The 144179-nt window shown below is 46.1% G+C and overlaps 2 protein-coding genes across 3 annotated transcripts; one reads left to right on the forward strand and one right to left on the reverse strand.

Annotated features, from left to right (window-relative positions):
• Positions 1 to 27570: 27570 nt before the first annotated feature.
• CLU (clusterin) lies at positions 27571 to 51733 on the reverse strand. The gene is made up of 9 exons (XM_060250619.1): positions 51603 to 51733; positions 40204 to 40319; positions 38016 to 38164; positions 36415 to 36585; positions 34692 to 35100; positions 32832 to 32945; positions 31381 to 31607; positions 29539 to 29720; positions 27571 to 27808 (listed from the first exon to the last, which is right to left on the reverse strand). Exons 2-9 carry the CDS (start codon positions 40289 to 40291, stop codon positions 27802 to 27804), a joined length of 1347 nt encoding a protein of 448 aa, XP_060106602.1. The 5' UTR covers positions 40292 to 40319; positions 51603 to 51733; the 3' UTR covers positions 27571 to 27801.
• Positions 51734 to 64816: 13083 nt separating this feature from the next.
• Positions 64817 to 102283, forward strand: SCARA3 (scavenger receptor class A member 3). 2 transcript variants are annotated; one of them, XM_060250636.1, is made up of 7 exons: positions 64817 to 65168; positions 65515 to 65564; positions 76746 to 76802; positions 77368 to 77487; positions 85152 to 85250; positions 91887 to 92930; positions 101496 to 102283. In XM_060250636.1, the coding sequence occupies exons 2-7, from the start codon at positions 65558 to 65560 to the stop codon at positions 101933 to 101935; spliced, it is 1767 nt and encodes a 588-aa protein (XP_060106619.1). In that variant the 5' UTR covers positions 64817 to 65168; positions 65515 to 65557; the 3' UTR covers positions 101936 to 102283. The 2 variants fall into 2 exon arrangements, with proteins under 2 accessions (XP_060106619.1, XP_060106613.1); XM_060250630.1 differs by lacking the exon at positions 64817 to 65168 and having other exon boundaries at positions 65342 to 65564.
• The last annotated feature ends 41896 nt before the right edge of the window (positions 102284 to 144179 follow it).

Genomic DNA, 144179 nt, shown 5'->3' on the forward strand with positions numbered 1-144179 from the left:
TCCTCGGGTTCTCCATAAGGAAGAACAAGGACTGGTTTGACGAGAACAATCAAGAGATCCAAGAATTACTGGCGAAAAAGAGATCTGCCTACCAAGCACATCTTGCTCAGCCCTCCTGTCCTGGGAAAAAAGCAACCTTTCGCGCTGCATGTAGCAACCTCCAGCGCAAGCTTCGAGACATTCAGAACGAGTGGTGGACCAAGCTTGCAGAGAAGAACCCAGCTGTGTGCAGACACTGGTGATTTAAGAGGGTTCTACGAAGCCCTGAAGGCAGTATATGGTCCATCATATCAGGCTCAGAGTCCCTTGAGTAGTGCAGACGGCCAAGTGCTCCTCACAGACAAGGCATCCATACTGAACCGGTGGTTGGAGTATTTTCAGGTTCTCTTCAGTGCCAATCGCGTAGTTCAAGATTCAGCAATCCACCTCACCCCACTTCAACCAGTGAAAACAGAGTTGGATGAGATCCCCACCCTAGAAGAGACTGTTAAAGCCATCAAGCAACTGAAAAGTGGCAAGGCAGTGGGAGTTGATGGAATCCCACCAGAGATCTGGAAGCATGGGGGCATAGTACTACATAGCACACTTCACAAAGTACTTGTCACCTGCTGGGAACAAGGCAAACAACCACAGGACTTTCGCGATGCAATCATCATTACTCTACACAAGAACAAAGGAAAAAGTCAGACTGCTCCAACTACCGGGGGATAACCCTGCTCTCCATCGCAGGCAAAATCCTTGCTAGAATACTCCTGAACAGAGTGGTGCCCACCATTGCAGAAGAACTCCTCCCAGAGAGCCAGTGTGGCTTCAGAGCTAACAGGAGCACCACCGACATGGTATTTGTTCTCAGGCAGCTCCAAGAGAAATGCAGAGAACAGAATAAGGGTCTATATGTGACTTTTGTCGACCTTACCAAAGCTTTCGATACCGTTAGCAGGAAAGGCCTGTGGCCAATCTTGGAACGTTTAGGATGTCCCCCAAGGTTCTTCAGCATGATCATCCAGCTACATGAAGACCAGCGAGGCCAAGTCAGAAACTGCAACGATCTCTCGGAGCCCTTCCCAATAGGCACAGGTGTAAAGCAAGGCTGTGTTCTCGCGCCAACTCTCTTTACAATCTTCTTTAGCATGATGCTTCAAAGATCCGCAGTAGATTTAGATGATGATGATGATGATGGTGTCTACATCCGCTATCGCACCGATGGCAGCCTGTTCAACCTGAGGCGACTAAAGGCCCACCCCAAGACAATGGAAAAACTTATCCGAGAGCTACTGTTTGCTGATGATGCTGCACTCGTCTTCCACTCGGTATCAGCTCTGCAGCATATGACGTCCTGCTTTGCAGAGGCTGCCAAGCTATTCGGCCTAGAAGTTAGTCTGAAGAAGACAGAAGTTCTCCACCAGCCTGCACCCCAGGAAGATTATCACCCTCCTTGCATCACTGTGGGTGAATCAGTTTTGAAGACAGTCCAGCAGTTCAGCTACCTGGGGTGCATCATCTCCTCAGATGCCAAGATCGACAAGGAGATTGACAATAGGCTGGCAAAGGCAAACCATACATTTGGCCTACTGCATAAAAGAGTGTGGAGGAACAAGCATCTGAAAAAAGGCACAAAGATCAATGTTTACAAAGCGGTTGTGATGACAACCCTCATCTACGGCTCCAAATCGTGGGTTTTATACCGTCATCACCTGCGACTCCTTGAGCGCTTTCATCAGCACTGCCTTCGCACCATCCTCAACATCCACTGGAGTGACTTTGTGACCAACACTGAAGTCCTCAAGCAAGCGGAGGTTACAAGCATCGAGGCACTGCTGTTGAAGACGCAGCTGCGCTGGGCAGGGCATATTTCCAGGATGGAAAACCACCGCCTTCCCAAGATTGCCCTGTTTGGCAAACTTTCCACCGGCCATCGAAATAGAGGGGCACCAAAGAAGAGGTACAAGGACTCCTTGAAGAAATCCCTTGGTCTGACCTAGCCTCAGATCGCAAAGCATGGAGGCACACCATCCACCAGGCTGTCTCTTCCTTTGAGAATGCACGCATAGCTGGTCTTGAGGACAAAAGGAGATTGAGGAAGAATCACACTGCTACAGCACCAACCCCAAATAAGACTTTTCCCTGCAGCCACTGTGGCCGGACCTGCCTGTCCCGCATTGTTCTTGTCAGCCACTAGCGAGCCTGCAGCAGACGTGGACTACTGCACCTTTCTTAAATCTTTGTTTGCAAAGTCAAGCCGAGAGAGAGACACACCAACTTTCACTGTATATATACTTCACTGTTTTTACCCACTTTGAGCACTGTAAATAAACTACTGTTTTTACTGCCTGAGTCCTCACATCTCCTTGGTCAGTCAAAAAGGTTTACAGTAAGGAAGATACAGGAGTGGTTAGGTGCTCTGGGCCCTCCCGTACAGACCCTTACCAGAGTGGTGGGAGCCAATAGCAGGCTTCTATTAGGCCCCTGCTGTGACAACCCTAACCCCCCATACACACACACTCTTCAGATGGGAGAATATTAGTAAGAGAGATGTATTGCCTACAGAAATCACCAGCTTAGGTAGGTTTATTAAAGAGTGATGGGTCCTTCAACAGTTACTAGTAAGTATTAATGCTATCAGCTAGTGCAGGAGAAGCCTGAGCCAGAATCCTTGGGACCTGCTAACCACAAGTCACCAGCTTCAAGAGGAGCTCCTGCAGAAAGTGAAGAACACTGAAAAATGCTATACAGAGGATGTCATTAAAAACAGATTGTGACACGTTGGGTCCTTTGGTTAATATACATGTGTAACCATTATTGTCATTCCTTATTATTGGACATGCAACTTCGCCTTGTTGTGGTATAAAATGATCTGAGTTTTAATGATATCCCCTGTATGCCATTTTTAAACCAAAGATTCTGTGCACTGTGTAATAAATATTTACATGTTATTTTCAAGTAGCTCAACTTTTTGATTCCTGAAAGTGAAGAGGTCCCAGGCTCCTTGGTGGACAGGAACGGGAATCTTTAGGACATGACAAGCCGCTGGGTCTCCTCCCTTGCTATGGATCCTCACTTCAAACAACTGTTCTTTGCCAAGAATCCCCAGCAGCACTTTCAAGACCAGCTGGTGGCTAACATTCATTGTCTTGAGGACTGCCTGAAGGCTCAGCAGACTGAGAACCTGAAGCTTCAACAGGAGGTGCAGAATCTCCAGGGCAGCAAACAGACCCTCCAAGCTCAGAATCAGAGGCTCCAGGAGGAGCTGAGGTGCCACCAGAGGAACCAGATACTTGAAACAGCCCACCAAATGCTCTCTTCAGAAACTACAGGTAGGAACCAAAGCACCTGGAAGGGGTTTGTAATGGGCAAGAGAAGGTGCTGCTATAAAGGCTTGAAGGTGACAAGGGTTTTTCCTCCCCAGAGCCCTGTAAGAACACTAGGATAGGGTGCAAGTCAAGCCAGCATACCTTCTACTCTACTGGGACGTCAGCAATTTGAACCTGGTTATTTTAGATTCTTACTGCAACATGTTGTGACTTGTGCAATAAGGTTTTTTTTAAATCCAGGGTGTGGGTGATGTCAGTTGATGTTTTCCACACAGGAATGGGCTTATGTCATTTCCCCAGTGTTACTGCAGCTGCGGATACAATGCAGTGGCAACAGAGGTTTCACACAGCAGGTTTCTCCACACCTTCCTTGCGCCTGCTGCAGTCCCTCCGCAGTACCATGAAAACAACCCACTTTCCAACAGATTTGTGCCAAGGCAGATAATTTTTTTTGTCTCTTACCCCCCTCCCTTCCTCTGCCCCAGCTTTACCTGTAAAGGTCTGGGACAAGGGAGAGATAGGTGGCTGTGAGAAGCAGTTTCTGGATGATGTGACTAAGCTCCTGGTTGGTGGAGGAATCTCATTGCAGGCAGAGGACTATAAAGAGAATTCAGGGCACTTGCTGTTACTCTTCCGCCTTGCAGCTACCCACATGGCCGCTGACATAGGCAGTGCTCTCAAGAAACTTGGTAATAGGTAGCTCTGTTGAGCTGGCCATCTGCCCTCCAGACAAAACTTCACCCAGGTGGAACCCAGGAGAGAGGCAGATGAGATGATCTGGGGTGGTCCTGACAGCTGAACTGTGAGAATCACCTGTGAATCCAGAAAGCTCAGTACGAAGTAGGAATTCTGTCAAAAAGGTTGGGTGGACCTATGTATAATCAGCAGTATATTCAAGCCCACAACTGTGAAAACTAGGATTGCCAACTTCAAGGTGGAAAATTCCTGGAAATTTGGGAGTGGAATCTGGGGTGAGTAGAGGCAGGGAAGAACCTCAGCAGAGTAGAATGCCATACAATCCATCTTCCAAAGCAGCCATTTCCTCCCATGGAAACTGATCTCTGTAGATCAGTTGGAATTCTGAGAAGAAGATGGTATTGGATTTATATCCTGCCCTATACTCTGAATCTCAGAGTGGTTTACAATCTCCTTTACCTTCCTCGCCCCCACAACAGACACCCTGTGAGGTAGGTGGGGCTAAGAGAGCTCTTACAGCAGCTGCCCTTTCAAGGACAACTCCTGTGAAAGCTATGACTGACCCAAGGCCATCTAGCAAGTGCAAGTAGAGGAGTGGGGAATCAAACCCGGTTCTCCCAGATAAGAGTCTGCGCACTTAACCACTACACCAAACTGGCTCTGGGATTTCTCCAGGCCCCACCCTAGAGAAAAGGGAGCTGTTATTTCTCAGGCCACGTGAAAGATTTTATTTTTAACCTCCGAGTCTACTCAAGTGGTTTCCCACCTTCCAACTTGTTTACCTTCATTTTGCCTACATCCAATTCAAGCAAATCCCATCCATGTGCAGCAGAAGGGCTGCTACCTTCCGTTTCCTCTTTTCAGCAGGAAAGGCTCCTTCCATGGGCCTCAAGTCTCCTTTGCACTTGCTTTTGACTTTCAGTTACTCAGTTCAGTTTGGTGTCTCTACTGGGCAGGCTCAGACAACAACATAAAACTATATGACCTAATCTGAAGGACAAAGTCCGTCTCTTGCACTTTACAGCAGTCTGCCCCATGTTCCTTTTTATTCCACCTTTCCTCACCAAAGCCTCAGTTGTTGTTTCTCTGTTTCTGCTTTCAGGTGCACAGAAGGCCCTCTTCGTCAGGCCATCAAAGGACAGCTGGCTGTCCTTCATCAGCAACCCGCAGCAGGTGCCCCATTCAGGATGGAAAACTGACCTTTGTCTTATACTCATGATTTTTGCCTTGGCTCTGCATGTTATTCTATGGATCTCTGCATAGCTTCATAATCTATGTAAGCTTCAGTTGCTGTTTCCAAAAGTTCAGGACCTTCTCTGAACCTAACAGTCCATTTGTGTAGCTGAAGAAATAGCAGATTTTTTGCTCGTTGATTTCAAGCCTTTATTTTAACTTCATAGCCTTGCTTTTAGAATATAATGAGAGTTAGTAAGATGTATTCTGTGATTCCAGCAAACTGCTTACCACAAAGGCATTTTCCAGACTGCAGCCTTTATCTGGTTGTTCCTCCCTTCCAATCATAGCATGTTTCAGGCAATGATCCACAATGCAGGCTTTTAATGTGGAACTTCCCTCTGTGTGTGTCCTACCTTTATTTACAGACTGTTCAGTTTGAAGCATTTTCCCCTGCTAAGGTGTTCTCTATGTGTAAGGGTGAGTGGGTTTGTTATGCTGTTTCTGTTGGAGTGAGTGACACAGCACGCCTGGAAATTGAGGATAGCTATGTCACTCTAAATGTACAACTGTTATCTACAATGCCCATGTACATGATGCTGGATTAGCTGGCCACTTGTGATAGGGAAAGTACTCTTTAGATTAGGCTTCTCTCTCTCTCCTTTCCACTGCAACCTGAATGTGAACTGAATCTACTTGAATAAATGTAAGTTTTTACTTTTTTGCAACATACTCATTGGAAGATTTATTTACTGCATTCAGTATCACGCTTCTATCACTGCACAAACTCTGCTATATTAACAAAATATCCCAATAGTTTTGGTGATCTATTGTAAAAAGTCCACTTGCACATGTTTTGTAGCATCGTGTTGCTTAATCAGTTAACGCCCCCAAAGCCCACCAGCAAATCACACCTTGTATACATATCTGTGCATGTACATGTTGTACATGATTGGTTAGTTGGTGTCCTACATCTTTCTGAATGTCTGTCCTGTTCTTCCTTCCCTTTTTGAATGACAAAGTAGTGAAATAATTCAGCATGGCTGGGATCATGGCCTAGCTTAAGGGTATGTTGGTCTGGAAGGTTATTGTTGAGGTTCTTCAAAGCACCCTTACCTTGTTTTGTTGTCCCATTCTGTTAATAAATAAAGAATTTTGTCAAGATTGAATTCATTTTTACTGCGCACAGTTTTCATTCATTGAATGGGCTGTAATGATTAAAATGGGGCCAATTCTGGTTCAGAATCTCCTAACTGCCAGGAAATCATCATTAATGCCAAGAAATGCTTTTGTTGCTGCATTCCAGTCTGTGAATTGTTAATTGTTAATTTTCAGTAGGCTCTTGCTTTTTTAAGAAAAAAGTACTGGTACACAAACATGCACACGCACACATATAGTTGTGCTGATTTCCACCAATTCTCCCTTCAGAACTTGGGCGATCCTCCCAAAATATGGGCAGGATGGGAGGCACAGATGATGTAAAGCATCCTGAAACTTCTCTTCACCCCAGATTGACAGCAAGGCAACTGTTTTGCTTTCTCTAGGCTTGCCTTTCTCTAGATTGCATGTGGATTGCAATATATGCAAGAAAAGCAATAGCAGTAACTGACACATCCCCCTCTCATTCTGCAACAGAATTCTCAAAGTCTGACTTCAGCATGAAATGGTTGACTTAAAATACATCAGGATGTTTAGTTCCATCTCCTAGAGACTTAAAAAAGACTTGGGATTCCTTTTTCATCATTATGGCTATTAACAAGCTCAGCTGAAGCCCTGACCTGAATAGCCCAGGCAAGCCCAATCTCATCAGATCTCAGAAACTAAGCAGGGCCAACTCTGGCAACTACCTGGATGGGAGATCTCCTTGGAATACCAGCAGCTGGAAGGTATGGGTAAGCTTTATTCAGCCACCTCTCTGAATATCCTACAGGCCCCCAGTGGGGGTCAGTCACCAGAGGTCGCCATGACTTCCAGGTGCACTCCCACATGTACATATAAATGCAAAAAGTTTTTAAAACCCTAAAAAAACAAGCTCAGCGGAAGTAGGGAGAGTGCTCCTGTGGTGGGGTGAAAGTTAATTAAGAGTTGGGAGACACTGATTTGAATCCCTGCTCTGAGGCTTGCCAGCTGGTCTCTCGCTTAACCTACCTCACAGGGTTGTAGGGATAAAATGGAGGAGAGGAACACAGTGTCAGCCATTTTGAGCCCCTGTTGGGAAGAAAGGCAGGGAATTATGTACTTTTCATGATTACATTCTAGTTTTTAATAATTACAACTCACCCCATAATTCCTCTATTACATGGCTTTTAAACCCAGCGTGTAGCATTTTTCCTCCATAACTTCCTATATGTGCGTCTGGAGAGTGAAGACACACCACAGGCATTTAACAAAGTTAGCTCCAGTCCCTAAAAGGTAATATGAAACTCAAAAGCTGTTAGTTTTTAAAATGTCCTTGTGATGAACTGATCTCCACAACCAGGATGCTTAGTATATCAAAAGCAGCAATCTGAGAAGTTAGGGATTGGTGCCTCACTGTATAGCACAGTTCGATTGACAAGCTGCTGCCAGCGTGCAGCCCCTCCCCCCGCCCAGCCCAGACACACACACTGGTCAGCACCAGCTGAGGAGAACAAAGAAAAAGTCATGTCAGAGGGAGTAGCCAGTTAGGAGTGTGTGTGTCGGTCTGAGGAAAACGAACACGTTCACCTGCGAAGTGAAGGAACACAATTCCTTGGCCTTACTGTGTATCATCACATTTGAGGAAAAGTTCCAAACTCAGAACTTATAGTCTAAGTGTCAGCCATAGCTGAATGCCATCTATTCAGTTTCCAGAACTGGGGTTTAGAATTGTCAGAAGAGACTAGATAACTGAGGACTGCTTGGAGGGCTGTGAGTTTGGGGGGGGAGGGCCTAGGCAACAGAAGGGTTGGGGCCCTGCAGTGCCCATGGAAAGCAGCAGTGTACATGAGGAGGCACCAGCACCAGCTGAAGTGATGGGGCCAGCCAATTTCTGCAGGGATGAGGATGGAGGGGCCCACTTCCACCTTAGTTACAGGCCTGCCTCAGACCCCTGCTCATTTTGCTAGAGCTCCCACCTAATACTGCAACCTCTCTGGGATTATGTCTAGTGTTTGGGTTACCCACAATAAATCTTGAAAGATGCCAGATACAAATATGAAGGTGAAGGTCATGTGCCTCCTGCCCTTGTGAATGGCTGCCCCTTGAACCAACTGTGTTCCATGCCTATTCCAGGGTGCCCCTCCCAGTTTCATGCCACTTCCTTCTTTCTGTTGTAAAGTTTCCTTCCACTTGCCTTTGATTTTCAGTTATTCAGTTCAATTTAGTGTCTCTACTGGGCGGGCTTAGACAACAACATAAAAGTATACGACATGATTTGAAAGACAAAGTCTTGCAGTTTACAGCAGTCCACTCCTGGTCCCTTTTCCTTCCAGCTCTCCCCACCAAAGTCTCAGGTTACTGCTTCTGGGGCATAGAAGGCCCTTTTGGTTGTGTTCCTCAATAAGCCAAAGGGCAGTAGGTTGTTCTTTGTCGACAACCAGCATCACACATTTTCCCAGGGCTTTTTTTGAGCAGGAACACGGTTTCGGCTGGCTTGCTTTCAGAGGGTGTGGCCTAATATGCAAATGATTTCCTGCTGGGCTTTTCACACAAAAAGCTCTATGTGTAACAATGGTGATGTCAGGGGGTGTGGCCTAATATGCAAATGAGTTCCTGCTGGGCTTTTTCTACCAAAAAAGCCCTGCATTTCCCCAAATATATATATATGGGGGGGGGTAATAGCTCAGTGGTAGAGTATCTGCTTGGCATGCATAAGGCCCCAAGTCCCATCTCTTGCATTTCCAACTAAAAGCAGTCAGTGGTGTTAGGAAAGACCTTCCTTTGCCTGAGACCATAGAGAACTGCTGCCAGTCTGAGTAGACAATACTGACCTGGATGGGCCAGTTATGAAGGGTGGATAACTTCATACCCTGTCCAGAAATTTGTGTTATCCTCTTTTATAGGGTTGCCAACTCCAGGTTCAGAAATATCTAGACATTTGAGGGTGGAGCCTGAGAGTGGAGTTTAGGAAGAGGAGGGACCTTGATAATGACATGCAGGCCACTTTCCAAAGCAATCATTTTCTCCAGAAGTTGAATACATGCAATGGATGGATGGATGATTTGTGAATGGAGCTCAATTGTAATTCTGGGAGATTTCCAGCCCCCACCTTGAAGTTGGCAACCATACTTACTCATTTTTACCCCCAAGCAAGCTTCTAGTCCTCAAGGCTATAACAATATGAAATGTCAGAAGGCAGACAAAAGCTAAGTAGATTTTCCCCTTCCTGATGGGTCAGGGTAATGCACAGTTCCCTGCTTCTGAAATTCAGTGCAACTAACCAGATAGGCCAGAGTTTTACTGTCATTTTGTGAGGACTGCAGTGCCCATCTCAGGGGCTGCCCCAAAGGACAATCACTGACCCACCTCTTCTTCTCCAAGCCTTGGGGAAGGGGCATCACAGCCGACTTCTGGTGAAACGGTAAGGTTTTCAAGGAAAGACATTCAGCGGTGGTTTGCCATTGCCTGCCTCTGTGTCACGACCCTGGTATTCTTTGGAGGAATCCCATCCCAGCACGAACCAGAGTCAAAGCTGCTTCGCTTCCCAGATCAGGCGAAAAGTAGACTAGAGCGCAGAGCCCCCATTCCAGAACATGCCTGGAAAGAGAAGAAAGTCTCTGCACGCCCTCAGCAGGGAAAGAACTTTGCACATCATCGGAGGCTCGCGGTACTACCTGACTTCTGAAAAGGGCAGCCCAGCAACTCAGCAAACGGATCTTTCCCCGGTTTCCACGCGGGGCGGCGAATGGGTTCAATGGCCGCTAGGGGGCAGCGGGAGTGCTCTGAGCAAATCACTGAGCTTCTGGGCCGGTTTCGGTTTTGTTTTGCGTTGCGATGAAAGGCGCGTCCAAAGCAAAAGGAAAAGGGGCCGGGGGGGGGGGATCGGGGCGAGGGTCAAACGCTGACTGGCCTCAGCCTGCAGAGTCAGAGCTAAGGGGATCTGTCGCCCAGCAAATAGAAAGGCTGTTCCTCGGAGAATTCTCCTAGGAGCCGCCTCTCCTACGACAGCTGTTGGTTCGGATCTTGCAGCCGATCACAGGGCAGGAATAGGTCGAGGGGATTCCGGCAAGCAAAAGGAGGAGCCGACGTAACACTGTCCAAACAGCGATCCAAGCCAGGGTTCTGTACTATTTTACCAAAAAGTGGCGCCCATCGGCGAGGTCTCAAAAGTTCAGAAGTAAACAGGAACCGCGAGCTGGCCCTGAAGGGCAAATCTGCTCCAGGAAGAGCCAAGGAGCCCGTTACCGAGGCAGGTCGCAAACCGCAGAGCATGTCTTCCTCCTGGCCCTGGAGTAGATTCTCGCTTTTCCCGAGTGGCGACAAGCCCTCTGGGGAGAATTCCGCGAGCTCCCCTCCTAAGGTAAGAATAAGCCAATCAGTAGCCAGTCGCGGCTCTGAAGAGGTGCTGGGGCTCACAGGCCCCTCTGAAAGCCGCGCCTTGTGAACCCTGAAAGGGGGCGGGGGCGTCTCATAGATACTACGAGGCCTTTCCAAGGCTGAGTTCCAGGAAAGCTGGAAAGTTCCGGGTTCATCTTTGGCATGGTGTGGGGGCGGGGGTGTAAACGTGTGCTGAACACCTTTCCCTTTTCCCCTGAGGGTGTAAAAATGACTCCTTGTCAACGGGACAGTTTTTCTTGTCTAGAAAGTTTCTAAGGAAAATTGAGAAGGGGAGAGGGGGGAGGGTTGAAGTTTGACGTTCGCAGGACTTCAGTTTCAGGTAGGTAACCTGTTGATCTGCAGTAGAAGAGCAGCATTTGAATCCAGAGCATCTGAAACAGAGCATAAGTTTTCAAGAGTCAATGCTCTGGTATTTGGCAAAGGGAGTTTAAGCCCTGGAAATCTTGTTGGTCTTTGAGGAGCTACTGAGTCAAAACTACACATTTTTCTCATTTGACCTGCCCAAATCTAATTCTGAACTGCATATTTTGGAACAATGAAAGACCCGCTGCTGTCTTCCAAAGTGCAGGATGAAAATGAAACTGGATTCATACAGCTCCCCTCCCTGCAAAGGTCTTCTGAGAATTCACATGTGCTTCCAGTCCAAGCTCTTCTCACAACATGAGTTCAATCCCAGCGGAAGCTGGGTTCAGGTAACCGGCTCAAGGTTGACTCAGCGTTCCATCCTTCTGAAGCTGGTAAAATGAGTACCCAGTTTGCTGTGGGGAAAGTGTATGTGACTGGGGAAGGCAATGGCAAACCACCCTGTAACAAAAAGTCTGCCAAGGAAATGTGATGTGATGTCACCCCATGAGTCAGTAACGGTGCTTGCACAGGGGACTACCTTTACCTTTCCAATAAAGGAATACCACCAACTCGCTACCCTTAACTCTGGCCACAGTTCAAAAGGGAACAGGTCTTCCAACAGTGTGTCTGTGCCTGCTTGTTGGTTCCTCTTCCAGTTCAGCATTATCAGATGAACTGTCCCATTCCCTACATTTTTTTTTTCTTACAAGGGCTAGCCTTTAACTTGTGATCTATGCTGCTTTTAATGCATTTTACTATTCATTGCAGCACATGAAGCAAGACAAAGTGGAAATCAGGAGCTCTTTGATTTCAGAGAGAGACAAGACCTTATCAAAAACTACCCCTCTGGAGGCGGGGTTAAAGGTAAAGACATCCTAGTACTTAAAGGTTCATAAATTCAAATCCTTATTCTGCCTTGAAGTAGTCCCTCCCATCTCCCCTACTTCAGAGGGTGGTCAAGCAGACAGAATGGGGAAGGAAGAATCGAGTATGCTGCCTTTTAACTTGTGATCTATGCTGCTTTTAATGCATTTTACTATTCATTGCAGCACATGAAGCAAGACAAAGTGGAAATCAGGAGCTCTTTGATTTCAGAGAGAGACAAGACCTTATCAAAAACTACCCCTCTGGAGGTGGGGTTAAAGGTAAAGACATCCTAGTACTTAAAGGTTCATAAGTTCAAATCCTTATTCTGCCTTGAAGCAGTCCCTCCCATCCCCCCTACATCAGAGGGTGGTCAAGCAGATAAAATGGGGAAGGAAGAATCGAGTATGCTGCCTTTAACTTGTGATACATGCTGCTTTTAATGCATTTTACTATTCATTGCAGCACATGAAGCAAGACAAAGTGGAAATCAGGAGCTCTTTGATTTCAGAGAGAGACAAGACCTTATCAAAAACTACCCCTCTGGAGGCGGGGTTAAAGGTAAAGACATCCTAGTACTTAAAGGTTCATAAATTCAAATCCTTATTCTGCCTTGAAGCAGTCCCTCCCATCCCCCCTACATCAGAGGGTGGTCAAGCAGATAAAATGGGGAAGGAAGAATCTATGCTGCCTTGAGCTCTTTAGAGAAAAGGTGGAATCAAAATGTACCAGAGAGGTCTGTTTTATTTCTTTAGAATTGTGTCATCCTGCCTTTCTTCCAGGCTAACAACGGAACATAAACCAGTGCATATCAAAAAGGAAAAAATACCCAACAAGAAATACTATACAGTAAAATCTGACAAAACAGTCATAAACAGTGGGTTAAAAACAACCCACAGCATCTCCTAGGTTAAAATAGTTGAGTTAGGTTATTGCAATTCATTCTAGATTTTAAATTGTTTTGATTCAGTTATACGCTGCCTTTCTCCTCAGTGGGTACCCAAAGCAGCTTAACATCATTTTCCTATCCTTCATTTTATCCTCACAACAAACCTATGAGCTACCACAGTATTGTAGCATGAAAGCACTAATAAACATTGCAATAGGGCTAGGATTACAAAAATGAAATACCAGAGAAATAGAATAAGTATCAGACATAAACAATGGAAAAAATGGAAGTAGAAATAGTTCAGTCAAAGCAAGATACAATACGCAGTGGAATGAACTAGAATCCTGTTCCCGTCACATAAGCACACTCCTAGACCATTCTTTATTCCCTTCCTAAAACTCTTCCCTTTCTAAGAAATGCCTGATTTTTTATTTTGTTTTTTATACTCTGCTTTTCTCTATCTTAAGGGGTCTCAAAGTGGCTTACAATCACCTTCCCTTCCTCTCCCCACAACAGGCACCTTGTGATGTAGATGGGGCTGAGAGTTCTGAGCGAGAGAACTGTGACTGGCCCAAGGTCACGCAGTTGGCTTCATGTGGAGGAGTGGGGAATCACACCCAGTTCTCCAGATAAGAGTCCACTGCTGTTAACCACTACCAGACTGGCTCACAGTGGCCCTCCTGAACAACTCTACTTCATAGTTTGCAGAAAAGCAGAAACATGAGAGCCTTCCTGACTTCCTCAGGCAGGCCATTCCACAAAGTGCAAGCCACAACAAAGAAGGCCTGTGTAGCCCTGACCTGGATAGCCCAGGCAAACCCAGTCTCATCAGATCTCAGAAGCTATGCAGGGTCAGTGCTGGCAAGTACTTGGAAGGGAGACCTTCTTGGAATACAAGACCCTAGAGGGCAGGAGATTTTATCCAGCCACCTCTCTGAATCTCCTCCAGGCCGTTAGTAGGGGTCAGTCACCAGAGGTCTGTTGATGCGCCCGAGCTTAAGAGGGTGGTCTTTAGCGACGCAAAGAATGAAGGTTGCACACAGTAGTGTTAAAACCACTATATACAATTTATTTACACCTCTCACTCTCCAATCCGACAGAATGCTCTGCTGTTCTCCAACTTCCATAACCCACACATAGCAAAGTGTCTTTCTACATTTATACATCAAGTAACCAATCAGCTTCCTGCTGAGTCATGCTGATGCAACCTCTGGCAACCAGCCACCACCTGTCATTTAGATGATCTAGCTTAGCAGATCAGTTTCACTTTCCCAGCATGTGCTAGAAAACTGTCAGGATTATTTACATACAAGCGACAAGGTCACCATGATTTCCAGGTGCACGAACACACACATACACATAAAAATACCAAAAGAAAAAAAAAGAAAGCATGTGGCTGCTATTGATCTTATCCCTTTTTCAGGGTGTCCCCTTCAGAAGGCCTGGCTCTTTGATATTAGATCCGTGGGTCTCATTCACCCAGGCAAGACATTCCTTGGTGCTACAGTAATCTATGAGCAATGCGTACTTGTGAAGTGTACATGCACATGGAGCCTGATCTAGCAAGGGCATTCCCATTGATTGTATGTCTGTGAGCCCCTCATACACATAAAATGCTTTTTCTCATGCACCCCCCCTTCTCCGCAGTGTACAGGTGGAGAAAATGAGGCACCAGGAGATAGGTTACCTGATGCAGAAAGCTAAGGCAAGAGATCACTGGCATTGTCAGTTTTTTTTTTTTTTAAATAAAGATTAGACAGCTTAATGAGTGAGAGGTCTACCAATAGCTCCTAGCCCTACCTGAACAGAAATAGTATACCACTCTTTAACTTGTTTATTAATGATTTGGAGTTAGGAGTAAGCAGTGAAGTGCAGATGACACTAAATTGTTCAGAGTGGTGAGAACCAGAGAGGATTGTGAGGCACTCCAAAGGGATCTGTTGAGACTGGGTGAGTGGGCATCAACATGGCAGATGAGGTTCAATGTGGCCAAGGTACAAAGTAATGCACATTGGGGCCAAGAATCCCAGCTTCAAATACAAGTTGATGGGTTGTGAACTGGCAGAGACTGACCAAGAGAGAGATCTTGGGGTCGTTGTAGATAACTCACTGAAAATGTCAAGACAGTGTGCGATTGCAATAAAAAAAGGCCAATGCCATACTGGGAATTATTAGGAAGGGAATTGAAAACAAATCAGCCAGTATCATAATGCCCCTGTATAAATCGATGGTGCGGTCTCATTTGGACTACTGTGTGCAATTCTGATCACCGCACCTCAAAAAGGATATTATAGCATTGGGAAAAGTCCAGAAAAGGGCAACTAGAATGATTAAAGGTTTGGAATACTTTCCCTATGAAGAAAGGTTAAAAGCTTGGGGCTCTTTAGCTTGGAGAAACGTCGACTGCGGGGTGACATGATAGAGGTTTACAAGATTATGCATGGGATGGAGAAAGTAGAGAAAGAAGTCCTTTTCTCCCTTTCTCACAATACAAGAACTTGTGGGCATTCAATGAAATTGCTGAGCAGTCAGGTTAAAACGGATAAAAGGAAGTCCTTCTTCACCCAAAGGGTGATTAACATGTGGAATTCATTGCCACAGGAGGTGGTGGCAGCTATAAGCATAGTCAATTTCAAGAGGGGGTTGGATAAAAATATGGAGCAGAGGTCCATTAATGGCTATTAGCCACAGTGTGTGTGTGTGTGTGTGTGTATTGGCCACTGTGTGATACAGAGTGTTGGACTGGATGGGCCATTGGCCTGATCCAACATGGCTTCTCTTATGTTCTTATGTTCACTGGCTGTTTACAGACCGGGCAGCAGCATGCCTCCCCAAAAGTGAGCTGGCAGAAATAGGAGCAGCACCTGGGAGCATCCAGATGGCCTGCACTCCACCCCAGAACAGGGATGGGTTGCGTGCACCCTGGTGGAGCATCCAGAGCATCCATGCACCCATCTACCCTTCCCCATGCACTTCCCAGCCATCCAGACAGCTGGGGAGGCGCCTTGGAGCCACCCCAGAAATTAGGGTACCTTTCTGAGGTGGCCTCCCATCGGGCCAGGATGGGATGAGTACAGGACGGGGCTTTTTAGATCCGCTCGTCTGTCATCCCCAGGGCAACTTAAACCACCTGTTTTTAACCAGCCACTGAGTACCAGATACTGTGACAATTAATCAGGAAAGGTCATCATGTTCATGCTTGATTGTAAATCTGTCTTATTGGTTGCTGCTCAGAACAGGATGCTAGGCCAGATGGACCCTTGGACTGATTGACCAGAGGTGTTATGACCAAACTAGATGTGATGGTGTCCACATGTCCATCCTGTGCTATTTTGATAGCTACACAAGGAAGGGCCCTTTCAGTGTCAAGGTTCTGCCAGTTATTGACCCAGCTCACCAGTTCTCTTATTAAAAGAGTAAAAGGTTTATTGAGTTCAGATACAGAGCATGTGCCTTGTGCTGCGAACAGCCAAAGCCAGGATTAATGAAAGCAAAAAATGTGCACAAAAAGTCTCCCACCAACCTAGGGGCTAGTTCTCACGGATGGCACTTCATAGAGCCATTTGGAGGATCAAGGTCAACAGCCAAGTCCTCCTTCCATTTTACCAGCAACGTGATAAGTACAACTTCAGTCTTGACTACAATGGATTACACACATAGTTCCACACAGTTTCCTCCCTAGTACACCTGCACATTTCTCAGTGGTTACATAGTTATATTTGTTACCAGACTAGATGTCAAAGTGAGAGAGCTCAGAGTTCCAAAGCATAATCAGCAAGAACCATGAATCAGAATGCCTACAGAATATCATGCCTACAGAATGCCTACAGAATATCATTCTCTCTCTCTCTCTCTCGGCTTGGCTTCGCGAACGAAGATTTAAGAAGGGTGCAATAGTCCACGTCTGCTGCAGGCTCGCTGGTGGCTGACAAGACCAATGCGGGACAGGCAGGTCCGGCCACAGTGGCTGCAGGGAAAAGTCTGATTTAGGGTTGGTGCTGTAGCAGTGCGATTCTTCCTCAATCTCCTTTTGTCCTCAAGACCAGCTATGCGTGCGTTCTCAAAAGAAGAGACAGCCTGGTGGATGGTGTGCCTCCATGCTTTGCGATCTGAGGCTAGGTCAGACCACTGGTGATGGTTGATGCGACAGGTGCCAAGGGATTTCTTCAAGGAGTCCTTGTACCTCTTCTTTGGTGCCCCTCTATTTCGATGGCCGGTGGAGAGTTCGCCATACAGGGCAATCTTGGGAAGGCGGTGGTTTTCCATCCTAGAAATATGCCCTGCCCAGCGCAGCTGCGTCTTCAACAGCAGTGCCTCGATGCTGGTAACCTCCGCCCGCTTGAGAACTTCATGTAGAACTTCATGTATATGTAGAATATCATTCTACATACATATAGAATGACACTTTACAGAAACAGCATGTCAGGCCCATCCAGACAGCAAGCCCTCAATTTTGGAACTGCCTACCCAGGGAGGTGTGCCTCACATTTGATCTTCAGGAGGCAGCAGAAGAGTGTGTGATATAGGCCTGCCTCTGATTGCAACAGTCGTCAATTGTGGTTTTAAAATTTGGTTTTATGTTCTTTTAATGTTTTAAAGTATTTTATTAATATTGTAAGCTGCCTTGAGCTTTGTAGGAAGAAAGGCAGCTAATAAATATTTTAAATAAATAAATAAAAGGTGTTTTAAAATGCAGTGCAACATGCTGAGGTGCTCTTGTTCCCCCCATCTGGCGTTTTCAAGTCCCAAAACAGCTGCACTCCCCTGTGGCTGTTTTGGCACTAGAAAGGCATCAGGGGTACAGGGAAACAAGAGAGCCTCAGCCCTCCATGCTGTGAGCCATTTTTAAATTGGTTCAGTTAGTCTTTAAAATGGTGGTGTTGTCCATGGATAAGACCCATAGATGCTGTCAGATCTCCTTGGCCCCTCATGAGATAGTCTTATGACATAGAATCTTGTATCTGAGCTACTTACTCAGGAGCTCTGGTGCCCACTTTGAAGGTTTCCCCATAAATCTTTGTGCTTTGAGAGAATCCCATTACCCACTTGTGATTGACAGTACTTCCTCTTTTGTAGGCTCTGAGGAGTTCCTCACATCCCCAGGCCTCAAAATTCCTCCAGGCCCTGGAGAGGCTCATCGAAACTGTGAATGAGTTGCTGGGTGAGAATCAGCATCTTGAGAAGGAACTAAATAGCAGACATATCCTCCAAGCACGCCTACAGACTGAGGTTAAGCAGCTTCAGCAAGAGCAGCAGAAGCGACAAAGCAGCAAGGGGGTCTCCGAACATCACCTGGTAGCTGAGAATCAAAGGCTTCAATGGGAGCTGCAAAAACAACAGAGCAGCAAGGGGGTCTCAGAACATCACCTGGTGGCTGAGAATCAGAGGCTTCAGTGGGAGCTGCGGAAGCAACAAAGCAGCAATGAGATCTCAGAACATCACCTGGTGGTTGAGAACCAGAGGCTTCAGGAGGAGCTGCAGCAATTGAAGAACACCCAGGAGAACATCTTAGCTGACCTGCAGGCCGAGAATCAGGAACTCCGGCTGGAGCTTGAGGAGCTTCGGAAGGATCTGGTTGCTGAGAGTGAGACAACAGCTGAAGAAATGCCAGTTCCACAGATTACAGGTATGTATCAAAGCATCTAGAGGGAGATTGAGGTCAAGGAATAGAGACATAGATAATTCGTTGGAAGTCAGGGTCATTCCTTTCTGAACCTTTGTTGGAAAATGGGGGGAGGGTGTTTAAGTCAGGCCAGTAGCACATCTGCAAAGTTTGGCCACGCTTCCTTACCTCCATGTCTTAATGTTGCAGGCTGTTGGCAGTGTTTTTCAGAAGTTGTTAGGGGGTGCCCTAAGATTAGTAAAGGTAGTCCCCTGTGCAAGCACCAGTTGTTTCAGACTCTGGGGTGACATTGCTTTCACAACGTTTTCACGGCAGACTTTTTTTTACGGGGTGAGTCAACCTGGAGCCGGCTACCTGAACCCAGCTTCTGCCAGGATTGAACTCAGGTCGTGAGCAGAGAATTTGACTGCAGTACTGCTGCTTTACCACTCTGCACCACATTTAGAACATTTTAAAAACTCTAGTTCTTGAGCCACTAAAGCTTGGAATTCCAAAAGCAGAATAAATCATGCAGATGTGCTTGCACCTTAACCAGAGTAGTTCCAGAGACTCTATTTTACTGAAACAATTTATGGACCTCTCTAACAGTTGCAGATGTTGTTCTGCTCACTTTCAGTCTCACCTGTATATAGGCAGAATTTGCAATATGTTAGGGGCTGGAGACAGGGTTGCCAGATTTCCCCTAGGAGAGAATTATCCCTCACATGTTCTCTCTGTATCTTGCCAGCAGTCAATGGAGGGTCATGGGGAACAAATTGGGGAGAGGGGGAGTGTTGCACAACACCACATCAGTTCTGGCTAGAAACTCCAAAATGATATTCTCAGGTCTTGTAGGAGCCCTCTGAGGGCCTCATTCAGCCCTGGGGCTGCATGTTTGACATCCCTGTTCTAGACATTTCCCCTATCTCTGTTTTTACAGTTTAAAGTTTAGGGGAAATTCTAGAGCAGGGGTGGCCAAGCTTGCTTAACATAAGAGCCACATAGAATAAACATCAGATGTTTGAGAGCCACTAGACATGAATATCAGATGTTTGAAAGGAGGGAGGGAAATAGATGGGGCATGGAGGGAGAGATGGAAAGAAAGCAACTTTAGTTTTAAATGCACTCTCCAGGCTGCCAGCTGGCTTGGCATGGAGAAGTGATTAAAGAAAGAAATGTGTTATCCAAGCCAGCTGACAGGGTGGCAGGGGCTTTGAGAGCCACACAAAATGTATGAAAGAGCCACAGTTTGGCCACCCCTGTTTTAGAGTGTTGCAGAAGATTGAAATCACTTCCTGTTACACAGCTAAACATGATGTTGCAGTGGTATGCAATGCCATTTTGGCATGCGTGCCTCCCCTTCAGTCTCCTCCCAGTTGTCAATGCCGAGCTGGCAGCCCTCGCTGAAGATCTCTGAAGGAGGTCTTAGGCTCTCGTCAGAAAGTGACAGGCCTGTGGCCCAATTCACAACTGACCCTTACTCAGCCCCTCCTTTGTGCTGAATATTCTGACTTCCAAATCAAAGTCCCTCAGCTATGAATAGAGGTGGACCAGGGGTTGCTGTTTGCTGGTGGTGCCACAACCACTTCTCCTGCCCTGAATTTCCAGGCAGCCAAGCTCAGATATCTTCACCTGGAATAGCACTGCAAAATGCGGGAACCTGTGAATAGCTGGTGCAGGACTGTTGATTCAGCATCCCAAATCACTTCCTGTGAAACCAGGAAGCAATCATGGATGCTGAGTCAATTGTCCAGCAGCAGCCATTATACTACCAGGATGGAAGCAACATTTATTTATTTAGACTCCACTGGGGTCCCAAAGTGGCTTATCACATCTTTCTCTTTACTTTATCCTCACAATGACCACTCTGTACATTAGGCTGAGAAAGTGTGGCAGGCTCAAGGTCGGGTGACAAGCTTTCGTGGCAGAGTGAGGCTTCAAGCACAGTTTTCCCAAGTTCTAGCCTAACATTCTAACCACGACTCCAGTTTCTTTTGTGGGCTTCACCTTCTATGATGGTATGTGAGAATTAGAGTGGTATAGTGGTTGAACAAGAACTTGGGGGACCTGGCTTCTCACTCACTGATAGGATTTCTGGGTGACTTTGAGCCAGTCCCACTTTTTCAGCCTGACCTACCTCCCTGAGTTGTTACCCAGTAATAAAATGGGAGCGGGTGGGGCAGGGAAGTCGTCTATGCCCCCATGAGCTCCTTGCAGAAAGGGTGGGATAAAAATGACAAGGATAGATAGATGCCCTATAAATGAGGGCACAGCTCAATATGTGCTTATGAATCCTGCCTTATCATATATTTCCTCACCCCATCTGACACCGCCTGTGTTGCTGTATTGGCAGGATGCTGTCCACTCTCTTTGCCTGGTTGCTTGGGCGTTGGAGGCTGAAATTTGAATTTTCATCTTGGAATGCTGAGATTTGTTAGTTCTTAGTGAGGAATTTTAATATTGAATGAAGTTTTATAAATTGACAGTTTTATTCAATGCTGTAACTGTTTTGAGCCCTGTATGCTAGGGTAGAAGAAGATGATATTGGATTTATATCCCACCCTATACTCTGAATCTCAAGAGTCTTAGAGCAGTCACAATCTCCTTTACCTTCCCCTCCCCATGACAGACACCCTGTGAGGTAGGTGGACTGAGAGAGCTCTTACAGCAGCTGCCCTTGCAAGGACAACTCCTACAAGAGCTATGGCTGACCCAAGGCCATTCCAGTAGCTGCGAGTGGAGGAGTGGGGAATCAAATTCAGTTCTCCCAGATAAGAGTCCATGCACTTAACCACTACACCAAACTGGGAGGGCGAGATATAAATTAAATAAATAAACATAGTAGGTGTTATGGGTAGTGATGATGACTGCTATTCTGGAACAGGTAGTGGTAGTTATTACTTATTAGAGTCTACTTGATTCCAAAAATATGCGAAGGTATGTTGTGTTAGTCGTGTACTTTTAACCCAAAGGAAAACTGTTGTATCCTGGGCAGTTGAAATGGACTAAAGTATAATAGGAGGGTGAGGGAAAAATGAGACTTTCTTTAGGACATTAATGGAGTTTTATCCCTCTCCTCCACCTTTTCTCCTGCCCCAGCCTTTCCTGTGCAGGTCCAGAGAAGTGGGAAGACAGGCGATTATGAGAAGCAGTTTCTATGGGACGTGGCTAAGCTCCTGGATGGCCACAAGGTCTCACTTCAGTTGGAGGAGTATCAAGAGGGTTCAGAGCACCTACTGCTGCTGTTTTGTCCTATAGCCAACCGTTCAGGCACTAATATAGAACATGCTCTCAATGGACTCAAAAGTAAGTAGATCTTTTAAAAAGAAGGTGTGTGGGCTCAAGGCAAGCCTATGAAATGGTCTGAGAATACTGGCCTCCTCTCTTGGCTTCCTAGTGGTTTCCAGTAATCACATTTATTTTATTTATTTATTTTATTCGATTTATATCCCGCCCTACCCCACCGGGGTGGGCTCAGGGCAGCTTACAACATAAAAACCAACAAAATCAATTTAAATACATTAATAATACATTAATAATTATAATTATACAATAAAATGCATAACATACATATAAAATACATAAAAGCACATAAAGCTCACTTAGTATGTACTATGCTACCTTCCTTAAATCAATTCTTCAATATTCCAGTATTAAATAATCTGGTGTTCGAGATTTGGGTGTTCAGGCATTCCGATGACAATTATATGCCAACCGGAAGAGGGCTGTTTTGCAGGCCCTGCGGAACTGTTCAAGGCTTGACAACAGATCCAAGCTACAGAGAAGCACAACTTTTTGCAACCTCTGTGTCCCTTTCCCTCCCAGGAGCTGTTTTCTCTTGGTTTCTGGTGGGGGACAGGGGTACTTGCACAAGGCTCCCAGGGTCATTATTCCCAACTCATCAGCTATTCAGCTTGTTCAGAGGACCTAACTGCATGAAACACAGGGACCTGTCAGTCAGATGTTTGCTTGCAAGGTCCCAGTTGGCAAGTTAATTCTCCCTTACCATTGCATCTACACAGTGTAGACCTGCTTGGGGGGTGGGGGCCTATTCCAGGTGCTCTGGCCCATAGGATGAGGAGGACTGCTTTGCATCCAGCTGCAATCTTTATTGCTAAACACTTTGCAGATAAAATATCTAGCAGTAACAGGATCAGATGGTTCTAGGGTAGCTCTCCAGATGTTTTTTGCCTACAACTCCCATCAGCCCCAGTCATTGGCTATGCTAACTGGGGCTGATGGGAGTTGTAGGCAAAAAACATCTGAAGAACTACCATTGGCCACCCCTGCCCTAGGGTATCAATTCGTCCAATTGTGTGGGATAACTTTCAGCCACGTGCAGTCTGAGGATGGGGACAAAAATCTTGGAAGTTTGAGACCTATTGCCTGATGGTACAACTCTTGCCCCTTAAGAAATTGACTGTGGACCCAGGAGAGTTGCATGACTAACATCTAGTTTCAAATGTACCATTTTTGAGCAAAGTTTGTTCCCCCACCTCTGGTTGTCTTTTTTCTAATCTGAAAATTCTCACACTCTTCAGTCTTTCCTCATAGGGAAGGTTCTCCAACCCCTTAATTGTCTTGGTTGCAGAGCTAGAAAAAGTACAGAGGAGAGCAATGTCCTTTTTGAGATAAGGTAACCAGAACTGTACACAATATTCCATATGAGGCTGCGCCATAGTTCTATACAGGGCATTAAAATATTGGCCCTTTTATCCTCAATTCTTTCCTAATAATCTCTAAAATAGAACAAAATAGGATTCAATTTCACCTTTAAGACCAACTTAGTTTTATTCAGAATGTAAGCTTTTGTGTGCTCTAAGCACACTTCATCAGACGAGGAATCCAGCACAGTGAGCATAGCCACACATAGCTGGTAGGCAGTGGCTCAGAATGCAAAATGGTACAGATTTAAGAGCCAATGACAGAATAGTAAAATTATCTGGTAGGCAGTGGTTTAGAATGTAAAAAAAAAGTTTTAGAATGTTTTATGTTTTAGAATGTTTTATTCAGCTTACGTTCTTTAGAATGTTTTGTTCAGTTTACCTTCTGAATAAAACTAAGTTGGTCTTAAAGGTGAAATTGACTCCTATTTTGTTCTACTACTTCAGACCAACACGGCTGCCTACTTGGATCTATCTCTAACATAGAGTTTGCCTTTTCACTGCCGCAGTGCACTGGGTTGACGCTTTCAATGATATCTACTATGACCCCAAGATCTTTCCTCCCTTCAGTCTCAGCAAGTTCAGATCCCATTAGCCTATACTTTAAGTTGGGATTTTTTGTTTCAATACACATCACCTTACACTTACCAACACTGAACATTTGCCATATTGTTGCCCACCCACTCAGTTTGTAGAGGTCCTCTTGGAGCTCTTCACAATCAACCTTGTTCTTCACCACCTTGAATCATTTTGTCATTTGCAGACTTGGCCACTACACTACTCATCCCTAGTTCCAGATCATTTATAAATAAATTAATTAGTGCTGGCCTCAATACCAATCTTTGTGGAACCCTACTGCTTACTTCCCTCCATTGTGAGAACTGTCCACCGATTCCTGCTCTTTCCTTCCTGTCATTTAACCAGTTAATTCACAAGAAAACCCACTCCATGATTGTTAAGTTACTCAGGAATCTATGGTTAGCTTCCTTGTCAAAAGCCTTTTGAAAGTCCAGGTATATATTCTCCACCTGGCCACCATTGTCTACATGCTTGTTCACTTTCTCAAAGAACTCCAAAAAGTTGGTGAGGCAGGACTTCCCATTGCAGAAACCATGCTGATTTTCTGTCATCCGGTTTCGTCCTTCTGTGTGCCTAACAATTTTATTTTTGATTAAAGTTTTTACATATTTGCCTGGGATGGATGGTAGGCTGACTGGCCTGTAATTTCCTGGTTCCCCTCTGGATCACTCATTCATTAACAAGAAACAAATAAGTATAAATGGGCAGTTTTCACAGTAGAAGGTGGTAAGCAATGGTTTACTGCAGGGCTTGTACTAGGTCTGGTGCATATTCATTTGTTCATTAATGATTTGCAGTTGGAAGTCAGCAGTGAAGTGGCTAAGTTTGCAGGTGAAATTGTTCAGGGTGGGTGAGAACCAGGGAGGGCTGTGAGGCACTCAAGCAGGATGTTTTTAATGTTGACATGTTTTAATGTTTGATGTGCAACACCTTGAGGATTCTATTTGCATGGAAAGGCAGCATAGAAATGTTTTAAATAAAAGCATGTATAGTTAGGTTTCTCACTGCCCGAACCCAAGGTGCTGTGGCCAGTCACTTCAGTCAGTGGTCTGCCCAGATCCCTCTTAATTCCAGCTCTTAACTGTGTCTTAAATTTTTGTTGCTTTGAATCCCTTTTCAGGTATACAAAAGACCCTTTTGGTTGTTTTCCATTATAAGGAGAAGAACAACAGTAAATTCTTTGCAGACATCACATCACAGGTTCAGCACCCAGCCCTGGTGGGAGTTGTACATGCCTGCTTCTCCTTTCAGGATGGATTCTACCACTGCCAGATCAATCAGGATGCCGTGAAGACTGTGGCCGCTACCATCATGCAGCTTACACAAGATGGCTGAGGGGAGACTGCACAGCTTTTGGTGCACCACCTTACGATTTTAATATACTTTTTAAAATGTTATGCTGTTCGAGTTTGTAATTTCCTTTGAAGATCATCATAGAAAGGCAGAATGCCCATCTTTTAAACATGTAAATAACTCTTCTGAAACAGTAGTGGGGGGAGAGCCATTAAAGAGCTATGGCGTTGAAGATTTGAAAAGTCTTTACCAAGCATTTTGGAAGCTCACTCTAATAAGTGTTGGGAATGCTTTGGTTTGCCACTTCAGGGGTCTTGCTAGAGAAGCTCATGTTCTGCCAGGGCACAGAGGTCTCCTTAGTTCTAGATACATGAACTCCTCATGTCCTTATCTGAAGAATCTGAGAGCCAGTTTGGTGTAGTTGTTAAGAGCTGCAGACGCTAATCTGGAACAAATGGGTTTAATTCTCCACTGCTCCACGTGCAGCCAGCTGGGTGACCTTGGGTCAGTCACAGTTCTCTCAGAGCTCTCTCAGCCCCACCTACCCTCACAGGGTTGTTGTGGGGAGAGGAAGGGAAGGAAACTATGAACCGCTGAGATTCTGCATGAAGGGCAGGGCATAAATCTAATTCTTCTCCTTCCTCCCTCTGCCAAAATTATGCCGGAATTGGGATTCTAATCCACACCTTGGCAAATCTCTCCCGTTACAAACATTCAAATCAGATAAAAGGAGAGTTGAGGTCTTAAGGACAACCAAAATGACAGTAAGGATTCTTTTCTGAGGCATGTTGAGGTTGCCCCAAATTCCTGGTCCGTATAAAATTTGAGGATATGATTTGGCTTTGGATCAGTTTCGCAGCAAGGAAGGTTTTTGTCCCATTCCCCCATCTCAGCCCCCATTATTTCTCCAGGATGTCACCGACTATTCTGTATTCAGCTTAGCTTGTCAAAAGTACGCACTCCAGCAACAATACATGATTCATTGCATAATATGGCCACCATTTTCCGATCTTCTGAATAGGCAATTAACTCTATTATATGCAGCTGACTCCTTATCATGCATTCTGGAAACAGAGTCCAAAGGAAGAATGAAGGAGATCAAACTATTAATACAGTGATGCAATCTAAAATTCAGTTTAGTATGAATTCATTCATGCAAGGGCTGGATTTGACATAAATGAGACCTTGTCAGGCTGGGCCATGTGTCATAAAATATAATGCCAGATAGTGGAGATATAAACTTCATAAATTGCAGAAACACAAGAGTTTTTTTAAACTTAAAATAAAATATGTTTAAACATTAGCACACTTGCAATATTTTGTTTAACAGTCTCTGACAACTGATACTTCTTACTCTGAATTATTGCATCAGAATTTGAGGACAATGTCTTGTGCTATAGCAATCTTGAGTATGCTGTTCAGGTGTGTATCTGTAAGTTGCAAACCTACTTTTGGTTTATTGACATTCATTACATGGTCAATGCTTTCAGCCCAAGACCCACCAGGAAACATGAAATAGCTGGGGATTGTGAACCTTTGTATATAAGTTGCTTCATGTGCTGGTCAAGAATATGTGAAGGCACAGACTGAGGGCTGTGTGTTTGTTTACAAAGCTACAATCTTCCCCAGAGAAATAAATACAACTCCTCTGAGGCAGTGAAAGAATAGAGGCAGCCATCCATAGTGATCAGTATCAGCCTACTACCTGGGAAGTCTAAGTTCAAAATCTACAATTAAAGGAAAATGTGAAAGAAATAGCAAAGCAAATATCCTGGGTGAACTTGGTCTGGACACACACACTCAGTCTAATCCTGGCTTGTTATTCCTCATCTAAATAGTTCACATGCTTTCCCACTGAAAAACTGGATCATGGAAGGATGGAATACAGTGATAAAAGAGAGGCAAACTCAATTGCACCCAGAAGAGCCCTAACATAATGAGCCAAGAAAACACACTCCTCTTTCTGTAGCAAGGCAAAAAGCTCATACCTCGAATAAAACTTTGTTGATCATAACGGTGCTTTCTTTATATTACTCTGGTGTGATTGAGGGAACTTTCCCTCCCAAGGGGACAAAAAGGGGGAGGAACCTCAGCCAATAAAAGGAAGAGAGGCTTGGCTCAGTAGTTCTGCTGTATGATTGAGACACCCTGGCACCCTATCACTGATGGCCTTGCTCAAGCTTTGCAAACTGAGGGCCATGGCTGCCTTAGTTGAATCCATCCACCTCATGTTGAGCCTTCCTCTTTTCCTGCTGCCCTCAACTACATTCATCAAGGAGTGAGAAGGATAAAAGGTAGGTCAGTGAACGATAGCCTACATACAGTACATCCTTTGTCCGCATAAGCTTATGATGAAGAGATTGTTCCCAACAAATTTTCAAGACTACTGTGGAATAAGAAAAGGTTCATAGGGACACGTCTGCACCAGGACATTTGAGAGATAGTTCATGCAGAAGTGGTAAAGGAAGTGGTAAAGGAAATGCACTCTGGACATCCTCATTACATTTTACAGGCCTCAGTTTAAGCAATGGAAACAAGTGCTTCCGATAGCCCAGGTAAGCAGCTACCTCAGATGTATCCAGTTTTGCAAATTCATCCGTTAATTCTCTAAAAAAACCAAGTCTAGCAACTCCACTGTACAACGGTAGGCTTAAATCTTTTATTTCAGATGTGGGTCAGCAAAGACCCAGCAGCAAAAGTAGGGCAGGCGACACAGTGTATGAACTACAAGTGCAATCAGATGGGACTCAGTGGGCGCAGCTCTGCTGTGGCGCTACGGCAGCTACGAGGCAGGAAGGCGGGAATGGCAGAAGGCTATGGCTTCTTTCTCTCCCTTGTCACGGCTGAAGATCCAAGTGGCAGAAACAGTTACAGCCTAGTGGAAAGAAGGAAAACAGCTTTATAAGGGGGGTGTCTTAGTATGGACCTATGGAAAAAAAATATTTCTAAGCACTGTGTGATTTAGGGTTGGCAAAGACAAGTTGGAAAATTCCTGGAGATTTTTTGGGTGGAGCCTTGGGAGGCCAAGATTTTAGGTATAATGAAGAAGAGATTGAATTTATACCCTGCCCTTTGCTAGCCAAAGGAGTCTCAGAGCACTTACAAATCTTTCCCTTCCCCTCCCCACAACAGACACTCTGTGAGGTAGGTGGGGCTGAAAGAGCTCTCCCAGAAGCTGCCCTTTCAAGAACAGCTCTGTGAGAGCTATGGCTGACCCAAGGCCATTCCAGCAGCTGCTGTCAGTGGATGAGTGGGAAATCAAACCCTAACACTCTCCCAGAACTGCTCGAGCAAAACATCCTTGAAAGAACTTGTGGCTGTCCCAAGGACACAACAGCAGGTGTATGTGGAGCAATGGGGAATCAAACACAGTTCTCCCAGATAAGAGTCCACACATTTAACCACTACACCAAACTGTATCTCATAGTTCACCCTCCAAAGCAGCCACTTTCTCCAGGGGAATGATTGCCGCTATTTGGAGATCAGTTGTAATTTCAGGAGATCTCCAGGACCTGCCTGGAGGTTGGCAACTCTGATTCCATGCAGCACAGGTCCTTTGGTAGATATTGTTCCAGGTCAGAAGCAGAGACAGAGAAAAAGAGAACTCTTGTCTTTTAAATTCTCATTTCCAGTAGAAGGGCAAAATATTTGGAACCCAGTATTTGAGGGGGTGCCTTTCTCACTGCACCATCTAACCGGGCCCTGAAAGGATAACAGGTTCCCATGGACCAAAATCTAAAAAGCCAGGAACACGATCCATGCAATACCTTTAATAAGGACCTAAATGACACTTATCAGAATGCAAGTTTTCAATATCTCCAGAACCATTCATCAGGCTAGATGTTACAAAATATAAAGAGGAAGGGAAAGCATTTTTTCAGGCCATGATTGTAAGACATTTTTCTTGGCAGTCTGTGGTGGAAACAGTCCCTTCTGTCTGTGGGACAGCTTCTTCCCCCTAAGCTCTGCCACAACAACTTTGCTCATCTCAGCCGGGGCTTCTGCAGCTGCCAGCTTGCAAATGGGCAAACTCAACCACTGCCCGTACTCGTGCTGTTGTGGCCAATGTTCCCTCTAAGCTGCAGAGTCTTGTGAACAAAAATTCTACTTCGTGAGCTAGTGGCATTAAAGTGAGCTACTGCATAAATTAGTGTGTTCTAGGTTCATTCTTCCTGAGCTAATATAAAAATGAATATATGAACACATATGAACATATGAAGCTGCCTTCTATTGAATCAGACCCTTGGTCCATCAAAGTCAATATTGTCTTCTCAGACTGGCAGCGGCTCTCCAGGGTCTCAAGCTGAGGATTTTCACGCCTCTTTACCTGGACCCTTTTTGGAGATGCCAGGGATTGAACCTGGGACCTTCTGCTTACCAAGCAGATGCTCTACCACTGAGCCACCGTCCCTCCCCTGGATGTGTGAGCTGGAGGCTTAAAATCTGTGAGCTAGCTCATGCTAACTCAGCTTAGAGGGAACACTGGTTGTGGCCCCCACCTTATAAAATGGGCTGCCCAAGGAGGTTAGGAAGTTAGTTTTTCACTGTCCTGGCTTTCCTCAAACCATACACCACCCCCAGAATTTCACTCAATGCTGCACTCACACTTCATTGCCCTTGAAATTGTGTAGTGCCTTTTCTGCCACTATTTCCATGAACCTGGGATCCCCCCAAGGAATATTTCCTGGCACAGTCAGGTGCTGAGGCTCTGAGTCAAAGAGTCGGATGGTCACCTCGGTGTCAGATGGTCTGGATGGGTCCTCTGGATTGGAGGATCTGGAAAGAATCTTTAAGGGAGGAAAGCCATCGGCTGTTAAATACAAGCCATTCACCCAGAAAACCAATGCTGCTAGATAAACAAGAATCACCTTTTCTGACTGTATCACAAGATGGTTCAATACAAAGAACAAGTTATGCTTAACAGAAACCACCTAAGGGCAGGGCTTTTTTTTGAGCAGGAATGCACAGGAACACAGTTTCTGCTGCCTTGGTTTCAGGGTGTGTGTCCTAATATGCAAATGAGTTCCTACAGGGCTTTTACTAGCAAAAAAGCCCTGCCTAAAGGCATACCAGCCAAGCCACAGATACACTTGGTGGCCCCAGGCAAGGCAGATGCTTAAGTTTACTTCCCAGCCTCTAAAAACAAAAATCAGCCCTGACCTGAATAGCCCAGGCAAGCCCAGTCTTGTCAGATTTTGGAAGCTAAGCAGGACCAGCCCTGGCAAGTATTTGGATGGGAACTCTCCAAGGAGTACCAGGGCTGGGACACAGAGGTAGGAAATAGTAAGACACCTCTTTGAAATGTCCAAGAACCACTAGGGGTTGCCAAAAGTCAACCATGACTTCCAGGTGTGCACACAATACTCACCAAATAAATAAAAACAAGAAATCAAAGTAAATGTTCACAGCTGTTCAGGCTCTATGCAGCGCAAATGCAAAACTGGCGGTAAAAAGTACTCGCAAGTTGTAGCTGACATTGCAATCCTGTAGTGTTTTCAAGGCAAAGGATGAACCGAGGTGGGTTGTCATTGCCTGCCTCTGTGTAACAACCCTGGACTTCCTTTGGGGTCTGCCATCCAAGTACTAACCAGGGCTGACTCTGCTTTGCTTCTGAGATGCAGCAAGATCAGGCTAACCTGAGGCATCAAGATTCAGGCAAAGGCATAATTACAAGCCCAGGATCAACGAGTCTGAGAACACTGCCTTCCATTTTCCCTTTAAGGGTAGCTTCTTCGATGGTTCCAGACCATTCTTACAGAAGTTCCAATTTGCATTGGTTAAAATAGTGCAGTCCCAGAGGGAGAACTACCATTAATTTTCACATTGGGTATGATCATGTGTGGCTCTTGAGGGGTTGCCCCCCCCCTACAAAAGTTCATGCCATGTGAGGAATGGAAAGAGTGGGGAAAACCACAGCTATTAAAATCTGTCAGCTATAATGCTGGAAGGGCCAAAGTGCTTTCTTAGCTTTTCCCAGCCTGCAGCTTTGGAATTGAACACCAGAGTATTAACATTGCCTGGCCCTCTTAAGTTTTAGATGCAAGATCTGAGGGGGGGGGGGGGAATTCAAGAATAAAATTTAACTAAAATCCTGGGCTGATTCCTCTTCCAATCTGTTATTCATCCTTTGACACCTCTCCCTTTAGGGGTGTGCATTAAACTGTGATCCCTTTAAACACCTTCTGAGTTCACTCACCGAGCTGTTCCATCATAGCAGTAGCACAGGCTTTTCCCCCTTCCATTTAAAGCAATGGAGGATGGGGGCACCTTCTTTGAGGGCCCATAGAACTGGTCCAATCTTTTTGAAATGAGGGGCAGGGGGGGGTTAGTTGAGGAGAGACACCAGCAACTATGGGTATGCACCCATACACAGAAGGAGGCATAGCATGTAGATCAGTGCAACTACGTCTATATACCCACACACACATCCACACCATGGTGACTCACCGTGGTGACCTGCAAAGGCCTGTCGTAGTTCTGGGTGATATTGGCTAGGCGAGAGACCCAACCAAACTGGGAATTGAGTTGGTCAAGAAGCCTTGTGGTATTGAACATTTCCTCTTGGAAGTTCTTGAAGAGATTATCGTACATCCGGCTGAACTGTTCAGCTCTTTGCAGAGCATCCTCAAAATGCTTTCTGAGTCGGCTCTGATTTGGATCTGTCTCGGAACAATCTGTGTGAAGTAGGGAGGATAAAGAGAGAGTGGTCTTGGAAACAAACTCAAAGCAGAACTAGAGTTGGCTCCAGTAGCACTTTAGAGACCAACAAGATTTTCAGAGTATAAACTTTCAACAGTCAAAGCCCCTTTGTCAGGTAACAGTGTTGACCCCCTTAAGATGCTACTCAGGGCTTTTTTTGCTGCAGGAACTCCTTTGTATGTTAGGCCGCACACCCCTGATGCAGCAAATCCTCCAAGAGCTCTGTAGTAACAGCCCTGTAAGCTCTTGGAGGATTGGCTACATAAGAGGGGCATGGCCAAATATACAAAGGAGTTCCTGCTACAAAAAAAGCCCTGATGCTACAGAACTTGAGTCTATTTCTTCTACTGCAGATCAACACAGCCACCCTCTGAAAATAATTCCAAAGCAAAATGCCCTTATCTTTGGAGTTCTGACCTTCAATAATGTTCCCGTATTGTACCCAAATGGTCCATCTCATCATTCCAGGGAGCAAAATTACCTTCAGATGCATGCCAGCTTCCCATTCTGAAGTGGGGGTGGGGCAGGCTAATCGGTGGAAAACCCTGGCCCATTTTAAAAGCAACACTGGGCTCATTCAAAAAAGACAATGTACCCATGCAGAATCACCCATGGCTGACCTAACAATTAAACTGCTGGCCCCTCTGCAAAGACTGAGGATCTAGATATATGCCACACTGGCACACTAAGATTACTGCACATGAAAGAACAGGCAACTCCACCCAACGTGCCAGCCAAGGGTAAGCCAGCATGGATTCTTTAATTTGCTCAACACTGCTTTTAAGTGATTTTTGACGACATCTGACATTCAAAATTAAGTGACCAGGGTTCTTCTTTGTGGAATTTGGTGTGGAGGGCACCTCTGCAAACTTTTATTTACTTAGGCAATCCCTCTAAATTTTGTAGCTCCAGAGTGCCTCAGATAAACTGCAGCAAAACCATGCCATCCATGGTTCACTTCTGCAGTAGGCTGGCCAAGTGCAGGAAAACCCTGGTCTGTTGGATTAGAACTCATAAGTGGGTCCCGCAACCAAGATGGGTGGCACCAATGCCACCAGTCACTTAGAGAAAGACAGAATGAGGAGGATCAGGTGCAAAACAGATAGCAGGATCCCCAACATTTAATACTCATGTAAAACAGGGAGTTTTGATAGGTGCCCTTTTTCCTATAGCAAAGCACAATGCCTTCCCAGACTCACCCACATCCAAAATTGCCTGACATTTCTCACACTTCTCCTTCATCCTCAGGCAGCCGGAGGAATTTCGACGGATCTCGCGGCACACCATGCGGTTGTTGCTGAAATTGCGAGCCTCTGAAAGGAGTAAGGGAACATCACTAGAATGCTAACAGCCTCCAGTTCTACCAGATACATTTAAGTCACTAGGCTCAGTAGTGAAGTCTGACCTCTGCATTTTGAACAAGTTGCTTCATTCAAGTCCCCAGGTTTACATTTCAGCCTGCATGACTATGACAGAACTAGAACCTCCAAGTTCAGTGAGAATATACCTCTGAATACCAACTGCTGGGGATTATTAATAAAGCAGGGCCATCTGGCAGCAACTGTTGGAAACACAAAGCTAGACTAGGCAAGCCTTGCTGTAATCTAGAAGGACCTAAAGGATAAAATCCTGTTTCTGTTTAGCTTCACAATTAGAATGCAGGAAACATTTCCTCAGATATCACATCTGGAATAACAAAAGCAGGGCTTTTTTTAAAAAGTACCATATTTTGTCCTTATACAAGTGGGAACCGGGAAAAACCTTGAATAAAATCATACCTGTATTACTCATGCAAGTGGCTTTCAGATATCTGCAATTTGGTAACAACACTGGCCTACCTTGCCCAGTTGACTTACAGATAACCTTATTCAATTCATTTATACCTGCCTTTTCCCAAGTGGGGACTTCAAGGCAGTTTACATCATTGCCCTCTTTTCCATTTTATCCTCACAATAACCCTGTGAGGTAGGTAAGGCTGTGAGAATGTGACTAGCCCAAGGTCACCCAGCAAGCTTCTATGACAAAAAGGGGGGATTTGAAACTGGTTCCCCCAAATTCTAGTCTAACATTCTTAACCACTACACCACTTCCCCATTCTCTTCCAGAAAACCAAGGAGTCAAACCAAGGGCTTCCTAGCCCACAGGCAATGCTCCATTCTCTGAATGTGGTAGTCTCCCCAGTCTTAGGAATGATATTGCTAATAGCATACCAAGGACTGTACAAATTATGGAAAGGGAACAGCACTACCCTTTTCCCCAGAGCAAATGCCTATGTATCAAGCTCTAACATTCTGGTAAGAATTTCTGTAGCAGAAATCACCCAGAAGTAATAGACCAGGAGTGGCCAAATTGTGACTCGGGAGCCACACGTGGATCTTTCACACATACTGTGTGGCTCTCAAAGCCCCTACCACCCTTTCAGCTAGCTTGGAAAAGGCATTTGTCTCTTTAAATCACTTCTCCAAGCTAAGCCAGCTAGCTGCTTGGAGAACACATTTGAAGTTAAAGTTGCTTTCTTCCCCCCCTCTCCTTCCAGTTTTGCAACTCTCAAACATCTGATGTTCATGTCTTGCAGCTTTCAGACATCTGACGTTTATTCTGTGGCTCCTGCATTAAGCAAATTTAGCCACCCCTGCAATAGACAGAGAAAACTAGTGCTTAAGGATGCCAAATTCTGTTTGAGGAGACTCAGGCTCAATCCCATGAAGCTGTCAGGGTGACTCTGGGCCTGTCATTCTCACCAAGTCTGACCTACCTCACCAGGCTGCTGTGAGGATAAAAATGGAGATGGAAAGACCTATGTCCACAGAGCTTACAGCAAGGGTGGAATAAAAATGCAAAATACAGGGTAAGGCAGGACGCTCAGGTGTGTAAGACAAGCTCAGGTCAGTACACACGATTACTCCATCAGACCACCAGTCCATGAAGATCACTACTGTTTACTTGGACTGTAAGGGGCTCCCCAAGATCTCACCTTGCCATAGGTATTGAACCTGGGACTTTCCACATGCTAAGCAGATGCCCTACAGTGAAGCTACAGCCTCTCCCCTGCTCCTTACCTGTTGGGAATCCACCCATCCAACTTTCGTGGTTTCCCCCCAGCCATGGATCGTTCTCAAAAGTGTCAAACAACGGCTTGAAAAGATGGGAGAAGTCGTAAGTGGGGAAAAGACGGCTAGGAAAGAGAGAATGGACATTTCTGGCGACTCTGGACCCAGTAAAAGGGAAGCGGCTACGGAAAGGATTCCACCAGTTATCAAAGATGCTGCTGAAAGAAGGGGGGAGATGCCCAGAGGCCAGCCTGCTCTCTTGGAAGAGGTCGTCCACACCATCTGCCACCATGCTGTAGCGTTCCTCCAGGTCATGCAATCTCCGGCCTTGCTCTTCAGTCTCGTCCATCAGAGAGTCAACACGCTCTCCATTCACCCAGATGGAGAAAGGAGAGGAGTGGTTTAGAAGCTCCTCCAGCTGTAGAAAACAAGACCGGATTCTTAACATCAAAACAGACAACCACAGGAGTTCATACTGTCTCACAGCACGGCTCTCAATAAGACAGTATTATCCTATCCTTAGGATCTTCTGGGCAAGGAGTAGGTGTCATTGGGGGTATGGGGGGTAGTATTTGTGAATATCCAGCATTGTGTAGGGGGTTGGACTAGATGATCCTGGAGGTCCCTTCCAAGTCTATGGATTCTATCTCACAGATCTGTCACACTCATCCAGACACAAGAAAAGGTTTTCCACTCAGAGCTCCCAATGGGTTTTTCTGCATTCTCATTTTTGTCCTTTGTATTCATCTTATTTGGGGGTGGGCAGTGTTCTGTTCCGCATGTGTTTTGCTTCCTCTAGTGGTTGATTAGATAGGACATTGCTTCCTGTCTGGCATAAAAACCTGGAGATTTAAACTGTAGGTTTTTATGCTGGACATACAGCAATGTAATATAGAATGAACTACTAGAAGAATCAAAGCACGTGTAAAACAGGGGGTGGGGGTGGGAATCCAAAGCAAGAGGAACACACAACTGATGAAAATGAGATTGTGAAAAAACCCAATGTAAATCAAAAGAAATACCTACAGGAACAATGAAAAAGGATGAAAGTACCTATCCCTGTCATTAGGAGATTCTTTCACTGTAAACATGAACATAAAAAGAGCCCTGCTGGATCAGATCAATAGTCCATCTAGTCCAGCATTCTGCCTCACACAGTGGCCAACCAGTTCCTCTGGCAGCCAACAACAGGGCATAGAAGTCGAGGCCTTCCCCTAATGTTGTCTCCTGGCTCTGGGCTTCAGAGAATTAGTGCCTATGGATGTGGAGTAACCATGGCTAGAAGCCACTGAAAGACTTATCCTCCATGAACCTATCTAATCTACTTTTAAAGCTGTTTATTCCTGTGACCATCATTACACATTCTCTGGCAGCAAATCTCACATTTTAATCACTCTCTGCATAAAGCAGGATTTCCTTTCCACAAATCTGAACCTACTGCCCTTGAGTTATATTTGAGGAGAAAAATTTCTCTTTGTTAACTCTCTCCACCGCATCCATAATTTTATAAACCTCTATCATGCCCCCCTTACCCATCTCTATTCTAAACTGAAAAGTCCCAGACTCTTCATCCTTTCCTCGTAGGCAAGGTGCTCCAACCCCCAAATCATCTTTGCTTGCAACCACTCCCTTGCAATCCACTTGGTTCTGCACAGATTATCCCATGCTTTTGCACCTCACTCTTATCCAAAAATTGCACCCATCGAAGGGCACTCTTAACTCACTAGCTCACCTGCCTGCCGACCAGGCCGGCACCACTGTGGCATGTCCTGGAGTAGAATCTCATGCAGGTCTGCTTCAGGCAAGGCTTGCACTCTTCCCAAAGGGCCAGCATGGTCTCATTGCAGACCTCCTGCTTTGAGGTCAGCTGCTTCTCAGTCTCCTTGGCGAGGAAGAGGGCCTCCTGCGGACAAACACCAAGAAGTCAGTTCTTCCCAAATATATCAAGTGATCTTCATGGGCAAGACCAAACCAGAGGTTGAGAGATGTGAGGGAGTTCTTCCTTTCACAAGGAAAAACTTCACCTAATAATGGATGGGAGGATCACATATAAGCTTCCCCCACTGTTTAAAGCTGGGAGAAGCCTAACAAAGAATCTGAGAGGAATTATCATAAACATTAAAAAAAGCAACTCCAATGCTCTTGTGGAGAGAGAGAAGGAGCCCTCAATAAACAAGGCACTCAAACTAATCAAGGCTTCATTTGAGAAGAGGGGGAGGAAGTCTTCAAAAACATTCTGCTTGTCATGCCACAATTGGTCTTCTTTTAAGTAATCACAAAAACATCTCAATTTTTGTTGTTCCAAAAAGAACAGCCATATTGTCACTAAAATGTGGGAAATCTTAGTGATATACACACACTCTTAGGTTCTGTCTTATAACACAGATCAGAATTACCACATCTCACACACACGTTTGAAGTCATGTATCCTCTCACTACCCAGTGTAGCGGTGTCAGAACTTGTAACTATGGCTGATGCTTTACTGCCTTGTAACCAATACTTGCCTTGTAATCTCAGTATTGCTTATGTATGCATTATTACTGAACCAAACTGACTCCATGTTGTAACCTCCTAATAACCCCAAGTGCCTATGTAGCAATTAACCTTGCCCTACTGGTATCCAAAATATTTAGGGCTGTAGACTGAATTATGATGTGTCTCTGTACATTCTCACACTGGTGCCCTTTGAAGCCAAGCCGTGTGGCCTTCAGAGCGAGGAGGCAACCTCCCCGCTGATAGCGGATGGTGGGAAGACAGATGTGCTTGTAACGGTGTGAATTGTGGCTTTGTGATGTGTTTGCTTTAGTGTATAAAACTGCCCTGGTGCTGGCCCTCGCCATCACTGTTATCTCGTCTCTTCCAGTACTTAGTTCTCTCTAATAAAATCCTAGCTTTGTAACCAAGTATGGGATCCGTTTGAAGTTCTTAAGTTCTGACAAGCGGCAGTGCAGAACAAGCACAGTATAGTGGTTAAGAGTGGCAGACTCTAATCTGGAGAGCAGGGTTTGATTCCCCACTCCTCCTCCACATGAAGCCTGCTGGGTGACCTTGGGCCAGTCCAGAAATCTCTCAGCCCCACCTGTCTCACAAGGTGCCTGTTGTGAGGAAACTCAGGAAAGGATGGGAAAGGTGATTGTAAGCCGCTTTGAGACTCCTTAGGGTAGAGAAAAGTGGAGGATAAAAACAAATTATTTTTCTTCTACCCTTGTTATGTGTAAGATGCTCATTCAGGGGTGTGTACTGAGATTACTAATGGTGGCTTCAGAGCCAGACACTTTGAAGGGGAAAATATCTTGGCACCCCAGCCTGCGGGCCTTCATGCAGACACAGACCTCTTTCTTCTTCTTTGTGTCTTCCAAAGTGTTCAGCATCTGCTGATGGTCTTTCTTTGTTTCATCCATGAGGATTTTCATCTGCTTGACTCCACTGATGGCGTTCTCCACCTCCCTGTCAATGTACTTACTCCCCGTTTCAGACATTTCTGTGGAAGGGAAAGAGGAAGATTTTGTTTATTTGAATGATCTCATCAGTAATATCACTCTAGCAACCGCTTCACACAATAGATTTCTACACTGACGATATTTCAGTGCAGAAATCGTAGCAAGAGGCAATTTATAATAAATACAAGGAGGGCAGTCCATCCCCATCAGAAACTTATACTTTACAGCAGCGTTTGACTGGACTGATGCAGGAAACTGAATGGGTCTTTCAGGGACAGCCCCAGATTTGGGAAGAACCCTTACCAAATTTCTATCCAGTGACTACTCCAAAAAGCTGGTCTGTAACAGGCAGGGTTGGAGTTCCCCAGGTCTGACTCTGACACCAACAGTCAGATGTCAAAAAGAGCAGGGGGCAGATTGGTTTCCCAAATTGCCTAGGGCCCCAATTTGGATCAGATTCACAGCACAGGGAGAGAAGGGGTGCCATCCCCCAGCTATGTTCTTTTCCTTCTACCTGAAACAGCCCAAGGGGGGGGAATCATTTGCCCCACTGAAAGGTCAGCTTGTGTACTGATGGGCCACACGTGCAACCACCCAACTGGGCAAAGAATCCTTGGTCACCTATCCCTACCTCCAGGATTTTGAAGAATGTTACTTTGGTAAACTGATTGGCTGGAATAAACACCCGCTTCAGGAATTTCTCCCTGGCTTTCTAACAGTTAAAAAATCTAACCAAAATTGACAAATTTGCATTTTACCAAAGCTTCAGTACATGTGTCTTTGATGGCTAAATTAAATGAGACTTAGGGACAGCTGTGGACATATTTTACAGCTGAAGTGATGGACTGAAGATCATACTCGGGGCCTCATATACAATTGGTCCCTACAGCTTTGCAGAAACTGATCTACTATGGAAGTGGATACAGTGGTAGACTACCAGATATTCCAGCTCTTGGGGTGGGGGGGGGGAGAAATAATCTATTCAAACAAATAACTATCTCTGCCTTATCCTTGGACACAGAGTTAAACTCACTGTCTGAACACCTCTCTTGAAGCAACCTGCCAATACACTGACCTTTCCAGATGCCCTATTAAGAGGTGACCACATGAGAAAGGGCATTTTATCTTAGACTTTGGAACTCAGCATTTAGGAAGATTGCTAAGGCCCACACTTCCTGGCTTTTAGATGCATGATCAAAACAATCCTTTTTCCTCAGCCACTGAGCACTGCTTGATTCAATTTCATCTGTTTGTAAATGGATGTTCCTTCTGATTTCTTCTGGCTTCTTAAAGATTTTCCCCTTCCTCCTTTCTTTGTTCTTACGGATTTTCATGGAACATGATTTTGAATTTCTTTTTCTCATTTTTTTTTCTCCTTTGCCTCTATGTTTTAAGTGTTTCTCTTATAGTATTTGCTATTTTAAGAAATATCTTATCAAAAACCAGGGCTGGGAATTTAAAAAATAAATACACAAATAAAGTTCTCTCACCATTTCTAATCCGTGCCACAATCAGTAAAGAGTGTAATTGAACATGACTGTTCTTAAAAAGAGAGCAGATGATCTCTGTCCAGCTTGCTGGATTGCCAACCCTGTTGCACAATATGGCAATGTCTACAGAATACTGTGACTTGTCAAGCAAAGCCACAAGCTGCCCGTGAGTCACTGTTCTGGGAAGTGACTTCATGGTGCAGGTGTCTGGTTGGGAAACAGTGCCCTTGCAGCTACAGTTACAGCCAGCACATCTGGCTTAATATGGGTGTTTTGTGGTCAGCAAAGGAGACTGCATCCATTACAGACCCAGGATGAATCTAAGCAAGGTGGCCTCCCCACTAATTCCACCAAGTTTCCATGACTAAAATAAAGCTCGGAAAGGAGGCAAAACTTCAGTAGCCAGAATCTAATCTGCTTACAGTTCAGAAACCCTCCTGCACCCCTTTCAGGCACACCTCTTCTATCTGACATTCTGATGCACATGCTCCCACACCCACACACCCCTCTGTGCATACTCAGAAACCTGCTGTGCCTTCAACCATAAATGCAGAATAACACCCACCCACCCTCCCCCATCCCCTACTTACGATGCAATTTGTCAGGAGGAACAAGGCAAAAGCCCCCCTCCAGGAAAAGGAGAAGCCCAAGCAGGGGGAGCAGGAAACGGGGGGTCATCTTGCCTCCAGAAAGAATTCCCAGAGACCTGCAGGGAAAAAAACAACAGAAAAATGCAATAGCTGAGTCAAATATGGTGGGTTGGAACAAGCCTGTTTGAGGAGAGGGATGTCCCCATTATTTGGCTCTTCTTCCAAGCAGTAGGATATTGCATGACCCATTTCCCTTGGGAAAAGCATGGGAGAGATCTTGGCACCTCTACATTAGTCCATTTCTCTGTAACAGCTCTGGGTAGCCATCAGCCATGACAAGCAGAGAAGGCACACCAGGTTCCTTCTATCATATTCCTGTCTCCCCAGGCCAACACCTACAGTTCCTACATCCACAAAGAACAGGGGTCCTTGACCTTTTGAGCCTGCAGGCATCTTTGGAATTCTGGCACAGCATGGCAGGCACAGCCAGCCACAAAATGGCTGCCACAGCTTACCTTTGGTCACACAGTCCATCAAAACTCCAGTGGCCAATAAAAAGCTTTGTGGGCAAAAGCCCCACCTACTTTCTAAAAACACTTGGTGGGTTCTGGGAAAGGTGTCGGCAGGTACCACACTGGGTACCTCCAACGTAAAACCTTGGATGTTCTGGAGCAGCCAGGATAGAATCATTTCTTCAGATCAACAGAAACAGATTTCTTATCAGAAAAAATATGGAAATTCTGACAGCTGACCATGAGAGGTGACTCCTATATGTCTCTCTACCTTGTGGGTACTATGTACATAAAGGAAAAAAGATTGCTCTCCCCTCCCCCTTTTAAATAAATTCTGTTTTCATGGCTCCTTACAACCTGGAGGACAGTTGTCTGTGTGCAGCATACAAATTCTTGCTGCTTTCCCAGGGTCATAGCTATCCATCTAGGACATTCACTTATTTACCTTGGAAGCCACTTTAAGTTCTGCAAAAGAGAAATACCAGCTAAAAATATTTTAAATAAATAACTCTTCCCACAACCACTTGGAGCATTTTCTGACATGGGCAAGTTTCCCATTAAATTAGTTCATAATGCAAATGGAAAAACCAAACCAGCCAGAATATTAATTCAAATTGCAAATGCCACTCTCACTCTGTTTCGCATTAGAAATAAGCAGCTTCCACAGGAGGGGCTCAAAATCCATCTAAGCCCCCTTGCAAAAAAAAAAAAAAAGCAACAATGCTAGAATAGTTTAAATTTGTTTGCTCCTAACCTGGTTTTGCTGTTGAAACAAAACTGGTTTGTTGGAAGCAGGAGCTCAACATCACGGTACCAGATCACTTTGGGGGAACTCAAACCTTCTATCTTGCAACAACAGACGCCAACATTTTACAGTGCCCAAAGAGACTCCAGGTGACAGGCCCCTCCCCAGCTGGCTCTTGAAAGCAGCTGAAGTTTTTGTGGCTTTGTCCCATGCTGGCTACAGAGAGCCAAAACCAGAAACAGCTAAGCCAGCCTTGATGCCAGAATCCACAAATGGAAGAAAAAGCAAGCACACTCAGTCATCAAAAAAAAATCACTTCGAAGGTGCTTAATGAAGAGAGATGGGGCAGGGCTGGTTCCAGGTTTTGGGGAGCCCTGGACAGAGAGTTTCCAGAGCCCACTTCTGCTCACTCCAGGCCTTCCTTTCATAACATCCTTCTTTCCCATCCATCTGCATTGCTTCCCACTTGACCTGTGTGTCCCTCCCCTGGCTGCTACCACCAATGCCCACCGCTGCCTGGACAGCTCACAGCCCATTCCCCGAACAACACTAGCAATGAGAGCATCTGGGAGCACAGGTAGTAGAGCACTAGCTAGTGACTAAGCAGAGTGGGGTTACAGTAGTAGGCTCTGCCAGAAGCCCTGGGAATTACCCTCCCTCCAAGGTTTACTGGTGCCAGCCCTGGGACACAGCAACTGAAAAGGGACTTGGCCACCCTCCCTAGCCTATACAGTACAAGGCTTTTGCAAACTTAGACTCACCTGGGGGTGGAGGGATTGTACCAAAGTCTACTTTCTGATTAGCCCTCCTGCATGATTTGGGGGAAAGACCTGGGCAATAACTGTCACTCACACTCTAGAGGCAAGTAACCAGACAAACAGAGGACTGGGAGCGGGGAGGTCTTCGCGGGAAGGGGGGTGAGCCAGCAAGCCTCATATTTCGCGCCTGCCTCTTGAGCAAGATTAGCAGGCAAAGTGAAGCAGGGCAAGGATGAGGGAAAGGACTGTGCCAGGCAACCTGGAGTTGTTCAGGAGGATGCTTTCACAAAAGTGGTGTGGGGGTGGGTTCACAGCACTGCTTATTGTTTGCATTTCTTGGTTTTATTGCACTGTTTTGTAGCTTTATAATCTAGTATTATTTTACCTTTATTATTGCAATATTTATTGTACAATTTATGCTGTACCTACCGCATAGCTAAATTTTGTAATCCACCTTAAGTCCCAGAGAGAAAGGAGAAACAGTAAATTTAAAAACATGCTTCTTATACATTCAAGCCCCATAGGACAATGGGAAGCTATCAATGGATTCTCAGATGTGTAATTAAATGACAAAAAAGCACCCAAGGGGAAGACCCAGTAAGACTGGTGACCAAAGAACTTGGAAAAAGACTTGAATTCCTATGCAAGTTTCCCCACCAGAAATGCCTCCCCATTCTAGCTGCATTGAGCCCTGGAGTTCTCAGGTAATGATGAACTCTAACTTGCTGCAACTTCAGGTAAAGCCAGACTCTCCTATATCAAACATCCTTTAGGAAGCGCCTACAGAAGTTAAAGTTTCTAGTTCAGAAACTGGGTAAAAGAAGCATCACATTGCATAAGCAATAGTAGAGATTAGTCTGACAACCAGGTTATTAACCAATCACATTTTCCTGCCAAAAGGTATGTTGGAAGTTGTAACAAAGTTCCTTTCTTATTTCTATAAATGTACTGTGTAAAGTAAAATCAGGGTCCTTGAGCCTGCTTCACTTGGACTTCTGCATGCAAAAATAAACTGGGTTTTTTTCTGTTAAGGAGTCTCTGGTTATGGGTGTGGTTCTTAACAGATTAAACCTTTATAGTTACCTGGCATGTCCAAGAAATTCCAGGACAGAAGGGAGAGAGAGGACTGAGCATTTTCACCTTTTCTTTGTTCTCTTGCTAAACCCAAAGCTTAAACAGAACAGATATATTCTTTTATTCCTTTATTAAACTTCCCAATATTTTGAACTCTCCAAGTCTGATCTCTGTAAATTCACTAAACCTATTCAGTCTAGCTGTCTGAAGTGTGGTCCTGGGGAGAGGCAGCAGTGAAGCTCACCAGCCATGGAGCACAACAGCTCTAAAATGTGATGCTGCAAAGGACTGTTCTGCACTGATTTGCAGAAACGTGGCAGAGCAGATCCTCTAAATGGAAATACAGGTAAGTATCTGTCTGGCAGGAGATACTTTTAAGAATCATGGTTGGTAGGTAAAAAGGTAAAGATAGTCTTCTGTGCAAGCACCAGTCGTTTCCAACTCTGGGGTGACATTGCATCACAACGTTTTCATGGCAGACTTTTTTTTACAGGGTGGTTTGCCATTGCCTTCCCCAGTCATCTACACTTTACCCCCCAGCAAGCTGGGTACTCATTTTACCAACCTTGGAAGGATGGAAGGCTGAGTCAACCTTGAGCCGCCTACCAGAACCCAGCTTCCACCGGGATTGAACTCGGATTGTGAGCAGAGCTTGGACTGCAGTATTGCAGCTTTACCAATCTGCGCCATGGGGCTTCTAGCTTGGTGGGTACCCAGTCTGTAATTGGCACCCTTGGGGAAGAAGGAGTAGGGATGGTTTACCAAGCAGAGACTTGGAGTGGCTGTGGGGTTCTTCCAGACTCCCAGGGATCCAATAAGAAGGAACATGAAAGAGGTTGCAAGCTTTTTCTTTCACACTTCTAAAAAAAAAATAATCCCAGGCTTTTAAAATGATTAACAGAAAGGGCACAGTAGGATAGCCCAGGCAAGCCTGATGCTGCCCTTCTGCATAACAGAGCAAAACCTCTATTTTCTCCATTGGTTGAGGCTCCTCCCTTGGGGAGGAGGGGGGGAGGAATAGCTTGTTTTGCCAGGCTCTCTCAATTGCACAGCAGAGCTACTGAGCCAAGCCTCTCTTCCTTCTATTGGCTGAGGCTCCTCCCCCCCCCCCCCCCCGGTCCTCTGGGGAAAGAGCCAAAGCTTCCTTTGCCCAGTTCCCTGGATCCCATGGGAGAAATACAAAGAAACCACTTTTAAGACCAAGTGCTAATGTTTTAAGTAGGTTTTATTGTAATTCTTTTTTCAAAAACCCAAACTTTAATTATGTTTGTCTGTGTCCTTTATGAAGTTTATATCTCTGCTACCTAATCTTAAATAGGTACACGCATGTCCCGGCCCAACAAGGTCTCATTTATGTTAGATTCGGCCCCGATGACAAATGAGTTTGACACCCCTGAGCTAAAGGTTAAGAATTGCTAGATTAAATATCATACACAAATATTGTTTTAAAATATCAACTGCATATTTATTGCATGAAAAAGCTAACTGACAAGGGCCATGCCCTCCTCCAGAACTCAGCAGTGAGAGAACCAAACAAAGTCAAATAACACCAGGATAAACACTTCCCAGGGAAAGAGCTATAGCTAGGATCAATGCCCGTGCTCTGCATACGGAGAATATTAGGTTCAGTTTCCAGCATGCCCAGCTGAAAGAGCTTTGCCTTAAGCTTAAAACTGCTGAGTAAAAGGAAGAAAATACTAGGCTACAAAGACCACTGGGTAGGCTCAGCTGCATGCCTCAAGTCTGAGCAACATGGCTTTTCTTTTGCAGCCCCTCCCCCATTAACTATACAGTCACTTCTGTTAGCTCCTTTTCTTCTCTGTGGTTAATTACAATTAAGTGCTGTCAAATGGCAATCAAAACTTACAGTCACCCTTCATGGGGTTTTCAAGGCAAGAGCTAAACAGATACAGTTGACCATTGCCTGCATAGCAACCTGGGTCTTCCTCGGTGGTGTCCCATTCAAGTACTAACCACAGCCAACGCTGCTTAACTTCCAAGCTCTGACAAGCTCAATCTAGCCAGGGCTATCCAGACAGCAGCTCTGGGGTTAGGGAGATCTTCTGAAGAGACTGTCTCCTGCTTCATACTGAAGGTGCTCCACCTTTTGACCCTAATATACAACTGCCTTCTTCCTTCCCAGGGCTGAGCCAAGATGCTTTGCTGCTCTGTCTAGGGATGTCCCAGCATCAGCATCTTCTGTCACCTTGCAAGGGATTCCCAGGACTCTTTATGTGCAGCCAACAGTGTGGCAAAGCAGCTTAGAAGCAGCTTGTGAAAAACATGCCCTCCACCAAGCAGAGTGTAACACACACAGACATCAGTTTGGACACATCAGAAGGAAAGTGGTCCAGCCAAAAGGCAGGCCAGCATCTGCTTTGTATCCCTTCATTCTCCGGGCCCAGTGAAGCATCAACTGACTCAACAGAAGCTGAAGGACAGAAAAAGGAGGCTGTGGAAAGCTAGCAAAGCTGGAAACATGCCCTTCTGCCTAGCCTAGACAACAAAAGAGGCACAGAAATCCTGGAACAAGCTCAAGGGCTCCTGGAGATAAGGCGCCAGACAATGAAGCTAAGATTGTTCCTGTTTGTGTGAAAAGCAGTGGAAGTCTCTGCACACGCACCCCCCCCCCCATATGCTCTTCAGTGCTTCTTGTTTTTGAATCACAGGCACACTCCTTCCCCTTCACACCTTCACAGCATTGGCAGATTAAGACATTTACTAGAAGCTCTGAGGTTTTCCTTCAGCCCCTATCTTCCGTGGTCAGCTTTTACCTAAAAAAAGTCAACCAGCCAGCAAACACTGAACATACAAAGCTACCTGGTACTATCTATCAATCTATCCAGCCCAAAACTATCCACAGCTCTCTGTAGTCTCAAAGCAGAATCTCTTTCCTTCCAGAAACAAGATTTCAGGGAGCATCTGGGGCTGCTCCAGGAGGAGAGGAGGCAGGAGAGCTGCACCCTGTGGGTTAAAATCCAGTCTAGTCTGTATCCAGGTTGTTAATTCTGTGTCAGGCCTCACTGCACAGTCTCAACAGAGTGCCAGGCCCTCCTGAAAGGATGTTGCATCAAGCCTTCAGTGTAGGCAGGACTTGCTGCCCAAAAAGGAAGCAAAACACTTGCACAATTTTGTGGTATAGGCATAGCTTCAGAATAGCACAGCCCTAGGCATGACACTAGCCAGACCTTTGTGTGGTTTCTGGCAAGGGATCTTCTATTTACTTAGCCACACAAAAACCGCTTCATTCAGGAGAAAATTTTTTGTTGTTGCAATATTCATTTGGCCTATATACATGCTGCCTCCCCCCCCCCCCCCCCCGCATAAGGCAACTGCGACAGCTCGCAATTCATATAAAACACACAAAATGGTATTAAGATCACTATAAACAAATATAAACATGTAACAATCGGTGGTCAGTTCATTCAATCACTGAAAGGCTCTCTGGAATTTTCAGATTCCTCAAGCAGGTCTAGAACAGACATATGGCCTGTGGGACAGATCCAGCCCCTGAGCAACTTCCTTCTCCTGGGCTGCTGCTCCAGTCACACCATAGCTTGCTTTTCCCCCCAGCTCTCTCAGTGGCTCATTGCTTCCTGTTTCCTGCCTCTTGCCTTACCCTCCCCCAGAGAGTTCCATAGCTGCTTCCTGCTAGAGATACAAAGACAAGCCCCTCCTCTCACTCACACACAGCTTCTGCTTCCTCCTCCTGGGCTGCTGCTCCTCCTCCTTTTTTAGGGAGGGGGAGGAAGGAGAGAGAGAGAGAGACAGAACAAAGTTGGAGCCCCATGGCAGCCTTTAAGACCAACATTTTATTCCAGGTATAAGCTTCTGTGTGCAAGCACACTTCTTCTGAGGGTGGGTGGATGAATTCTTCTGACAAGCACAGTTTATATTGAGGAAATTATTTTGGCTTATTCTGAAAAAGTTTTTTTAAGGATTGGATTTCTCTGTTCCTGTCTGGATTTTAATTTCTTTCAAAAAGACCATGATTAGGATCAGATCAGAACCATGGCATGGGTGGGAAGAAGAGCTTCCCACTAAATAATTTAGCATTATTTTTACACCACCCAAAAAATAAATGACTTTTTCCTCATATAATCTCTCTCCCTCTCCCCAATAAGATTGGTCTGTATATCTTGGAGTGTGGAGTGATTTCAGATGCCAAATGAGAATAGCACAGGAATAGCACAGGTAATGAGACAGGAAAAGTAGCTCTCTGTTCAGTCCAGGAGGATGCACTGTCTTGAACTTCATTATCAGTAGTAATTCAGCAGTCTCTCTAATGCACAGCAGCCAAGAAGGTCTGAGCGCCTGCTCCGGCTGCAACGCCACTGAGGATGTTCTCCGCAGCTGAGAACGAAACGTCTGGAAGGAAAACTTTCTCCAGTAGAACACAGCACTTGATCCCGAAAGATTATACAAACCCTAAGTCTCTCTAATCTCCCTTTGAAATTACTTTGTAAGAACGCTGCTACTCTTAGGCCAGCAATTGAATGCTGTGGTTTCTAATGTCAGACATGTCCATTTATTCTTTGCATCCTCCTGGACCAAATTCTCCAGGACAGAATTGAAACCTAGGTTTCTTGTCTCATTACCAGTATTAGTATCTCCATGCCTACTACCTATTTGCATATTACACCTAATCCAATCAAGCCTGGTGACATTCAACTGCTATTGCCATTTGACATCTGAAATCACCTTTATAAAGTTTATACCTCCAGTACCTTGTGTTATGGTCCAGTCCAACAAAGTAGCTTTTATGTCAGATCCAGCCCCTTGTAACAAATGAGTTTGACACCTCTGGTCTAGAAGGACAGTGCCAATCCCACCAGAAGAAAGGGCTCTGCAACTGGGGCAGGGGGAAGACAACCCCCGAAATCCCTCCTGCAAACTCCTCTGGGTGTTACTTAGAAGATGCCGGTTCCTCCAGGAAGACCTCATTCATAAGCCTTAAAACTCAGGCAAGCTGACATTAGTGCATATACTGGGTAGCCCAAGCTAGCCTGATCTTGTCAGATCTTGGCTGCTAAGTAGGGTCAACCCTGGTTAGAATTTGGATAAGAAACCAAGGTCCTAATGCAAAGACAGGCAATGGCAAACCAACTCTGAATGTCTCTGGCCTTGAAAACCCTCCAGAATTGCCATAAATCAACTATGGCTTGACAGTAAAAGGAAAGGAAAAAGAAAATGATCTCTGTGTGTGTGTGTGTCTTAGTTTCATGTTCTTGGAAGTGCTCAAGAATATACTGGCAATTTCTGCAAACTTAGGATCCACAGGCCTTCTGGAAAACAAACCTTTTGCCTCAGGCATTCCAAACAAAGAACACAGCATGTACTAATAACAAATAGGGTCCGACATTCCATAACCATGCGTCAGATCAATTTTCTATAGCCCCCCAGCTTAGCATCTTTTTCTTCCTGCTCTTTGAGCACTCATGCATAGCACCAATGTGGCATGTCCAGTTCAAAGCAAGATCAAAGAAAACGGAGATTATTACAGATAGTTCCAGCTTCAAGTCATCATCCTTTCATTATATAGAAATTGGTCACAGTATTCCCTGGCAAGAGATTCTCAAAACTGATTCACAATTCATGCCATCAAGGCCTCATTCCGTAATGTCTACCATTATCTGTCAATAATGTCCTAGTATTAACATGTGACACAAAGTACAGCCTCTGCAGAGCAGAATAAATGAACGCAAGCCTGACACCAAAGACCTTTCTTTCCTGCAGACCTGAACGCCGACATCCTTCAGCTGCAGAGACTGCAGAGAGAAACTGCTGATCTCACCAGAAAACCTGAAGATATCTAGTTAGGAATTAGTCATGATTGTGGGTTCCTTTTAACACTACAGGGGATAAATTAGCTGACCATTGCTAGGAGGAGGAGAAAACATTGGATTTATATCCTGGTGGGTTTTCAGGTAGCCAGCTCGAGGTTGACTCAGCTTTCCATCCTTCCGAGGTCGGTAAAATGAGTACCCAGCTTTCTGGGGGGAAAGTGGAGATGACTGGGGAAGGCAATGGCAAACCACCCCGTAAAGAGTCTACCATGAAAACGTTGTGAAAGCAATGTCACCCCAGAGTCAGAAACGACTGGTGCTTGAACAGGGGACCTTTCCTTTCTTGTACTCTGAATCTCAGAACAGTCACAATCTCCTCTACCCCTCCCCCAACAGACACCCTGTGAGGTATGTGGGGCTGAGAGAGCTTTTTACAGCAGCTGCCCTTTCAAGGACAACTCCTGTGAAAGCTATGGCTGACCCAAGGACATTCCAGCAGGTGCAAGCAGAGGAATGGGGAATAAAATCCAGTTCTCCCAGATAAAGAGTCCACGCACTTAACCACTACACCAAACTTGGCAAATAGGTCTGTGTTATTACCTATTACTGCTGTTACAATCAGTCACTGTTCTTTGCTTGTTTACAGCTCAGCCAAATGTCACATATCAGAGAGCCAGTGTTTCAGACTAGGATTTGGGAAATCCAGATTCAAATCCTCACTTGTGACCTTGGGCGAGTCACACACTCTCAGCCAAACTTACCTCACAGGGTTGTTTGGAGGGTAAAATGGAGAAGAGGGGAACTATGAGAGCTGCTTTGGGTTCCCACTGGGGACCCAAATAAGCAAATAAATGTATAAATATTGGACCACTTACTCTCTGTGTCACCTACTTCACAGGGTTTTTGTAAGAATAAAAAAAGAAGGGACAATGATGTATGCCACCCTGAGTTCCTTGGAGGAAGAGTTGGGGGGAGGGCTGAACTTGCTTGCATTTTGTGGCCTTTTAAATTATTTTCTCTATCCTATTAGGCCACTTCCTGCGTAGAAGGAAGCAGGCTGAAACCTTATGCCACCATGAATTTATAAGGCTTTCAGATGTTGCAACGCAAGTCTCATTTTCAGTGTTACAGTGCCGGCAACAGACTAACACACAGCTACTGCTCTGGAATTCATTACAAGTTTCACTGCAGATCGCCCAGAGTATTCTCACATGAAGGCCTGAAGTCAGGTTTTCACAGAATCAGTCTGCAAGAAGACAGTAAGACTTCTATGGGCCAAAGCATCATTCAACAAGCATTTCTGCTTATGAGTTCATCCGGCACCCAGTATGCAAATTCAAGCTTTTCTTCATATGCCAACAGGATTACAGAACGCACAGGAAAAATAGGACACAGGTCAGAGCATAACTGATTTTGGAGATCAATGCCTTGCTCCAGTACTACCGTTAGCATTACTGTTAGCACAGTTTTGAAGGCAGTGATGCGTCATGCATCAAGAGTTCACGCCACAATGGCCAAATGTTAATGGTAGAGTTTGTACCTGAACTACTTAATCCCACAAAATGAACTCGAATGTCCAGCAGACAGAGCATTTGTAAAAAAGAGACCAGAGCTTGGACATACATTCCGTTTCCTGCAAAGTGGCAAATGAAGCACCAAAGGCAAACAGACTCCAGCAACACCTAGGAAACATAGCTTTCGAGCAGGTCAATCAGAAGCCAGGCCTCCTTCTGGCAACAACACCACTTACCAATTTACACCTTAGCTTTGCCTTGCGAGCAACGCCACACCCCTCCCAAAATTGAAGGACAACAAAGCCCAACATTCCAAGAAAACTTGGCTCCCAGTTCCTCCTGCTTCTGGGCATGCCACAGCATCTGGGGAAGAACAACCCTATTAAAGATCACCACTACGCCACGCAGCCTCCCCTCCAGTATCCAGAGACTCTTATTTATTGAAAGGTCCCTCTTCTCCAGCTGAGGACGGATCGGGCCCATCTTTCCCCCAAATTCTTTCTCCAACATGCCCAATTCGAGCGGTATAGCTAAGTGTTCTTCACCTACCCGCTAGCTTCTCACTTCCTCGCCACAGGGACGAAACGCGCAGCAACTCTATTTATGCCTCCGACCCTCGCGACGGAGCTTCTCCATCCGCAAATGGAGCAGAAACGGGGGCCTGCGTTTCCCGGACCTCTACTCCCCACCTCCCTTCGCGAGAGAAAGGCGAACTGCGTCATGCCCCACTTTTCTCTCCCTCCTTTTGGCGTATGTGGAAACAAGCCCCAAGCCCCGTCGCTTTTGCAAAAGCAACGCTCTCCCCGCTCCCTCCCCAGTCTGCACCTGGGCATCCCTAGCGAGGCACTCTGCGGGCTGGAATGGGTTGCGCTCTTGCAGGAAAGGGGCCAAAAAAACCCAGCGGGACTGGGGCATGGAGGGTCGCGCTCCTTCCCCACAAACCCAAATGCAACGTCCTCTCCTCCCTCCCCCCTTGCAAAGAAACTTCAGCAACTTCCACCCCCACCCACCTCAGCACTGCTCCGGTCCTCCTTGCCCGCCCGCACGGTCCTTGGCGCAGCGGCCGCAGAGCGCCCTTTATAGGCCGGCTCCTCCTCCTCCGCCGCCCCCGAACTAGACAGCAGCCGAACGAAAGGTCTGGAAAAGCGGCCGAAGAGCCTGCCCGCCAGAGCCTAGATGCGCCGTCAGGGGGCGCCCTTGCTCCACCGCTGGAGGTCATTGCACGTCGACCTTTCCTTTGTTCGTCTCCAGGGGCCTGGCCGCCCGAAAGTGGGGTACCCCGGCGCAGGGCAGGGCTTTGCGGGTTTCCATCGCACCCCGGACTCGTCCTTACCAAGAGCTGCCTTGACAAAATCCAGACGTTCATTTTTAAGGCGCTGCCTCGTTTTCCCGATACCCATGCGGGTTCTGGAAGAAAGCCACGATCCTCAGGTCTTGTGGGAAGGCCCCAGGCCAGCCGCTAGTATTTCTCCGTCACATTTTCCCGTCTGTAAAATGAGGCCATAAAATATGTTTTAATGTGTAGGACGCTTTTTTTTTCTTACAGTGCAGAAAACCTCCTCACAACAGCCCTGCAAGCTGAGTCAGGACTGCCTTAGTGGAGGTGGGGGGGGGAGAGGCGAGAAAGCAACGATGGCTTGGCTAGGGCCTTAGACAAAATTACACACACACACCCGTGAGTTCACTGCTGAGGCGAGAATTGACCCCAGTTCTCATTTAGTATATCTGTAGTATGTAAAAAGCGTTGAAGTATATTTGAAAATAAAGCTGCAGAGTGTCAAACCTGCATTCCATGTGTTTCAAAAGTAGACTTGAATCCCAGGATTTTGCATTTTAGAGATTATTCCTTAGGCTTTGTCCCACTATGCCAGTTTATCTTTTAAGGTTGCCAGGTCTGTGTTAGAAAATATCTGGAGACTTTGGGGACTGGATCCTGGAGAAGGGAGGGGAGGGCCGTCAGCATAGTACAATGCCAAAGTCCACCCAAAGCAGCCATTTTCTCCAGGGGAGCTGGTCTCTGCCAGCTGGAGATCGGTTGTAAAAGTGGGAGATCTTGAGGCCCCACCTGGCAACCAATTTTATCTTCTAAAAAAAGTAAAGAAAAAGATATTGGATTTATATCCCGCCCTCCACTCCAAAGAGTCTCAGAGTGGCTCACAATCTCCTTTACCTTCCTCCCCCACAACAGACACCCTGTGAGGTGGGTGGGGCTGGAGAGGGCTCTCACAGCAGCTGCCCTTTCAAGGACAACCTCTGCCAGAGCTATGGTTGACCCAAGGCCATTCCAGCAGGTGCAAGTGGAGGAGTGGGGAATCAAACCCGGTTCTCCCAGATAAGAGTCCGCACACTTAACCACTACGCCAAACTGATAGTCCCATGTGCAAGCACCAGTCGTTTGTTTTCACGGCTGACTTTTTACAGGGCTGAGTCAACCTGGAGCTGGCTACCTGTACCAGCTTCCACTGGGATCGAACTCAGGTCGTGACCAGAAGGCTCTGACTGCAGTACTGCAGCTTTACCATTCTGCGTCACAACAACCCTATGTGAGGCAGTTAGGCTGAGAGAGGGAGTTTTGTGGCAGAATGGAAATATGCTGGTCTTCCCAATCCTAGGGACTTTATATTAAAAGAAAGCCTCCCAATGAGTTTACAGCTGACGAGACACATTTGAACCCAGTTCTCATCTAAAGTCTCTCCAGTCCAGTAGACTGACACACTAATCTTGTCTATTTTGTCACGGCAGATTGAGATCTTGAATTTAATGTATCAGATGAAGTGAGTTCATTTGAAGTGCTGAAGAACATTTTGTTAGTATTGAAGGTGCCACACAATTCTAGAGTTTTGATATATAAGGCTCAAATATCCTTTGAGCTGCTCGTGCTCTGAATCTGGTAATGCATCTCAGGAATTGAACTCTGGCTCTCTAAAGCTTCAGCCGTGTTGCCCTGTTGGATGCCAGAGTAGTGTTGCACTTGCTGCTATGGACAAGTGTGGAAGCCCTAGCATTAAACTCAACATAACAAGCTCGGGCCATGGGTTGGAGAGAGCTGACAAAGAGAAATTTTCATCCTTCTCCAAAAATACTATAACTTGAGGGCATCCAATGAAGCTGATAGTGATAGGCTCAGGATGGACAAAAGGGAATACTTCTTTATACAGATAATTATTAAAATGCGGAATTTGCTGATAGAAGATGTGGTGATGGCCACAGGAATAGCCAAGTTTTTTTGACGAGGATTAGACAGATTCATGGAATTTAGGTCTATCAGTGCCATGCTGACTGAGGGGAACTTCTATGTTGAGAGGCACTAAACCTCTGAAGACCAGCACTGGGAGGCCTTGGTCTCTGTAGCCTGTTGTTGGCCTGTGGAGGAACTGGTTGGTCACTGCATGAGACAGGATAGATGCAGGGCTGGCTCCACCATAATAATAATAATAAATTTATTTTTATATCCCGTCCTCCCCCACCAAAGGCAGGCTCAGGGCGGCTAACAAGACATGGTATGCACCATGATTACGGTAAAATACAATCATTAATATAAAACAATTAAAATAGTTAAATTACATTCATAAATTAAGTTAAAATTAGATAGACAGTTAAACCATTATAAGTTATAAATTTCGGTGCTACAGTTCAGACTATGTATAGGATGGCTAGATGTCATTTCCCGGGTTTCATCTTAAAGCGAGCTGAAAGAGGGCAGTTTTGCAAGCCCTGCGAAACTGATTTAGGTCTCGCAGGGCTCGCACCTCCTCTGGAAGTTGATTCCACCATTGGGGAGCCATTGTTGAGAAGGCTTGCTCCCTCGTTGTTTTCAATCTAACCTCCCTTGGTTCAGGGACTTTTAAAAGGTTTTGAGAACTAGATCTCAGTGCTCTCTGAGGAACATATACGGAGAGGCAGTCCCTAAGGTAGGCAGGTCCTCGGCCATATAGGGCTTTAAAGGTAATAACCAGCACCTTATAGCGAACTCGGTACACTATCGGCAGCCAGTGCAGGTCCAGCAGCCTAGGCTGCACATGTTCCCACCAAGGTAGTCCCACCTGTAGGTAAACTAGGCAATTGTCTAGGGTGCCAGTCTTCAGGGTTCTGAATTGGCACCCCCATGTGACTCAGTGACATTATCAAGGGGGGGGGGGGGGCGCCAGAAGTTAGCCTTGCCTAGGATGCCAGGCAGTCTAGGACCAGCCCTGGATAGATGCTAGACACTTACACAGTGGTAAGACAGGATGCTAGATGGACCACTGGTCTTATGCTCTTACAAGTTTGCCATCACCATTTTGAAGCCATTCAGGCCCATAGTGCAGAGCTCACTCACACACACACACACACTTGTGTCTTTTCAAGTGCCAAAATGGCCATGGTGAACGGGGGATTGATCATTGTTAATGTGGAAAGAGAAAACTGTATAGTCTTTATGCGAAAATGCTTTCCGTGCCAAGCATTCAAATGTCACAACAAAGTATAAATAAGCCAAAGCTGGGGCAGGAACACTGTTCGTTGCCTTGTTCACACACATCAGTCCCTGCCCTCCCGCCCCACTTTTCATGCAGAGCCCAATTAAATATTATTGGTTTTGAAATAAACTCCAGCTCCCTGTGGTGTAGGAATGCAGGCACCCAGCTGAATTGCCTCTGTTACAGGGAACCAGAGTGTGTTTCACACCAGGAATCCTTAGTTACACTCTGTGCAGGAAGGGAAGGGGGCAGAGCAGCTCCATTGTGTGAGCTCAAGCAAGACGGTGCGTTTGTACACATGCTTCAGCTAAACTGGAGCTCATGGTGGCATTTGAATGAATACTTTTCAGCATGTTACTAGGAAAGAATTTGAAGTAGATCTAACAGAAAAGAGAGATGTTTTGGAAATATGTACAGGGAGGAGCTGTCTGGCTCAGTGGAAGAGCTTCTGTTTTGCACACTGAAGGTCTCAGGTTCAATCCCTGTCATCTCCAGTTAAAAAAGACTAGGCAGAAGGCGATGGGAAAATGCTTCTCCTGGGAGCCTGGAGAGTCACTGTCCGTCTGAGTAGACAATATTGCTCCTGATGGGCCAATGGCCTGATTTAGTATAAGGCAGTTTCATGTATGTTCATCTTCACTAAATCAATTTTAGTTTGTCATTTGTGGAAATAGCTGTGCAGCACAATCCTATATTTGTTTACCTAGCAATAAATATATTTGAATCTAGCAAGACTTACTCCATAGGACTAAAGGGGCATCTCCTTAGCATGCAGAAGGTCCCAGGTCCAGTCCCTGGGATATTCAACTGGGATATCCAACCAGCTGCCCTGAGCCCGATAGGGGAGGACGGGATATAAATATAAATAAGTCCACCACCTCTCGAGGAAGCCTGTCCACTGAGGAAACGCTCTAACGGTCAGAAAGTTCTTCCTGATGTTGAGTTGGAAACTCCTTTGATTTAATTTCAACCCATTGGTTCTGGTCCTACCTTCCGGGGCCACAGAAAATAAATCCACACCATCCTCTATATGACAGCCCTTCAAATACTTGAAGATGGTGATCATATCACCTCTCAGCCGTCTCCTCTCCAGGCTAAACATCCCCAGCTCTTTCAACCTTTCCACACCCCTCACCATCTTCGTCGCCCTCCTCTGGATTCGTTTTAGCTTGTCTATATCCTTCTTAAAATGTGGTGCCCAAAACTGAACACAATACTCCAGGTGAGGTCTTACCAGAGCAGAGTAAAGCGATACCATCACATCACGTGATCTGGACGCTATACTTCTGTTGATACAGCCCAAAATTGCATTTGCTTCTATACTATACTTCTGTTGATAAAGCCCAACATTGCATTTGCCATTTTAGCCACCGCATCACACTGTTGACTCATGTTTAGTGCATGATCCACTAAGACCCCTAGATCCTTTTCGCACATACTACTGCTAAGACAAGTCTCCCCCATCCTATAACCATGCATTGGATTTTTCCAATTTTCCAATTCAGAACTTTACATTTATCCATGTTAAAATTCATTTTATTGATTTTAGTCCAGTTTTCCAGCCTATCAAGGTCATCCTGTATCCTGTTTCTGTCTTCTGTGTTTGCAACCCCTCCCAATTTAGTATCATCTGCAAATTTAATAAGCATTCCCTTATTCCTTCATCCAAATATATGATAAAGATGTTGAACAAAACAGGTCCCAGGACAGATCCCTGAGGCACTCCACTTGTCACTCCACTCCAAGAGGATGAGGAACCATTCACAAACACTCTTTGGGTGCGATCTGTCAACCAGTTACAGATCCACCTAACGGTAACAGAATCCAAACCACATTTTACCAACTTGTCAACAAGGATAGTATGGGGAACCTTATCAAAAGCCTTACTGAAATCAAGATAAACGATGTCTACATCATTCCCCCAATCCAGCAAGGTAGTCACTTTCTCAAAAAAAGAGATCAGGTTAGTCTGACATTACTTGTTCTTGAAAAAACCATGCTGGCTCTTAGTAATCACATCCATTCTTTCTAAATGTTCCAGGACCGACTGCTTGATGATTTGTTCTGAAACTTTTCTAGGTATAGACATCAAGCTGATAGATTGGTAGTTACCCGGATCTTCTTTTTTCCCCTTTTTGAAGATGGGGATAACATTCGCCCGCCTCCAATCTTCCGGCACCTCTGCTGTTCTCCAAGAATTCTCAAAAATAATAGCCAGAGGCTCAGAAATTACATCCGCAAGCTCTTTTAGAACCCTTGGATGCAATTTTTCTGGCCCTGAGGACTTAGTTTCATTTAAAGAAACTAGGTGTTTATGTACTACCCCTATGCTGATCCCACGTTGGAACTTCATACCCCCCTTATATGTTCTGTTTTTGCCATGTTGAGCACCATTTCCCTCAGAAGAGAAGACTGAGGAAAAGTAGGAATTGAGCAGTTCCGTCCTCTCTTCATTATCCGTTACAATTTCACTTCCTTGTCCTTGCAATGGGCATACATGTCCTTGCTCTTTTTCTTACTCTGAACATAAGAAAAGAGCTCTTTTTTGTTGTTTTTGGCATCTTTGGCCAGCCTAAGCTCATACTGAGCTTTAGCTTTCCTAACTTTTTCTCTACAAGCACTGGTGATTTGTTTAAATTCATCCTTGGTTATAAGGCCCTCCTTTCAATTCCTAAAAAAGTCTTTTTTTATTTCTCAAGTCTTTAGAGAGCTGTTTATGGAGCCACTTCGGCTTCTTTAGGCTTTTTCAATTTTTTCTTCTCACAGGAATCTGCGATTGCACTTTCAGTATTTCCACCCCTCCTGAACCCCCTTCCTCCTAAGTATTTCTGACCATGGGATTTTACCCAGCATAGTTCTAACTTTATCAAAGTTTGCCTTTCTGAAGTCCAACCTATAAGTCTGACTATGTATAGCTTTTCCCTTTCCTAAGACTGTACATTCCAAAATCACGTGGTCCCTACTGCCAGGGTGCCCACTATTTCCACTTCTTCAATCAATTCTTCCTTCTTGGTGAGAATCAAATCCAAGATAGCAGATCCCCTTGTCTCCTTCTTCACTTTCTGGAAAAGGAAGTTGTCAGCAAGACAAGTCAGGAATCTATTTGACTCTTCATTTTTAGTAGAGTTGGACTTCCAACAGATTTCCAGGTAATTGAAATCTCCCATGATCACGGTATCCCTTCTCTTGAAGAACTTTGCAATCTGCTGTAGAAGTATCTCATCCAAGTCCTCTGCCTGACTTGGTGGTCTATAGCAGACCCCCACAATAATATCACTGTTGTTTCTTACTCCTTTTATTTTTACCCAGAGACTCTCAACTGAGCTGCCATGCTCATTCACATATTTCCTCACAAGTATATACCTCCTTCACAAATACTGCTACACCTCCGCCCTTTCTCATTTGCCTGTCCCTTTTAAATAAGTTGTACCCCTGAGTCCTAATATTCCAGTTGTGAGTATCATCCCACCAAGTTTCAGTAAGGCCTATTATGTCATAGTCTCCATCCTTTATTAGGACTTCCAGTTCCTCCTGTTTTCTTCCCATACTCTGTGCATTAGTGTAGAGACATCAGAATCCACATTTTATGCATCCCAAGGGTTTAGTTTCCGTACAATCCTGCAAGTTAACATTACCTAGTATATGTGCCACTCTTTGCAAATCTTTAATGTTCTTATCCCATTTCTGGCATCATACAAGGCTTTGAATTATTGTCTCGCTCCCCCATACAATTTAGTTTAAAGCCCTCCTTATTAGGTTAGCAAGGCTGTTACCAAACACCCTTTTTCCTACTGCCGTAAGGTGCAAACCATCTCCCGATAGAAGACCACCATCTCGAAAGTGTAAGCCACCGTCCAAAAATCCGAATCTTTCCTGACAACACCATCGATGTAGCCAGTCATTTATTTGAAGTATTCTTCTTCTTGTCCTAAGCCACAGCCTTCAACAGGAAGCACTGACGAGAACACAACCTGTGCACCCAGCTCCTTCACCTTCTGACCCAGAGCCATATAGTCTTTTCTAATACGTTCAGGGCTGTGACGGATGTTCCCACGTGGATCAACAAGAAAGGATAGTAATCCGTGGGCTTGATAAGTCTTCCAATCCTTTCTGTCACGTGCTGGATGCGTGCACCCGGCAGACAGCAGACCTCTCGGGATGATAAGTCTGGTCAGCACACTTTGGGCTCCACCCCTCTGAGCAAGGAGTCTCCAATCACCGCCACCTTCCTCTTCCTATATTGGGGAGCAGAAGCTCCAGGCTTCTTATCCACAGGATCCTTTCTTCAAGTTTCGTGGAGGCTGGGGAAGTAGCCATTTCAAAACTGCCATTTTCCAGGTCATGTCTGTTGCCTTGTAGAACAAAGAAGCAGACAATGTGTTAATTAGGGACACATTCCAGAAGCGTAGCTGTGCCGGGTTTGCTGATGCAAAACCAAAACGAATCCTGTGGGGCCTTAAAAAGGAGCACGTTTCTTCCAGAGGGATGCGCAAGAAAATCTCTTGCAGCCAAAAGAAGAGTTTCTTCTAGCTGTTCCTTACAGACGTGGGCTTTTGAGTTGATGTGCACATTTTCCTAGGAGGATCATCGCACTGCTATTGCAGCAGAGGTTTCCACCATACAGAACCTCTTCATTAGTCGCATTAGCTGAAGTCTCCTAAATGGGTAGGTATATGTTTTCCAGCGTTGTTGCTTGTGGGATGGAAACAGAATGCTGGACTAGAGGGACATTTTCTTGGTGTGATCCTGCAGGGCTCTTTCTAGGGTCACTCCTAGCTGTGGGCTAGGACCTGCCTTGTCAGATGCATGGAGCTGTGTTAATTAGACTGGCCCCTGGCTGCTCCACTTGGCTCAAGTCATGGCAGGTCTTTCCAGAGACAGAATAATGCACAAAACACTTGCCTTCCTGTCTTGTGTTATTCTGATTGCTTTAATAAAAGGCCTTTGTGTTGGGGTTCTTCTTTGTCCCTTTTTGTTTCTTGTTCTACAGCAACTGGAATGCAGGGAAAGACTAGCCTTTTAAATTAAAAATTCCTAGTGGGTCCCTTGTGCGGGGGGGGGGGGGGGGTGAGGGGGTGGGACTGGTGGCCAGGAGAAAGCAGGGTCAAGCTCCTTTTAGTGTTCTGGCTTGTGGTCTTGCAGGGGCCCAGCAGCCTATCTTGCTCTTGGGCCTTCCCAAGCCACCCCTCACCTCTGTGGCAGAAACTCTGACCTTTTGGATGACTGCTCAATATGACAAGGGGACAGAGAAGAGGGTGTTGAGTAAGCCAGTGGCCGAGGTATGCCTGTGGTCTGTTTCTACTGGATCTCCTTATTCTCACCACCAGAGGGCAGCAGGCACATGCTGTCCACTGCTAGAACGAGCAAGGAGCGAGAAAAAGCAGTTTCACTAGCCTGTTAGCCTTCCCTTCAGTCACTGCTCTCTCTAGTCTGGGATGTTTCATGATGGCTCCCAAAGAACCAGGCATGGAGACTTCTGGCCATATGGGTCACAACCTGATTCCATCCATTTTCCTCCTAGTTCCTTACGCTCCAGCCCTACCCTAATCTTTCTGCTGGACTTTAGAAGAATCAACTGCTTGTATGGCGAAGGGGGGCATGGCTCAGTGATTGAGCACCTCTGTCACACAGCAGGGGCCTAGGAGGGCCTTTACTGGCTGCCACCACTCTGGTAAGGGTCTGCATGGGAGGGCCCAGAGCACCCTACCACCCTTGTCTTCGTTATTACCCGTTAATTGTGACCAAGGAGATGTGAGGACCCAAGCAATACAACAGTTTATTTACAGCTCAAATAATAAGTGGGTAAAAACAGTGAAATATACAGTAAAGGTGGGTGCAAATAAACAGAAGCCCTGATGCAACTAACTAGGCATTCCCTACTCTAATACCAAATCACCCCGTTGTGTAAGAGATCTCTCCTGCAGCTTTTTCCAAAGAGAACACACCCTGTCTATGCTTGGCCCTGTTATGCTCTCCTCCCAGGTCACACCCCTCTCTGAGCTAGTTTCCCTCCAAAACCTTACCACCCAGTCAGAGGGACAGAGGGGATCCTGGGAGACATAGGCTTTCTTTAGTAACTCCTAGGCAGCCTTCTCTGGAGCCTGTGGGCCTCACCAGCCCAGGATCATGACAACCTCCTTGGTGCGCAAAAAGTCCTAGGTTCAGTTGCTCCAACATCTCCGGTTTAAAAAAAAACCTATCAGGCAGAAGGTGATGTGAAAGACCTCAACCTGAGACCCTGTAAAGCCGCTGCCAGTAAGACTAGACAGTCCTAACCACAATGGACCAATGGTTTCATGTGCATCATCCACCCTGCCTCATTTCTCTGGACTTGTGTGGCTCTGTACTCTAGGCTGCCATTTTTATCCCAGAATCCTTTGTGTTGGTCCAGTTGGCATGAAACATAAAACAAACAGATGCTTTTCCATAGACCACAAGTTGTAACCCAAGGTCCACCTAAGCCTGATCAACCAGGGAAGCTCTGGCTTGTGATAACTGGATGAGAAGCAATCTGACCTCCCTGGAGGGATAACATTGTCCTTCTCCTAGACTTGTGATTCCAAAAAACATTTAAGAAGATATTGGCGTGGGGGGGGGGGGGAGAGAGAATTCATTTGAAATGCGTTGGAGGAGAGTTTTGTGGACAAATAAATGGGTTCTAGATCAATTCAAGCCTGAACTCTCCCTAGAAACTAAAATGACTAAGCTGAGGCTATTGTACTTTGGTCACATGAGAAGACAAGAATCACTGGAACAGACAGTAATGCTCAGAAAAGTTGAAGGCAGTGGGAAAAGAGGAAGCCCCAACATTACATGCACTGACTCAATCAAAGAAATCACGGCCCTCAGCAAGCGAGTTAACAATAGCATGTTTGGGAGATTATTAACTCATAGGGTTGCCATAAACAGCAAGTCACATGACAGCACTTAACACACAGGAGAAAAAAAAATACTCTGCAAGAATATCTGTGTATTCTCCCCTTCCTCCGGGTCAGTGACTGTAGTTTTTTAAAAATGATCATGTTTTCAGACTGTTCTAAAAGGCTGCATCTGGATCCCAGTAACTTTTTAAGTTATGTGGCGTGGTTTGTTTTTTAATTGGATATTTGGCTTGTAATCTGAGAACCCAGGATATTCTTATAATAATCTTACTGCAAATCTCTTGGTTTCAGGAAGTACTTAGTAATGCTATCCCATGATAAAAATTCCATCTCTATTTATGTAGTGTGTGTCTGTGTGTGTATGTGTGCAAGAGTGCTTACACATATTCATGTATGGGTTGGATGCTGTATTAGGTGATCGGAAGGAATTTGTGCAAATAGGGCTTTGCCTTTCCACAACAGCACTCCAAAGCTCCTCTGTTGGGTAAGCAGGGTGGTGGGGAGACATTTTGCCTCATCCTCACTGCAGCCTGTAGTGCATTTTGTTTGAGGGGCTCCTGAACTTCAGCACATGATTTTTCCAGGGATGCAGTGGTGGGGATGCTGTTGGGAGGGGAAAGCAGGGGAAGATCTACTTGGTTAAGATCTCTTCTGCTCCCAAAAGTTTGGATCCATATCCAATACACCAGTGCTTCTTGATGTGTTGATTGATATGATACTTGTTTGTTTATATAATAATGCCAGTGATGAGAGAGGGTTTGTACGGTGGCTGGGTGAGGACCTTCTCTTCAAAATATGACTTTCAAGCAGGACAGTCAAGTGGGAGAAGGTAGGCCATGGCACAGTGACAGAGTACCTGCCTAGCATGCAGAAAGTCCTAGGTTCAGTCCCCGGAACCTCCAGTTAAAACGACCAGGTAGTAGGTGATGGGAAAGATCTCTACCCTGGAGAGCTGCTGCCAGTCACAATAGACAATATTGACCTTGATAGCCTAATTGTGATGGGTTTGAGTTGGTATAAAGCACCTTCATGTAGGTCAGTTTCAAGAGAGGCTTCTCGCCCCATCATGAAGTTGGTCATATCCCTACAATACAGAGGAATTCAATTGTCAGCCTAATGCTGTAGATGCCAGCTGACCACTCTTTCGTTAGGTTAGTGGCTCAGGTTGATATTCCCCATTGTAAGGAAAGCTCTGACTTGGATAGCCAGGACTAGCCCGATCTCATTAAATCTTGAAAGCTAAGCAAGGCTGACCCTAGTTCATACATGGATGAGAGGCCAGGGTTGCTATGCAAAGGTACATATGAACATATGAAGCTGCCTTATACTGAATCAGACCCTTGGTCCATCAAAGTCAGTATTGTCTACTCAGACTAGCAGCAGCTCTCCAGAGTCTCAAGCTGAGGATTTTCATGCCTACTTGCCTGGACCCTTTTTGGAGATGCCAGGGATTGAACCTGGGACCTTCTGTTTACCAAGCAGATGCTCTACCACTGAGCCACCGTCCCTCCTCGATAGGCAAAGGTAGGCAATGACAAAACACCTCTGGACATCTCTTGCTTTCAAAACCCTATGGGACTGCCATAAGTTGGCACCACTTTCTGCCACCACCATTGTTAGGATATGATGTCTGTCTCAAGCATCTATCAGAGCCTGGAGAAAATGACCTTCCAGCTAAGGGGAGAGGGAAGAAATGTTTTGGAGACAGAAAAAAGAGAGTTGGATAGAACATCTCGGGATATGTAATCTCTCTGATGTATATGTGATCTCTCTTTTTGCTATTCTTACACAGTAAAAATCCAGACGTAAAACACATTATTTAGTGTAGTGTGACCGCACCAACAGTGAATCAGCTGCCCTGTAAGATTGCCCTCTTGCTTCTACATAGACTTTTAATGTTTGTACATTTTTTAAAATTTATTTAATTTAATTTTGTTGGATTTATTGGCCACCCATTCCCTGCAAGCAGGGCTCAGGGCGACTTACAACAATGTATGATACACAACCTAGATTGGAACCAACAACAATTAAACCCAACATTAAACCAATTCAGTACAAACATTCCCAGTTACAGATGGCAAAAAATTACAGTTTCGAAGCCTCCTGGGTTTTTTTCCAGGGAGTGGGGAGAGTGAGAGAGCGCCAGGCCACGTACTTTCCCATTGTTGCCTTCAATTAAATGCATACACAAATACATAAAAAATGCCTTACCCAGATACCATAAGTCTAAGCCTACAATGCTCCAAAGAGACCCAACTCAGTTATAGGAAACAACCACTCAGCACATTTACAATCATTATTGTGTGGGGCAAGTCAGTTATTCCTAGTTTATAGATGGCAAACGGAGACTGAGCAGTGGGCAGCCATTAAGTAAAATGCAATTCTACCTCTCTCTGTGGGTGTCTGTGTGTTCCCACTTAGAACACCGGTCATTGCGGAGTGAATTTGACCACAAATCTACGCCCAGTTAAATCCCACTCCTTGCTTGGCTCGCCACTACAGACACAACCAGCTTCCCATGCAGTTATGTGCTCAGAGAGGTGAGTTCCCCCTTGCTAAATATTTGTGTTCACTTGTGGGGACGTGCCGCCCAATGCCTGATGTTGAACCAAGAGCGGAGGGCAAAATAACATTTGCACAGACACGATGTCCTTTATCCCAACTATAGCGCCCCCAAGGAACACATCTGAACATCTCTTCAGACACTACAACCCACTTGCGGTCTTCAGCATCTCTTCATGTCAGTGCCCAGAAATGAGCTCCTCCGGGGCCCAGCTTTCCAACAGGCCTCCCATGTGCCTCCAGCCACGCTGCTCTTACAACCTGCCTGCCGCTTCCCCACCCCTCCTTGCTTCCTTTCCCTGTTTGCTATGGGTAAAAAGGACATTTGTTAGCAATTAGGGTTGGAGGGAGGGAGCAGCACATATCTCGGCAAGGCTCCAAAGCCTCTTTGCCTCGCAACCCTCCCCACCCCCAGATTGGGGGCAGCAGCCATGGGAGTGGAGACTTCGGCAGGAGATGGCCGGCACACAGCGAAGCCACTTGCCCTGTTTTGAAATATCAAGGAAGTTTGTTTGGGCTCCAGCCCAAAACCCAGAGAGAGAAAGAAGGGAGTGTGGCCGGCAGCGTGCTGTCTGCACACTGAAGAAGAAGACCGCTTGGGGAACTCCAGAAAGAAAGCGAGGGATGCTGGTGTGGAGGACAGACACCACTGCCACCTTCATGGAGCAGTGACAGGGTGAGTAGGGGTGATTGCAGTGAGGCTGTTAGCATCGCTGGGTGCAGCATTACAAAAATCATGTTAGCAGTGCTCTACAGAACTGTGAAGTCCATTCTCCAGATTGCTGGGAGGTGGAGCGTTCACAGGGAGGGGGGAATAGCTGTCTCGTTCTCCAGAGCTGTGATGTTAATTTCTCTGAGCCGTGTCTGCTGGGTTCAGTGCAGCTGTGATGTTGTGGAATGTAGAGCAACCCTTTGAGATCCATCCTTTATGATAAGAGACATCTGGCAGAATTAGCGTCTGGCTTGGAGGCCTGCTCCAGAGAGGGTCCAGCCTCAATCCTGTACCTTGTTTGTTCCACTAGAAGCACCCTGGACTTGGCTGCAGGACTCCTCGGCAAGAGGATTATGAAAGGTAAGCTTGTTTTCAGGTGGGAGGGCTGGCAGGGGTGCATTATGGCAAGAGCAATACATGGGTAGTCAGTCATCCAGGGCCGGTCCAAGGGATTTCATGTCCAGAGCAGCTGCAGCATCACAAAAGAACCTGGAAAGTGACTGTGAAGTTTGACTGCCCTCAAAATATTCCTGTCCCAGGGGATTCAGTGGATGATTAGGCCCTCAAGAAGTCTTTAGGTAGTCCATTTTACTGAAGGGGAGAAGCGATTGTAAGTTTAAGACAAAGGTAGGATTAGAACACACAGCTGTTCCAGACAGTGATTTCCTGTTGACTGGGGGCAAATGGGGTATTTTTAAGAAAGGGTTTTCTGTTTTTACACATGCCTTGCTGTTGGTGTGCACATGTACAAAACAGATGTGTGTGCATCAGGGTTTGGCATTGTAGTGTTGCTGCTGAGTTTCAGAAGCTGTCAGTGGTGGCGTGTGAGAAGGTTGATTCTAGCTGCAGGCTGGGAAATACCTGGAGACTTGTGAGGTGGAGCCTGAGCAGGGTGTGGTTTGGGGAGGAGAGCAACATCAACGGGGTATGACACTATAGAGTGCACCTTTCAAAGTGGCCATTTTCTCCAGGTGAACCGATCCCTGTCACATAGAAATCACTTGTAATCCCAGGGGATCTCCAGCCTCTACCTGGAGGTTGGCAACCCTAGCTTCATAACCCTGTGTCCAGGTTGTGCAGGTTACACAGCCCTAGAACAGAGCAGGATGCTTGGCTATGGTGGTGTGACTCTATGGGAAAATCCAATAGGAAGTTCTCTGGTGGGAGGCCCACTTTGAAATAAATAGGAGCTGTGTGCAAATACTTAAGTGTCCTGCTGGATCGGACTAGGGGTCCATCTGGTCTAGCATCCTGTTTCCAACAGTGCTCAGCTAGATTTCTCTGGGAGTTTGCAAGCAAAGTAATAATGCAACAGCCTTCTGCTGTTTCTCCCTCAGATGACAGTCAGAGGTATATTGCCTCTGCATGTGGAGGTTTCATTTAGCTGTCACAAAAAGTAGTGTTCATGAGCAACTTTCTATGAGGTTTGCAACAGAGCTGTTTGTCTCTCTGTGTGTTGAAATTTGATTGAAATCTTTGGCTGCCTTAGACTCAACCTGTGCACAAACTTCGCATGATCCCAGAATTGCACCCAGCATTTTATGTCCGAGAAACCCTGGGCATACCTATCACATTGTACAGCACTTCTGTTGTGAACACAGAAATGTCTCGGTCAGCCCTGAAGATGGGTACAGAGATACGCAGTCATGATTGCAAGAAAATTTGGGCTTTAAGAACATGTTAGATCAGGCCAATGGCCCATCCAGTCCAACACTCTGTGTCACACAGTGGCAAAAAAATATTATTTATTTATTTATTTATTTATTTATTTATTTATTTATTTATTTATTTATTTATTTGTGTGTGTGTGTATATATACATACATATATATGTGTGTATATATATATATACATATACGTATTGTGAGAAAGGGAGAAAAGTACTTCTTTCTCTACTTTCTCCATCCCATGCATTATGTTGTAAACCTCTATCATGTCACCCCGCAGTCGACGTTTCTCCACGCTAAAGAGTCCTAAGCGTTTCAACCTTTCTTCATAGGGAAAGTGTTCCAGCCCTTTAATCATTCTAGTTGCCCTTTTCTGGACTTCTCCAATGCTATAATATCCTTTTTGAAGTTCATATTGGAAAGATTCTTCCCAAGTGGCTTGCTATACCGTGGATCATGTGTGTTCACAATACAAAACAAGAATATCTGTTTTTCTCCCTCAAATGCTGGAGGGAAATGCATTGTGGGTGCAGGCACGGGTAGGGGGAAGGGACTGGAGGAGATAGTAAGGAATTGGTGTCAGGGTTGGGAGGAACCTGAGATTATATAGGCTGGGAAGGACTGGCTGGAAAGGGGGGGAATTTGGGGTTACCAAGAGTGCGAAGAGCTCCTGGGAGAGGCAAGGAGAGAATAGTGGTGGTGGTGGCAGAGCTTTCCAGCCCACAGTCCTCAGGGCATGATGTCCCCCTCCCTCTCCTTCCTGGTCTGACTTCAAAGATCAAGAGAGACTGCGTCTCAGATTTCAGAAAGAACACATTTCCATGAAAACAAATACAAAGTTTTCCAGCATGTAAAAACCCATCATTTAGCACCAACGCTCCCCATTGTGGGCCTGAAACTAGGGAGAAAAATGGATATTCCCAGCTCTGATGTTTTTGGGACTCCACATTATTGGTGGGTTTCTGCAGGAAATAGCAGAAGTGCCGCTGAAATCTTCTCTTGGGCCAGAAAGGTTCTGGATGCTCATCAAATGTGTGCTTTATTTCTTTCCCCACCCCCCTCCTGTTAAGGTTTTCAGCAAGTTCCATCCTCTCCATGAGCTGATTCCATGGTTCCAAATTGTGCTTTTCTCTAGGCCTCTGCTGAACCATAGCACAAATCACCATTCCTTTCCTTTCACCCTGTACTGTTTGCCTTGATCATGTCCAGGAGTTTATTGTCAGGTTTGGGGTCTCCTTCATAAAGTCTGATTGATTAGCAGCCTTGGGGTACGGTTGCCAAGTCTGACTCGGGAAATATCTGGGGACTTTGGGGGCAGAGCCAGGAGACTTTGGGGGTAGGGCCAGGAGCAAGGTTGTGACAAGCACGATTGAACTGAATTTCAAAGGGAGTTCTGGCCACCATATTTAAAGGGACTATGCTCCATTTGAATGTCTTCCCTTCATTGGAAATAATGGAGAATGGGGGCATCTTCTTTTGGGGCTCATTGGTCCAATCTTTTTGAAACTAGATGCTATGCAGAAAATCTGGTACCTCTGCCTCAAAAAACAGGGGGCCCCAGAGCCCCAGATAGCCACAGATCGATTCTCCATTATACTCTGTGGGGACCATAGCGTATAATGGAGTGCCCAGTGGACATTTCCCACCCACCCCCACTTCCTGATAACCCTGAAGCAGGGGGAGGGCCTCCAAACCAGGAGATCCCCTGTTCCCACTTGGGATTGGCAACCCTACCTTGAGAGCTGCCCCCTTCTAATGCATGATGGGGCATGAGTAGGTGGAGTTTTTCAAGCATCTGGCTAGGTCTATGGGGCTGCAAAAAATCTTGGGTCATTAGTGTTTAAAGAGAAAATCAGAACATACAGAGAGAGAGAGAGAGAGAGAGAGAGCATGACTTTGATGCCAGAAAGACAGTTAGGGTGTTTACCTTTGGAAAGCATGCAGTGGGATTTCCCTGACACAGGTCCAAAGGCTGTACTAAACAGTGCTGGAAGCAGCCAAATACTCCCCTGCCACAGGGCAGAGAATGAACATCCCTTCAGCCACAAAGTTCTGCAAGCAGGCACATTGACAGACTAGCCAAGCCATGCACTTCAAGAAAAGGCAATTATGTTAAAAGTAAATTAAAACTTATTTTTAAAGATTTATATTAACTATTTCTCATACTCTTGAAAGGCAGCAGTGAGATAGGAGGTGCTTCAGGATCCTGTGTCATGGTGTAGAGAGGATGATAATTCCTTCATAAGGCACACACTGTGAACCATGAACTGCATCTCAGCATCTGGATTCTGGAGCATCCTTCTTGAACTGTGCTTTACAGCACCACAGTGCTGGTGAAATGTCTCCTTCCAGTGCTAGGGTTGCCAGGAGATTGAGGGGTGCTTAGCAAGGATGTAATGTCATATTGTTATGTCATGTCCTGTGATGTCACTTCCCCATTAAAAGTCACATGATAGCACACAGTGACAGCAGTCACCCCAAACATTTCTCCACTCTAACCTGTTCTTGGATATTATAGCAGCTTTTGATGCTCTGGAGAAACCTGAGGGGGAAACCCATGGAATTTAATACATGATTGTTTATTTTGCATCTGCACCACTGCTCAAAGGGTGGTCAGGCATCCAAAAGCTTTGCATTCCTTCCCCTGTCCCTGATTGCAGGATTTCTCCTTTCTAAGTGATTATAGAATTACAGTCAGCTGTTGTATACAAAGGCCTTTGAAGTAAGGTACACCTCCTGTTTGGACCTAGGATGATTGCTAGTTAGCTCCCCAGCATCAATAAATACTAGATGCAAAGCTCTGTTTTAATTCTGGGTTAGGGTCAGGTAATAAGCGTAAAGATGAACTTTGCAAAGGCAATAAAGAAGTATTCGAAACCTGGGGGCGGTATTCCCACTCTGTCTTGAAGTCATTGCACTTATTAAGCAGGCCATAGAATGGGTACACAATGAATATTGCAATGTTGCCTGACAAACTCGTTCCCTTTTTGGAGATTGCTGGGCCCATAACCATGTTGTGTTAATTAAGCTGAGTGTAGAACAGGAGTACCCAGCTTGCTGGAGGAAAGTGTAGATGACTGGGGAAGGCAAAGCCAAACTACCCCATATGAAAACATCATGATGTGACATCATCCCAGAGTCAGAAATGACTGGTGCTTATACAGGGGACTGCCTTTACCTTCTTAGGACAGGAGTACTTTAGCTCTGGATTCCCCGCATTGAGACAGTTTCACTTTTGGGGGGGTCCTGGGCAGAAAGTGCCCAGGCCCCCCTCCCATGTCCATTGCCACACTCCCTGCTCATATGCACTTCCCCCACCAATGCATACTTCACTCCAGCTAGCTCAGTTTCATGAGAGAGTCAGTGTGGTGTAGTGGTTAAGAGCTGAGGACTCTAATCTGGAGAACTGGGTTTGTTTCCCCACTGACCTTGGGCCAGTCACAGTTCTCTTAGAGCTCCCTCAGCCCCACCATACTTCACAAGGTGTCTGTTGTGGAGAGAGGAAGGGAAGGTGATTGTAAGCTGCCTAATACTCCTTCAAGTAGTGAAGAGCAGGGTATAAATACAATTCTTCTTCCTCCTCCTCCTCCTCCCACTCCCATTTGCTGTTCATGTTCAGTGCCCCGCCTATATTCATGTTTAGTATTTCCCAGAATTCTCCCCCCCACACACACACACACACATGGCTATTCTCTTCAAAGGTTTATCTTGCTCGCTTGACCGATCATCCAGCAGTGCAGGCGCCTACAAATGCCTTACATCCAGTGCTTTTTGCTGCTGAGATGATCCATCTTGCAAATGCCAGAAATATGATTGCTTCTTTTTGAGGTTTCAGCTGATATGGACTGACTACTCCCAAAGCGGACAGCCCAGCATGCCTGAGAGAACTGCTGGTGTGTCATGAGAATGAATTAACCAACTGCAGGCTCCTATGAGCTGTCAAAGAAGCCATCCACAGAGGGCTCTGCCTGCTGTTTTTCTGCATGGTTCACTACCTGCAAAGGTGCCATATACAAAGTCAGGCCATTCAGGCTCATTTAGCCTAATTTGGTCTGTTCTCATTGACAGCAGCTGTCTAGGTAGAAAAGTGGTTCTTTTTTCATTCTTCCTGCTCATGATGATCTTTTGAAACTGGAGATGAAAGGGACTGAACCGAAGACCTTCTGCATTCAAAGCAGGTGTTCTACCATAGAGACATGCCTGGGGAAGAAGAGGCTTAATGGACTGTTGATTACTATATGGTGCTGTTTACCTTCACGCCTTGCAACACTTCAGCTGCCTATTCCCCTGCTTTAAACCTCTTTTAAGACTCAGGACCTTTTTGTTTGGCCCTGTGGACAATCTGACCACAGTCCCTCCCTTCTCCTTCTGACCTTTTCCAATCAGTTGCTATTCTCTGATGCTGTGTAATCATCTGCATTGGATTCAGTTGGATCATTCACTGATTCACACTGTAGAGATGATACAGGCTTCCCTTTCCTCTGAGGAGGTTGCCTGTTTTGTCTTCGAATGAGTCACTATTCTAGCCTTGTTTGCCTCCACCTGGAAGCATGTTCAGTACAGTGACTCATAAAGTGGGCTGTTCTGAGGATCGCTAGTGCTTCTGCTTTCATCATGTACACATGAAGATGAAGCTGCCTTAACTGAATCAGACCACTGGTCTATCAAAGTCAGTACTGGCAGCGGCTCTCCAGGGTCTCAGGCAGAGGTTTTTCATATCACTTATTTACCACCCGGTCCTTTCAACTGGATATACCAGGGATTGAACCTAGAATCTTTGACATGCCAAACAGATGCTCTGCTCTTGAGCTATGACCCCTCCTATCCAGACTGTGTCTGTTTTGGGGGATGTAAGAGCGAAGTGTCTTCAATTTTAATTCGGGAACAATGCTGCTTATGAATGTACCTTATACAGTTAGTGTTAGTGCCTTGGATATCACAAGTTTGGGAATGACTGGTGCAGATTCTTGTGGTGTCACTGGGCTCAAACAATAAAGGGGGAGGAATATGTTTTAATGGAAGCTTATGCAAGTATCAGTGTTACACAGAAGTCTTCATCAAATTGAATTGGAATTGAATGACATGGGACATGGTGATTACCCATGATTCCAGTCTTCTTCCACAGAGCTTAATGGGCATCTCTTGTCTTAGACACCTCCACACATACACCTCCAAGGTGCCCCTTATTTTTGACATTTTCACCTTAATCCCTTGAGATGGTAAATATTTGTTTCACTCCACTGTGATGTATCCTCTAAAGAGAGAGAAAGTCAGACTGCAGTTTTCCTGCTTTGGAAAATAACTTGAACCTGGATGCCCTCCCCCTTCTCCCCCCGCCTTACAGCCTCTGTTGTTTACGTAAAGGGAACTGAGAGTTTTATAAGCTGTTGATCTAAGGAAACCTCTCAGATGCCGAAACACACACAAGGTTCTTTGCATACCTGTTTGTAATTCTGATCTAATCCCACATGAAAAGCTGGACTGCTGCAGAACGGGAGGCCACCTGCACCTAGGAAAACATCACTCTGAAAGGCAAAGTCAGTCCGGCTCTGGAAAACATGCCTCACTTCTGAATGGGGTTGCCCAAGTTGAGCATGTCAAAGCGCTCCTGTGCCACACTAGATGCTGCTTCTTCCATCAGCACTGTAATAATGGGTGAAGAAGCAATTGATGGAGTTCTCCTTTGAGATTGGCTATCATAGGATGTGAGGAGAAACATCTACAAAAGGAACCCCTTTTGCCTGTATCAGCCCCTGGCCCATGTGCTAAGATCAAAAGATGGAACCCTACTTCAAAAACCTCTAGTTAAGGTGAGACTGGCAAGGATTTTTAAAAAGCAGGGCCTTTTCTGTGGTGGCACAGCCCCATTTTGGAACTCCCTCCTCAAAGCTAGCTGGGCTTTTAGTTTTAAAGGGATCATGAAGGATTTCTTAGAACCAGAAGGTATTTGGTCTGGATGTGTAACTGGCAACAGAGATTTGTTTATTAAATTTTAGGATGTGGTTTGCTGCTGATCATTTATATTATTGAAGATATCAGATTTTAGCTCTGTTTGGTTTTGTTACACAAAGTTTTTATTCTTTGTTTTGTGTGTATATATTAAGCTGCCCTGGGGGCTTTATGGAGCCATGTGGCCGGATAAAAGCTCTAAGGCAAAATAAATATTGAATGGAAGTCATTAACAGCCCTGCTCTGAAGAACTGGAATCTAGCCCCTTTCTCCCTGCTCTATAATTAAGAGTCTAGGAGCAAACCCAGCAGAAGTTTGCTCAATTAATCCAATAGTTGTAAGAGTATAGATTCTCTCTCTCTCTCTCTCTCTCTCTCTCCCTCCCCACCCCCCTCCCTCCTTCCCTCCTCCACCCACTCATCTCTAACTAGCTCCTTTGGAGTACTGTGTAGAGGTCTGGTCACTGTATCTCAAAAAAGGACATCACAGAGCTGGAAAAAGAGCAGAGAGTAACCAAGATGATTAGGAGGTTGGAGCACCTTCCCTATGAAGAAAGACTGAAGAGTCTGGGACTTTTCACTTTAGAAAAGAGAGACATGATAGATGTTTATAATATTATGCCTGGGTTGAAGAGAATATTTTGCACCTCTCTCAAAATACTAGAACTTCAGAGCATCCAATGAAACTGATGGGCAGTAGGTACAGGATGGACAAAAAAGGGAATACTTCTTTATACAGAGACTGATTAAAAGGGGGATTCACCTCAAGAGCATGTGGTCACGGCCAGAGGAATAAGCAGCTTTAAAAGGGTATTAGATTAATGGAGGTTTGTCTATCAGTGGCTACTAGCCATGGTGTCTAAGGGGAACTTCCCTATTCAGAGGCACTATGAATTCCAGAGCCAGGAGGTCTTGACCTCCTTGTCCTGTTGTTGGCCTTTGAGAGGAACTGGTTGGCAGCTGTGTGAGACACTGGTCTGATCCACTGTGTGGACCACTGGTCTGATCCAACAGGGCTCTTATGCTCTTATGACCTGCCACAATATAAGACTATGCTAGTCCAGCTTTCGTTGCCCCTGGTTTCTGAGAACAAAAGCCATGGATTTCCATAGGGATAGCCATGACTTTTGCCAAGGCAGCAAAAATAATGCAATTAAAAATAAAAGTGAAAAGAAACGAGATGTGTCCCCTAACAAACAACAATGGATGACCAAAATATGGGAAGTAGCAGCTTTAGATAAATTAGCCATACAAATAAGGGTATTAGATATACAGCAGAAGAACAATAATTTTGTTGAGAAATGGTTCCCCTTTTTTAATTATATAAATTCAGAAGAAGATTTTGAAAAGCATATTCCAAAAAAATATATTAATTTCTCATATTATTGAAGATTCCTTTTATAAATCCCAGGTTATATAATGAATGATAATGTATTGGAAATTTGGATGATATATGTAACATTGTGAAATGATAGAAGGGTCTAGAGGTGCTCTACTTAATATTAATGACAATTATGCCATGAATATAATGTAGGTATTTTATTGTAATTGTTTTGTTGTTGAGTATGTATTAAGGTTGTTGGTTATGGTTGGAAAAATTAATAAAAAATTTAAAGTTTAAAAAAAAATTAAAAAATAAAAGTGAAAAGATGTTTTGCAATGAAAATATGAAACCATGTGCATTAAAAGGGCAGGAAAATATAACGCAAGCATTGAAATTGCCATAGCTTTGGACATGATCATCCCTGCATTTCTTCTTCCCATCCATCTCAGTCTTTTTCATGTTTCCTTTCTTTTGGTACCCAGTAAACAAAGCCTGGATTATTGAATGTACTAATTTGTTTATTTATCTCCTCTTGCTTTAAAGACATTAAAGGCAACATGCAATAAAGCCAGAACATTAAGACTATGTTAAGCTAAAACAAAGAATGTCATTAAGACCAAGCTGGTGGTGTATAGCTGCCAGGGCTCAAGCAGATTACGCAAACTGCAGGTTTATGGAGCCTCAGTTTGCCTCAGGGCCATTTACCCTTGAGTTTACCTTTCATTTTGCTTCTTTACTAGCATTTTAAATGAGAAAACTACTGGTCATTTTAAAACATGTCCTTCAAACTTGGGTTTAAATGCTTACTCTGTCATGAAGCATGGGCCAGTCATTCTCTTTCAACCTAGCTAGATTCGAGTCCAGTAGCACCAACCAACATGATGCCACCACCAGCTGATTCTGGTTATTCTGAGAAAAAGCACCCACCCTAACATTGTTGCCAGAACGCACTGTCATTAGGAACTGTCAAGCTGCCATCACGTATTATTTTAAGTAACTTATTCTAATGAAATAATTTGATGTTTTTGTGAATTATTTATTGTTTTATCATAGGTTGTGAGCCACTATGAGTCCTCTTGCAAGATAGGGCAGAATATAATTTGAATACAATAAATTAAAACAAAAAAATAAATAGATACCAACAAGAATTTAAGGGTATAAGCTTTCGAGAGTCCAACCTCCCTTTATCAGATTCATGTTAGTGTTATTTGACTTGGTTTTAATTGTTTTTGAAATGTACTTTGTTGTGAACCCCCCCTTAACCCTTGCCTTTGGGAAGGGCAGTCAAAAATAATAAAATAAAATAAAATAAAAGCTTATACCCTGAAAATCTTGTTGGTCTCTCTAGCTCAGAGGCTCAGAGGTGTCAAACATGCAAATCAGGCCCCCGGAGGGCTCCTATCAGGCCCGTGAGCAACTCACTGTTGTCTGCTTCCTTCTCCCTCTCTTGCTTCCTTCTGCATCACAGCTTGCTTTGCAGGGCTTGCTCAATCGCTTCCTTCTGCATCACAGTTTGCTTTGCAGGCTTGCTCAATCACGCAGGAGCCACAGAGAAGCAAAGACACTATTTTTTCCATTGGCTAAGGCTCCTCCCTTGGGGAGGAAGTGGGAGAGGGAGAGCTTGCTTTGCCAGGCTCTCTTAATTGCACAGCAAAGCTACTGAGTCAGGTCTCTCTTCCTTCTGTTGGCTGAGGCTCCACCAGCCAGGGAGGTGGATTAGGCTGAGTGTGTGTGTTTGTCTGTTTCTTTTATAAAGTTTATATATCCCCTACCTGGCATTACATTTCATGACATACATGGCCTGAACATATGAACATATGAAGCTGCCTTATACTGAATCAGACCCTCGGTCCATCAAAGTCAGTATTGTGTACTCAGACTGGCAGCGGCTCTCTCCAGGGCCTCTAGCTGAGGTTTTTCACACCTACTTGCCTGGACCCTTTTTAGTTGGAGATGCTGGGGATTGAACTTGGGACCTTCTGCTTATCGAGCAGATGCTCTACTATTGAGCCACCATCCTTCCCCTAAAGAGAAGCAAGCAGAGCATGTAAGTGTGCCTGGCCCAACAAGGTCACATTTATGTTAGATCTGGCCCTCATAACAAATGAGTTCGACACCCCTGTTCTAGCTGTTCTACTGCAGACCTCTGAAACTATCTCTTGGACTAACCTGTCTCACAGACTTGTGAGGAAAAAACAGAGGGAAGGAGAGCTGTGTACACTGTCCTAGTCTCCTTCAAGAAAAAGCAGGGTGCAAATAAAAAAATTGTGATTCAATCCTATGCAGAGTCCCTACCATCTAAGCCCACTGGAATCAACTGGAGTAGCCCTGCATAAGATTGCACAGATGAACACTTGCCTAAAAAAAAAAGCAGTAGATTTCGAAAGTAGTAATAGTGCCCCAGAAAGCAAAGTCCAGTTAAAATGATAGGTCTTCTTAAAGGGGGAAGTTAATGGCATCCTATTTTAATTGGTAATTCTTCTTCTTCTTCTTCTTCTTCTTCTTCTTCTTCTTCTTCTTCTTCTTCTTCTTCTTCTTCTTCTTCTTCTTCTTCTTCTTCTTCATTATCATTATCATTATCATTATCATCATCATTATTTTAGAAGAAGATTTCTCTGGAGAAGAAGACGAGATGCCATCCTTCAGATACCGGCCGAATGGTAAGGACCTTTGGTTGCTCATTTCTTTTATTCTAAGAGTGAGAAATGTCGGAAAGATATCTCTCTCTTTTCCCTTGACCTTTTTACAAGTTCCCAGGCAATCCCCTTCTCACATTGGCTCTACTGCTGGCTTGATAGTGAGTGAATAATACTTGTTCTAGTAACTCCAGATTGTACAAGCAACCCTTTGGGCATTCAGAAATGAGACTTCTGTCTAAGAGCAAATCCCCAAAATCCCTTGTAATGTCTTAGAGAAAGCCAAGGTGCAGAGTTTAGATCACAATTCCAGGTTGGAAGCCATGTTAGAACTCCCTTCATCAGATGCAGGAGGTGTACATTCATCAGGCCAATTTATATATGCAACAGACCAATAGGGAGGGTGAATGCTACAAAGAGGCTGGTTCAAAGTAATTGGGTCTCCTGGTGGGCATGCAACCCTCCTCGCAGTTTTTAGAAAGTTAAAATGTAAAACCTAGCACAGGATGAAACGTATATGCTAGAAGTATACATGGGCACTCTGACATGCAATGATTCCCCATTCTTGCCTCATATTCCCCTCCCCCAGGCCGGATGAGAACAAACTGCAGTCAGTGTGAGAAGACGTTGACCCTCCAGACATCTGTGAAGGTGCTGTATGTCTTTGTCGTCTTGCTGATCATCGTTGTGGCTGTTTTGGCTGCCTTGGGTGAGTTGCAGGGTGTGCCAGTTGTGTATTTAGAGCTGCCCCTCTTTGCTTATTTTGCTTCTGGCATTGGATTCCAGGCAAAGCAGAGGAGAAAGAGACCTTGCTAACCACACTCAGACATCCAAAGATTACAGAAGGAGTCAAGCACCTTGAGCACCAACCTAACAAATGCAAAACATTACTTTCCCATGGTTTTCCAGGGTGGAGACACACACACATGCTCACCCTTATTCACAGACTAGCTTCACAGCATTTTTGGAAAGAGCCCCAGCCAATTACAAGATGGCAATCAGCCCCCACCCATGAGACACCATTCTACCCCAGATCTAGTTGGTTAGTGACAAGATTAACAGGTTAACAGCCCTTTGTAGCTCAACATTTGCCCTGCATGCACAAGGTCTCAGGTTTGGTCCCTCCCTTTTAAAGGCTTCCAGGGAGCAGGTTTTCAGACGCACCTTTCCACACCAGAGACTCTGTAGAATGGCAGCCAGTCCCTGTAGATCAGAATTTCCCAACCTTTTTGACCCTGTGGGAACATTTAGAATTTTGAGAGAGGATGGTGAGTGCCATCTTCAAAAATAGGGTTGCCAGGTCCAACTCAAGAAATATCTGGGAGTTTTGGGGATGGAGCCAGGAGACTTTGAGGGTGGAGCCAGGAGCAAGGGCGTGACAAGCATGATTGAACTCCAAAGGAAGTTCTGGCAATCACATTTAAAGGAACTGCATGCCTTTTAAATGCCTTCTCTCCACTGGAAATGATGGGGGCCCCTAGAGCTGGATCCCTGATCCAATCTTTTGAAACTTGGGGGTGTTTTGAAGAGAGGCACTGGCTGCTAAGTTGAAAATCTGTTGCCTCTACTTCAAAAAACAGCCACCCCTAGAGCCACAGATATTCATGGATCAATTTTCCATTATATCCTATGGGAATCGGTCTCCTTAGGGAATAATGGAGTGGCCAGCAGACATTTCACCCCCCCCCCACACACACACACACATTTTTCTGATGACCCTGAAACAGGGGAAGGGCCTCCAAACTGTAGGATTCCCTCCACCACCTGGGGATTGGCAACCCTATCCAAAAAGGTTTCCACAGGAGGGGGAGTCAAAGACCTCCTCAAACCACCTAGGAAGAAGGAAAGCCTGAAAAGGGAATGGAACCTCACACTGAGTAAGGAAAGCCCAGATGCTCCAGTCCTCCTGATGCTCCAGTGGAAACCACCTTCGCTTTAATGAGGGCAGCCAATAACAAGCCCTTCTGAAAAGCTCAGCAGGCACCAAGGGAAATTTCAGCAGAAGCCATGGTGCCCATGGATACCAAATTGGGACCCCTGCAGCCAATGATACTGGGTTGGATGGCCCAGTGAACTGATTCATTAAAGACAGTCTCAAAAGACTAAAGAGACTCAGTTTGTATATGCAAGCTCCTTGATAGACTCTTTGTTCCTATGCTAATATGCCCCCTTTGCCAGGTACTGCTAATACATTATCACCGGGATACCCCGTTGATGTGTGAACCCTTGCCCCAGGGAACAAATCTTCATTGGAGGAAGTTATTAAGCTCTTGACTGCTGTCGGAAGAGAGCAAGGAATGCCATGCCTTCCTTAGCTGACCTCTCCATCCTCTCTATGCATTCAGTCTGCACCAAAGAGCTTTTTATAGGAAGGTTTTGCCCACAAATTTAGAGCCTGCGTGCAGCTTCTTGCTTGCTAACCTAGCAGCCTGCTGGAGAATCCAAGTTCCTATCAGACTCCCCAAGAAGGTCTAAGCTAAGACCACCCACAACCACTTGGCATAATTGGAACAATTGGTGACCCAGCCTGAGGACTATTTATTGGTCTGGGACAAGACTTCCTGCTGTTTGAAGAAATCCAGCATGTGCCTTTTGCACTCTGTTATTTTGGGCAAGGAGAAGCCACTCGCCTCTTGAGATCGTGTGCCCCAAAGTCATACTGTAGTTGTGGGCCTGGCGCAGAATGGCCTGAGGTTTGGGACCTGTCCAGGCGCCCTGCACAAAAAATCTGAGCATTTTGTAACTCAGCCATTGTATGGGTGGCATAAAAGAGACCGCTCAGCATGGTTCTGTGTTCACAAACATATGGCGAGAAGGTTTTTATCCATGTAGACCCTACTTAGTATCTTGTTTCTAGTGAAGGCAATTCCTGAAGACCAGAAGAGGGGGAATTGGGGAAAACAGTCAAGATTTTATGGTCATGGGGCTCTTTCCTGACCTCACAGTGAGGCCCCAGAACAGACGCTGCGGCAGAACTTTTATAGCAGAAGGGGACTAGGGGAACAAAAATCTAGGGGTCCCAATTGCCCTGGGAGTGAGGCAACAGGCCGCTGTCTGTGAATTCCTTTTGAGAAGGGGGGGGGGGCTAGGCCTCTGTCAGTACTGCCTGTTCTCAGCATCTTGTGCTGGTACAGAACTGAGCAGACAAGGGCTGCCAGCATCCAGGTAGCACCTGGAAATCTCCTGCTCTTATAGTGAATCTCCAGATGACCAAGAACAGTTCCCCCAGAGAAAATGGCTGTTCTGAAGGCTGGAATCTGTGGCATTACACCATGCTGAGGTCCCTCCCCTCCTCAAACCCTGCCCTCCCCCGACTCCACCCCCCCCCCCAAAAAAAAAATCTCCATGTATTTCCCAGCCCAGAGCTGACAGCTCTAGGACAGACCCATGTGCAGAGCTCTGAAACAGAGAGCAACCTTGGTGTTCCCATCATCTTGAGTTGCCCTGATGTAGGGCTGGACAGACCCATGTTCAGTGATGTGAAGCAGAAGGCAGCCTTGAATCAATCAGTCTCTTTTTCTGTCAGCCTATCCTACATCAAAGGGTTGCTATGAGGATAAAATGGAGGGGAATCAAGTACAGTGATGTAGAGGAGAAATAAGAAATAAATGCAAGGAACTGGATTGCAAAAGGAAAACAAATGCACACAGAGTGAAAGGTTCATGCTAACAGCTCTATAAGATTTGTTTTCAGAAGATTGAGTCTGGGTGGTATGAGCAGAGGTGGCCCATGGAATTTTTATTTGGGGTCTCTTGGTCACTCTTAGCAGCCCTGAATCTATCAATTTCCACCCCAAATTATAGTTGCCATTTGGTGGTCAGCAGGCTTTCACTCAAAGCCTGTCTATTTGCAATGTTTCCTCAATGCTGTGGAGTCTTGTGAGCAAAAATTCTACTTTGTGAACTACTGGCATTAAAGTTGTGAGCTACTGCATAAATTAGAGTGCTCTAGGGCCATTTTTCCTGAGCTGAGACAAAAATATGTGAGCTGGATGCTAAAAATTGTGAGTTAGCTCACACTAACTCAGTTTAGAGGGAACACTGTCTATAAGTAACCACATTAATGAAAGCTGATCTGTAAAAGGTTATTTAACTAGACATGTGGGAGGGAGAGGAGGGAGGGGGTCTCCAGTCGAGGAATGAGAATGCTTCTGCCAAAGTAATCCTGGTCCCATGCATGCTTCCTTACCTTTTAGAGCAGGCTGACCAGAAGCTGCTGGGAGCCAGTGTGATGCAATTGTTTAAGTACCAGACTAGGACCAGGGAAATCCAAGTTCAAATCCCCACTCAGGACCAGGGAGGGAGGGACAATCTATATAAAACAGTGTTCCCAAGGGTGTCCCCAAGATTGCTAGGCATTTTTGGGAGCCTCTGCCTCAGGCAAACATGAGCTCAGCCCAGAGTGGGTTAAGGGGCATAGGAAAAGGCTGCCATTTGCACCATTAGGAAAACTTATGTGTAATCAGTCTGTTCACATGCAGCCCCCAGTGAGGCAACAAGTACCCCTCCAGGGCCATTTCAGTTAGGAAAAATAGTGTGTGGGGAAGGCTTAACCCCTCCAGTCCCTGTGTACTACACTCCAATCCAAATGAAATATACAGGGCTTTTTTTGTAGAAAAAAACCAGCAGAAACTCATTTGCATATTAAGTCACACCCCCTGATGTCACTATTGTTTCACACAGGGCTCTTTTGTAGGCCACACCCCCTGGTGCCAAGCCAACTGGAACTGCATTCCTACTCAAAGAGTTCTGGGCATGCAAACACCTGAGAGGCATGGACTCCAAGAACATGACCCATCACCTGACCCACATATGTACCTGGGAGAAATGCATCATGGGGTTAGGGCCTCCACCATGAAGTTCATTGAATGACCTTGGGCCAGTCGCTTTTTTCCTAGCCTAACTTACCTTACAGGGTTATTGTGAGACCAAAATGGAGGGAAGAATCATGCATGCCACCATTAGAAAGGGCAGGATAAAAATGCGAGAGAGACCAATACAAGGGTGTGCCATCACAATGAGAATGAATGTTGCTTTAACATCAGCACTTTGTTCCTCTGCCAGCTTGCTTTCCCTCTGATCATCAAAAGTGCAAGCACAGGGCTGGCCCTAGACTGTCTGGCACCCTAAGAAAGGCTAACTGATGGCACCCTCCTGCACTGATAATGTCACTGAGTCACATGGGGAGCACCCAATTCAGCCCCCCCAGAAGGCCAGCACCCTATGCAATCACCTAGTTTGCCTAGTGGCAGGGCTGGCCCTGTACTTTTTGCATAGAATCTGACTTTGCAAAGGTGGAACAGGAGAAGCAGGCTTGTGTATTTATTGATTTATACTCATCTTTCTCCCCAATGGGGACTCAAAATGGCTTACATCATTTTCCTTCCATTTTATCCTCACAGCATCCACCCTACGAGGTAGGTTAAACTGAGGATGTGCCACCCAGGAAGCCTCCGTGGCAGAGCAAGGATTCAATCCTAGGTCTCCCAGATCCTAATAGGACACTCTAACCACTCCACCATGCAGGCTGTCTCCGATGAAGGCCATAGCAATTCACTAAGCTGTCATACTTGGGCTTGACTTGAAACTGATATGAATGGACAAGGCTGTCAAATGCATTTCAAGAGAGCTGCTGCTGATCTGGGTCGGGTGGAAATCACACCCAAGAAAATATTCACCTCCCAGATCTTCATCCGTTCTCTCTCACTAACCCCCCTCCTTTGCCTTTGTTTGGTCAAATGGTGGCTGGCAGCCTGGGCAGCTTGGAACTTCTCCTGCTGCAAATGGAGCTTCTATTAAAGAAAACTGGAGCATACGAGAAAGAAATCCCTGGCTAAGCTGCCACCTTATAAATTTACACTGAGAGGAAAAAGAAGAGGAATGGACAGTGAGAGTCACCAACGCCCCAGCCAGGAAGTCTGAGCAAATTTCCATTCAGAAATGGTTCATTGTCAAAATGGCCCGATCCTGATCTTTCTGTCATCAGGGTGCCTGTGTCACAAACATGCAATGTGGCATCCAGCATCCTATTCAATGTCCTCAGAATTTAAGCTTTTTTTTAAAAAAAAAGTTTCTACACACACAAAGGCTTTTCATCAATGGAGTTGCCTCTTGGATTTCAGAAACTAATTGACAGTAATCAGTATTCCACAGAAATGTCCCTCTGGCAAAGGCTTAACAAACTGTTTCCATTTGCAATGTCTATTAGGGCCTGTCTTTACATTTCCCCTAGGGATGTCCTCAAGCCAGGTGGGCAGGGATTTTCTGAACTTCCATACTTCCCAGGGATGCATAGACCCAATTCCAACCAGGAGCTTGGTATGTAGAGAGGAGAGTCTAGAATTTTCTCCTGCATCAGTTTTTTATCATGAAAGAGACAAGAGGTAGAGATGCTAACCTATAGCAGGGGCCTAGAGATCTCCTAAAAATCATAGCACGTCTCCAGATGACAGAAATCAAATCCTCTGGAGAAAATTGCTGCTCTGAAGGGTGGACTTTATGGCATTATACCCTGATGCCCATCCCCTCACCCTCCCCTCCCCAGACTCTACTCCTAAATCTCCAGGAATTGCCCAATTTGCTTAATGTGTGTTCCTTTGAAGAGTCTTATTTGGGAAGCTCCAAATTGTCCCCTTGAGGGCTGTACAGGTACTAAGAAGCTATGTATTATGTTTCCACAGCAGGGCAAATGGTACACCATGTCCTTTTCAAATTGGGAAATGGCAAAGAGGAAGGTCTGAGCCCCCTCTTTCTGCATACCATAGTCATTATCCAAATCAGCCTCAAGTGCAACTGGGAAACATGGATCTATGGAACAGGCCTCTCCACCCAAGCTGGGGATGTCACCAGAGAAAAGAGAATGTTTAAGGCCCTTAGGAACAAAATGCAGAAGCCAGTTTTAAAATCTTATCAGTCAGTCTCTATGAAAAATGGCCAGTGTAGATGGCTTCCTCTGTGGTGATTTTCACCACTACAAAGTTGATATAAACTGCACATCTGCCACAATCTTGATTTGCTATTATGTATGAGCCCTCATGTCTTCCGCTCCATTTATCCACACAAGTCATCTTCACCTCATTTCCTTACAGGCAAAAGTTGTACATAAGCAAGGAAACCACTGTGGGACAATACAAAATGTAAGGGAACTGCTAACCCGCTGGCTGGAAGGATCTGGTGGGATACGGTGAATGCAAACTAAACCTGATTCAGCAAAACCGGACAGTTGCCAAAAGACGAAAATGTTATTTTTGGGATGTATTTACAGAAGAGTAAGAATAAGTTCTGCTCTGCTTAGCACTGTTTAGACTTTGACTGGAAGAGGAACTCCACCCTTGAAGAAAGGCTGACAAAGTTTGGGGGTAAAAACCAAGTTAAACAGGGTGATGAACACAATTATCGCATTTCTCTCCCACCCTCCCTCCAAGGGCAGCATCTATGGCTTTCCTCTCTTTTATCCTCACAACAACCATGTGAGGTAGGTTAGGCTGAGAGAAAAGTATTGGCCCACAGTCGGGACTCTTTTTTGAGCAGGAATGCACAGGAAGGCAGTTCCAGCTGGCTTGGTGCCAGGGGGTGTGGCCTAATATGCAAATGAATTCCTGCTGGGCTTTTTCCACAAAAAGCCCTCTGTGAAACAATGGTGACATCAGGGGGTGTGGCCGAATATGCAAATGAATCCATGCTAGGCTTTTTCTACAAGAAAAGCCCTTCTCACAGTCATTCAGTGAAGATCACTTAGCAAGGGTTTCAAACCAAGGTCAAGACCCTAATCACACTCTAACCATCACACCACATTGGCTTTCTGGGAGGACAAATAAGCAAATACACAGTTGCAAATTAAAGGAGATTAGCAATGGCACTTGACCTACAAGATTTCCATCTGTTTAGTCTGAGGTAGGGTTACCAGGTCCCTCACTGGTCACCAGCAGGGGATGGGGTGTAGGGTGGCCAGATCCAGGTTGGAAAACTCCTAAAGATTCAAGGATGCAGCTTGGGGAGAAGAAGGACTACAAGGCCAGAAAGTCCACCCTCCAAAGCATCCATTTTTGTCCAAGGAAACAGATCTCTAGTTTGGAGATGAGTTGCAATTCTGTGGGATTCTCCAGGTCTTACCTGGAGCTGGAATTCCTACATTGTGGATTAGTTAATGGCAGCCAGTTTTTTCTAGAGCAGTCATTGGGGCATAACTTGCTTGTTTTTGTGTTTGTAATTGTCATGGAGGATGAAAAATAATGTGTGTTCCTTTGAAGAGACTTATTTGGGAAGCTGTTTCTGCAAACCACATAAGGCCAGAATTGTGGATTTACAGTTCTGAGTTCAAGGTCACCAGGCACAGATAGTAATGTTACTTGCACTTTTCACATCTTCCTTGCAGTTTTTAAGAAGGTGGACTCTATAGCTTATGATGTTACCTCAGCTCAAACATACTATGAGAAGAAAATTGAGTCCGTCCAGGGGAACCTCCAAGAACTGAGTAAGTGTGATGTCTCTGGAGGGGTGGGTGGGAATTCACCTGTACTGTATGTACATGGGTGGATGAAACAGAAAGAGAGAGGGTGAAAAGAAAAACAGATTCCAAAGGTTCTGCAATTATTAGATAGAGCAGGGATTCCCAACCTTTTTCAGCCTGGGCACCCAAAAAGGTTTTAAGTGTGGATTAATTAATGGCAGCAGTTGTATCTAGTACAGTCCTTGGGAACCCCTGAAATAGAGCATAAATTTGCATCTAATGGCTATAGAATTTAAATATGTATTATCAAATTAATTATCCAAATGTATATTTCTTACAATAGCGGCTGTTTACTCTGGAATTGCCGTGATTCATTTACTCAGTTTTAACAGAGAATCCAAACAACATCATGGGCAAAGAAGTGCATTTTGGTATTTTCCCCTCTGTCCTCACATTTTTTTCCAGATTTGACAAAAGTACAGCACTGGGCTATCCACTGCAGACAGTCAAAGCACTATTGAGAATTCTCAGGGCTACTGTCTCTTTAAATTTTCCTCCTTCCTTTCTACTTTCTGCTTAATTCCTTATTTCCTAAGCTCTGCTCCACATACAAAGCATTTGAAATTTGGATAAAAATCAGGGGGTTTTTTTAGCAGGAGCACACAGGAACACAGTTTCTACTGGGCCCTGTACAAAACAAGGGTGGCACCAGGGGTGTGGCCTAATATGCAAATGAGTTCCTGCTGGACTTTGGGTGCGGTCACACATCACATTAAAAGCGGGCATGCAGCACTCAAATTTAAACTGCTGAATATTGATTAGATGTGAGGCCAATAAGACGAGCATCCAAGAATGAGACTCGTCCCGATCTTGTTCTGTTGTTGAATGATCAGACACTGAATGCTATCACGCTCTTTCCTTGGAGCATGCACACAACCAATCAAGCAGATCCAAAGTCATCTTGCTCTCTTTCAGTTGCTGAGCAATCAGATGCTGATTCCTGCTGCAGGATTTTCATTGAGCATGCACCCAACCATTTGGAGGTGGAAAATCAAACATTGCTTCAGAGGCGGGGAGGGGGGAGTTCCGGGAATTAACGTTGCCAATTTAAACTAGGGTACTGCCAGGAACTACTTTCCAGGAACTAGGCAGTGACGATGATATCTGGAAATCCTCCACATTGAAAAAAGTTTTTTTTTTTCTGTTCTTCCGTGGATCCTGTGTTGATCAGAGAAGCAGAATCACCTCAGATTCCCGATGATCTGGTTATGCACATGTCTGCTGGGGCTTTAAAACAAAAAGTGGGAGGGGCGAATGGCAGGCGCCAAACATCCCAAGCGGCAGCATCATGCATGAGCTGTCCAAACAGGAATAACCCGAATGTGTGCTCCTTCTGGGAAAAAGGACCGGACTTTCTCCAAGGTCAAATAACACTGACATCAAACCAGGGCAAGTCGGGATGGTGACGAGTTGCATCTGAGGGACAGATGTGGTTGTTTGGACGTGCTCATAAAATCCAAACGAGAACTGTGGGTAAGACAGAACTAAAGGAGCGTGTGAATGCACCCTTTTTCTACTCAAAAAGCCCTGATAAAAATATATATATTTATCAACATTTTCATCAGCAGGGGGACTCAGGGGGGTATCTTTGCTTTGCAAAAGGCCCCAGAGATAAAGGTGGAGAGGGGAAAGGAGTCAAAGTGAAATACGACTGAGGAGATGGCAGGTGGTCAGCTGGTTCCCGTGTGTAGAAGAAAGTTCTCATAACCTGCTTTTGAGTAAAAGTCTACTTGTGAGCAAGGGGAAGAAACAGGATCTGCTTTTTCACAGTGGACATGACCTGGATAGCCCAGGCTAGTCTGATCTCATCAGATCTTGGAAGCTAAGCAGGAACAGCTGTGGGAGACCTCCAAGGAATACCAGGGCTGTGATGCAGAGGCAGACAGTGGCAAACCACCTCTGAAACGTCTCTTGTCTTGAAAACTCTACATGGCTGCCATAAGTCAGCAGTGAACTGACAGTTAAAAAAACAAAAAAAAGGAAGGGGCTAGGAAGCTGCAATTGAAACACAGAGGAAGGCACAAACAGAAGGGTGGAAGTGGAGTGGAGGACAAGATACTAGGTGAGGTACATTTTCATTACATGTAAACAAAAAATCTGGGCAAAAGAATAAACTATTCTAGCAGAGTGTATGCGGAATAGCGCCAACGATGATAAAGGAAAGTTCCCTTTTTGGGTTGGGGTGCCGGCTGACTGAGAATTATCCTTCATGCATCTGATGGAAGTGGGCTGTTGTTCGCAATAAATGTTAGACTTTAAAGCACTGCAAGATAGTTTTTATTATCTGTGAGGAGCACATCAGACTATTGGTCTATCAGAGGCAGTGTTGTCTAGTGCGTCTCCAAGTTCTCAGAAAGGCATCTTTCGTATCACTTGCTACCTGATCATTTCAGCAGAGATGATCGAGGATCCAGCATACCCTCTCGATTCATTCCAGTGGCAGTGATTCTGTCCTGTAAAAAAGGTTATAGCACAAGAGGAGACTCTTAAGTCAGGGGAAGACTCCTTGTGCCAGAGGAAAACCTCACCATAAGCAGAATGAATCCATAAGATCCAGCTCACAAGATGGAGAGCAAACCCCTTCCCAAGGAGACCCAAAGCTCCCCTCTTCCTTTCCTCACCACAGTGATCCAGTTTTCACAAGGCATCTTATAGCTTTTTAAAAACCCACTCAATAGAGCAATTAAAGTAACAATTCACTATAAAACAAGATGAGTGTGCCAACCAACTACTGTAGCAGCTGAAAATAACCGCAAGTAGTGATTTTTAAAAAAATTACAATGCCTTAGAAAGAAGGAAAAGGTTTTTATTAGCTACTACTACTAGAAGACGCACAAAGATGAGCCTTCTTGGAGGGAATGTTCTACAAAACGGGCAATAGACTGAAAAAGCCTACTGTTTCTTTATAGTATTGATTGTGTGCAAGTAAAGAAAGGAATGAAACCCCAAAGGCCAGCATGGGAATAGAGTGTTGGACTACCCAGGTTCAAATTCCCACTGCCATGAAAGCAAGGTGGGTGATCTAGGGCCATTTGCATGCTCCCAGCCCAACTTACCATGCAAGGGTGTTGTGAGGATAAAATAGAGAAGAGGAAAACAGTGTGAGTCACTTTGTGACCTCACTGGGAACAAAGGCAGGGTGTAAATGAAGTAAGTAAATAAAAATAAATTCAGATTTGGTTGGATCCCATGGATCTGTTCTGCTAAGGGCATTTCCCTTGGGCATGAAAAGCCTTCCCCCTAACTCCTCCTGCCAAAGTATTCCAAACAAGAAAAGTCTTAGGATTGCTTTGCACTCACCAGGAGTCCAGCAGTTCATACCATTCCACAAAGCAGATGCTCTGGCCAGACACGGGGGTGCTGTTCGGCACACAACTGGGGCAATTTTCTCTTCATTAGCACAAGCATCAAGGGCTGAAGCACAGTGGTAGGTTCCATACCTGGGATGTAGAAGGTCCCAGGTTCAGTCTGCTGTATCTCATCAAAAGAGCTCGAATAACAGCATCTGGGAAAGACTGTTCTCTGCCTGAAACCAGATCAGAGGGAGGGGTCATGGCAGAGTGTTAGAAGAAAATCTACTTCTCCTGCGGAAGGTCTCAGGTTCAGTCCTTGGCATCTCCAGTTAAAGGGTCAAGATAGCAAGTGATGTACAAAACTCCTACCTGAGATCCTAGAGAGCTGCAGCCAGTCAAGGCAGACCTCTGAGCTGACATTATATGCATTGAAGGCGGCACCAGTGAACTTCCCCCTTGGGATTCCCAGCTTGTTAGCAGAGTCTACACGTGTAGACTCCCATCCTATGATCCTGCACTACCTCTGCACATAGACTCCATGCTCATGAGCCTGCGATCGTGCAGGGTGAATGCATATGTGCCCAGTGCCCCGTTACATGCACTGATTTCAACCTGCACAATGCCATCTGGAGAGAGCTAGTACAAAGGCATTTTCATGTGTTCATGAACAGGTGGTACTGAGCCAGATGGGCCAGCAGTCTGACTTTTTGCAAGGCAGCATCAACTGTTAGAAAAATCTTTTTTCACTCCTTCCATCCCTCACAGAAGGTCAGCAGTAGCCCCCAAATCGTGGAGTGCCTTTCCTTTTTCTTTGCTGGCTTTCCAGACTCGACTTTTCCAAGGCCTTTGAAACTCATGTTTCAAGGCACTGATGTTCTCTTAGAGGTTTCTTGGAATGCTGCTAGGATGTTTTCCAAAATAATATGTATTGCTGTTTATTCTGTCTCACTGCCTTTCCATGATCTTGATCTTTTTAGTCTGCTGATTCTATTTTACTGCTTCTTTGTTGCTATTAATAGGGACCTATGGATCTTTGGGACCGCTTCCTCTAGTATGTCCCTCAAAGAGCTTTATGCTCTGCTGAGAAAAATCTGCTGGTGATAACCTGGCCCCATCTGGCTGTCTTCCAACAGAGCCAGTGCTTTTTTGGCCCTGCCTCGGACTTGGTGGAACTATCTGCCAAATAACATCAGGGCCCTGGGGGATTTAATGCAGTTCTGCAGAACCTGAAAGGCAGAGATGTTCCGCCAGGCTGTTGGTTGAGGACACTGTCTATTACGGGCTCTATCATTGCTAGCATCCCCCTCTTTTCTTCCATTTTTTAAATCTTTCAGCCTTCTTCCTTACCCACAAGGCAGCAACACAGTCCAGAACTGGTTTAAAATTTAGAATTATGGACGCCAACTGGGAATTGTTTTTTAAGATTATACTGGATGTGTTTAGTGTAACTGAATAAAGTTTACATTGTATTTTATCTATTATACATCGCCCAGAGCCCTGTGAGCTCAGGGATTGGATGAGCCATAAATTTATTATATACATAAATATTTTAATTTAGATCATATTCTGTATTCTCCTATATTCTTGATTTAAATTTCCCTGGGTCCTCCTTGGGGCAAGTCAGTAGGATAACAATCATATAAATCAGGGGTGGCCAACGGTAGCTCTACTGATGTTTTTTTTGCCTACAACTCCCATCAGCCCCAGCCAGCATGGCCAATGGCTGGGGCTGATGGGAGTTGTAGGCAAAAAACATCTCGAGAGCTACCGTTGGTCACCCCTGATATAAATGAATGAATGAAGTTTCAGGTCAAGGTCTTTGTGCTGAGCATTTGAGGCAATTCTGCTGATCTTTGCTTGGCATGAAGATTGATGTTTAGCCAAAATCTACAAAATATTGATAACAAAGGAAGCAAACCAGAAGATCTCTCTGAGACAGACTTGAGGGTGAAGTGCGAAACATCTGTTTCGTTGTTAGGCAAGAAATTAAAGCATCTTTTCTGCGTGTGAGTGAAATCATTTATGACAATCAGCAAACTGTGGTTAGTTTTTCATCAGTCAGCAAATGTTGGATGAAATTTACGAGCGCCTGCAAATGATCAGCACATGTGTGACTCGTTGAAGCAAAAAAGGATGGATGCTATTTTAAAGAGATGTTTTTGGCTGTGTGGGACACAATCCAGCAAGGAGCAATTGCAGAGTTGTAAGAAGCCTGTTTATTATAGTTATAAATAAATAAATATTTTTTTTATTTATACCCCGCCCTCCCCGCCGAGGCATAGTTATGGTCCGAGATTCAATCCTTAACAGCTAAGGGGTTTTAGGGCAGGGGTAAGCTTTCTTTTGTCTGTGACCTTGGAGAAATGCTGCCAATCAAAGCAGATAGTATTGCAAAGGACAGGCCAGTGATCAAACTCAGTATAAGGCAGCCAGAGATAACTGGTATAGTAGTTAGAGTGTCGGACCTGGGTTCAGATCATGCAGTTCATTTGGATGCTCTTGAGCCCTTCACTGGGCTTTTCCACATTCTCATTTTTTTTGTTTATAAGTTCTGTTTCTTAGGTCCCACCCCCCCACCAATCTGCATGTATTTTGCTCCCACAAGTGATCAATTTGATAACCTGCCATTTGGACTTTTCCATGTTCTTGTTTCCCAAACTTGTAAATTCCTGTTCCACGTGCGCTTTGCTCCCTCTAGTGGTCAATTCACTATTACATAGGTTTATGTCCGGCATATCTCCCTATAAATTTAGACTTCAAGTTTTTATGCCAGACATAAACCTGTGAAATCGAATTGACTACTAGAGGGTTAAAAACAAAACTATGCAGAACAGGAAACTCCCCCCCCCAAAAGAAACAGTAACTTACAAACAAGGAAAATTAGAATGAAGAAAAGCCCACTATCTTTCACCTTAACCCACCTCACATTTTTGTTATAAGGGTTAAAATGCATGGTTTATGGTTATGGAGATGGGTGCGATGCAATGAGATAGATAGTCGTGTATGCTTTCAAGCCTAATTTTGCAATCAGAATCTTGTCACTAAACAAAAACACAATTGAGATCCCCAGAACACTGTGTTGTATATGCATTCATGAAATTCCAACATACAGTCCTCTCTGTGATGCTGAGAATTATAAATGGGGGACTGAATCCAGCTCCCTGTTGATATATGTCATCTGGCTGCCCCAGCAGGAACACAGGAAACTGTCCGCTGCTCCAGGCCATCATTGTGCATCTTTCACTATATCTCAGCAGTTCTTTAAACCACCCTTTCCACCTTTTTCTCTCCACTCTTCTGTGTCCAGATCAGAATTCCCCAGGCAACTGTTCCTTCTGTCATGACACAGGCCAGCTGGGCCAGGAGATCAGCAAGCTGCAGGAGGAGCTGGAGGAGATCCAGAAGAAACTCTTAGCCCAGGATGTGCTCCTTGACCGCACAGCTCAAGCCCACCAAAAGCTTTCATCCACCAACAAAGAGATCACTGGGGAGGTGGATGGTTGCTCTTTGGCCATTCAGCAGGTCAACCAGAGTGTGAGTCTGTTCCTGGCCCAGGTGCGAGGCTGGCAGGCAGCCACCTCTGAGCTGGGCAGTTCATTGAAGGAGTTGTCACAGGAGCGGTTTGACATTGAGGCTGCTGTGCAGCAGATGAACTTCACAGTGGGGCAGACCTCCGACTGGATACACATCATCCAGAGGAAGACGGATGAGGAGACACTGACGCTGCAGAAGATTATGACCGAGTGGCAGAACTACACCCGGATCTTTGGTGGTTTGCGAGCAACCACTGCCAAAACAGGGGAGCTGGTTAAGAGCATCCAGACCAGCCTGGGTATTGCTTCCCAAAGGATCAGCCAGAATTCAGAAGGGATGCATGACCTGGTCCTCCAGGTGATGAATTTGCAGTTACAGCTGGACAACATCTCCTCTTTCCTGGACGACCATGAGGAAAACATGCATGACTTTCAGTACCACACCCGGTACACCCAGAACCGGACAGCTGAGCGGTTTGAAACCTTGGAAGGCCGCATGACCTCCCATGAAATTGAAATCAACACCATCTTCACCAACATTAATGCCACTGACAGCCACGTCCACAGCATGCTCAAGTACCTGGACGATGTGCGGCTGTCTTGCACATTGGGTTTCCACACGCATGCTGAGGAGCTCTACTATCTAAACAAATCAGTCAGCCTCATGTTGAGTACCACAGACCTCCTACGGGAACGCTTTAGTCTGCTCAGTGCCCGGCTGGACTTTGACATCCGCAACCTCTCTATGATCATGGAAGAGATGAAGACTATCGACACCCAACATGGGGAGATCCTCCGGAATGTCACCATTTTACGAGGTGAGCAACAGCATAGTGGGAAATGAGGTAGGGATGAAGTGGGATTTCATACTGAAAATCTCCAAAACCAGAGGAATTTTGGAGCTACATTTTCCAAAAATTACAGTCATCTCTTATGTCTAATGGAAAGAAGATGTCTATGTTGATGTTGGTTAAGCTGAGCAAACCATTGTGGTACAGTGGCTAGAGCAGAGTTCCCCCAAGCTTTTGTGAGCCTGCAGGCACCTTTGAAATTTTGACACACACTGGTAAGCACAACCACAAAATGGCTGCCAGAGGAGGCAGAGCCAACCACAAAATGTCAAGGAGTTAAGTCTACTAAGTCTAGTAGTAGTTCTTCAGCATTTCAGGCAGAAGCTCTGTTTAATAGCATGCTTTTTAAAATAAACCAGGGCTTTTTTTGTAGCAAGAATTTCTCTGCATATTAGGCCATACACCTCTAATGTAGCCAGTCCTCCCAGAGCTTGCATTAGGCCCTGTACTAAGAGCCCTATAAACTCTTGAAGGATTGGCTACATCAGGGGTGTGTGGCCTAATATGCTAAGGAACGCTTGCTACAAAAAAAGCCCTGAAATGAATGTATTGTTTTAAAATATCTTCTTGCTTATGCACCGATTACCTTCAGTTGTGTAGTGAAGATCCTTGTGTGGTGGCGGCAGCTGCTGCCAAAACATTTTTTAAATGTGTACAGCCAATCAATTCTCCAATGATGTCAGGAAAAGTCCCACTTGGCCCTGCCCACTTTCTAAAAACACTTAGCAGGTACCAGGAAAGGTGTTAGCAGGCACCACAGCATCTGCTTATAATAGTGAAGCCCAGGGTTGCCACTCCCCAGTTGGGGGTGGAAATCCCCCTATCTGAAACCTCTCCCCGTGGTTCAGGGCTATCAGAAACCCAGGGGAAATCACCCTCCCAAACAGGCAAGAAATCCAAAGGAAGCATGATGTGCCTATGTCACCCAGAAGTCCCATAGGCATGTTGGTGACATGGAGGGCAACTAGGACAATCGATCCCCAGGTGCGGCCAAGGGATCCCCCAGTTTGGAGGCCCTCCCTTTGCTTCAGGGTTATCAGAAAGTGGGAGCGGGGGGAGGGAGGGAAATGTCTGCTGGGCATTCCATTATTCCCTATGGAGACCAATTTCCATAGGGTATAATGCAAAATTGATCCATTGATATCTGGGGCTCGGGGGGGGGGGGAGGGCTGTTCTTTTAGGTAGAGGCACCTAATTTGCAGCATAGCATACAGTGCCTCTCCCCAAAATACCCGCCAAGTTTCAAAAGATTGGACTAGGGGTCCAATTCTATGAGCCCCTAAGGAAAGATGCTCCTACCCTTCATTATTCCAAATGGAGGGAAGGCATTTAAAAGGAGTGTGGTCTCTTTAAATATGATGGCCAGAACTCCCTTTGCATTTCAGTTGTGCGCCTTGGTAGTATATAATGCCCTGCAGTGCCAGTCCACTTTCCAAACTAGTCATTTTTCCCAGCAGAAGTGGGAAAAATGTTTTCAACAACCAAGTAACTAAAATACATAAGTTATCCATGTAGTCTGGAGATCAGTTCTAATTCCAGAAGATCTCCAGCCTCCACCTGGAGGTTGACATCCCCACTCTACCTGCTTCCATGCTGCTTACTACTGCTGCTGCAACAGAACATGTGCAGCCTTGAATGGGAGCAGCCTTTCCTCACCATCTTTTCCCCATAAATTACAAGCATTTTTTTCCAGAACTGTCTGCACATCGTTAAAAGGGCATTATGTGTATCATATGTATAAATAGCATGCGTTGCCCGTATAGCATGCATACAAAATACAAACTAATCCACAAAACCACCAGAGACAGAGAACAGAAACCACAAAGAGAAAATATAAACAAAGAAAATAGGTAACATTCTCTTATCCTTGCTTCACATGAGGGTAATAGCAAATGAGCTATTTAAAAGTTTTAGCACACGATCAGACTTCTCTTGGGATAGTTGGGGTAACCCATGGCAAAGGGTTAGAACTTTGTGTTCATCTGCCCTGATCTGGAACATGCAGCGGTTCTGCCCCATCTCAGGTCCATAGTGGAGAGAGAAAGGCTAGTTTAGGTGGTATAGCAGACATATCAAACATACAGCCCGGGGAAGGGGGGTGGCGGGCAGAACTGGCCCATCCAGGGCTCTTATCCAGTCTGCAAGCAGCTGCGGGAAAACCAACCCAAATGTGGACCAGAAGGTGCTTCCCTCCCCCGAACACAGGTCATCCCCAGGCCTGTAGCTACAGTGGGGCCTGGGAGGGGCCAGGCCCATCATTTCAACCCTCCCCTTCCACCTATATGGCCCCTCCATTGGAGGGGCCCCAATCCTCTTTGCTCACCACCACTCCTCTTTGCTCACCACCACTCTGAACAAGTAATAGCATTGCTGCTGGTCTTTTTGCTGTTTTTCTCTCCCCTTCCCTAACATACCTTGCAGAGTCAAGAGCTCTGTCTCTCTGAGAGAGGGATGCATCAGAAAGGGGTGGGGCAAGCAGAGCCCAGGCGAAGGGGGATTAGTTTGTGGAACTCAAGGCAGCTTAGAGTACTGGGAGCCCTGGGCTGCCAAACCGAGTGCCCCCCTGGCCCTCCAAAACAAAAATCCTGCTGTGGGCCCTACCAAACATGAAATCCTGGCTACGGCCCTGGTCATCCCCAGGATTTCCTCCCAGATCTCCAGGGACTGACCGACCTGGAATTGGCAACCATAGGGGGCAAGAAGGGTTGGTTTGGCCCTGAGCTCAGTGTAGCCAGTCTTCTTGGGATTTGCTTGTTGCCCTTGGTTGAAGTGCTGGGCTAGGATGTGCTTCCTGCTGCCACTTCCTCCTCCTCCTTTGGCCAGAGGGCTGCTGCCTCTGCCACCTGGGCTGCAGCAGGCAGAATCTCTTTGGCCCCACCTCCTTGAGCCCAGCCAAGTGACTTCCCACTTGCAGGCAGCCCAGGGAAAGTGTCCATGAGTGCAAGCACCGGTGGAAAGCTTCCGGCTGGCTCACCAAACATGCCTGCTTATGTAAGGATGTGAACTGAGCAAGTGGCTGGGCCAAGCACACTGTGCAGCAACGCATGCATGAGAGGAAAGCCTGGTGCTTATGTAGAGTGCAACACATGCAGAATGCTGAAGGTGGGGGCAGAGGAGGCCTGCCAACCCCTGACCCAAATGTGAGTGGCTCCTCTCCTACCCCCTCCCTCAGCAGCATGAGGCAGATATGCACATGTAGACATGCTTTTTAGATCCGCCTGCCTGCCATCCCCAGGCGGCTTTAATTGCCTGTCTGCAAGCATGGGGAGTAATATTCTGGGTGGCTGGATAACACTGTGGAGCTGGTAGGAAATCAAAGTCAACAGAAGGTAATTAAAGTGGAGCTGGCATCTCTGGAAAGTGGCAGCACTTGAAGACTGCTTGTGGTGCTGGGGAACATTGCAGATCCCCTTGTGGTTCAAGCTTGTTGCTGAATTTGGGACTTCGACAGAGGGAGGGGTAGGATTGTGCAGCTGCCTCACCCCCTCCGCCCCCCAAAGCCTGTTAACTGTTGCGGTTTCTTTAAGGCAGGGCTTTTTGGGTTGCCCAGGCTGATGCCACTTGGCCACCTATCTTTGGCTGCCACACTTGCGGCAGTGGAATGCAGCACTTCATGCTCAGGCTCATCAAAAGCTTCTGAAATGTGTTTGTCTTTAAAGAGCCACAAGAATCACTGGTTGTTGCACCTTGATTGCCAGCTCTCTCTGCTCTGCAAAAATTCTTGTGCATATCAAGCAAAAGGTAATTAGTTACTGTAAGTGCTGAGGAGGGGTATGGGTCACAGCCAGTGGTAAAATATCTCCAGTATCTGTCATTACATTTTATGGCACGTGTGGTCCAGCCTGACAAAGTGACATTTATGTCAGACCCAGCCCTCGTAACAAATGAGTTTGACACCTCTATAGTGATGCTGGATTCTCTTCTCAACATTTCAGGGTTTTCTACTGAGGCCCAGGAATGCACAAGCCAATTCAGATGTGTAAATAACCATTTGCATGATCTGTTATGATTCTTAAAAACCTCCTCTGGGCAATCAGGCAAAAAAGCATGACAAAAGTTGGTTCTTTGGGCCCCAAATGACTAAGGAGGAATGTGTAGAGTTCGGAAAAATGTGTGGTGGGTTTACTTCCAAGATTCGTAGCGTAATCTCATGTCATCACTCGAACACGATCTTCCTTGTGGGCAATGCACTCCTGGAACATGAAAAGGGTGTGTACAGAACTGGCGTGAAGCCTGGTGCCCAATGGACCGAATAGGTCTCTGCTCACATGAATGCAGCCTCAAGAGAAGTAACATAAGCAGCTGGTTTCCATTTGACGAACTGGCATTGCAACACCGATTGTAAAACACGTACGCACTCAATTGGAAACAGCCAAGCGACAACTCTCTGGCTGCGAAATCTGCCTCCCGGGACAGAAACGGGTCTTGTATTTCATGAAGATGCTTCACACGTGGGGAACAGAACTGAGCAAGCAGTAGCGGGGAGTGAAAATCTATGACAGGCAGAGAATTGTGTGCTGTGAGGTTCCCATCCAGACCCCACAAGATGTTCAGCTGCTGCCACGGCTGTGCAGCGAATGTTTTGATCAGACTGGTGCTGAATTTCCAGAACTGATTCTGGGGTTCACGCTGGATTCCAGAATTGCTGTTCAGGGGTCTGGAGGTGGGCCTAGAATGGCCAAACGCTCCTCATCCCTGCACTGCAAGCTGGTTGTGTCAGCCAGGGCTTTTTTTGTAGAAAACGCCCAGCAGGAACTCATTTGCATATTAGGCCACACTCCCTGATGTCACCATTGTTTCCAGCAGGAACTCATTTGTATATGAGGCCACACCCCCAATGCCAAGCCAGCCTGTGCATTCCTGCTCAAAAAAAGCCCCAATGTCAGTTTTGCTTAACAAGGAAGGCAGCTTTTGCACATACTTGTTAAACATGAACTAGTGGAAACCCTCCTTAAGACTCTGTTCTTGGTTACCAAGGAAATTACCACGGCAGAAGGTTTACTACACATTATGAAGGAAGAGGACTGCATATTGTTGCCGACAAAGCTGGAGAAGAATGTCCTCTCCCTTTACATACATATGTGCCATAAGTTGCAACTAATTCATGGCAACCCCAGCAAAGGGCTTTCAAGGCAACTGTCAAGCTGTGTTGGTAAGGGCAGTGGGCTCTGATCTGGAGAACAGGGTTTGATTTCTCCACTCCATCACATGCAGTTGCTGGTGTGACCTTAGGTCAGTCACAAGTTCTCTTAGAGCTGTTCTCGAGCAATTCTCTCAGAGCTCTCTCAGCCCCACCTACTTCGCAGGGTATCTGTTTTGGGGAGAGGAAGGGAAGGAGATTGTACACCACCCTGAGTGAAGGGAAAGGAGGAAAGGTCTCTTGTGCAAGCACCAGTCAGTTCCGACTCTGGGGTGACATTACTTTCAGGTTTTCACGGCCGACTTTTTATGGGGTGGTTTGCCATTGCCTTCCCCAGTCATCTATGCTTTCCCCCCAGCAAGCTGGGTACTCATTTTACCGACCTCAGAAGGATGGAAGGCTCCAGCCGGCTACCTGAAAACCCAGCTTCCGCCAGGGATCAAACTCAGGTCATGAGCAGAGCTTAGGACTGCAGTACTGCAGCTTTAACACTCTGTGCCACGGGGCTCTTTCCTGAGTGAAGGGTGGGGTATAAATCCAATCTCCTTCTCCTCTTCTTCGCCTTCCATACCAACCAATATTCCCCCTAAGCTGTGGAGTCTTCTGAGCAAAAATTCTACCTCATGAGCTGCTAGCATCAAAGTTGTGAGCTACTGCATAAATTAGCTTGCTCTGGGGCCATTTTTCCTGAGCCAAAAACAAAAACGAGACTCAAAAACTGTGAGCTAGCTCACACTAACTCAGCTTAGAGGAAACACAGATACCAACCCTGCTTTTTTTCTAAGGTCTTCTGTGACTGGGCTTTATCATGCCACCATCCATCCCTCCAGTCGCCTTAACTGAGGCTTAGTGTGTAGAAACGTAGCTGAAGCTTTTCATGACATAGAAGTAAATAACCTCACCTGATAAATGAAAGCCTGTTAAACCTCTCTTGAAGGGACAGGACCTTTTCCTCTAGGGTTGTTGGCAACTTCAGGACTGCACACAGAGCTGCCATTTTCAAAACCTAGGGCTGACAACAAACCTGGGGGAGAATGCCTTTAATAGGGACTTAATATTTGCCAGGTAGGATTATTTACCTCCATGTCTAGAAAAGCTTCAGCTACTAGTTTCCCATAAATTAAACCTTTCTTAAAGAAACAGGACATTTTTCTCCAGGTCTGTTGGCAACCCTGTAAAAAAGAACATAAGAAGAGTCCTGATATAAAGGATTCTTCTGCTTTTGAGCACTGCCATTCCATAGAGCTAGCATGGCTAACCGCTATGGATAAGCTTTTCCTTCATGAATCTGGTTAGTCTTCTATTAAAACCACCTAAAAGAGCCAGTTTGGTGTAGTGGTTGTGTGGACTCTTATCTGGGAGAGCCGGATTTGATTCCCCATTTCTCTACTTGCAGCTGCTGGAATGGCTTTGGGTTAGCCATAGCTATCGCAGGAGTTGTCCTTGAAAGGGCAGCTGCTGTGAGAGGTCTCTCAGCCCCACCCACCTCACAGGATGTCTGTTGTGGGGGAAGAAGATAAGCGAGACTGTGAGCCGCTCTGAGACTGAGATTTGGAGTGGGGGCAGGATATAAATCCAATATCATCATCATCATCATCATCATCATCATCATCATCATCATCATCATCATCATCTCGGAAACAGGAAGGACAAACCTGTGATGGAGTTTTTTTTACTGTGGAAAAAAAGCACAATATACAGCAAGCCAGCAGGCTGGCATAGGCAAGGGCCATAAGTGGGTACCGCCTCTATCTCATTTGGCTTGGCACAGTCTGGCAGAACTGCTTGAGTCAATAGATGACTACATCCACAAGTCTGACGGGCCCAGAGTTTTCAAAAGGTTGGCTGGCAGGTCGAAGACACCTGGAGGTTTTGCTTGGCTTTCTTTGGGTGGAGCCAGACAGCTGAAGCTGGAAACAGCCTGGCTGTTGTTTATCCCACTGTCTGTGAGGCTGAGCACACCCAGTTCCCGAACTCTTCTATCCAAGTGGCCAGATAGAATTTGTTTTCAAAGATTTGCACAGAAGCCTGCTTTCTGTGCAACTAGTTCTTCTTCAAAAACAACGCTAGGTTCTTTCAGCTTCTCCAGGATGGCTGAGTTAATGTAGTGGAAAATTCAGGGCAGTTTTCAGAGAGCAGGACAGAAACCTATGGTGGGGTGGAAGTCTGTTTATCTGCAAGTGTACAAGTTAAACACCCTGGCCTGGATAGCCCAGACTAGACTGCTCTCATAAATTCTTGGAATAAGTGTTGCAGGAAGCCCTGGTCTGTACTTGGATGGGAGATGCAGAGGCCAGCAATGGCAAACCACCTCTGAACCTCTCTTGCTTTGGGTACCCTATGGAATCAACATAAGTTGGCTATGACTTGATGGCAATTTCCACCACCACACAAGCTAAGCTTCTAGTTCTCATGGATTAAAAGTGAATTGGCAATGCCTACTAAGATTAGAAGTGGTCCTAGTCACCCAGAACTGGTTTGGGGAGGGGGGAGGTTATGTACTAAATAAAGCAGGTTAGGTTTAACCAAGGCTTTTTTGGTAGAAAAAGCCCAGCAGGAACTCATTTGCATATTAGGCCATACCCCCTGCAGGGCCGGATTAACAGTAGGGCCAAGTAGGCACTGACCTATGGGCCCCCATGCCTTTAGGAGCCCTGGGCCAGCTTTCCCGCCCCCCAGTTTTCCCTCTGCTTGCACATGCAGCCGGCAACTGAGCCGCTCTTTGCCCAACTTACTTGGTGCGGCTGCTGCTGGCATCGTCACCAAATTTGCCTCTCTCTGCCTCTCCCCCGCAGCTTTGTCAAAGGGGCTTTAGAGCAGGTGCCTGCAGGCTGCAGTGGGGGCCACAGGCACTCTGACTCTGAGAGAATTTGTAAGCCCCCCCCCCCTGCGAGATTCTGACTGCCTAGGGGCCTCCACAGGGTTTAATTCAGCACTGACCCCCCTGACACCAAGCCAGCTGGAACTGCATTCCTGTGCGTACCTGCTCAGAAAAGACCTGGGTTTAACCCAGCAGCCCACAGGTCAATTCTGGGTCATGAGCATTCCCAGGGAGATAGGTGTATGAGAAACAGCATGCAGCTGTATGGACCAGCTAAATGTGCAGATACACATAACATGAATAGAGTTTACCAACCTCACAGTGCAGTCTGGAATTACTATTGATCTCCAGCCTATAGAGATCAGTTTCTCTGGAATAAATGGCAACTTTGAAGGGCGGAGTCTGCTAAACTTCCTCCCCTCTCCAAACTCCTCCCTCCCCAGGCCCCACCCCTAAATCTACAGGAAGTTCCAAAGCCAGAACTGGCAACCCAAGACTACAGATCCTCACACACATTGCTCACTTTCTTCCCTGGCTGCTCTTTTTAATAATTGTTCTTTTTCCTTCCTAGGTGTTCCTGGCCCCCCAGGCCCCAGAGGATTCAGAGGAGAGCTTGGCGGAAAGGGGCCTCCTGGAAGCAGAGGACCAAAGGGTGACCCTGGGAGCATGGGGCCACCTGGCCCACAGGGAGCCCGGGGTCCTGCAGGCCCTCAAGGTCCACAAGGCGAGAGAGGATCGGTGGGCCCAAAAGGCCTCCCTGGACTCAAAGGCAGCAAAGGAAGCTTTGGACAGTCTGGTGCCAAAGGGCTGACAGGCCCAAAGGGCGATGTGGGGCCTCCTGGGCCAGACGGTGCCCCTGGGCCAGCAGGACTAGCTGGGCCACTGGGAAGTCCAGGAGTCCCAGGCAAACCAGGGCCACCAGGCCCAGTTGGGCCAACAGGGCCAAAAGGGGATCCTGGGTTACGAGGCAGGCCAGGGTTACCAGGACCTCCTGGGCCTTCAGGACCATGAGCTCACCCCACAAACAGATGGTGGTAGGTGTGGGCAGTGAAACAGCTGCAGGCACCTCCGTTCCCCCCATGGAAGATGGTGAGGACAGCTGCCCTACTGATGCCTGCCCTCATATATTCTGCATTGAACAGCCAGAACCTGTTTCCAGCAGCAGATTTGGGAAATTGAGCTTCCCACACTGGAAAATCATCAAGGGCCAGAGCTGCCACTGCTGTCTCACCTGGTTTGAAGCACCTTCATCCCTTTGCCCCTTCCCACAAGACAGCCAAAGCCAGCTCTGCTCCAGTCCTTGTGTCTAGCCTTCCGAGGCCCAATTTGCTCCCGCTGGGCTCAAGCAGGGAAATCTTGCAAAGATTTGTAGAGGCAAAGTAAAACTTCATAATGTGCACAGAATTCAGTATATCGGTGGACATACGCATAAAAGGTCACATTCGGTTTTTCCCTGGCTCCGCTCCTGTGCCTTAAGTGCAGAACTTTATCACATAACGCTTCTCCCATGGCTTGTCTCCATAGCTGGAGACAGCATTTCTTTATGCCAAGCTGCTAAGGCACAAAAGAAGAGCCAATAAAAGCTGGCATCCTTATTATGAGGAGGCTCACCTTCTGCTTGCCACCTTGCGTCTGAGTAGCAGAACATCTGCTTTACATGCTGAAGGTTCTTGGTTCCTTGGCCACCTCCATTCAAAATTATCTCCAATTAGAAGGATCGTCTGATATCTGCTGTCAATCAGAGAAGACTATACTAGGCACAGTGGATCAAGGGTGTGAAGAAGGCAGCTCCATGTCTTCATAATCAGATTTTGCCCTGGAAAGTGAACAGATTGGCCTTGGGTGTACCAGAAATGAAGAGTATCAATGCCAGTAAAAGGAAGCAAGGGTATGGGTGTGCCCTGGTTGCTCATTTGATTTTGTGTTTAGAAATGTTGTGGAAACCAGATTTTATACTCCAGAAAATATTTTGCATTGGGTGAAACTTTCTGTCTCTCCAAGACTGCTTCTAAGCTAGCCTTTCATTTGGAATTGACATGATTCATTTGCTCAGTTTTAACAGAGAATCCAGGCAATACCATTGGCAACCTGTTAACACTCCAGCATTTTCTGTATTGTCTTTCCATATTTTTCCAGATTCGTTATGTGGAAATAAATATAAAAGCAGTTGCTAGGCATCCAGCCACACATGGACAAAGCACTACTGAGACTTCCTGAGTCTACTGACTCTTTATTTTTGCAGCTGCTTCCAGATTAATCAGTTACTTCCTGCTTAGTGCCTGGCTGGTCCAGCCATAACTTTCAGTGTTAATTATCAGTGCATAAATACTGCTTTCCACTTTGTACTCAAAACCACTCGAGTTTTTAATTGTAAGTTCATTGTTGCACTATAACAACAAGGGAATAATAAAATTAGTGAGCAGTGGCTTTGCCTGCAAGGAGAACAGCAGTATTTAATCCCCACCCCTTTTCTCCCAGATAATTAACACGATTTAGGGAAAATGCCTAGCTGTGTGGGAAATGGAAGGTGTCTAAAACAAAGGAACAAAAGGAAAACTGCTGGAAGAAACAAAATCTTGGTATTCAGTTCTTACTTCCAAGTAAACATTGTAGTAGGATCTTGCCCATTTGGACAAGCATTGCAGAAACTGCCATTTTGATTCCACTTTGCAGCTGAATATAGAAAAACAATAATGACCTGCAGCACAAAGAGTGGAAACAGCTGGAATGGCCTGATATTATCTTTTAGCCTCAGTTCATGATCTGTAAAATGGGAACAATAATAACCTATCTGAGCAGTGACAAAGCATTCTAAATTTGAAAGCATTCCAAGACCTTAGAAAAAACTGGTTCTATTCCCCAAGGTGCTTAGGGCATGCTAATAATGACTATGCAGGAGGTCTCAGTTTCAAAGCCCTTTCAGGAAGTGAATTGTGAAGTTTCCCTCTTCAGTGTGTGCATAAAGGAGCTGCTCCTACTTCTGATTAGCTCATTTGTAAATGGTGAGCTTCTGGCCAAACAAGCTCCTGTATGAATTTGTAGAGGAGCTGAGTGTCAAAAGGTTACATCTTGGGGGCAGTGGATTGTGCCCTGTAGATCCGTCCAAAGCTCTGCTACTGTGGAAGTTACACAGAGCACATTGCCTTGAGCCTTGTGATCAGGCTGCCTGATCTGGCTCTTCTTTTCTTGCAAAAACTCACATCCATTGTCATCTGTCCTCTTCTGGTCTAGATCAGGGAAGGGAACTGTGAGCAAGTCATACAGTTTTGCACCCTCCAATCAACCTGATTGGTCGGGGAGAGGGCGGGGGCGGCGGCGCTTGCAGTGGCCTGCAAATGTCAAAGCCCTAACTAGATTATACACTGGGTGGGCGAACAGCCCTTCCAGTTAGAATAGCCAGGTGCACCCAGATCCTGAACAGCTTTCAGAAATGAAACCCATTCCCACTGTAACCTTTGGAGAGTCCTGAGATCTCTCATTGTTCCAAACATCTTAGGCTAGAAGAACATCTGACCATATCCAAGTGTTCTGAATAAGGTGAGGGATTCTGTCTAATCTGGGCTGGATCCACAAAATATATTCAGTTCCAATCATATCTTCTGTACAACATGAAGAGCTGGATACAGTTTTCTACCCTGCCTCTGCTACAGTAATCCACAGGAGGAGAAGCCAATGCAAACCCACAGCAGCACTGGCTGAGGCAGTACCTTCACTGTTCAGATGCAACCTGAAGGACCAGTATGAAACATGGGTGCACCATACAGCATGAATCTTGCTCCTCTGTAATGTTGGAAGAGATCCTAGGAACTGTTTATTTCTTGTCTCTTACTTCTAAAATGTTGTTGCCCTCCCCACTGGCCTAAGAGACTACTATACAATCTCATCCTCACCTCCTGCCAGTGCTCTGATGTCAGCTATGTGAATGTTGCAATTGGTTGCTGTGCTTCCCATTGTGTGTGTGTGTGTGTGGATGCACATTTGTTTATATGGTTGTGTATGTCCGTTCCATGGTGCAGCTGGTTTGCGTCATCTTTCCTCTTCAGCTCTGTAACTCTGTTATCTATATGACAACCACGTGTATAATGGCCAGACCAATAAAGTTATGACTGTGCGGGTGTGGAATAGCTGCCTGACTTCCTTGGGTGGAGCAGTGGGAGGGGACGAGATACCCTCTTTTCAAAAACGTATTTGTCGGTTTCATAAATCAACACAGCCAGTGTGGTATGTGTTGGGTAAATAATGCACAGAGGCGATGGATCGTTATTTTTAAAATGAAAGCTTTTGATCTAAGTCTATTAGGAAGAAGGAAACATTGGAATAGTCCTAAGAAAATAACAAAGGTTCTAAAAGAAAACTACATATTTACTCTACAAGGTAAACTTACATAAAATGGGGGGGGGGGGCTGCCACAACATGTAATGATTACAGGCAAGTAGTGAAATAGGCAGGTAGCTAAGCAAGTGAGGCTAATAGGTAATTAGCCTTTTTTCTACATGCTTAACAGGAAGACACTAACTTACTAGCCAACCAAATACAGATAAGTTAAAACCACCCAAACACTTTACCAGACACACCAATTAAAGCACAGAATTGTCTGAGTCAGGTTGTCCTTCCAGGTCAGGTCTGTGCTGGAACAAAAACATGTTATCCCTTTAAGGACTGAAATTTAGATCTCAACATATCCCAATAGTGTAGTGATCAGAGTGTCATACTAAGATCTAGGAGACCCAGGTCTGAATCCCCACTCTGCTGGGTGACCTTGAGCGAGTCACACTCTCACACTCTAACCTATCTCACAGGATCGTTATGAGGATAAAATGGAAGAGGAAACAATGACATGGTGAGTTGCTTTTACTGTGCTCAGTGGTAGAGCATCTTCTTGGCATGCAGAAGGTTCCAGGCTCAGTCCCCAGCATCTCCAGACAGAAATACCAGGCAGTAGGTGATGTGAAAGATGTCTGTCTGAGACTCTGGACAGCTACTGCCAGTCTGAGTGGACAGTGCTGATCTTGAATAACCAAGAGTCTGATTCAGTATGCTTCATGTGTGAATTCCAACTGGACAGAAAAGCAAGGTATATGAATATCTAAATAAGATCTAGAATGACAGAGGTCCTCTTAGTCCAGATATACACAGGGAATTCTGTGCTGAAATTTAATACTCAGGTGTATGTGGGCCCAATTCAGAGCAAAAATATCTTTTACTAGGGAGAGGGGTATAACCCTGCCCCCTTGGGCCATTTTCTTGATGGAAACAGCCCCCAGGAGCTGGTATTTGTGTCACTGAGGAATCTTATATGTATTGATGGGCTTCTCAGAGCCCTTTCAGTGCTGAGGTGACCTTGGATCAGTCACAAGTTCTCTCAGAGCTGTTCTCTCAAGAGCAGTTCTTGAAAGAGCTCTCTCAGCCCTGTCTATCTCACAGGGTGACTCTTGTGGGGAGAGGAAGGAAAGGAGACTGTAAGCTGCTCTGAGACTCCAAGTGAAGGGGAGGGTATAAATCCAGTCTCTCCTCCTCCTCACACCGCCATCCTGATCATAATCAGGCTTTCGCATACCTAACAATTATGTTTTCAAAAATTCCTCCAAACACAACTTTCAGAACACATCTGGTTTGAAGGACCTGGAGTAGATTCAGAAAGTGTGTAACATGGAGATGCCCTGAGGAAACACTCCGCTTTGGCAGAGCACCTGCTTTGCATGAAGATTTTAATCCCAGATTTTAAATCCTGGCCTCTCCAGTTGAAGGGTATCAGGAAATTGGTTGTAGGAAAGATTGCTGCAGGGCAAATTTCAGCTTTCTAGTGCTGTTTCAAGCTCAGCAAACCACTGCATCCCTAATCAAAATCAGACCTTCGTGTGCCTGAACATTAAACCTTGAAAAACACTAGGATTTAATAAAATACCCATGTCATTGAACCCTCATGAGACCCTTGTGAGCTGATATCAAGTCCGGGTTGTAGGGTTACCAGACACCAGGTGGGGCCTGGAGATCTCCTGCTTTTACTACTGATCTTTAGCTGGCAGAGATCAACTCCCCTAGATAAAATGACTGAGTTGAAGGGTGGACTCTGTGGCATTGTGCCATGCTGAGGCCCCTCCCCTCCCCAAACACCGCTCTACCCCAAAGTATCTGGGTATTTCCCAGCACAGACCTGCCAACCCTACAGAGTTGACAGAACTGAGCTCGATGACCCAATGATCTGCATGCTGTATAAAGTGGCTTCATAAGAAAGCAAGTTCCCTGGATGATTATCAATCAGAAGCCCAGTTCAAAGCACACCGAAGACTGCCTTACTGGGTTTCATATGTGCACTAGGCAAACTAGGTGATTGCCTAGGGTGCTGGCCTTCTGGGGGCACCAAACTGGATAAAATGACATTGTGAGTTGCTTTAATGGGAGGGGCTCAGTGGTAGAGCATCTTCTTGGCATGCCCCCCCATGTGACTCAGTGACATTACCAGTGTGGGGGAGGGGGTGCCAGAAGTTAGCCTTGCCTAGGATGCCAGATAGTCTAGGGCCAGCCCTGCATATGTGTATGCTAACAGAAAAAAGGCAGGAAACACGTTTTAAAGTGGTGGGGGTACATTTGGGCCAAGCCTCCCACGCAGACTATAAATCTCTAGCCTTGTTATTCTGCCTTTCGCAGCAATTAATAACGTTCGCCCTCACGCTTCCAAATTCTTCACTTGCTTATTTCTCCTCACACCAAGCTGACACTGAATGCGCAATAACAAAGCCAAAGTTTTTTTTTTCCTGGTTAGCTAGCAACCCAAACTCTCCCCTCCCTACTAAACACACATACGGCAGCCCATTTATGGAGCTCCTGGGGCACCTCCTGTTATTAATAACACCATTCCTGTTTGTGGCCCCTTAACTTGAACAAACTGCAATCTGCTCATGCTCAGAGATCCTCTTTTGTTGCTGCTGCACCTGATCTGGAACACTTCATGAATCATCTTTCCATCAGCAGGCCAAATAATGACTCAGTTGCTGGAGCAACTGTGGGGGGAAGTGCCTCAACACTGCTACCCATTCCTCTCCTGCTGTGACTTAAGTATGATTTAGAAAGCTGGGGGGAGGAAGAGGAGGGTGGGCTTCTTCATTCCTGCCATGCTTGCATTTGCAAAGATGCCAGCAAGCCCCCAGAGCTTCCAACCTGCACTACGCTAATAATCCTTAATTTGCAAACCCTCATGATTTATACACACTATAATCTGGCTGCTTCACAGAGCACATGCAGTATGCAGGCTCTGTGGCGCCGTCTCAACTTGACTCCCAGCTGTGAGCATCTGGAGAACAGATCCCCACGGCCGCTTGGCCGCTCCCAGATGTACAGAGGGTCCCGCCTGCTCCAGAGGGAAAGCTGAGAAACTGGATACCCAGCAAGAGGAAGCAGATTTCCCTCATCCTCTGAGGAACGTTGGAGCTCCATTTTGGATGCCTATTTTGAGGATATGCCCAGGGCAACACTGGTGATTGGGAGGAAGAGAGCTGGATCAGTGGGCAAAGTGCATTCAGGGTGGAACACATTCTGGCCCGCCTACTTGTGGCCCAAACCTGGTGTCTATAAGGTAAAGGCAGTTCAAGTTGCCATCATTTTAGCAACAGCTCCATCTGGTGAATGCTCTATATAGCTCTAACATGCCTCAAGGGCATGACCCACCACATCCTTCTTCATTGATGTAAGCTGAGGCAAGATGTAGAAATTAATTTATCACAACATACATTAGACTGAGGCATGCTGGAGTAGAAGACCAGTCATGACACAAAAGAGGCAACTTGTGGCAGTCAAGAATATCAAAATCATCATACAAATGAACCTGCAGTGGATCACTCCAGATGGGTAGCTGTGTCCATTGCATCAAAATTAAACTGGAGTCCACCAGGCCCTTTGGACTAATACAGTTTGTTCCAGCTTAAACTTTGCTGAGTCAGAGCTCATTCATAACAGTTTAGGCTGGAATAAATCTGGTTAGTCTTTATCAGGACTTTTTTTGTAGAAAAAGCCCAGCAGGACCTAATTTGCATATTAGGCCATGGCCATACCCTCGACATCACCATTGTTCCACACAGGCTTTGTTGTAGAAAAAGCCCAGTAGGAACATATTGGCATATTAAGCCACACCCCCTGATGCCAAGCCAGCTAGAATTGCACTCCTGTGCATTCTTGCTCAAAGAAAGCCCTGGTCTTTATAAAGAAGCCCTGTGTTTAGGAAGGGGAGGTGCCAAATTTTCTAGTATGATGCTTCCTTTTCTTTGGCAGAACACTTACCTCTTTAACAATTGTAAATCAGCCAGAAATTCAGCCGATGAAGCTATTACTGTACCTCCTTGACGGGGAAAACAATATAGGTTCAGCAACCTCCAGGTAGGCACTAGAGTTCTGGAATCACAATTGATCTGCAAACTACAGAGATCATTTCCCCAAAAGGAAAACTTTCCCCTAAAGGAAAGAAAATGGAAGCCTACAGAGAGTGGTATAGCAAAGAGCAGGGTGGCCAGACTGCGGCTCAGGAGTCACATGTGGCTCTTTCACTAGGGTTGCCAAGTCCAATTCAAGAAATTTTGGGGTGGACTTTGGGGGTGGAGCCAGGAGACTTTGGGGGTGGGACCAGGAGACATTAGGGGTGGAGCCAAGATCAAGGCTGTGGCAAGCATAATTTTATTCCAAAGGGAGTTCTTGCCATCACATTTAAAGGGACGACACACCTTTTCAATTCCTTCCTTCCATAGGAAATAATGAAGGATAGGGGCACCTTCTTTTGGGGCTCATAGAATTAGACCCCTTAGTCCAATATTTTTGAAACTTGGGGGGTATTTTGGGGAGAGGCACTAGATGCTATACTGAAAATTTGGTGTCTCTACCCCAAAAAACAGCTCCCCCAGAGCCCAAGATACACGTGGATCAATTCTCCATGATTTTCTATGGGAATAAATCTCCATAGGGAATAACAGAGTTCCCAGCAGACATTTCCCTCCCCTCCCCCCGCTTTCTGACAACCCTGCAGCGGGGGGAGGGCCTCCAAACCGAGGGATCCCCTGCCCCCACCTGGGGATTGGCAACCCTAGGGTTTGGCCTAATATGCAAAAGAGTTCCTGCTACAAAAAAGCCCTATTTGTACTTGAAATTGTTTTAGCAATTAGGACTGCTATTTAAAAAAAAAATCACAGAACATTGCTAATAAAGCAGAATCTGGCCATAATACCAAGTTGTCAAATGCATAATTTCTGCTTCATACCCATGGGATACAGAGGACTCTAGAGGTGTTGGTACTTGGTCAAAATATCACAATACTTCAAAATACACCCATCCTTTCCAGGCTCTACTGTTGCTATTGCTCTTCTTCTAAGGAAAAAGCAGAGAGAGCCTTTCCTGCCCCTAGAAGCACAAAAGGATTTCCCCTCAACACAGCACGTACTTTTAAAAAGAGAGTATAATTGTTTAAACCAATTACAAGTCAGGCTAGAGTTTCCAGGTCCTTCCCAGTCATCAGCAGGGATTGGCAGGGGGCAAGGTTGCCAGCTTCAAATTGAAGATGAAGAAACAAATTGGTGCAGAGGGAAATAGAATCTTTAATAATTGTACAGCCTCTACATATCTCATGTTTAGCTTCATCAGGGGAATAACTGTTCAATTATTAAAGATTCTATTTCCCTCTATACCAATTTGTTTCTTCTTTGTTTTGCCTTGGTGCAGACCCCTTTCTGCCAGCTCCAAATTGGGAAAATCCTGAAGATTTGAGGGTGGAGTATGGGGAGGACAGGGACCTCCACGGGGTTCGATGCCATAGAGTCCACCATCCAAAGCATCTGTTTTTTCTAGGGAAAACGATTTTTTGGTAGTCTGGAGATCAGTCGTAGTTCCCTAAAATCACCCCTAAATGCGGGCTATTTTTTTAAAAAAAGAATGGGCTTAGAGGCTGTTTTTTCTTCATTTTTACAAACAGTATTTTCATGGCACAACCCCACACTCACGTTTTTGGACACAAGATTCTGTTGTGAAATATCCAGTTTCAGGTTTGTATGCATCCACCATCATTGTGAAAATTCTGATTCATAGTTTGCAATGCTGCACGTTTTTCACCCACACACCAACAGGTTCCAGTTTTTCCGGGAGAGGAACAAAAAGTTCTGTCGGTCCACAAAAAGTCCTGTCTCTATAATTTCATAAACCTTTATCCTGCCCCCCCACCCCCAGTCCCAGCTCTTCAGTCTTTTCTAAAAGAAAAGGGGTTCCGCCGGAGCAGGCCGCCACCGCCGCCGATGCGCACTGCTGCCGCGAGTGAGTCCTCCGAGTCCTGGCCTGCCCCCTCCCCTTCTCTGATTGAGAAGGGGAGGGGGCAGGCCAGGACTCGGAGGACTCGCTCGCGGCGGCGGCAGTGCGCAGCGGCGGTGGCCTGCTCCGCTCCCCTCCCCTCTGAGGTCAATCAGAAACTCTGATTGACCTCAGAGGGGAGGGGAGCGGAGCAGGCCGCCGCCGCCGCCATGCACTGCCACCTCTTCTCGCCTTCAACTTGCTGCTGCTCCTCTGAGACGGGCTCAGCAGCCTCCGAAGGACCCGGACTCGCGGCCTTTGCGCCGTTCCGCCCTTCCCTCCCCCCGCTTCCGTTTTTTTGCACAGCGGGGGAAGAGGGTTCAAATCTGGGGGTCCCCCGCCAGGGCGGGAGGGTTGGGAAGCCTATCTTTCACATATATTGTATGGCTCTTGAAGCCCCCAGAGTCCCATCGGTGGCTTGGAGAAGGCATTTGTCTCTCTAAATCGCTTCTCCAAGCCAAGTCAGTCGGTGCTTGGAGAATGCATTTATAGTTAAAGTTGCTTTCTTTCCACTTCTTTCTCCATCCCCCATCTATTTTCCTTCCTTCCTTCCTTCCTTCCTTCCTTCCTTCCTTCCTTCCTTCCTTCCTTCCTTCCTTCCTTCCTTCCTTCCTTCCTTCTCTCAAACATCTGATGTTTATTCTATGTGGCTCTTACATTAAGCAAGTTTGGCCACCCCTGTCATAGAAACAAGGAGAAATTGTTAGATAGTTGCCTGTAAAAACATTAACGGCTACCATATGGTTGAGGATCCTCCTATGGGTCTTCAGGTTGTGTTTCACCCCTTAACACTGAGATCAATTCTGAGAAGTTGTTTAGGTTGAATAATATGAGGCAGGAAATTTAAATTTTGAGAAGAGGAAGTGACCTCACAGCAATGGGAGGAAGTACAGCAGCTGACCTTTAACCTGGGTATGACATCACCAGATGTAACATCGCTACCCTGCTGAACTCCCCTCCCCAAGTCTCCAGGAATTCCTCAAGGTGAAGATAGCAACCTAAAAGCAATACCTAGTGAGGATCTCCATTAAGGTCACAGAAAGGCCTGCCAGAAAATTAAGTGGCAACTCTATTTGTTAAGGTCTCCAATTTTCAAGCAAATAACCCTTCTCCTGTTTTGCGAAATACATATTAGTGGGGTGGGGGAGAGAGACACTAGGCAAGAACAGGACTCGAGGGCACCAAAACTATAATGGTCAGAAAGGGCTGTCAAGTGATCAGGGAAAAGGCTGTTGTGGTCTGCTTTTGTGCCTTTAAAGACAATTTGAGCAGCAAAACAAATCAGACAGATAAGAATGATCACTGTCTGTAAATTTATATTGCATGCCCAGAAGCATCCTTAGAACTGTGCCTGAGACACATGGTCAGAAATGGAAGGGGGAATGGGGTTGGGTATTGGGACATCAGAGTTTTTGCTTTGGAACTCAAAGGCCTCCTTGGTGCCTTTAAACTTACTATTTTCACAACCCCCCACCCCCGGTAGGAGTTCTCTATCAGGACTCTTGAGCCATTAATGACAATCAGAAATTCAACAAATGATGGTGGTGTTTCATTGCTGTATAGCTACACACTTTATAGCGCAGAGGGAGCCGGTGTCACGTAGAAACTGAAACAGTGCTGTAACTCAGAAGGTCTTATGTTTGATCCTGCCACAAACTCCCTAGAAATCCATAAGCTAAACTTCTCTTGTGTCTCTCTCTCTTTCTGTGTGTCTCTCTCTCACACACATGAAGCTTCCCGTCTGAAACAATGCTGGTCTACCTTAAAGGGCTATTTGTAAAGATTTGTAAAGATAGTGGGGGCGAACTACTCTTGATTACTGAATATGCAAGATAAATATCATCTAGCTTTACTCAGGGAGTAAATATTTGTAAATTTTCCAACCAACAAGAATTTTTGTTGTTTTCCAGGCAGAAAATCAAATACTTTGAAAGAGGAAAGATTGGAAGGGTGAGGGAGAACCAACATGTGTTTGTTTATCAGGAAATGCTTTCATGATGCTATGCATTTGATCTTGGGGAAGGGCTACACTGGCCAGGGAAATGCCAAGACCCCAAGTTGGATGAGAGGCCCTGAGGAAATTGGTTGCGATCTGCCTGAATTAGGACAATTTCCCCCCCGGGGTGGGAGATTATCAGGTCAACATAAAAGATTGCACAACAAATTGGAGCTCTTTGGGAGGTGTATTCCCAGCAAGATGAAATCCTGCACACATGCATCGTAGATGACATCCCAGTGAAGTCAGTAGAACTTTCTTCCAAGTAAACATGTGTAGAGTCGGGCGGTTGTTACTGAGGGAGCAAAGACTGACAATGAAGACATCATGCAGCTGAGCCTACAAAAAGTGTTTGAGTGTCTTAAAGGTCAAACCAGATTAGACACTGGGAGATTTGGGATTGGCCTTCCAGCAGATTTCCTTTGTAATTTAACAGCTGCAGGAGGTCTGATTCTGAGTTGTGTGGTTAAGGCACAGGGCTAATTCTTTGCTCCTTCGCCATTTTTCTTACATCAGACTTTCCAATACAGCTGATACTGGATCTGATGGGGAAACACACAACTTGTTTATTCATACCCTTCCTTCAAGGGGGTCAGGATAGGTTATACAGGGGTGTCAAACTCATTTGTTATGAGGGCCAGATCTGACCTAAATGAGACCTTGTTGGGCTGAGCCGTGTGTGTACCTATTTAAGATTAGGTAGCAGAGATATAAGCCTTTTAAAGGACACAGACAAACATGACTAAAGATTTTTAAAAAAACTTAAAACATTGGCATTTTTTGGTCTTAAAGGTGCTGTCTTTGTATTCCATGGGAACTAGGAAACTGGTCAAAGGAAGCTCTGGTTCTTTCCCTCCCTCCAGGGGACCAAGAGGGGGAGGAGCCTCAATCAATGGAAAAAATCAAGATTTTGCTCTGCAGCTCCTGTGTGATTGAACAAGTCTTGCAAAACAAGCTGAGATGCAGAAGGAAGCAAGAGAGAGGGAGAAGAAAGGAGATGATTGCTCGGGGGCCTGATAGGAACTCTCTGGGGGCCTGATTTGGCCCTTGGGTCACATGTTTGACACCCCTCTTCTTCCCCATTTGATCTCCAGAAGAGCCTTGTGAAGTAGGTTAGTCTGAAAGACTAGGTTATCAACCTACAGGTGGTGTCTGGAGCTCCCCCACTATTACAACTGATCTCCAGGAGACAGAGAATAATTCACCCAGAGAAAATGGCTGCTTTAGAAGGTAGACTGTATGGCATTATACTCCAAAGAAAGCCCTCCTCTCCCCAAACTCCACACTCCCCAGGCTCCACCCCTCAAATCTCCAGGTGTTTCCCAACCCAGAGGTAGCAACCCCGTAAACATCTATCATATAACACTGAAGTTGGCTCTTCATCCTCACAGATCTTGGTTTATGCATTCCTGGTCTTTTTTTAAGGCAACCTTTGTGCCTCATCGCGGCTGAAGGGGGGGTGGGAAGAAAGAGACTGTGTCCAGAATCAGCCATAATCATGTGAAACATCTGATGTTGTTTCAGTTGGGAATATGTCTATAATCCAGGAATGATCCTCTTCTGTTGGCCCAAAGTAAGCCCATTTTCTTTCTGTGGTCAGGTCACACATCTGCTGGTCATTTGCTGACCTTCCTTAACTTCATCTGAGATGTGCTGACCAACTCTTGCTCTGACCAATTCTTGCTCTTGCAGCTGGCTAATTGTCATCAACACTTTAAACCACAAACGGGAAAAGAATTATGCTCTAAATTCTTGCCCAAGAGCTAAACAGACAGACATTTTTGTTTCACTTCCCTGACTGTTTCTATTCCAGTCTTTTGACTCCCTTGTTCCTCTTTTGCCAAGATCTTGTTCATTCTATAGGCCTGAACATGTAGCATAGCTCACAAGGGGGGGGGGGGGGGGGCGGGATATGCAGAACAGAAGAAGAAGAAGAGAGAGGAAGAAGAGACTGAATTTATGACCCAATTGGAGTCTCAGAGCAGTTTTCAATCTCCTTCCCTTCCTCTCCCCACAACAGACACCCTGTGAGGTAGATGGGACTGAGAGAGCTCTCAAATAGCTGCTCTTGAGATAACAACTCTGAGAACTTGTGGCTAATCCAAGGTCACCCAGCATGTGCAGAAGTGGGGAATCAAATGTGGTTCTCCCAGATAAGAGTCTGCACAATTAACCACTAAACCGAATAAATATTGGTACATTCTATCAAGAACACATGGCTTAACAGGAGGCACTGTGGCTCAGTGGCAAAACATCTTCTTTTGCATACACAAAGCCCCAGGTTCAGTCCTGGCATCTCTAGTTTTGTGTGTGTGTGCTTTTTAAGGCTCAAGGAGGAAGTAATGTGAAAGTCTCTGCTTGGAGACCCTGGAGATCAACTGCAAATTACAGTAGATAATACTGATCTTGTTAGACCAATAGTCTCAATCAGAATAAAGCATCTTGATATATTCATTGTTCTGCTAAATTCTTTTACAAAACCCCAAATGAATAGGAATTGCACAACAGTATTGTTCATGATGATGCATCCACCACTGAGAATAAATTGCACACCTTGTTGACTCTGCCAGTACTGGCAATTTTCCTTCTATATTTGGAGAATGCTGATGACTCTCAGCTGCCTGGATGTCTGGATGCAATAACAGACTGGACAAGGCCCAATAAACTAAGCTCAATCCAGACACTGTTGAGGTACTGTTGACTGATCATTCTACTGACTAAAGTTTAAGAGTCAGCCTGCACTGAATGGACTTGCCCTCTCCCTGAAGGAACAGATCCATACTGCGGGGATTCAAGTATATCTGTGTCTACAAAATGATGTGCAGGGAGCCAGTTTGGTGTAGTGGTTAATTGTGTGGACTGTTATCTGGGATAACCAGTTTGATTCCCCACTCCTCCACTTGCAGCTGCTGGAATGGCCTTGGGTCAGCCATAGCTCTCGTAGGAGTTATCCTTGAAAAGGCAGCTGCTGTAAGAGTTCTCTCAGCCCCACCTACCTCGCAGGGTGTCTGTTGTGTGTGGGGGGGGGGAGGTAAAGGAGATTGTGACCACTCTGAGACTCTGAGATTCAGAGTATAGGGTGGAATATAAATCCAATATCATCATCATCATCCTATGATACGTAGCACCTGAGCGAGCCAGCATGGTGTAGCAGTTAAGAGTGGTGGACCCTAATCTGGAGAATTGAGTTTAATTCCCCACTCCTCCTCCACCTAAAGCCTGCTGGGTGACCTTGGGTCAGTTACAGTTCTCTCAACTCCTTCAGCCCCACCCCCAACCAATAAGGTGCCTGTTGTACAGTGAGGAAGGGAATGTGATTGTAAGACGTTTTGAAAAAGTTCCTCATGAAAGGCTCCTCAGCAGTCATGGGATAAGAGGACAAGTGCTTTTGTGGGTTAAAAACTGGTTAATTAACAGGAAACAGAGTACAAATGGGCAGTTTTCACAGTGGAAGATGGTAAGCAATGGGGTACCGCAGGGCTCAGTATTAGGTCTGGTACTTTTTTAGCTTGTTCCTTAAGAGTTTGGTGTTGGGAGTAAGCAATAAAGTGCCTAAATTTGCTGATGACACTAAATTGTCCAGGGAGGTGAGAATCAGGGAGAACTCTGAGGTGCTCCAGAGGGATCTGTCAAGGCTGTTTGAGTGGGGATAAATGTGGCAAATGAGGTTCAACGTGGGCAAGTGCAAAGTAAAGCACACTGAAGCCAAAAAAATCTTAACTATGAATACACATTGATGGGGTCTGAACTGGAGGTTACTGTCCAGGAGATCTCAAAGCAGTCACAAGAAATCCAAGCAAGGAGAGGGAATTTTGCAAACCCAGCCCAACCAGTTTAGTGTACAGAATGCACAGCAGATCCCAGTGTTACTGCGGCAATGCAAGCAAAAGATAACTAATGTCAAACCAGAGAATCACTGCAGTACAACCTGAAGGGAGGAAACATTTTTTCAAGCCCAGCACAACCAGTTAAGTGTACAGAATGCCAAGCAGAACCCAGTGCCAATGTGGCTCTGCAAACTTAAAAGATCTCTAAGAACAATGTCACAAGAAATCCAAGTGCAGGGATTTTGTAAGCCCAACACAACCAGTCATAATGTGCCAGAATTCCCAGCAGAACCTGCATTGCAAGCTTCAAAGGGCTGCTCTCAAAGCACAGAGTCACAACAAATCCGGTGGGGAGGGGCTTGCTAGCTCTGCACAAGAAAATGGGAAGGAAATACAAGGGAAGACTGGCAAAGAGGAGGGAAAACCCTCTTGAAACTGACAAGACTAGATTGAAACTGACTTTTCTACTGTTTTGAAGTTTGTTAAACATTTAGATTGAGCAGAAAGCCTGTTTGGAAATGTATGCTTCACCAATGGGCACGAACCTCCATTAACAGCTTGAAAGTTCATGGAAAGTGTGTGCTGGTTGACTTGCCATTAACTTCAATTCATGAACCACGAACCAGCCAAAATTCATCATGAACTTTAGTTGTGAGACAGTTCATGCTCATCCCTAATGGTTATCCATTCTCTGGTAACATTTGGAATAGGCTACTGTAGTACATATATGTAGGACTTACCTTTGCAGGCTGTTTGGAAATGTTAATTGGTTCAGAATGCAGAACATCAACTGCTGACAGGCTCAAAACCTTCAGGATCCCATCTCCCCCATATTATAAAAGCCACACTGGTTACAAAGTTGACTTTGAGGCATGATTCAAGGTGTTGGTGATTATCTTTGAAGCCATAAACAGTCTGGGACCAGAGTATCATCTATGATCGCACCCAGCAATTTATGTCATTTGCTAAGGTCAGTCTGTTAAGATTATTCTGCTTTTGGATTTCATGTATTTTGAGCAGAGGGCTGTGATGGCCTTTAAGGTCCCTTCTTAACTAGAACTCTATCTGAATCTGTCTGAATCTCTGGACCCAACATAACAAGAACTCTTTTCTTCAGACACTGACAGCAGCCACATTTCCCCTGGGAATGTAACAACTTCCAAACTGTACAGTTTCTGGAGGTGGAGTCTCCAGAGGGGTCCTCGCTGCTGGGAGTCCTTGAAATGCAACCTCTGGCTCACCAAGGGTATCCTTGGTTATCACATCCCCTCTCCTGCCTGGCCAGAAAGAAGCCGTGAGTGCTGATGTCTAATTGCAGGGTAGAATTGGAACAAAGCAAGTCCTCCCCTCCTTCTCCAAACATCCCCTCACCCCCACCATCCTACAGTTTGGGAACAGCCAACATCGTGGGAAATAGTCAGGCTGATGACGGCCTTCAAATCAAATGGAGGGCTGAATAAAACCACAAAGCCCCCCTGAGATCTGGAAAAGCTGATCCAAGGAGGAGGAGGGTATTGTTTGATTTCCAGTCCTAAAAATAGAGTACTCCAATGCAAACAAAATTAAGTTTCTTACTAGCAAAGAGGCAGAAAAGTGTAAGGAAGGAAAGAACTGCAGAGGAGAACCAGGGCTGCTTTTGCACAGATATGATTCTCTGCAGGGCTTTATTTTTGGTAGAAAACGCCCAGCAGGAACTCGTCTGCATATTAGGCCAGACCCCCTGGCACCACCATTGTTTCACAAAGGGTTTTTTTTGTAGACACTCCCAAACCTATTTCCTCCATTCTGAGGGAGGGAGCATCAGTGGCCATCTGAGTCATGGTGAACGAGCCTTTGATTTCTCCACTGATCTTGGTATCATTCTTAATAAAGCAAATTGGTAGCCCCATTCACTGCAACTTCTCCCAATCCATGCAATTATTAGGACTGATACAAAACCTTGTGTGCTGGAATATGAGAAGTTCCTGCAACAAATGACCTAGTACAGATAACACGTCTTTTTCTCTTTCATAATGCTAAGAAAAAAGTCAGAGCCTAGTTTTGAATAACAAAACATAATGGAGGTTGACTTAATCCTCTTCCTTCTTCCCCCGCATAGCCCTGAGGCAAATTGAGGTAGCTTTGGACTGCAATTAGCATTTTATAGACAGAACGAGGCATGTGATCTTAGCCTCCTCTGCTTGTGCCCTTGGTCACTGAAGGCTATTTTGCTTTTTAAATTTTTAATTGGCAGCTCAAATTCCAGCTTTAAGACCATGAGTCACCTGATGACCTTGGTTGCTTGTACACTAGCTATTTATTCTGGAATTGCTCTGATTTGTTCACTCCATTTTAATGGAAAATTCAAATGACACAACTGTTAACCCATTTCATTTCAATGTTTTCCATGACTGCTTGCATGTTAGGAGCACAACACTCCAACACACACATTGAGGCAGCAGCAGTGAGCAGCATGAAAGTAGGGTTGCCAGCCCCACAGTCTGGATGGGGTTTCCCCCATTTTTGCAGGCTCCTCCCTGCTGTTGGCCACCTGGCCAGCAGGGGGGAAACCCCACCCACAAATCCCAAAAATATGGCACAATGATGTCACCCAGAAATGATGTCATTGCACTGCCAACGTAGCACAATGTCACAAAAAGGGGACCAGGGAGGGCTGCCACCACTCTGGTAAGAATCTGCCTGGGAGGGCCATAGCACCCACCCATCCCCTATCTTCCTTCTCAGCAAGCACCTTTTATCTGTGACTGAAGAGGCATGCCGACCCAAGCAGTATAACAATAAGTTTATTGTAAGTGCTCAAAAAAAAAATCTGGGTTGTAACGCTTAGTGCAATAGTGGAAAACAGCAGTTAAGGTGATACAAAAAATAATAATAAAAGCGCTGACACAGCTAACTATTCCAACTGACTCACCATTCTTTGGATGAGAGAACTCTCAAGACTGCAGTCTCTCTCTCTCCACTCAGCTTTTCCAGAGAGAACAAACCTCCCCCTCTAGCTGGGCCTTTTAATTCCTTCCTTCCAAGTCCCATCCCTCTGGTCTCCGCTGGGCAAGTTTTCCCTCCAAAACTGCTGCCCACCCAATCAGAGGGACAGAAGGGATCCTTGGAAATATAGGCCCTGTCGCTACTGTGCAACAGGCTTCCCTGGAGTCTGCAGGCCTCATTAGGCCTAGGATCATGATACATGGTGAAGTTCTCTAATATTGGGGCAAATCTTTATAGTAAATTTGGGCTCAAATCATAAAATTCTGCCCCAAAACTAGAGTGTTGCAGCACAACATTGGCGACATGATGGCATCACTTATGGGTGCCATCATCATGCCGTGCTTGCTGCAGCTGCCCCCATGCCACTGTTACCCATTTTCCTTCATTGCATCAGTGCCAAAGAATGCCAATGTGATGACAACTGTGCCAGGACCCTTCTCTGGCTCCACTGTTCTCCTTCCCACCTGGAACCATGGTGCAAAGATGCACTGTGGCACAGCTGTGAAGAAGAAAAGGCCAATAAAAAGGCTAAAAGGGAAGGAGAAGAGAAGAAATTGGATTTATATCCCACCCTACACTCTGAATCTCAGAGGGGTCACAATCTCCTTTACCTTCCCACCCCCACAACAGACACCACAGACACCCTGTGAGGTAGGTGGAGGAGAAAACATGCTTAGCTTTGCCATGTTTAAAAAGAATATAGCACCCCCTCACTGGATTTGCTGTGGGCAGAGCATCCACTTGGACACTGCACTCTCAGCCAGCCTGAGGCTTCCGCAGTAAACTAGTTTAAGGAGGTTTTCTGGACTGGACACAACATTGCGTGGATGTTCCCCAGTACAGTAGAGGCTTCCTATTGTTTACACAGGGAAAAAATCCCCTTCTTATGTTTCTTTTTCCAGACCTGATTTGCGACTATCCTTTTTTAAAAAACATAAAACAAAACTGCATCACCAGACATTCACTTATGGGGTGGCAAAACACTGTAGGGGGGGGGGGACGGTGGCACTGTCCCATTTCCTTGTTTCTCCAAGTTTCTTCCAGATTTATTAATCAACTAGCACCTTTGTGTTCATGGTTGATTATTAATCTTGTTCCTTGAAGGGGCTGGGAGAGAGGGTTGTTGGGGGGGGGTTATTTTTACCTTTTGATTTATTTCATTTAGAAAATTTTTATGCTGCCTCTCAGGAAACCTGCCTGAGATGCTTACAAAATAAGAATAATAAAAAAACTAAAATATTAAAAGATAAAAGAAATCCAGCATTAAAACCCCATCTCAAAATAAAAACATAGGACATAAAAACAGACTGAGGACAGTTTAAAATGACAGTTTTCAGGCTAAAACAGCATTACTTTAAATTATGATCAGGAACAAATGCACAGCAGTGCAAACCCTGCATCCTGCCCCCTCCCCAACAACAGACACAATAGCCTTGCTGCAGCACTTTGGATGAACTGAAGTTTCCAGACAGTACATGCCAGAAAGGAGATATGGTCCTCCAACTGTAGGCCAGGATCCAGAAGTACCCTCAAGTTACCACCTCATTCCTTCAGGGGAAGTGCAGCCCCCTCTATGACAGTCACTGACTCTTCAGCTTTGTCATTTATCAGGTTAACAGACCTCCCGGTTGAGGGATCTACCACTGGCAGACCTGACCGCCCTGCTGCCGATCAGCTGATCATGGGGGGGGGGCTTACCTGGAAAAAGAGCGAGGTCCAGTTGACATTTAAGCCAAAATGCCCTCAAAACGAGGTTGGGGATACTGCTGGAAGCACACCTGTGGAAAGCTAGTCCACAGGTTATAAGGACTATCTTGAGCCCTTAGGGGATGGGAGGTACGAGGGAGGAGGAAGGTGGTCAGCTGATGCATGACCTCCCAAAAAGGGGGGGCTTCGCAGTGACCATAAGGGCTGGACTACTGCGTTAGCCAATAGAAAGTTCATGGGTGGCACCTAATTGGGTGCCCATAACTGACCAATGACCAGGCTTGGGTTCTGGTTACCTGAATGAACTTTCAGGTTGAAATGGACCAGGGTGGGGGTGCTCCAAGGTGACATTACAGAGAAGAATGGGGGAAATCATTGGGTGAAGGTGTGCTTGAGTTTATCACACTTATCTAAGAGGATGACAATAGATGGCCAAATTGTTATCTAAGGTAACACCCAGTCGGTAAAAAGACACTTGGCTCCGAGAGAAGATATTCCTCTTCTTCAATCTTCTATTATCACCAGTGTTTTGTCCAAGGTTTCGCTGAACAAAGACAGTGACAGTTGTCCACGCCTGGGGTGGGTCAATTGCCTGCAGTCACAGGTGACATCTGGCGAGTACATGAGCCGTTTGCTTTGCTGGAATGGAGTCTGGCATGGTAGGAAGATAGTTGCGTGTGGTGTTAGCCCTCCACAGTGGATTCCATGGTCAGTGCTTCAAAACCATTCGCCTGGATAGCTCCCGGCGGCGCAAACTCCTCTGCTCCATGGCCGAGATGGATGTCAAACAGAACGACAGGAAGCCATCCGTTCTCCTGGTGGGCACTCTTGTACTGGTCTCGAGTGCCTCTGTAGCGTTGTGGCTGCTGGTACTGCATAAGTCCCTTTCACCCCTGGATAGGTTCACTCACACTCTCTGGCCAGACGTGTGTGAGCTGCTTCTCCAGGTGCTCTGGCAACCCAGCTGGTGACTACAATGTTCTATAAGGGGTTTTTCCTCACAGACATTGCAGTGACATTGGGACAATACTGTGGTATTTGAGCAAAAACTCTATGGTAGAAGCCAAATTCACTATAGAGTTTTTGCCCAATCACTAGAGCGTTGCCTCTGATGTCCCTGTGTGATGACACCACTTCCAAGTCATGTTAGAAGTGATGTAGACATGTCACTACAATGTCAGCTGGGCCTCCCTCCTGCTCCCAGTAAGTCCCCCCCATCCCCTGCTGGTTGCCAGGAGGGACCTGTCACCTGGCAACCCTTGTCATTGACCAGCAGCACATCAGCCTTGTCTGAACTGAGCTTCAGTTTATTGTCCCTCATGTATGCTGTAACTTTCTCTAAGCATTGGGCTGCCTGGCTCTCACCAGAGACAGGGGATTCTCCACCCCTAGCCACTGCCCCCCCAACAGCTGGCCAGCAGGGGGACTTACTAGCAGTGGAGGAAGGCTGAGGCCAGTGTTGTAGTCAGGCCCATAGCACCCTATGGGGCCCAGAGGGTCCAGCCTCCTTGTGGATTTTATGGGCCCCCTTCCCAAGCCTTGGCTCCCCCCTTTCCCTCGGGACCCCTCACCCTGATTGCCTCAGCACATGAAGCAGGTAGGGGCACCAGCAAGCTCTCCCCCTGAAGCACTCTGAGCAGAGCTGCATGGGTGGACAGATTCCAAAAGTTGAGTGGGTAGGTGAGCAGCCCTGCTGCTCCTAGTTGGGGAAGGGCACAGGAAAGCAGGGAAATGAGGTACAAATCAGCCTTCTTTTGAACTTTGGAATTGGAAGGTGATCACTGCAGGCTGAGCTCCAGGAAAGGTAGAAGGGGAATCAGAGCTTACATGCAACTTAAATCACATTGGAGGGGGGAGAAAGAAGGGTGGCCCCCACCCTCTCCAGCTTCTTGCTCTCACCCCCATGCCCCCTCCTACGGCCTCTCCTATGGCCCCCTCTGCCTGTGACTCTTAGCTATGGGGCTGATTGCAGTGATGTTGATGGCAACACAGAGACATCACTTCTGGCATGAACCAGAAGTGACAACATTGCCTTGCTGGAAATGCAGGACACTCTGGTATGTGGGCAAGTTTGCCAAGAGGAACCTAGCAACCTTGTCCTGGTACCTATTCAAGATTTCCATAGACTCACTTAACTCAGCTTCTAAAAAGAAGAGCTGGGTGTCATCCACACATAGGTGGCACCTGTCTCCAAATCCCTTGATGCTATTCTCTTCCATTGGTTTCATGTAGATGTTAAACAACATAAGTTACAAGATGGAACCCTGTGGAAACCTACAGCATAAATTCCATGGGACTGAGCAGCAGTCCTCCAACACTGCCTTCTGGAACTGGCCATTCAAGTAAAAGCAGAGCCTCTGAAGCATGGTAACCCCCTGTCCCCAACTCATCCAGCATCTCCAGAGGGATGCTATGTCTGGAGGCACTGAAAGCCACAGACATGTCTAGGAGAATCAACAGGGACTCACTTCCCCTGCCACTCTGCTCCTGAAGGTCATCAGTCAGGCGATCAAAGCCATTTACATCCCAAGCCCAGATCTGAATCTCAATTGAAATGGGTCTAGACGATCCATCTCTTCCAAGACCACCTGTTCTTGATTCTAAATTCCTAATGGTGCAACCCTACCCTGCTCTTGATTCTAATTTCCTAATGGTGCAACCCTACCCCCCATCCCCCATAGGTGGCCAGGGTAGATCAGGCAATCCTAGCTGAGAGAGGGACAAGTGGGCAGGAGCAGAGAATGCATCCATTCAGGTATGGGCAAGCTCTCTGAAAGAAACATCTATCATCTCACAGGGCACGCACAAAATGTAACTAAGAGAGCCGGTTTGGTGTAGTGGTTAAGTGTGCGGACTCTTATCTGGGAGAACAGGGTTTGATTCCCCACTCCTCCACTTGCACCTGCTAGCATGGCCTTGGGTCAGCCATAGCTCTGGCAGAGGTTGTCCTTGAAAGAACCACTGCTGTGAGAGCCCTCTCCAGCCCCACCCACCTCACAGGGTGTCTGTTGTGGGGGAGGAAGGTAAAGGAGATTGTGAGCCGCTCTGAGACTCTTCGGAGTGGAGGGCGGGGTATAAATCCAATATCATCATCATCATCATCATCATCATCATCTTCTTCTTCTTCTTCTTCTTCTTCTTCTTCTTCTTCTTCTTCTTCTTCTTCTTCTTCTTCTTCTTCTTCTTCTTCTTCTTCTTCTTCTTCTTCTTCTTCTTCTTCTTCTTCTTCTTCTTCTTCTTCTTCTTCTTCTTCTTCTTCTTCTTCTTCTTCTTCTTCTTCTTCTTCTTCTTCTTCTTCTTCTTCTTCTTCTTCTTCTTCTTCTTCTTCTTCTTCTTCTTCTTCTTCTTCTTCTTCTTCTTCTTCTTCTTCTTCTTCTTCACATTTACAATATGACTGCTATATTATAAGTGTTATTGGATATACCATGGAACAAGAGACATCATTGTTTTCCCCTTTGCTGGCCCTAGATCTGCAGTGGCTGTTTTGGTAGAATGTTTAATGCTCTGCAGCCCTGTTATACATGAACACATCCATAGATACCCACAGTATGCTTTCATAGGCTATCAAGAGCTCCATCTGGCAAAGCTGCTCTTTCTGCTGAGGCATCACAGAGACATTGTACAAAGTGGATCATGGCCCCTATAGCACCCAATCCAGACCAGTAAATGTGCTATCCAGGGAAGCCTTAAAAATTTTGTTCTCTGGTTGATGTGAACATATGAAGCTACCTTATACTGAATCCGACCCTCGGTCCATCAAAGTATTGTCTACTCAGACTGACAGGGTCTCGAGCTGAGGTTTTTCATGCCTATTTGCCTGGACCCTTTTTAGTTGGAGACGCCAGGGATTGAACCTGGTACCTTCTGCTTACCAAGCAGATGCTCTACCACTGAGCCACCGTCCCTCCCCATGTGCCTTTACCTCTGCTGAAAAGACCATGTGCCAGCAGCAGGGGCACTAAACCAGGCTGCCTCTGACTTGATACCAGTCATGATTCAGCATTTAAACCATTGCTTTGGCTAGTTGAGAGCCTGCAATGCCAAGGGTATTCTCCGTCTACCACACTCCTTAGCCCAAATTATTTCTGCCAAATATAAGCAGAGCTGTGTGCCTCTTGCAATTTGGGAAGAAAAAAATGTTACAAATGCAGGCTCTAGTCCTGAGCCCTGTAATCTGCATCATTAGTATCTTCTTGTGGAGTGGGGGCAATGGGGAGAGATAGTTTTCTAGTTTCCAGCTATGAAGTTAGGCTTAAAAGCTAGTAAAACAAATGCTGGTGAAATTTCAGAAGCAAGAAACAGGAAACTGGCTAGGATTTGCAACAGGAAAACAGTGTCGATTCCAATGCATTTATGTGCCATCAAGTTGCTTAACAAACCCAGCAAGGAGCTTTCAAGGAAAGTGAGCAGCAGACATGGTTTGCCATTGCTTCCCTCTGCAGTCTTCCTTGGTGGTCCCCCATCTAAGTACTGACCCAAATTAGCTTCCAAGTTCTGATGAGATCAGGCTATACAATATAGTGTTGCCAACCTCCAGGTGGAGCCTGGAGATCTTCCAGTATTGCAGTTGATCTACAGATTACAGAGAGCAGTTCCCCTGGAGAAAATGGCTGCTTCAGAGCGTGGACCTTATGTCATTGTATTCTGAGGTCTCTCCCCTTCCCAAACCCTGCCTTCCTCAAGCTTCACCCCCAAAATCTCCAGGTATTTCCCAACCCAGAGATGGCAACCGTAATACCATTCCAGATCCTACTAAATTACAGGGGGTGTTAGAAAGTGCTGTCAAGTCACAGCTGACTTACAATTGGCCCAGAAGGTTTTTAAGGGAAGAAACACTTTGCTTTTGCTGGTCAATTTGGGGGTCTCCAGTCCAAGGACTGACCAGGGCCAATCCCGCTTAGACTGCCCTTCCCCAAAGGGCTCAGGGTGGTACACAAGTTAAAATACACAGAATAATTGATTTCAATGTACTATAAAAACAACAAAACTTTACAACGGCTTATTATTTATTATGCATAGGATCCAGCCCAGTGATTCCAATGACAATTATTCATCATACACACTCCATGTGTTTTACCCCACAATGGTCCCTTCAGGGTCTCTGGCACCCAAGGCCCTGCCCCATGTTGGGCACACCCAGGAAGGCAAGAGTGGCCAAAGGGGGGGGGTGCTTCTTGGAGCCCGACCACTCTCACCTTCCTGGGTCTGCACAGGTCAGACCCAAGAAGGCTAGCAGGGCGTGACAGGGCAGGGCGTGCAGTCCTCAAAGCCTGACTTCCCTTGCAGGGCGCCTCTTGTGGAGAGGAAAGGGGAAAGGAGATTGTAAACTGTTCTGAGACTCTGAGTGAAGGGCAGAGTATAAATCCAATTTTCTCCTCCTCCTCCTCCTCTTCGGCAGACTATGGTCTAACATGGTCAGATTGCCTTCTTTAACTGGTAGTGCTCCTCTTGGATGTCAGGGTCTTTCACATCACTAGCTTCCTGTTCCTTTTAATTGGAAATGCCAGGGGCTGAACTTGGGATGTTCTGCCACTGTATGGACCCTCCCTGGAGGTGTCACAGGACTCTGTGCTGGAGACCATTCTGCTATGTGCCCTGCCTGGAACTGGCAGCAATATTTCATGCTTGGGATTTGACAGGTGGCACCCTTTCGAAAAACCCTTGCCATCACTGGTTGAGATGCTGCCTGAGTCAGTGTGGATCTTTGGGCATGTACAACGTTCCTGAAGATCTGGAAGCAGCGCCTGCAGAGAAGGCAAAGTATGGGAAGCGGAGCTTAGTAGAGACATGATGCCATAGAGCCCACCCCCTGAAGCTGCTACTTCCTCAGGGAACTTATGTCTGCAGCCTGGAGATCAGTTTTAATACTGGCCCCTCGTTGATGGTGGTAGTCTTACCTGAGGTGGGTTAAGGCTCAGTTGAATTTTGCCCTGCCTTTTGGACTGCCCAGCTTTTGCCCTGACAGCCTTTAGGCTTGCTTAAGGATGGTGTGTTTTTCCATCTTCCGTAACCATGTGGTGTAATATTTCCTGCCTGGCCCCCAAACAGCTGCTGGGCCCATATTCACTGCCAGGGCCTGCGTGGCTTCCAAGACTGGGATAGGAAGGGGGAGGCTTAAGTGATTGTTTTGGTTGGGCTTTAAGGTTTTCCATTAAATTAAATTCTGGCATGCAGCAGCCCAGCCACTGGGCATGGAGCCCACCCCCTTGGGACACCCAAGTGACTCACAACCACAGAGGGTCGTGTTGCAAAACAGGGCAAAGAACTGGCCATCTCCGGTTGCCTAAGCAGAAATGCTGTGGGCACGTCATGGGAGACAAGAATACTGCTGAAGTCAGCATTGGAAATGAAGACCTCAGATGGAGGACTGGGTTCCAGTAGGTCAAAGGGGAAGAGCTCTATGAACCCGAAAAGCCTGCATACTCCTGAACCAACCTCAATCCAACAACTGGCATCCTTTCTCTGACAGCACAACTTGTGTGAGCCATCCAATGAATGACAGGGTGATTTCCCTGGTGTGTTTAAAAACTCGAGGAGTTATATTATTTGAGGGGAGGGACGGTGGCTCAGTGGTAGAGCATCTGCTTGGTAAGCAGAAGGTCCCAGGTTCAATCCCTGGTATCTCCAACTAAAAAGGGTCCAGGCAAATACATGTGAAAAACCTCAGCTTGAGACCCTGGAGAGCCGCTGCCAGTCTGAGTAGACAATACTGACTTTGATGGACTGAGAGTCTGATTAAAGTTGGGTCCTCTGTTTGGGAGGGGAGATGGCATGGTAGAGGAGGGAGGAGGAGGAGATTGGATTTACACCCCACCCTTCATTACCAAAAGGAGTCTCAGAGTGGTTTATAATCTCCTTTCCCTTCTTCTCCCCACAACAGGCACCCTGTGAGGATGGTGGGGCTGAGAGAGCTCTTTCAAGAACTGCTCTTGAGAGAATGGCTGTTTTGGAAACTGTGAGTGACCCAAGGTCACTCAGCAAGTGCATATGAGAAGTGGGGAATCAAAACCAGTTCTCCCAGATAAGAGTCTAAGCACTTAACCACTACACCAAACTGGTTCTTGCCAGCAGCAGCTTCAGGTGCATTGATGGAGTTGAGGTCAAACTGTGCTCCAAGTGTTCACTGACCCCTCCATGGCTATAATTAGAGTTGCTAGCTCTGAGCTAAGAAATTCCTGGAGATTTGGGAGGTGGAGCCTAGGGATGGCAAGGTTTGAAGAAGAACTTCAGCTGTAGAGGCCATCCTCCAAAACAACTGTTTTCTCAAGGGGCAATGATCTCTAATCTGGAGATCAATTGCAATGCCAGGAGATTTCCAGATGTCACCTGGAGGCTGGCAACCTTAGCTACAACTCTACCAGCTGGGATTAGCAGATCTTGCCCCATCCCAAAGGGATCAAGTGATGGCTTCCAGATGTGCTTGCAGATGAATTTGCAACTCAGCCAGTTTTGTATCTTTCGAATGTTAACTTCGCAGTGGCAGATAGATCTGCTTTTTCTCTTTCCACAAACTTGGTAACAAATGTGAGCAGAGTGAAATCTCTCAGCACTTCCTTGGAGATATGGGGTGGATCCATTTTGCTGACAGTGGTGCTTTCTCCCAGTGCAGGGAGGTTCTTGCACCTTTAGCAGAATGGAACCAAGAATCCCACCCATTTCTTCTTGTTCCTTAAAACTATCTTACTATCACTAACCATTACATTACATTTCTGGTTTTAATAACCCTTTACCTTGCTGGCTATCTTCATATGAAGACACGCTGGAGATTTTTAGTCTTACCTTTTACACTTTTATCCCACCCACCCCTCTAAGGAGCTTGAGACTCAGCAGCATCCATGTGCTTTGCCTCCTTCAGGTCATCTCAGGCCAGAGCAGGGGCTTTGCTGGCAAATATAGGCACCAGCTTCCTCTCCACAAAACACCCGCGCTCTTCTCAGAGCTGCAAAAGAATGCCGGCGGCATCCTTTCCCCCATAAACTCCTGGAAACCCACCAGACTTCAGGAGGGAAAACAGAGGCCCAGCAGAGACATGCAGGGTCTGCAATGGTAGAGGGTTAGAGGGTCTCAAAGTCCCTCCCAAAGGAGGAGATGAGGTTCCCTGGAAACCCCGTAGGATGACATCAGGCAGCAAAACAGGCCAGCGTTTGAGGATGGAGGCTCTTCCCATCTTTATTGTAAAAAAAGTGCTTGGAGGAATGGTTTTCTCTTTTACGGGTGGAAATTCTGCAAAAGTAGTACATTATGGTTGTTAGCATAAGAAGGGAGGAGGGAGTCTGGCAAAAGGAAGGGCAGGAATTGCAGAATAGAATTTCAAGCATGTTAGCAAAAACTCCTGGAAAGTCAACTGAATTCAGGCTGTGAAGGGCGGCACGTTTCAGCCTGTACTGGAGCTCTGACCTCCCCCCCCTCCCGAGCCCTGGGTGAGCTGATTTAGCAGTTTCATTCTTGGCCATCTTTGCTTTGCACTAACAGCCTAAATGGATTTCAGAGGCAGGAAATGTCCTGGCTGTAGGACATACATGATCTTCAGGAAACTGGTTGTCTTTATTAATATTGCCACTGCATTTGATTTACGTAGCACTCTCAAGGTGCAAAGCCTTTTACAGAGTACAGTGAAACAGGCCCTGCCCCAACGAGCTTACAATTTTAAATTTTAAGACAAGGGAGGCAACAAAGGAAGGCAAAGGATGCTAGATTTCATGAGCCGGTGTGGTGTGGTGTAGTGCTTAGAGCATGAGGTTAGGATCTGGGAGAGCTGGATTCAGATTACAGGGAGTCTGGCTCTTTGATTTACCAGGAAAATGTCTGCTGGGCGAAGCCACTGGCAGCCAGATGCACACCGACCCAAATGCCCCTTATAGTGCTGCCTGTGCTGCAGAGCCTGCAGCCATAATCACTATGGCTACAGCCTGGATCTGAGCTGAGTAGACCTTACGGCACTGCCAGCATCACAGTGGCCACTTGGCTCAGCCTGCTCCAGGGCTCTTTCATCCCAGTCCCTCCATTGGTTCAACGCCACCCTCAGCTGTGTAACTCACTGGGTGATCTTGGGCCAGTCACAGGGTTCTTGTCAGGATAAAATAGAGGAGGGAAAGTCTACATCGGTCATGTTAGGCTCCTCAGAGGTAGAGCAGAATTAAAAATGCGACAAACTGGGGGAAGAGTACATGTTTATTCTAGAAGAGGACTGGGGTTAATTGGATGTACCTAAGGCTGCTTCCACATGGAGATAATTCTCCCTTGAGTGCTCACAGCTGTTGCAAATGCAGAGGCATTCACAGTGACAAGAGACCATTCATAAAGAGGAGTTCTCCATGCTTTTTTCAGGATCTTCTAATGGTCACCATTTCCCTCCCACACCACCAGAGGGATTTTTGCTGGCTTTTAAAGAAACGTAATTGCAGTATCACTGTAAAAAGGTAAAGGTAGGGCGTTTTCGCACTGACCTTACTCCGGAGCGACGTCCCTCTTCACCGTGCAGCGTCTGCACGGATTTCGCACCAATTGCTCCGCAGAACCCGGAAGAGCCGCAAAGTCCCGCGGCTTTTGCGTCGCAAATGTAAACTGGATTTTGGCGGTTTACATTTGCGACGCAAAAGCCATGGGACTTTGTGGCTCTTCCAGGTTCTGCGGAGCAATTAGTGCGAAATCCGCGCAGACGCTGTGCGGTGAAGAGGGACGTCGCTCCGGAGGAAGGTCAGTGGGAAAACGCTCGTAGTCTCATGTGCAAGCAACCGAGTCATTACCGACCCATGGGGTGACGTCACATCATGACATTTTCTTGGCAAACTTTCAACTCTGGGGTGACGCTGCTTTCACGTTCTCACGGCAGACCTTTTTACAGAGTGGTTTGCCATTGCCTTCCCCTGCCATCTGCACTTTGCCTCCAGCAAGCTGGGTACTCATTTTACTGACCTCAGAAGGATGGAAGGCTGAGTCAGCCTTGAGCCGGCTACCTGAACCCAGCTTCCGCTGGGATCAAACTCAGGCCGTGAGCAGAGCTTGGACTGCAGTACTGCAGCTTACCACTCTGCACCATGGGGCTCCTTAATATCACTGTAGTTAGTGTTATAATGCTATAGTGATAGAGCAACTATCTTTTTTAAGAAGCTGGCAAAAAATCTCTGGAGGAGGGGGTAAGGAATGGCAAGCAAAATGGCACCAATGTGGGCAGTGAGGTTTGGAAATCAGAACCTTCTGGTCCATGTGGGAAGGCAAACCTGCTGTGACTTCAATCTTTCCAGAACAATCAGAGTAAAGCAGGCTTGGGAAACAACAGAGAACCATGGGAGGAGACAGAAGGAGAATGGAAGGATTGCATGGTGTGAAGGCCCCCAAAATGAAAACACACCAGTTTAAGAAACCAGGATGGAACAAAGCACTTACACAGAAGTAGCTTGAATCTTCTTGCAACTTATGTGCATTTTGCATTGAGGAGGGGCTACCAGTGAAAAAAAAATCAATGGTCGCAGTTTGGCTAATATTGCACCCAAACATCTCCTTTCCAGACTGAGCTACAAGCCACCATTTGGAAGCATGAAATTGGACTTTGCCTCTTGGATCTCAGCCTCAGGGGAACAAAGAGGGAAGGCAGAACGTTAACTGTTCACAGTGATGGTGGATAAGAGTTCTCTGGTGCTGCTGTTTCTCAGGAGAGAAGGGCTGGCTGATTCTTTTGTCCAGCTGGGCAAACAGTGAGTAGGCGTCGAGCTGAATCACTAGGATCAGGCTGGGAAGGTTAAGCCAAAGCAGAATGGGGCTCCCACCACAGCTTGGACATACGCATAGACTAGCAAGCGGGCCAAGCAAGGCCCAAGGGAGCTGGGGGTGGAAGAGTAACCAGCCAGGCAAACTAATGTCAGGGTGTTTTCTTAAGAGCAGGTTGCAGACAAAATGCTGTCTTGCCTTCCAGTGGCTGGTAATTGGTCTAGCTACAGCATCACCATAACCTAGTGCTTTCACCCAGCTGTCATCCCTAGTGCTGGCATCTTGAGCAATCAGATAACAAAGTGTTGCCAGCTTCCATTTCTTCGGCATGCTAAGTTTCAGGCGCTGAATGCTTTCTGATGCTGCCTGGGGGCATGCACAAACCACAAGCCCAATACGATCGGACTCTTGGACATCTTGTGCAACACCACCTTCAAAGGAAGGAGGGAAGAGTAGTGTTCATAAAATAAAAAAATACTATCCTGTACACAAACCCCATGTGTACCACGGTGGGAACCGGACATCTCCATAAAGCAGTGTAGATTCCATGCTCAACAGAATCCTGATGCTCAAGAAGCACTGACAAGCCAGTGTTTACAAAGGAGAGTTTGCACAAGGAAATGTGACATTTGGCTAATAAGATGGAAGGAATACTGCAGCTTGTTGAAGGGGACACACAGTTGGGCACAATTAAAGTGGCTGGTTCTTATGGCTCTATGTGGCTTGAGGGTGGGGTTCCTGAAGAACTGTCTCCTCTTTACTTAGTCCAGCTCACCAAGTAAAACCTTCTTCCCACACTTTGCACTTTCTGTGTGGCTACCTGCAGAGGTAAGGAAGGTAGCAACCAAAGTTGTGGCTTTTTCAGTGGTGGCACCTAACCTGTGGAATATCCTCCCCTTTGATGTTTGCCTGGTGCCTATTTTTACTGTCCTTTAAGCACCGGACAAGCATCAAAGGGGAGGAACCAGTTTGTTTAGGCTGACATCTAGTCTCAAATGAGGGGTTTAATCTTTTCTTGGCTGTGTTTATTATCTGTTTCTAGCCCATTGTATGGCTATTATTTTAAGCCAGAGTGTTGCTTTTAAGCCCCTGACTTGTTTTATTATTGATAATGCTTACGTTGCTTTTAAAAATGATTTTTTAAAAAGCTTTGTGAGCTGCCTTGTACAGATATCAGGAGAGGCAGTGTGTAGATTCTCCCCCCCCCAAAAAAAGGGGGAGGGCAGAAGAAAAATCCAAGCAAATGCATTCAATGCAACAGACAGGCAAGTGAGCCCAAAAGGTCCCTAGAGAAACAGGCAGGGGCAGGAGGCTCAGTCCCAATACTGGCTGTAGTCTTAACCTGAATCTAAGGCAAGATTAAGTAGCATCCTTTTGGATGGAGAGCTTCCTGGTAGGTTGTAACCTCATAACAACTATTGGGAAGGGGTGGCATCAAAAGACTTAAGTACCACCTCGTGGCACAGCGAATCAAGGATGATGAACCCAAAATCAAGGCCATCCTGCTGAGCAACTGCGGCATCGCTACACTACAGCTAGAGGAGAGCCTGGTCGCACCAGAGACGCTCGAGGCGTCTTCCTTCGACAAGATCATCGAGGTGCTGACCGGCCATTTCATCCCGAAGCCTACTCTCCTTACTCGGAAGCTACAGTTCCTCGACAGCTTCCAGGAGCCGAACGAGACCATAGCGACCTTCGTAGCCCACCTGTGAGACTTGGGCAGGAAGGCGGAGTACGGTGCACAATTGGAAGAGACCCTGCTCGTGAAGTTCACTCACGGCCTCAGGGATGGGAAGACACGTCTGAAAATCGCGACAGAATCAAAGCTGACCTTGGAGAAGACCCTACAAATAACCACCACTGCCGAGGATGCGCACAAAGAGAAGGCCCGCCGCCCAGGGACCAGCACTCACCAGCTGCGACCGGCCGCAGAATCAGATGACTCAGACGGGGATGACGCCCTCAAGCTGCATCAGGCAACCCAACAAAAGCCTAGGCCACGACCAACAGAATTGACCACCCCCAAGACCTGCGCCAGCTGTGGGTAGCCACACGAGCGGCACAGATGCAAGTTCAGGAGCACGACCTGCCATACATGCGGGAAGGTTGGGCACATAGCTCGGGTGTGCCGGTCAGCAGCACTGCGCCAAGGAAAACTTCCTTGCCAACAGAATGGCCACCGCTATGAGGTCACACTAGTGGACGACATCCAGGCACTCACCACTTCGGGGACCCAGGTATGCCAGTTGCCCATTTCCTCCTCAGATAAATATTACGTGACTGTGTTCATGGAAGGCGACCCTGCAAAATGGAGGTAGACTCCGGGGCGAGCCAGACAGTCATTTCAGCCCGCACATTCAGGGAGATGTGCCCTGGGGGAGAAGCTCAGTTAAAACCAACCTCATTCATTGTCTGGGACTTTCAAAAGCGGGAGGCTGCAGTCCCAGGAATGGGCCTGGTCCACATTAGGTACGGAAAGTTCAAGGGCGAGCTCCCCCTTATCGTGATGGAGGGCAATCTGTGCAGCCTTCTAAGTCGGTCCTGGTTCCAGGCCCTGGGCATCCAAGTGACAGGGATCCATTACACCCCCGTTCAAAGGGATTTTCAAAAGGTGTGCGAAGAGTTCCCCGTGGTTTTCGATGGGACTCTGGGGACATACACTGGGGCCCCCATAGCCTTACAACTGGACCCCAACATGCAGCCCATATGGCTGAAGGCCAGGTGGGTGCAACTAGCTCTTAGGCCCAAGATTGAAGAGGAGCTTAACCGCCTCGTGGCCCAAGGGGTTCTGGAACCAGTCGCTAATGCAAAGTGAGAGACTCCCATAGTAACCTCGATCAAACCCAATGGCAGTGTATGCATCTGCGCTGACTATAAATGCACGATTAATAAGGTGTTGCAAGGCCAAGCATACCCGTCCCGGTGGTGAGCCACGTGTTAGCATCCTTAGCGGGAGCAAAATTTTTTGGAATACTAGATTTGGTGCAGGCGTACCAACAGCTCCCTGTGGACACCGCCCCAGCAGAAGCTCAAACCATCATGACGCACCAGGGGGCCTTCAGAGTTAGATGCTTACAGTTCGGGGTCAGCGTGCCCCCCGGACTGTTTCAGAATTTGATGGACTCCCTTCTTAAAGGCATTCCTGGGGTCCAGCTGTTCTTCAATGATGTGCTGATTGCGGCAGCCACCGAGGACAAATTTGCCGACCGCCTCCGGATGGTGTTGTAGAGTTTCAAGGGGGCAGGGTTAAAGGTAAAATGGGAGAAATGTGTATTGGGGGTGCCCACCATAGACTTTCTGGGGTATACGGTGGACAAGAGTGGCATTCATCCAGCCTAGGACAAAATAAAGACCATTTGTTTTTTCTTTACTGCTTCCTGTCTCTGTCACCTTCAACCTTATAGATTGCTTGACGCACTTCCTGTCTTGCTCAGTAGAGTTAGAGGACTGTTCCAGTATATTCCTGCGCAGTATGGTTGTTTACATTCCACAAATCGTAAGTAGACACAACAATGATTTCTCTTCAATTTTTAGCAGTTTTTAACACTGTCTTTTATGTCAAAATAGTCCAAACTTCACCCTTCCCTTCTTCTACTTGCAAGTTTTATATTTTCCCCTTATTTCCACCTTTAAAACGTCTCTTTAGTCTGTAAATAGCTCCGGAGTGAAAGAAGAGTTTCTGTACCTTTTTTCCTCTGTTTATCCAAGTTCCACTGGTCTTCCAAGACTTTAGTTGTTTAAAAATGTCCCAGAAGGTTAGGATCGTGACGAGCTTATGCCAAATCAATGGCTCTGAGAGATCTTGCAGACGATAATTTTGCAAACTTCTGAGACTCCTCAAAGCCTCAAAGGACCCTTCTCCAAAGCTCCTTTTCAGCCAAGGTAAATCTCTTCTAAAGTTTTTAGTGCAAGTCTTGGACCTTTCTCTCACTGAGAAAGGTAGGCAGTGGGCTTTGGTTTGCCCTCCACTACCCCGAACAAGACCTTCAGCTTGCTCCCGTTACGAGAGACAACTCAGCTCGCCATTTTCCTCCCCGGAAGTCTCAAAATAAAGACCATTTGTGATGCGCCGGCTCCCAACAACAAGACAAAACTACTATCATTCTTGGGAATTCTTAATTTTTACCATGCCTTCCTCCCCCACAAGGCGGCAGTAGCAGAGCCGTTACATAGACCGCTGGACAAAAGGGCACTGTGGGTTTGGAGTCGTCGGCAAGCTGCCACTTTCCAGGCAGTAAAAGACATTTTAACTTCAAACAGCTTGCTGGCGCACTTCGATGAGCAGCTACCTGTCATGCTCGTGTGCGACGCCTCGCCTTACGGGGCGGTGCTGTGTTGGCCCACAGACTGCCGGATGGTCGCAAGGTTCCGGTAGCATATTATTCCAGGACATTACAGAAACCAGAGCGAAACTACACTCAGATAGACAAAGAGGGCCTGGTATCGTGGCTGGGGTAAAAAAATTCCATGGTTACCTGTACGGCCGGCCCTTTACGATTTTAACGGACCACAAGCCCCAGCTGGGCCTGTTCGCCCCCGACTGACAAACGCCCTAAATGCTTTCATCACGGATGTTGAGGTGATCCATTTTCCTGGCAGGTTACCAGTATGACCTTAAGTACCGCCCAGGGAAAGCAATGGGTCACACTGCATGAAACCCATCTGGGGATTGTATGCATGAAAGCGCTGGCCCGCAGCTATGTATGGTGGCCAAAAATTGATGACGCCATTGAATCCTGGGTGGCCCGATGTCAGCCATGCCAGGAGAAACGTCTGGTGCCACCTTGTGTCCTGGCCCAACAGTGGGAGTCCACTCGCAACCCGTGGTCCCACCTGCACCTCCACTTTGCAGGGCCCTTCTAGGGGCATATATTCTTCCTCATTGTGGACTCCTACTCCAAATGGTTAGAGGTAGTGCCAGTAGCCTCCACCTCTTCTCGGGTGGCGTTAGGGGCGCCCTGCAGGGTTTTTCTCACACATGGCCTCCCAGACACGTTGGTATCCGATAATGGGACGGCCTTCGCCTCGGCCGAGTTTCAGGATTTCTGTGGTCGGAATTTAATAAAACACATGAGGTCAGCCCCCTTCCACCCAGCCACAAACAGCCAAGCGGAAAGAATGGTGCTGGCTATGAAGAAATGCTCTGCCGCATCATATATGGGGAGTGGGAAGCGCGCTTTCTTGAATGCCTCCTGGCGCAACATACCACCCCCAGTATGGTCACCGGTCACAGCCCAGCAGAGCTCCTCATGGGCCGGTGGCTGACAACCCTCCTGGATCGCATGCACCCAGACTGCGCGCCCGACCTGCAAGAGGTGCCAGAGGCGGTCCGGACCCCCCGGGGGTTCAACACAGGGGACTTATGCATGCGAGAGGCGCCCGGGAGGGGAAGACGAGAACGCAACCACCCCGGCACCTGCTGTAAGTGAAACAACCCCTGAGCTGGAGGAAGCAGAACAGCCCGCAGCTACACCTATGCCAGCTCCTGTGGAACAGACAGGACCACCCTCAGCGCCAGAGACCTCAGAGGACCCAGCCCACCGGGCGCAGAAACCGCATCGCCGCCAACTCCAGTGCTCGGGCGGTTGATGTGAAAGCACCGTAAGCCCGCGTACCTTAAAGACTATGTTCACTAGGGCTTGCGAACTAAGGGGGGGGGGAGGGATGTTATGTATGTGGACTCAAGGGAAGACTTTGGATGTTCCCGCCAGGCTCATTGGAGCCAGGCGGACTGAGCTTGGGGACTTGGGAACAAAGGGCTGCAGGATTCAAACCCCTGCAGCCCTAGACCAATCACAAGCACCCACCGGTTTGAATGACTCAATGATGTGCTAGCACGGGAATCCAGAGATGTATATAAGTTGGGCCGGCAGGCCCCATCCCCAGTCTTGTACTGTAACCTTTTATTATGTGATTCTTATTAAAGAGCTTGATATCACTGCCATGCATAGAACCCACTATATTATACTTCCCCACTCCTCCACATACTCCTGCTGGAATGGCCTTGTGTCAGTCATAGCTTTTGTTGGAGTTGTCCTTGAAAGGGCAGCTGCTGTAAGAGCTCTCTCAGCTCCAGCCACCTCATAGGGTGTCTGTGGTGGGGGGTGGGAGGTAAAGGAGATTGTGACCGCTCTGAGATTCAGAGTGAAGGGTGGGATATAAATCCAATATCCAATGCTGCTGAAGGTGGCAGTGTGGGAGACAGAACAGGTGAGTGTGCTCTTTGTTCATCTCGAGGAGGCTTACTCCACAGAGCTTCCTGGTAGGCTGTAACCTCATGACAACTATTGGGAAGGGGTGCCATCTGGATTTCTCACTTGAGGCATCAGATCACCTGAGGCTGGGCTTGCCAAGTGATTTCCTCTTGCCCTCATTCCAAACACAGCTTGAGCCCACGCCAAAGGCCCTGAGAATAACCTGACTGGCCTTTATGTAACCAGGCAAGTGAGACAAAAAGCCCTTTCAGACTGTGCCAGTGCAGCAGCTGGTAACATTTATAGAGCATGTTATCAGCAGATGCCAAGTGGCCAGTACAAATTACCACCCAACAAGATAAGAAAGTGAGAGAGAGAGAAAGAAGTCCCCAGAGACCTGCAAACAAACTGACTCCCTCCCCCCAAAACTGGGCAGACAGACAATATTAAAAAGTTACCTCCCCCCACACATTCCTTGGTTTGCTGGCAAATTCACCTTCTAGCTGCCCAAAGACCAGGTGATAAGAAGGGGAGCTGACCTTTAGAGATTGGTTGTAATTCCAGGAGATCTCCAGGCCCCATCCGGAGGTTGGGAACACTATTTCCCCCTTCTCTTCAACCTTGTTTGTGTGATTTTGTTATGCATCAGGAGCCTGAGAAATGCACTTTCTCAGTTTTCTGTAAGGCAGCTGCAACGTAGTGGTTAAGAGCAGCGGATTCAATCTAGAAAATTGGGTTTGATTCCCCACTTCTCCTCATGACCTCCAAACAATACCAGGGCTAGGATGCAGAGACAGGTAGTATCAAGCCACCTCTCTGAAAAACATCCTAGCTCCATTGGGGTTGCCAGAAGTCACCATAACTTCTAGGCATGTAACCGCATACACACACACACACACACACACAAACAAATACTTAAAACAACAACAAGAAGAGCAGGGTATAAAACCAACTCTTCTCCACGAAGGTCCCCATTGCCAGAGAGAACTGCTATGATTAAATTAAATATTTGTTCCAAAGTTGTCATGGGAAACAGTTTCAATGCAAGGCAAAGTGATGCTTTGAAAAAATGTTTGTGGAAGAGAAGTCATTAAATAAACAAATGCTGGTCCAGCCAGCATTTTCATTCACTCTCACATAATTCCTCCTCCTTACTGTGGTCTGTTGTGATGACAACCCTCATCTACGGCTCCGAATCATGGGTTTTATACCGTCATCACCTGCGACTCCTCGAGCGCTTTCATCAGCGCTGCCTTCGCACCATCCTCAACATCCACTGGAGTGACTTTGTGACCAACACTGAAGTCCTCAAGCGGGCGGAGGTTACCAGTATCGAGGCACTGCTGCTGAAGACGCAGCTGCTCTGGGCAGGGCATATTTCTAGGATGGAAAACCACCGCCTTCCCAAGATTGCCCTGTATGGCGAACTCTCCACCGGCCATCGAAATAGAGGGGCACCAAAGAAGAGGTACAAGGACTCCTTGAAGAAATCCCTTGGCACCTGTCGCATCAACCATCACCAATGGTCTGACCTAGCCTCAGATCGCAAAGCATGGAGGCACACCATCCACCAGGCTGTCTCTTCCTTTGAGAACGCACGCATAGCTGGTCTTGAGGACAAAAGGAGATTGAGGAAGAATCGCACTGCTACAGCACCAACCCTAAATCAGACTTTTCCCTGCAGCCACTGTGGCCGGACCTGCCTGTCCCGCATTGGTCTTGTCAGCCACCAGCGAGCCTGCAGCAGACGTGGACTATTGCACCCTTCTTAAATCTTCATTCGCGAAGCCAAGCCGAGAGAGAGACTGTGGTCTGTGCTGCACATGCCTTTTGTCCAGGCAGGGCTCACGCGCTTCACTGCAGCGCAGCCTTTTCAGCAGTCAGGGGAGACCCTCCTCTCCAGCAGAAAAGCTGATTGGGTCCAGTGTGGTTTTCTGTTTAAGTCTTTCACACCACCCTAGTACAGCATTCTAACCCTTACACCACCCTGTGCTCCTTTCTCACCCTGGTCTTCCCAAATTCATCTTTTATTGGATTATGGAGGACACCTGGGCACAATGGAAGCTGGGGGGTGGAGTTACTGGCCCACTTCCTTGTCAAAGTGAAGATACCTTGACCTATGATCTCTTCAAAACAGAGCAGTTTTTCCACTGGCACACACATAGCTGTTTGGCAAGCAGAAGATTCTAGGTTCAATCTCCAACATCTACATTTTAAGGATCAGGTGACGTTAAAGGCCCTTAACAGCCATTGCCAGCCTGAGTAGAAAATACTAACTTTGATGGACCTACGGTCTGATTCATTATAAGCAGGGCTCCCCCCGCCCCCTGGAAAAAGAGGTGTTGGAACTCTCAAGAGGGAAATGAAGGGGGAAACACATGGGTGCCCCCCCCCTTGAACTTTTAAACATTTGTTTCCACAGAGGTTCCGGAACTGTCCCCCCCCCCCCAAAAAACGCAGAGTATAAGGCAGCTTCATGTATAGATGATTGGCCTGTGATCACCCCGTCAGATTCCTGGCAGAGTGAACACTTGAACTTGGGTCTCCCTAGTCCTAAACTAAGACTCTAAATGGAACTCAGTGGGATTAGAAGAGCTGAAGTCTGCTTTTGGTTGTAGGATGAATCACTAAAACCACACTGGCTCTATCACCACTGCAAGCAGCCCCAAATTGTGCAAGAAGAGAGATCTAATTCTTGCTTCTCTTTGTTCTGTTTAGTGTTGTGTTTTGCGTGGTGACTTTGGCGGGGGTGGGCTGTGGGGTGGGGAGGAAGATGTTGCGCCTTGATTAACCTTATCTGTAGTTTACCCCATCACAAAGGCATGGAGTGGGTAACACTATGTTAACCACTACAGGTTATGTTTTAGCCGTTAGACCCTGTACTTAATCACCAAAGGGAGAGAAAAAAACAAAACAAAACTAGAGAACCAATATTGTGTAGCAGTTAGAGTGCTGGACTAGGATTTGGGAGAGCCATGTTCTAGCCCCTACTCTCCCATAGAAGCTTGCTGGGTGATCTTGTCACTCCTTCTCAGCCTCAACTACCTCACAGAGTTGTTGTGGGGTTAAAATTGAGAAGAGGAGAATAAAGTAAATATATAAAACGCTGCTTCTGGAAGATACTCATCCCTAACTTGGTGAATCTCTGTGAAGAGGATATTCTACAACTTAAAGAGACAAAATCAAGTGGAAGCAATTTATCCTAAAGCTAAAGGTAGTCCCTTGTGCAAGCACCAAGTCATCACCAACCCATGGGGTGATGTCACATCACAACGTTTTCTTGGCAGACTTTTAATGGGGTGGTTTGCCATTGCTTTTCTCAGCCATCTACACTTTCCCCCCAGCAAGCTGGGTACTCATTTTACCGACCTCGGAAGGATAGAAGGTTGAGTCAACCTTGAGCCAACTACGTGAACCCAGCTTCCACCAGGGAAGGTTTAGGGCCATGCCCAGATTGACAAACTAGGCTTTTATTAAACAATTGTATAACTGTTGTGAAATGTTTGCAATTCACCAGATCATGCCTGAAACCTCTGAAAATTCTTCATGCCATAATGGGCTGCTCCCAAAACCAACTGGGAAATTAATCTATCAGGAACCCATCTCCAAAATTCTCCCCAAGTTTAATTAGTATGAAGATTCTGTGAATTTAGGGGGAGGTATTACAGAGTTTCCTGCATTGTGCAGGGGGTTGGACTAGATGACCCTGCAGGTCCCTTCCAACTCTATGATTCTATGATACTCTCATCAATATTACATTTATAAAAGTCAAGCAAATGTCCTCGGAGACCACAGAATTCCTCTATCCACCAGTCTGCTACAAAACACTCACACAGATAAATTAGCCCCATCCAAAAATCCTCTCAAGGAGGGCACTGGATGAAGTGCCCCAAGTCATTCTACCCCCTCAGTCAACCAAGAATTCCCCAGCAGTGCTGGCTCAGCAGGAAGACAAGTGATTATATAAAGTGAAGTGCCAGGAAAGGTCCAAAACCTTGGGGCTTGTTGGGTTTTCAGTTGCTGCAGTGGGCCAGGCCAAGGACAACATTTCCCCAGCTGTTGGGGCTGCTGGCATGCCTGATTCTGATGACAAAGTAACTTTAAAAAGATGCTCCTTGTTTTTGGCAGAGCCTGGAAAAAGCACTTTTTGATGAAAGGGCCTATTGACATGGGAGGAAAGGGCCAGAGCAGGTTAAATGGGTCTCGCTCACACAGGGCCAAGGCTGTCAAAAAGAGTCAGAACAGGAGCAAGGACAGGCATTAGTTCTACAAACAATGCCTCTGAACCGGGGTTACCAACTCCAGGCTGAGAAACTTCAGGCCTGGCAATTTGATGGTGGAACCTAGGGTCAGACAGAATTTGGGGAGGGGAGGAACCGTAATAGAGTATCATCCTATACAGTCCACCCTCCAAAGCAGTCACTTTCCCCAGGGGAAGAGATCTCTACAGTCTGGAGATTAGTTGTAATTCCAGGAAATTTCCAGGCCTCACATGTAGGCTGGCAACCCTACTCTGATCATATGCATTTTACCTCAGAAGGAAAAAAACCCAGCTGGCTTGCCAAGATTTGGGATTCCAGTACAGGGCTTTTAGGTCAGAAATAGGGGAAAGGAGGATCTGTGGGTCTACCAGCCCTTGTAAAAACATAGTTAATCTCTCCCTTGAACAGAAAATGTGTGTTGGTTTATTATACCTGACACCATAAACAACTAATCAAGTGGTTACTCCTGTTTCTTAACACACGCATAGACCATGCTTTTAGTTCATGTATACCCTGGCTTTTCCCCCAGTGGAGAACCATATTGGCTCTTAACCACTACACCAACCTGGCTTTTATGCCAATGTGCTGTTAGCTGCCAGGCACCCTGGGGCAGCAAATGTGGATGAAAAGGGAAAGCAACAATATTTGAAACAAATAACCTTGTGATCCAGCATCAATCCCAATCTAACCCCCCTCCCCCCCCACACACACACACATATTGTTAGGAATGTCTGACTAACTCTCTTTCTCAGCAAAGAAATAGGCATCTTATTGAAAACCTGAAGGGCTACTCTCCATGGGTTGTGGACTTTGCTGCGACTGGACGGGGCTCCAAGTTTCCCTACCCCAAGATAGTGTGCTCAGAGGCTGTACTGGATCTTATCAAAGACACAGCAAAAAGTATGGCGTCAAAGCTTGGCAAGATCTGGTGCTCCATCTGTGTCTGCGACAGTAATGCACAGTGTGTGTATTTGTGTGGGCTGAGTCACTTGAGCATTTGCTCATCCTAGATCACGAGGGAAGGCAAGAGGCAGAGGCAACAACCCAGAGCTGGCCCCAGCGCACACACTGACTCAGCCATCCTAAGGGAGCAGAAGGGAAGGAAGTACCCTCCAAGCTAGAGTTAGGGTAACATCATCCGTACATGAGAGGCACTATGGTCCCACAGCTATGACATATAATTTGGCCCTGTTTTCTGCAGGACAATAAATAATAGCAAAGATGTTTCAATGAGAGAATGGGTAAAGGTGGACAAAGTCC

Source organism: Heteronotia binoei, chromosome 1 (assembly GCF_032191835.1).
Source record: "Heteronotia binoei isolate CCM8104 ecotype False Entrance Well chromosome 1, APGP_CSIRO_Hbin_v1, whole genome shotgun sequence".
Lineage (NCBI taxonomy): Eukaryota > Metazoa > Chordata > Lepidosauria > Squamata > Gekkonidae > Heteronotia > Heteronotia binoei.

Bases quoted from the DNA above. Each gene is read 5' to 3' on its own strand.
- CLU (XM_060250619.1), bottom strand. From the start codon at position 40,291: ATGACCCCCCGTTTCCTGCTCCCCCTGCTTGGGCTTCTCCTTTTCCTG. The intron at 35,101-36,414 runs GTGAGCTAGTGA...TGTTTTCTACAG, and splicing joins CCGGCCTGGTCGGCAGGCAG to CTGGAGGAGCTTCTAAACCA. The intron at 31,608-32,831 runs GTGAGTCTGGGA...TACTTCACACAG, and splicing joins TCAGGCAATTTTGGATGTGG to ATTGTTCCGAGACAGATCCA.
- SCARA3 (XM_060250636.1), top strand. The intron at 77,488-85,151 runs GTGAGTTGCAGG...TCTTCCTTGCAG, and splicing joins GGCTGTTTTGGCTGCCTTGG to TTTTTAAGAAGGTGGACTCT. The intron at 92,931-101,495 runs GTGAGCAACAGC...TTTCCTTCCTAG, and splicing joins GAATGTCACCATTTTACGAG to GTGTTCCTGGCCCCCCAGGC.